The sequence below is a fragment of the Falco biarmicus genome, chromosome 6, assembly GCF_023638135.1.
Source record: "Falco biarmicus isolate bFalBia1 chromosome 6, bFalBia1.pri, whole genome shotgun sequence".
In the NCBI taxonomy this organism is placed as follows: Eukaryota; Metazoa; Chordata; class Aves; order Falconiformes; family Falconidae; genus Falco; species Falco biarmicus.
The window spans coordinates 12,558,458-12,691,526 of record NC_079293.1 but is presented as its reverse complement, the minus strand read 5'-3'; the positions used below and the strand labels follow the sequence as shown (position 1 = coordinate 12,691,526).

At 40.1% G+C, this 133,069-nt stretch overlaps 2 protein-coding genes across 7 annotated transcripts; one reads left to right on the top strand and one right to left on the bottom strand.

The window, feature by feature from the left end:
- The first annotated feature begins 14,106 nt into the window (after positions 1-14,106).
- Positions 14,107-110,172, top strand: SMAP1 (small ArfGAP 1). 5 transcript variants are annotated; one of them, XM_056342400.1, is made up of 11 exons: positions 14,107-14,379; positions 40,697-40,830; positions 41,534-41,619; positions 45,472-45,547; positions 60,099-60,176; positions 64,506-64,583; positions 87,326-87,410; positions 97,995-98,122; positions 105,624-105,792; positions 106,445-106,773; positions 109,197-110,172. In XM_056342400.1, the coding sequence occupies exons 1-11, from the start codon at positions 14,262-14,264 to the stop codon at positions 109,329-109,331; spliced, it is 1,416 nt and encodes a 471-aa protein (XP_056198375.1). In that variant the 5' UTR covers positions 14,107-14,261; the 3' UTR covers positions 109,332-110,172. The 5 variants fall into 5 exon arrangements, with proteins under 5 accessions (XP_056198375.1, XP_056198374.1, XP_056198377.1 ...); XM_056342399.1 differs by having other exon boundaries at positions 64,503-64,583; XM_056342402.1 differs by lacking the exon at positions 60,099-60,176.
- Positions 98,152-130,410, bottom strand: B3GAT2 (beta-1,3-glucuronyltransferase 2). 2 transcript variants are annotated; one of them, XM_056342409.1, is made up of 5 exons: positions 129,470-130,410; positions 117,633-117,777; positions 110,842-110,990; positions 110,682-110,762; positions 98,152-99,606 (listed from the first exon to the last, which is right to left on the bottom strand). In XM_056342409.1, exons 1-5 carry the CDS (start codon positions 130,019-130,021, stop codon positions 99,595-99,597), a joined length of 939 nt encoding a protein of 312 aa, XP_056198384.1. In that variant the 5' UTR covers positions 130,022-130,410; the 3' UTR covers positions 98,152-99,594. The 2 variants fall into 2 exon arrangements, with proteins under 2 accessions (XP_056198384.1, XP_056198385.1); XM_056342410.1 differs by lacking the exon at positions 98,152-99,606 and having other exon boundaries at positions 110,298-110,762.
- Positions 130,411-133,069: the final 2,659 nt, after the last annotated feature.

The window sequence follows — 133,069 nt, the reverse complement described above, 5'->3', positions numbered from 1 at the left end:
CAGTATCCGTCATCTGACAGGGGTATCACCCATTGCTTTGAAAGAAGCCCCCTCATAGCATGGTCTAGATTTAAAAAATAAAAAGGTTGGAAGGAGTTATGACTTCCGTATCCATAGAGCTGCCCTAGCGAGACAGTTCTCCAGGTGAAGCATGTTATAGAAGTGTTATTTGCATTGTGGTCAAACCCACTGTGTGCATAAATTTGTTAGCCACAAAACTAGGCTTTCCTTCCAAAAATCCTAAGCCAAAGTCAAGGAGTCTTTAACTGAAGAAGTGTGATAATGTTGTTCTACGTTTTTGATAGATTAATCAGCATCCTTTTTTTTCTGCATCACTCCTTAACTACAAATTTAGTTTTAAAACTTCAGATTTAAATGATGTGTAGATGTGGCACTTAGGGACATGGTTTAGTGGTGGACTAGGCAGTGTTAGGTTTACAGTTGGACTCGATCTTAAAGGCCTTTTCCAACATAAAAGATAATATGATTCTGTGATTGTGGAACAATGGGGGAACAATTTTCTGTTCCAGTCTTCCATTATCTCTTATCGTGATCTTACTGTTTAGCTTTTAACCATATGTAGTTTTTCAGTAGAGTTTTCTTTCAGGCCCAGCGTTTCTCAAGGAGCCCTATATACACAAAATAAATTGGCAAAGGACAGAACCAATAAACAAAGGTATAAATTAGCTTTAGAGACAATTTCACGAGTATTTGATCAGCTTTTCTTTTGAAATTGCTTCTTACAGTTGATTTTTTCATGCTCTGATCAGTCAATAGGACTTGGTGTATTTCCGAAGTGGAAATAAATAGAGAACAAATTTAAGATACTAGAGACCTGATCAACTGTAATGTTTCTACTGACTTTAATATACGTGAGACACAATCCAATGTGAATAAAGATTTTTTTTTTCCCCTCATTGCAAATATTCAACTGAAGCCACAAGAAGGCATGTTGGATATTTCTCATTTGTAGTAACAACATCATTAGGCTTTTAGAGTAATGAGAGAAGAAAATCTGAAGTGCTGCCAGATGCAGTTATATTTCTCAGTGGAGAAATCTGAGTATATCAGTCTTTTGCTTAGTTCTGTTTTCATACTTTACACTCATAGGTGAATCTTTGCTGTTGCCTATTCATATGGCATTCAGTCCTATTCCTGTGTGGTATTTTTATGACTTTTATTTCCACCTGAAATTCTAATATGAACAGCATCTAATTTCCATGATCTGTATCCTGCCCTCTAATTGCATGTGCCAAAGCAAGAGGTTGCAGGACTACGTCATTCTTGGTTTCTCCCCAGGTATGTATGCAGTTTGCTGTATCCCTGCCATTAAAAAACAATTCCTGGCCAAATATAGCCCATATTTCTTACTCTTCTTATCCAGCTGAGGCTTGTGCAGCTTCTGTACCTTGTGGTGCTTGCTCTTCTACTTGTAGACTGTATTGCTGTTATGCAGTGGTCACGGAACTGGGACAAAATGCTGCCTTTGCATCACCGGTAAACCATGGGAAGAATTTGGAAAATAGTAGAGCCTAATACTTGGCTATCAATGTTTTCTCAGTTTATGGTCAACAGTGCTCAGAGGGCTGTGTCATATGAACTAAACCACATCAGTCATGGCTGAAGTGCATTTAAGAACAAGAAAAACAAGGAAGAGTGCACGAACAATGAAGATTGTGTGTACGAATGAAATTATTACGGTTGGCTGATGGTGGGGAATGCCAGTTACTACATGGAGTACGAAATTGGTGTCTGCAGAGGACAATAGTGATAAAAAAATTCTTTGGAAATCCACTTGTACACATATCTCTTACTTCTTGAGTAAGAATCAACTCAGATGCAATACATTCACATAGTTTACCTCTCTAAATAAGTGTACAGGTATTAATACTCTTGGACACCAATCTGAGATATTTTTAAAGGCAAAGAAATGGGGATACTCTGCGCAGCCTGAGAGAGCATGGGGGCAAAGCCCAGGCGCTGAGGTCCCATCCTGCTCTCCAGGCTGCTAACGCTGTTGCTGCGGGTTCATTGTTACATTAACACGTGTCTGCCCTCTCCCTCAGAGAAGAAACAGGTACCAGCAGAATTTTGGATAAATTCTTGATCTAAACCCTTACAGTAAGAAAGGATTATTTTCATTGCTCATACAAGACAATGCAAGCTGAAATATGTTAAAAGAATCAATGATCAGCACAAGCATCCTGGCCAAGACAACACATGACATCAACAGGAGTTTGCACAACTGGAGACATCTGAACAAAATCTGAGGTAACACTGTTCAGCTCAGTGAAGGTTAAACTGTTTTTGAAGGGAAGAGTCTATTTCTCAGACTCCCGAGCAGTCAGTACCTGCAGGCTGTTTCATACAGCACAGAGGCACATGTCAGAAAAAGCTGCGTAACTGGGCTCCACTGAAGGCCACGGAGGAGGAGAGAGAAACCGGAGAAGACTGATAAGCTGCAGCTATCAGTTAGACTGAGGTGAAAACAAACACGTACTGTCCTTAGGCAAGTGACCTCTTGGAAACATCAGCTAAACCTCTGATTTTAACACACTAAACAACGTGTCACATTCAGACTGTCTACAGTGTGTGGATACTTTGTCAGTTCTTAGGCATCTCCCTCAGAACAAGTATGTCTGTGTGTGACTGGAATAAAACTTCTCGGAAGGAGAAATCTCACCAGTGCTCGTGCAACAACTTAGACTCTTTTAACCACTTTAAAGCAGTTCTTTTCTGTAACTTTCACTATTTTTTCTCGGTTTTCACCCTTCCCGGAGGTTTCTTTTTTTGTCAGGGTCTCATTAACATTAAAATCAGGTTAGCTGAGGAAGGAGAAGTCCCATTTCTTCTTAATTTCAATTTACTACCAAGTTCTTTGCTTTTCTAATAGCCAATATTTTTTCATAGTGTTTATGCTAAAAGTACAATTTAAACAAATGGCACCCATGGAAGTTGTTTATCTTTGAAAATTGAAAGAGTAGGAGTCTTCACAGCAATCATTCACTAATAACAAAGCTTCAGATTCTCCCAACCACGTAATTTCATCGGATATGTTTTTAAATGTTTTCCTTCATTCACATTTGTATTAATAAAAGTAAAAATATTTAAATTATTCTTTATTTTTAGTGTATTGAAAAGGGGCTTTTCCATAGCAGAAAATAGGACCTTTTGGTTCCGACCACAGATGAAAGATGGTGACTTTAGGGCTGAAACAGAAGGTGATACCTCCACATGTGTAAGCCCCACAGCCAAAGCAGGGCATGCAGAGCACCCAGTGCGTGCATTTTCGGGCTTAAGCCCAGCTGGTACCCGCCAAGTGGGCACCTCTCAGCTGGGGACCAGCTCTGCAGCCTTCACCCTGGTTTTCTGAGGGGCAAGAACTTCTCAAACTTCATGAAATATTGCTGGCTGCACACTGGTGTTAGCTGTAGCTCAGGGTCCTGCAGCCTTCTCCCCGATATTTACCCCAGAGCACTGGGGACTCAGAAAGGCCCTTGCCAGAGATCCCCTGCCTGAGCTGGCCAAACTGTCCACACATCATCAGGCAGTAGTAGCATTTTTCTGTCATCTGCTGTTTCTCATACTGATGGCTCTTGTAGTATTTCTTGCAGACAAATTAATCTGGAAATATGCATCAGACTGTTTTCTAATGCCCCCAGACATGTTTATGAGTTAAGAGGTACAGAATCTAAAACACATGGGGTATTTTATTCTCAGCCACAAATGGGATCAGAAGTGGGAAAACCTGCTTACCTTCCAGTTCTGCTCCTCTCATGCATACTCGCGGGAGCTATGATTCCAGGATGAGTCATGCCAGAAACTCTCCTATATCTGAGACAGCTTGATATTGTAAAGGGTTAACAAAGTCAGATAGATGCTCTCAAGTGCAGGAAGCAAGTGTTTCCTTGAACCTCAAAATCCATGCCATCTTCTAAAAGATAAATACAAAGCAGATAGATATTTCAGAAAAAAAAACAAACGAGCACAAGGCAAATGCCTTGACCTTAATCCAAGGTCCAGGGATGCAAGACTTGATGATAGTATGTTCATTAGCAACGCTTAACCCTATAAATCTGATACCACTTTTAAAGGAGGACAGTACATTATCTTCATCTTCTAGATGGTGAAACTAAGCCCTTGGAGGTGGAATGACTTGGCCAAAACCAGACCTGGGTCTGCCTAGATTAGACCCACTTCATCAGACAAAAATGCTATCTCTGATTACAACCACCAGACACATCACAGGAAAGGGCAAGAAAACCCACATTACATGTGTTGACAGATCTGCCTGTTTACAATACTGTGCGGTGCAGAAGTGAGGTTGATGCAATTGGTAAGTTAAATCTTCAGTCCAAAAAAAAAGCCATAGGAAATTATTTTTTCTTTCCTTTTATAGAATACAAGTAGGTTATGGAAATGCGTGCTACGAAAAAGATGACAAAGCTCAGAATTTTTGTTTTAAATTATACCATCAATGTCATGCAAACCTGAAATTAGAGAGCCACTTAAAGAGCTTAGTTAATCTGTCATGTCTCTGAACACTGCAAATTGAAGGACATGAAACCTCATCTTTAACTATTGAAATGCAGAGGCAGATCTGTCACTGAGAATATAAGACACTTGTCTAACACTGACCTGGATAAATTTCAGTACTGGTGTGACACCCAGGGAAATTTGACGCTTGGTGATCTGAGGCACAGGCAGTGAGATTAAGCTGAAAGCGGAGCAAGCTGTGAACTGTTTGCAGTGTTTTGACTCACAGAGGACTTCAGAATCATCAGGGAGACAGAAAAAAACCACTGCTGATTTCTTGGAAAACAGCCCCAAACTAGAAATTAAATTAAATATTTACTAACATTCAAGTCTAATCAAACTAAAAAACACTCTCTCCCATGGAAATAGCAGAGAAAGACACCTGTCCACCAACACCTTTCCATCAGATGCAGTTTTAATCCATTCTTATTTTGCATTTTCCTGTTGGTTAAAAGTCATACTATCGTCCTAAGTCTCCCCTGAGTGAGTTGAAAGGATTCAGCAGCACATCTTAGCACTCCGATTAGGATTTCTACTGTGTCAAAAGGATGACATTTCTGAGATTTGATAGAACTCTAAATTTAAATTAATTAACATCACTTAAAAGTACACAACCATTTTATTTTAATCCTAACTATTGTTAAATCACTTACTAAGAGCCTTCTGCTAAGGCTGACCACTTGTACTTCATAGTAAAGAGAATACCAAAAGTCTTACCTGGCATTAAAGACCTGTCATGAACATGAATGCTCTACACGTGGATATTAAAGACAATTCTTATCAGACTAGATGGTAGAATACACAGAGATGATGGCTGACCTTCAGTGTGTCATTTAAACTGAAGATTCAGAGATGATCTCACTTCAGAGCTGTATGGATAACACTGCTTATTACAAATTATCCTTTAGAGAACAACTAATTATGGCCTGCCTAGCACCAGACCATTATTAAATATGCTGTATTAACACAACAACATCTAAACAGAATTCTTGAGTCTAAATTATCCCGATACACAAGGTACTAAAGTGTTACATTGGATACCTTATTTCAATAATCTGCATGTTCCAGGTCATTTCTGCAACTGGTCCAAGCAAGCATCCAAGAACATGAGCAGGGTGTAGCAATGTACTAAAGCTATTAGTATGAAGCAGCAGTTGTTACGGCATGACTTCAAGTTTTTCTTGCCTTTCCTGGGACAGGAAAGGTACATAACGTTCCATGCGATAGACTGACCTGCAATTTCTGAGGAACAGAAACAAACCGTTCTGTTGCGCCATGCACTTACTGCTGTCTTCACAGAATCGGGTACTGAGATTTTAAAAAAAGCAGTGCTCGTTAAATAATGATCAGTTTTAGTAGCCTCAGCGTCACATATAAGATACACTTATATCTACTTTTTTCTTAAGCCTAGAATATCTCTGCTTTCTTTTTTACTCATTATTTTGTAGTACTCAGTAAAATGCTTCATATTTTTCAGGAGACAAATCCCTCTTCCAAAGACTTGTGGCACATCCTGGAACTCTGCATGGGAGAAAAGCCTGAAAACAGACCATTTTTCTGCACTTCAAAGGCTCTAGAATAATCTGGCAGAAAAGTGACATTAAAGAACACAAAATGAAGATTCAGAAGGAAGAAATGAATTATGGAAAGTAGATCTTGATCTTGCAGTCAAACAAACGGATGTTGTATAGATCATTTTTAGAAATGAGACATAGGACTTGTCTTAGTCTCTAACAGCCTTTTTTATTACTATAAACTGTCTTTAAATCTACCCTGTGATTTTCATATGATCAACCTTCTCCTTTTTGTCTCTGTAACTTCAGCAACCGTTACCTAGCTGGAGTTTTTGTTCTATAACCTACTTCTTTCACTTCCTAAATAAAAAGATCATGTCATATTCAGTAAATTAAACACATGGCTTTCAATACATGTATCAGAACAGTATACTTTCAGAAGATAAAACATCGGAACAAAATAAACACAGAAACAATGTGCCTTTGGGGAGTAAGAAAACACTCCAGGGCTGATTATACTTGCCAGAACGTTGAACATGGACTCATCAGATTGATTAAGTCTGTCATAACAGCAAATCGTTAAGCCATGAAAGAAAATTCAATATACTTTCTAGTGATAGAAGTCTATTTTTAAACAATCAAAATAATACTGCTTTTAGAAAATCCCTGTTGCTTTACTAGTATCTTGCGCAGGACTTTGATGTCAAAGATGCTGTAGTAATAAAAGCACAGACATAGCAATGTTAATTTTTCTCTTTTATTATGTGACATAACTACGTGGGCCTGTGTTATTAAAGACAAACATGCCAGATAAAGTAAACAGCTGAGGGCAAAAGGAGCAAGAAAACATTCTGTAGGGAGAGAAAAACTCTGATTGAAAAGCAATGCAGTTACAAGGGGGTTTCCACAAAAACTTCCCTCTTCTGTGAAAACCTAATCTGATCTGGAGGGAATTCCAGGGTCAGCCTAAAACAGGGCAGTAAAAAGTTGAAGCAAGCTAGTGAGCTGGAGAGACTCCCAGACAGACGGATGCTTGTCCAGAGAGACCCTGTGTAGGGCCATGTAGCTCTTCAAGAACTGCAAATTCTTGGAGTCAGAGCTCATATCCTCCCGACATCCCACTTCCCGTGCAGTATAACTGCAAGTTTTATACACAAAACAAGAATAAGATCACAGCAACCACCACTGACTTCATGCTTTGAGAGAGGGCCACCCAGAAGATTTTTTTTTTAGCTGTCAGATGTAGCCACTGCCCTGTGAACACATTCAAGTATGTTTCTCCTCAAGTGATCGATCACACACAGGCTGAAGGAAGAGATTATGTTTTTTATTTTTACAGCAAATCGCTTTTCTCATTTCTTGAGTATCCAGTGGCTGAGGAAAAAACATGTTTTCCTGCAGATAGGAACTCAGCTGGTGAGTGCTATGGACATTCTTCTATTGATAAAAGACTCACTGCTTACTAAAAATACCAGCTTTTGAAGTAGAAATGATCCTTCTTCAGCATCTCTGGACTTCAGAGGAACTCAGAAGGCAGTGTGATTTGCTATGAGCCCACCCCGTCAGTCTCCCCCAGTGTGACATTATCTTGAAGGAGAAAAAGTAAAATGAAAGTATTTACAGCATGTCTCCTCAACATTTCCATTTCTCTGAGGAAGATTCCACTAAGACAAAAACAGGCAGCGTTGGCAGGACCAGACCACTGCAGACTTTCAAAGAGGTAAGATCTAACATGCAGTTATTAATTGTTCCTCATCATAAGGGGCTTTGAAAAGATTTATTTACACTAGTATTTAAACAGTACTACAGAAAAGAGAAGGAAAAATATACTGTTTCAGAGGAAAAACCATCTCAAAAGCTACATGTATATATATTCTCTTTTGTCTGCAACAATCTAAAGCTTGGAATTCATCAGCTAGTCTTTAACCTGAACTCTGAAAGTTCATGATTGCATTGGGGTGAAAAAATGGGCTACATGAATCACAGTTCCTATTGTTGAAGAGCTAAAATTAAGATTTGTTCCATGTGAAGCCAAGATCAAAAACTGTCCTAGTTTTAGTGTCTATCATGTCATTTACCCAGTCAACAAAATGTTTTTAAGCTTCAAAGACTACCTTTTGCACAGTAGCACATGAAACAGTAATAGCAATGGAGCTCAGCTGTCCCTCTTTGTATTTTCTTTTCGTATTTCTTCCTAATCTTTAAAATGTATGATTTTGCAACTGATTTTACATCTGATTGTTGCTCTTCTTGGCTACATATCAAGGACTACTGATACCTAAGGCTGGTATTCTTATCCTCAAACACTAAGCCAAATGCATGACTCACAAAGTTCCATCTAACAGCCTCTCTGTTCAAAAAGCCCAATCTTAGAATGAGATAAATAGAAATGATAAGACTTAGGCTGAAACACACACATAGCCTTAAATAGCTGAAAATACACTGTGAGCTTGGAAAGTGCAAAGCATTTAGTTTTTAAGATCGCTTCCATGCTTCCATCAGAATCATATGGAGCTTCCATTTCCTTATATTCTACACCTACACTATCCTACACTGTAATCCACACTAGAATATAGCAGCCAAATACATGCAGTAGTTTAAAACATAATTGTATATATGCATATTAGCTCTACAGTATGGTATTTTTTTCTGAACTTACACAATTATGACTGACAGCAAAGCTCATTGAAATGTATTTAGTCATTTGTATCCATCTATTTAGTTTATAGTTACCTCCCAGCTACTCATTTGTATTTACAATTAAAATACAGATTTACTAATAACTCTCAAGAAAACAGAATTGTTGGTGAAGTGCCATCAAGTGCTGCGATATCACTAGATGATGGCACTTCATAAAAGATGTTCTCCATCATCCCTTTCTAGTTTTAAGAATTTCTGGTTTAATTTTCATAAGTGCAAACACACCACAGTCTTTCGATTTCAGTGTATTTCAAATGCTCGGCACCTGTAGAAATCAGACTGCGTTATCTGGGATGTCGTAATGTTGATAATTCATCTAATACCAGGTGTTTAGTCTGTGCGTAGAAGTAAAGAAAGAACCAAGAAACTGGAAGAAAAAATTTACTACCTCTAATCTACGTAGTCAGGTTCTTTAAAGAAGATGCAGCCTCACTTATAAATCTTGCTCCTTTTATACATTTTAACCATCTCGGGAGCAACACCGTTTTGCTTCAGGCGCCAGGCAGTAAGGGGCACGTTGTGAGAACACAGGGCTCATGCGCTCCAGGGGCAAGCCCACAGTGGTTATCAATCAGGCTTCGGATTGCAGCGACTCTACTGTCAGACGTTTAATATGCGTTTTGGGGATGATGAGATACAATCTTATTACTCCTATGTATGTAATATTTTTAACTGTAGTTTATACAGTCTTGTCCCTAACAACTTTTGCAAAGCATAAAGGTTCTTTTTATAGTATCGATATATTTTGTCCTGTATGGTCTACGTTTTGTAAAGTATAAACTAATGTATTATGTTCAATTATACATAGTTTGTGTATTAACATTAAAAAGGTTTATCAAAGCAGAATTAAAACCAAGCTTTGAAAACTAACTCAAAACTTTTCAAAGGCTGGGGCTTTTTTTTTTTTTTTTGGTAAATATACTGCATTTTTTAATACTTCATTGGATTTGTTTGTGGGGCTGTACTTTTATTTTTAAGCAAAGAATAAAAGTATGAGGAAACCCTTGGTATAGTTGTAGATTCCTTGACACAGATATTATTTCATGTAATGTGAAGTTACCATGGCTTCCTCTCTTTTTGATTGAAGATAACAGAACTAGCGCTAGGCAGGTATTTTGCTACACAAAGTACATTGCTAAAAGATTATCGTTGATTAAAAACTACACTGAGAATTCATTTTTTAGATGTCTAACTTTTGTATACTCGGGTACAGGGCGGTCATCCTCTCTACCCTTTCTAGTCAGCGAGGAGACACAAAGCTGGAGAAGGTGATTGACCTCCTACTAACACAGGCTCTTCCAGATGGTAATTCAGCTCACCCCAGTCAGACACCTGTCTGCAAACAAGACAAAGCACCTTCAGGAACGTCTCTTTCTCTCCACTAGCCATCAAGGGTAGACAGGGTGGCTGGCTTATAGCTCAAGATTTTCTTAAGTCTGTGACAGAAATCCCATCTAAAGTGTTTGCTGAAACGCAGTGGTTAACTTTTCAGGTTCTGCCATTCTCTGCCAGCCAAGGACTGCAGGTACCACCTTACTGACCCCAGACTCCACAACCTGGGGAGCCAACTTCAAAGAGCTGAATTTCAGGCACATTATTGAAATGTCCTTTTCCCTGGAAGTATTTTTTTTTTCCTTAAGAACATGAACACACTTGAAGCACCAAGGCTTCTTATGAATCAGAAATTCTCAAACTCAACAACTGTAGCTGGAACCCTGTTTATTTCTGGACTTCGATATTTCAGGATGAGGCATTAGAAAAACACAGCTATTTTAACACCTGGTTTCAATCCAGTTAATAACTTTGCACCTGATACAGTCTCCCCCATTAAGTCAAATTTATGCTAATACTATCCTGATTAGCAAATATATTTAAAGCTGGTTTATGGGATGATTTCTGAATAAGGTAGGTGTCTAGATTCAGTGAAATTCAGCCATCAGATTACAAAACAATGTGAACTTCACAACTTATCTATAGGTATCCCTGCAAAAGAGTGGAATAGCCCACAGGATGACAAATAGCGACAGCCAGGGAGAGGTCTTTTTCATGCTGGGTAATTCTGTGCTTTTGCTGAACACAACATAATCGCTAGCATTGGAAACTGCAGAACGCAAGTATTTAAGTTACTTTATGGAAAATTCAGGTAGCCACATGAAACTCACTTGATTCTGAAGATACAAGATACAAGGTCTTGAAACACACAAGTATGTACTTAAACGTTTAATTCCCAAACTGGATTGTATATATAGGCTGTGCTCTGCAGGGCTTAATGAAAGATGAAGCAAAGGGCACCAAGCTGATAGCCTCAGCAGGACAACTGTGATTCTTCTTCTGGAGGAGCCTTAGGTGATGACATTTGTGGCCTCTCTGCACTATATTTCACGGCACAGTGTGGGCAGACCTTAACTCATTCTATAAATCATACTGTATCCTGAAAGACATCTTTTCTTCCTTTTTTCCTCCCTCTGAAAAATGCTCCAGGGAATAACTTCACATCTACAACACTCTGCTTCTCCTTAGGATCTAGAAAAAGCAAAGGCATGGAAGGGATCCATTTTTGTCTTCCTTAGATTCATCTGAGCTCCCAGGGAAATATCTAATAATGCATTTACAGCATGTTGTTTTCAAAGCACTCTCTATTAAAATATTAATAACTTACTCATCTCAGCCCCGTAGTAAAGCAGGTGATTTCCCATTTCTACTACTTTACAGAAGCATGGATAAGTACTTTGAAGGAAAGGATAATTTTCAGAGCTGACACGAGAAGCACATCTTCATGCTCAGCAGTTAGAGGAGGATATCCCACATCAATCCACCCAAGCATGCACACAAAGTGGGAGTTAGACCCAGGAAATACACAATCGGGACACCTAATTTTAAGGCACTAAGGGCCAAAGCACACACCAAACGCTACACTTACTCTGCACTAGTGTAGGCTTTTTCAAGCACAGGAACTGGATGAATAGCCACTTTTCATGGCAATTATCACTGTATTCATTTTAGAATCAGAGAAACTGATGCACATTAAATTAAACTGATTGCTCAAAGCTACTTGGTAGCTTCTGGCAATATGGTAGAGAGTTTCAGTAGATGTAATTTACAGGTCAACGGTAACAACATACAAAAGAAACTACTATTTTTGTCTAAAAACACAGTGGTGCTGCTTACCTAGTGTATGAGAGGCAAGTTCACCTCCTTTTCTCTCTCAGGGAATTCCTACCCACAGCTCTTGTCTTTCTGAAAAGCATTCTGTTCCTCAGAGCCCTGTGATGATGACAAGGAATAAAGGGTAATTGCTGCCCTCCTAGCTGAAGATGATTTTCTCTACAAAGGATCCAATAATTAAAAACACTTTGGGCTAGAAAAGGAAAACAATCGTATGCTTGTAAATAAAGAAGATATTTATATCTATATTTACATCTATAAAGATGTAAATAAATAAGTCAGTCCTGTTTAACATCATGTTTAAGCAGCCAGAACTATTGTACCCTGATAACTGAGTTCCTAACAAAGTATGGCTAGTATCAGACCACATTAACATTTGTTTTATACTCCTGGTGCAGTAAGTCTTTGGACTTAGGCACTGCAGTAAGGCAGCTGGAGCTTCACTTGGTTTTGCCACTCTGTATTTTTAGTTTTAACCCTTAATGCCTACCTCCAAGTAGGATGCTAAACCATCACTTGGAATTACGCATCAATACCACATCCTCATCTTGCAACGTCATACCCAATAACTCACTGGCCAGAACACTCTCCCAGTCCACGGGCAGACCTAAAACTCCCTACTTTGATGGAGATTTAAACACCTTCTCCCACGTTAGGTGCTAGTTTAGCTGCTAATTAACTTGATGTGCAGTATTCTCAGTTCCTTCCGTTGTAACTCTTGTAAACTTGGGGGATAATTAGTTCACCATTGAATCTCGGAAAAAGAAAGATACAGAGAATGATTCAGTAATTTAATGGCTGAGAGAGAAAAGACCTGAATTTCCATCTGCCTCACTTCACTGTTTTATAGGCTATATATAGGCTTCAGCTCTTTCCGGAAGGGTTGAATGGCAAAAAAAAATAATAAAGCAAGCTAGAAATGAGCTGACAAAAAGGATGCTACTGGTGAACAGGCTCAACAGTACTCAGCAGAGGCAAAAGGACAAAATGGAGAAAGGGGAGACTAGAGACATGGTACTTAAGAGGGGAAAAGTGTAGAGGTGCACAGCCTCGGTCACAGAAAGTCAGCCTGGGCTACGTCTTCTGCAGGTACTTGGGGTCCAACTCAGAGCAGCCCCGGGATCCAACTCTACCTTCCTCAGAGCCTCACAGCACCTCAGCGGGAGCCATAAAGCACCGGTCGCCTCGCTGCAAGGTCTCTGCTGCCCATAATGCTTTCTTAGAGACAGAAACTCTGGGACAAGATTCAGAGGGCAAATTAATGCTATGGCAGTGCCCATTCAGTCAAGAGGCTGCAACAGCTTCCCCCGCCCCCACCCACCCCCGGCACTGGGCTGGAGGCACCTGCCCCAAGGACACGTGCGTTGCCACCTGGAGAGGTACAGACTGCCGGCCACCCCACAGCCCGAGGGCAAAATGGTTGCTATTAACAGCGGAAAGCGCAGATCCACCTTCCCACAGACAAAGCGCCGAGCCTAGGCCGCCCGCGCCCAGGGCAGGTGGCTGCTGTCGCCATGTTGCGGGCAGCCCGGCCCAGGCGGGCGCCCTGCCTGGGGCTGCCCCGCGGGCTGAGGCGGAGGCAGGCGGATCTGCGGGCGGGTCTGCGGCCGGCGGGGCCCGAGGGCAGCGGCACCGGCCCGTACAGAGAACCCCGAGGCTACAGGCGGGACTCCGGCGCCCCGGCCGCCGCGCACGGGCGGGAACAGCGCGGCTGCCCGGGGAAGGAACGCGTCCCGCTGCCCCCGCTCCGCGCCCGGCGCCGCGACCCCGCCAGCCCCACAGCCCCGCCGGGGCAGCCTGGGCGGGGCGGGGCGGGGCGGGGCGCGCGCTCCCTCAGGCCGCCCTCGGGGCCGCCCCGCCCGCCCAGGTGCGGCGGCTCGCGCCGAGCCCCGCCCTTCCCGCGAGCACTACCTAGAGGGCGGGGTCACCCGCCGGCGGATGGATACAGCTGCTCTCGCGGTGACTCTCGTGCTCCCGGACACCCCTCCGTGCCCCGCAAAGCCACGTCAGGGCAGAGAGGGGCGCCTCATCCGCCGCCCTTTGTCACCCCTCCGAGGAAGGGCGACGTGTCGGGGCGGTATCAGGACCCGAAGGACTATTTTTCACTCCCGCCGCAGGGCCGCCGTGGGCGTGTGCGCGCGCGAGGGTGGGTGGGCGGAGGGGAGGGAGGCGGATGCGTCTGCGGGCGTAAGTAGTTCCGGTTGAGGAAGTCGGGCTCGCGGCCGCCGGTTCCCGTGGCTGCGCCAGGGCCGGAGCGCCGCGTCCCGAGCGGTGCCGACCCGCCCCGGCTCCGCTCCAGCCCCAGCCCCGCCGCCGCCGCTCGCCCGCGTGGAGCCGCTCGCCGCCATGGCCACACGCTCCTGCCGGGAGAAGGCGCAGAAGCAGAACGAGCAGCACCAGGCCATCCTGGCCAAGCTGCTGCGGGAGGAGGACAACAAGTACTGCGCGGACTGCGAGGCCAAGGGTACGGCGGGGCGGGCGGCCGCTGGGCGGGGGGGGCGGCCGGGCCGGGCGGCCGGGCCGGGCCAGGTGCGGCGCTGCCGGCGGGCCCGGTGCGTGTCCGCCCGCGCCTGCCTCGGCGGGGGCCCGGGGCTGGGGCCCGGCGGCTCGGCCCGGGGAGGGGCGCCGCCACCCCGCCCCGCTCCACGTCCGCAGGGGTGGCGGGGCGCTGCCGGGGACGCCCTGCCGGTGGCGGTGACCGGCCCCCGCCCGACACGGGACCCGGAGGGGCGACAGCAGGAGCCGGCGCGGCTCGGGGCGAGCGGCGGTGGCAGGCAGGCAGCCTCTGGTTGCCTTGTGGGCCGATGTCCGCTTCTCCGCCGCCTGAGCTGTAGCCTCGCTGTTCCGAGTGAGGAGCCCCTCCGCCGAGGCGGCGCGCACTGACCGGCCTAGCCCTTTCCTGAAGTTTCACTGCCGCGTCCTCTTCCTGCGCTGCCAGGTATCGATCGGGAGCGGGCTGTGGCAGTGGGCCTTCGGGACGCGACCGGCTGAGGCGGGGGGTAGGTGCCGGATGGGCAGAGCTTGGAGTGCCCAGAACAGTGCCCTCCGATGTTGACTCGGTCATGTAAGTGCCAGGCTCTTTGAATCTGGATGCCGGTGTCTAGTCAAATGTGTCACAGGGCTAGCTTTGGTGATGAGTGGAATTTTGAAATTATATTGCTGTCAAATTTCCCACTCTTTAGTCCATTAGTTTTATGCCACACAAAAGTAGATAGATATTTGCGTTTCTACTTACCTTTGATTCTGTGGCTTTTAAATGGAAAAACGTAGTGCATCCCTCTTTCGTCTAGAGTCGATTCATTATGATGTTACCTTAAATAAGATGACTGCACAGTAAGTTATTCTTTTAAGTATAATACTTGCTGAATAATGACCAGGTGTTTGCGTTGTGTGACTAGCTCCAGAACCGCGTTGTTCAGCCCTTCTCCACCTCAGCTGGAGGTTAAGTATGGTGAAGGTAGTTTGAGCAACCAGGGATGACGTGATGTTTGTAATTTCCCTTCCCAATCTGCACATGCTACTTTTTGGCCATATAAATCATGCACCGCCTTATGCAATGCTGTTTGATACATCAGCAATAAGATTCTATTTTCCTAGTATATAGCCCGAAGTAGTATATAATGTCGATTACACCAAAGATAATAGATCTTTGTATTTTGCAAGTAATTCTTAATCATTTTGTAGCATAGCTATCCTTGTCCCCAGTCTTCTGGTTGTTATGTACAGGACTTCTATCAGTGGTTTTCTGGAAAGATCATGTTTATATGTTTTGTGTATTGTTGGCACTATAGATTTTTCATGCTGAATGCTGCTCAGAGTTGCTTACTGGTGGAATTCCGTATGTGTGTTGTTCCATAGCATAGGCCTTGGAGCTGGGCTGCTCAAGATCAGTCTGGAATCCTCCAACTAATTTTTGACCTGTCTTCAGAGTTCCCTGTTTCTAACCATGGTCAAAGTATTTTGTAACTCTCCATAGTCCTTGGTATATTTCACTAGTTCAGCAATGCTAATGCTTTCAGCTTCTTCCTTGTATTTTTGTTATTGCGTATCTTTATCCACTGTCCTGTTCTTTGATACTTTCATATCTTTCTGCTGTCACAAGAGCTTTCTTTCATAAGTTAGAGCTTTGATGTGTCTTGAGTTTGGATTTTTTTCTGTTCAGGTTCTGGAGGACCTACCAATCTCTTGACCAGACTCTCTTCTGCTAGTACCTGTAATGCAGTTTTCATCTTCCTTGTAAATTATTTTACTTGGTTACCTTACTAAAATCTGACTGCACTTCTGAAGGCTTCTCTGTTTTCTTTTTTTGCTCAACCCCACTTCTCCCTTGCTGCCTCTTCGTATGCCGGAGGCATGACTTGCTTTCACCCTGTCCCCAGGGAAAGCTGACATGAAAACAGTGTGGTGCAATGTGAGCTTACAGTATTGAGGATGTTCTTTTCTTTCTTTCTCCCTTGAAGTTTGATTTGCACTTGCCTTATCCTGTTCTGGCAATTCCTATTTTAAATCTTGTATTGTATTAGCTTCATAGTGCCATCTGCCTTTGCCTGTACTCCTGTAGTTAAGTGTATGGTTTTCTTATTGCTGGAGGGGAGAGTGTGGAATGATAAATGTATCTTAGTTGCAGCTGTTCTAGAGGCACTTGATTGAGAGATGGTTGTATATGGACACACTGTAGATTCCTATCCTTAAGTTTAGGAAGTTTTCTTCTAGGAAGGGGAGCTGTATGAACAATATTGAGATGCCGCCACTATACCCTGAAGTCTAGATTTCTGTATACTTTCAGAAGAGAAATTGTGATCAGTTTTTAAGTTGAAAATGGAGCTTGTCATGAACATATGGTGCCACTGTTGAACTCTTCATTATATCAGCTGTTGTTGAAACTTCTTCTTGACCCAAATAAGAGGAAAAGTGAAGGATACTTTTTTTCAGTTGAAGCCAGCTGTTGTTTTCTTAATGTTACACACTTAATCCATGGGGGTTGAGTGCTCGTGGCTTGCAGGTGTCTGGCAAAGTTGTAGTTTTGCTAGTCCTGGTATGCAGTAATATCTGAGACAGCAATTTTTAAACATGGCTCTCTACGAGATAACCAGAGGCTTTCAGCTGTCTGCATGGCTTTCCCCAGACTGTGACAGTCTCCTTCACCTCTTGCATCACGAACAGCATCTCTTTCATCTCTGGTCGTGTTTATCGTTAGCCTGGAGTTCCCTATTGCCAGTTCCACTAGAGATTTTCTTCATCCTGGGTTCTGCAGACACAAATGTGAAGCTGTTTGTGACTAAATATTTAGGACTTCTCTGGTGTCAGTCCTAGTTCAGAATGTATGTTCTTCCTTTTGCTGATGTAACTTGATTCTTTTTTTCTTTGAAATGCTGTCTGCTTCAGTTTCTGTTACTTTTGTGTGAGCTTTGCTCCTTTGACATTCTCCTTTGTGTTGCTCAGTGGGAACCCCTGAATTCATTTTTTGTTTTCTTCCTGTTCACTTAGTTGTTGGATAACATTATCTTCATGATTAACTCTGTTAACTGAGTTGCCGTTGTATCTTGGGATTTATTCTGCCAACACTTAAACCCATTGTTTTCAGTACCATCTTTCAGATAGGTTTGGTTAAGAACCCATGCTGAATTGCCAGCTAGGAGGCTATCGTCACGAATTCCTTCCTGTCACTGTTGCAGTCTCTCTTAAACCCGAGGTATTACATTTACTCTAGGCTTCTGTTCAGTCACATTTAAGGGATGCTGAAGTCTTGCGGACTGTACTTGTATATCTATTTAAATGATGTTGTTTGAGGCTATGGGAATCCTTATGTAGCTAGATATAATTTAGAATCTTATCCTTCTGACCCTAAAAAACTTAATGTGGTCCTATTTGTGTATTTATCACTCACTACTTTGATTGTATCTACTGTAATGCCACTGCTGAACTCTTCCTTCATATCATTAAGGCTTCTCTGCTGGCTTGTACTTCTCTCATCAAAAAGGTGATCATCAGAACTTGCTGCTGTCCTGCTACTGATTCACTCCTAAATTAACGACTTGTCTCTTCTTGCTCTAATTATGACCACTATTTGCATTGTTTGTGAGGAAGTTCAAGCGTGCATCTTTCCTATATTATTGCATGCTTGCTCTGTGTAAGAATTAAAAAAGCTACCTCTTGGCCTTCCTCAAAATAATCTTGCTGTCATTAATAGTGGTCTTGTATCAAGAACAAACCCATCCTTTGGTTTCTGGCCTATTTTTTAAGTATGAGGTATGCAGATACATTAGACAGCTTTGTTCTGCAAGTCTTTCCGAAGGTGGAGAATGCATCTGAGGACACATCTGCCAGAGTAAGCATTAAGCAATAACTAAGATTGCTGACTCTGGCAACAGTTTCTGGAAGTGCTTTTAATTCTGTATTTGCCTTTTAACTGTTAAAACAACTGCTATGAAGGTGACCATCACTGCTAAAATGTGTTGGAAACTACCTGCTGCAGGGCCGTACTGTAGTTGCCGTATGTCACCTTCAAACTCTAAGTCTTGGAGCGAAAGACTAGATGCCTCTGTGGGGATGAAGCCTAAAAATCAAAGGTTCTGGAACAGCCTCTGTAATCACTAAGACTTTTGAAAGAGTGAGGAAGTTGGAATGACATTTGACAAGGCATTGCTTGTCTGTGCAATGACTGTTCTTCACATACCTATCTGAACAGGCATCTGCATAGGAAAGACATCTGCTGCCTTGTGTTGTACTACTGGGAAGAAGTTATACTGCTGTTTCCAATATTTGTAAGTGGTAGTAAGGCATTTGGTAGTAACTGAAGTAATACTGAATTTTTGAAAGAGATAAGCAACTGAAACTTTGTTGTGTTCCTTTTGTGTGTGTAACTAGGTAAAGCTAGCAGGAATTGGAAGGGTCTTGGAGAAAAAAATAGCTATGGGTCTGTCTGTCTGTGAAGAGTATGCTGAACGCTGTTGTAAAGCACGAGGACCTTTTCCCTTTCACTGTAGAAGGAGACTAAATGAATTTTTATTGTTGTTCCAGTACTGACGTTTGAATCTCTTGAGGAATAACACTTCTTTGAGGTCTGTCAAATGGAGCCAAAATCAAAAACTGTTAGCTTCAGTCATCAGCTTTTGGATTATAGGGGTTATAATTTGCTAATTCTATGTACTTAGTACCCAGTTGTAACATGTTAGAAGTCTCCTAGGCTTGTGTTATTTCTTGGCAGCAAGGCTGGTATTATTTGTGTGCTGATATTAAACAATACTGAATCAAATGCTTGGAAGTTGAAGCACAAAAGGAGATGCTCTTTATTAGAAGGGGACAAAGTATTCAGCAGTGTCAAAGGACTAGCCATTTAAGCAAGTAGACCTCTAAAGTAAACTGAAGGCAATCAATCTTGGTCTAATATGACTGTGTCTGCAAGTGTGGACCATAAGACTCCAATTACTGTTCCTAACAATGTTTGAACAAAAGAGGTATGTTTGAAACCAGTGTGAATAATCTCTAGCATACCTTTGCTGTCTGTGCTTGCGTTTGGATGCTGGCTTTAGTACGGATGGATTGACTACTGAAGTCTGCTTGTAAATTCATCTCTGTCAAGAAGGCAATTACCTGAATCGTCAATTGCTTTAATTTTAACTGTAACAATGTTAAAGTAACTTAATTGGAAACTTGCAAACCTTTCTATGTGCAATTGCAGATGTCTTGGGCCTTCAGAAAAGGGGAATATATTTCTGTATTGGGAGAGGTGTTACGGTTGTTTTTTTTTTGTCCCTGTTGTGCCCCCCCCCCCCCCCAGTGTTTACTTATTTCATGCCTGGTAGTGCGTGAAGCCTGGTTAAATGATCTCTTACCAGAATCCTAGTACAAAGAGCCACGTTAACACTGTTGCTTGTTCAGCCAGATTAGAATTGGTTTACTTTGAAAAGTATTTGCATTAATATTGTAATAAATAGTTATAGCTGTACTATACAGTCCTTGGATGTCTTTATGTGACTGAAGACTCAGTCTTTTCTGTCCGAAGAGTGGCAGGTACAGGCTCTTAGGAGTGTGGGGAGACACTAAAAAAGAAAGGTTGCAGTACTGAAATTTGTGTAGTCAGAACAGATTAATACAGTGTTGGCTTCAGGTAAAATTAACTTCAACTTCTCTCGCAAGCTGCCAATCTCAAACACAAAGTCTCCTGGCAGTGGGGGAGGAAAAGAATCTAGTTTAAATTGAAATGGGCAAAGTAGCTATTGAAACAAATCCGGAATGTTCCAGGTATGTTTATAGCTGTTCAGACTCAGTTTTTTTGGTGGGCAATTAGGTCTTGCATATGGTCTCTTCTGTGGCCAGAAGACCAACTTAAATGTACGTGAACATCACTTTTTGTGAAGCTGCCTTTGCTGTTTGCTTGTTTTGATGGCCGGTATTCTCACTGTATTAGATTTGCCTGTATAATTTAATAGTGTACTTCTTCCTGAGACATTAACCTAAAGCAAATGGATAACTCTTATAGCCCATGGCTTCAGCCTGTGCAGGGCTTCAGCTTTTGCCTCTGACTGTCATAAGAAAGCTTTGGAACAGCTCATCAGCAGTATTGGCTTGCTCTAGGATAAGGCACTGGCTCTGCTGCATGTCCTCAGGTGAAGATCTTCTCTGTCCCTCTCCTAAGGTGGAGAGGCTGCTGAAGTAGGACACCAGGGGAAATGGAACACAGTTTATGTTGGAGGTCAGTTCCACATGTCAGCTCAAGTGCGACTTCTGGCCCCATGCTGAAGCTCAGACACAGAGTAGTAACCAACCAGGAGCTGATTACTGCGCTGTGGATATCTTGTGCCAGTGAATATAGTTGCAAATATCAGGTGTAACTTCAGGTTACTTGGATTAAGCGACTGTTGGTACTTCTCTGTGGAATTCTGTTGCAAAGTTGGTATTGCTGCTGTGAAAGCAGGTTGGTAAAGATCATAAGAGCATAACAGCATAGAATATGAATCAACAGATACAACTGGAGGTTGTCCAGTGAGGCTTTGTGATACCCTTCCACAAGGAATAACGAAGGCAAGCTGCTTTGATTCACGGTGAGTCTTGCTTAAGCTTGGCAACTGGAATGATCTATCTTGACCTCTAATAACAGCAAGGAACTATGTATCCTAGTGATCATCTGCTACTTAGTGTTATTTTTCTGGCCTCTTTTTGAAGGATAGTGCCTTCAAAGACCTTAAGGGACCAGAAACTCCCTTTGGTCTCTCCTGACACAGTATCACCAGAATTTTTTCCCCTGCTTCCCTGCTACTAAATAAAGCTTTCCTGATACTCTCTTTGTTCTATCCAGTTTTACCCATGACTGACACCAGCTGTGTGAGACTGAAACTTTGTTAGGAAATAGCTCTCAGGGCCTCAACAGCAGCTACCATTAATTGTCTCACCCAAGAAAGAGTTCTTAAGACACCACTTTTGCTGGTGGAAGAAAAGCATGGCAGCTTTAGCCTGAAACTTGTGCGTGGACAGAGTGTTGCAGTATTGGGTGACTCTAGTGGTGTGTTTTCTGCCTGTAAGGAAGGGATTTGTTTCAATCTCCTGACTCTAATAGGGCAGAAAATATTCTGAAGTCACAGGAAATCTCTTTAGCTTGTAATAGAACAGGGTTGTTTGCAAATACAGGTTCCTGCTGTTGAAATTGTGTGTGTAGCCTGAAGGCTTTTTATCAAAGTCCTTAAAATGGTATTTGTGGGTGCAGTTTCCTTTCCTCAGGACTTAACTGAACTTGATTGAATGAGACCCAAAGTGGCATGATTTAGCTTTGAAGTTAGCATTGCTTTGACAGGAGGCTGGGCTAGATGACCCCTGGAGGTCCCTTTCAACTTAAATTTCTCTGTGACTACTAATAAAAATATTTGTGGGACTTGGGTTTTTTATTATATTGTAACTTTTTAGGTTCTTTAAGGTGGACTACAGATGCAGAAATCCATACATGCTTAATTTGCCAAGGTCTATACTTCTAAATGTGGAGCAGTCTAAGCTGTTTGCTTTGTGTTGACCATAAAGGTGGGACAGTTCCAGAAAAGTGATTATTTGTATTGATGAGACCATGTTCTTGCTTTTTGAAGTGCAAGACACCCTGGTTCTTCTAGTCAGGGGCTACTGGTGTGTGTCTCCTAATGATACCCAAGCTGTGGTTCTATCAGTCCTTAGTGACATGGAAAAGATGCCCCTGCAGGATGCTGCTGATACCAGCTGTTGATCTTTGCTTTGTTCCTAAATCTTCTTTTGTGGAACTGACAACTAACAGTGTCTTGTGAATTTGTCCTCTTTGGTCTGAATGCTGTAAAGAAAGAGTAACTGTGCTGCTGCCTTAAGAAGTCCTTGTCAACAGTACAGAGGAAGCAATTAGATATATGTATGTGATAAATAGGCTTCTAGGGAGGTACTTTTTTCCTGGAGGAGTGATTCCCTCTTTAATTCATGCTTCCTGTAGGATTTAAAGAGTCAATTATCAGCCATTACTCAGGGAGTAGTCACCAGTTAATTTAGCTCAGGTGTTGCATTGTCAGCTGGCTCACTAAGGTTCACTTGAGCATGATTCAGCTTTGCATTAGGAACTGAGATGCTTTGTATTGTTTTCTTGTGGCCACAACTACATTCCCCAAGAGTTAATGACTTTGCTTGTGAGCAGGTAAAGTTTTTAAGCGATATCTTACTGTCAGGTTGAGCTACTTAAAGGGTAACACTTGAGGAGTTGAACGCATGACTAGCTGAATCCATCTTCACTGTACTGTCAACAACAAATTGTTTTCAGATATTGTGGGAGAATAAAGATGAGTAAAGACTGAGCTTATGATTTTAGTGGCATTACAGAGTGGCATAGTTTGCACAACTGGAGGACTGCAGTGGGTAGGTACAGGGATAGCTTTGGGAAGGGCAGGCTGAGATGCTGATAAGGGGAAGCTGCCATTTTCTTGGCAGTGGGCCTGCACGCAGCTTTGCCTAGAGATGGCCCATGAGCTATTTGAGAGCTTATGGATCAGGATCAGAGGGCAGATCGTGGTGGGTGATGGTGTGGGTGTCTGCTTTAGACCACCTGATCAGAAAAGAAGTAGTAATGAGTCCTTCCTCTAACAACTCAAGCCTAACATTCACAGGCCTTGATGCTCACGGGGGACTTGAACCACCCTATTTTCTAGAGGGACAGCTCAGCGGGGAACAAGTAATCTAGGAGGCTTCTGGCATGCACTGATGACCATATCTCAATACAAGTGGATGAGGATGAAGGAAGATGCTCTAGATGGACCTGTTACTTACGGAAAAAAAAAAAAAGGGAAGGACAGGTTGAGGATGTAAAGGTTAGGAGTAGTCTTGTCTGCAGCGACCATGAGATCGAAGAATTTGGGATCTGAACAGGAGAGAAGAAAACAAAGAGTAGGATCACAATAATGATCTTCAGGAGAGAGGGCTTAGTTCTGTTTAGGGATCTGCTTGGAAGAATCATTTGGGAGATGGTACTGGAGAATAGAGAGGTCCAGGAGAGCTGGTTGATGATGACTTTAAGCTCTAGTGTGGCACATCTCAGTAAACAGGTAATGTGGAGACACTGTCCAGGCATGCAAGGATATGTCTAGGTAGGAAAGCCAATGTCAACATGGAGTTGAATCTGGCAAGGGATGTGAATGGCAACAAGAAGGACTTACACAGATAATTAGCAGGAAAAAGAAGACTGGAGGAAATGTGGGCTTGCTGCTGAATGGGACGGGGACCTGGTCATAAGGGATGTGGAAAAGGCTGAGACGTTCAATGCTTTCTTCACCTTGACTTGTATTCAGCAGTTCCAGGCAAGGAAGGCTTACTCTCAGTAGCAGAGGGTCAGGTTTGGGAGTGTTTACAGAAACTAGATGTGCACAAGTCTGTGGGCTGTAATGGGGTGCACCCTTGAGTGCAGTAGAGCTGGCCAGTGTCATTTCGAGGCCACTGTAAGGTCACGGTGACTTGGGGAGTGTCTTGAGGACTAGAAGAAATCAAATGTCATTGCCTTTTCCAAAAAGAGGAAGAAGGAACATCTAGGAAGCCACAGGCCAGTCAACTTTGTCGCAGTCCCTAGGAAGGTGACAGAGCAAATAATCCTGAAAACACATATGAAGGAAAAAAAAATGATGGAGAATAGTCAGTGTGGATTAACAAAGGGCCTGTCATGCCTGACCAACCTGATAGTCTTCTTCAATGACCGAGCCAGATGACTGGCTTGGTGGATGAGGAGAGCAAGGGATATTTTTATCTTGACTTGAATGAGGATTTTGAGACTGTCATGTAACTTATTGGTAATCTGATGAAGTGTGGTCTAGATAGAGATGTGAGGTTGAGTGAAAATGGCTGAAATGCCAAGCTCAGAGCTGTGATCAGCAGCTTAAAGTTGAGCTGAAGGCTAGTCACTATTGGTGTACCTCAGGGGCTGATACTGAGGCCAATACTGGTTAACGTTTTCATTAATGACCTGTGTGAGAGGGCAGACTGCACTTGGCAAGCTTGATGTGATGCAAAATTGGGAGGAGTGGTTGATAAACCAGGTGGATGTGCTGCTACTTTGAGCATAAAAGTGGACAGGCAGAAAAAATGGGCCAACAGGTACCATATGAAGTTCAACAAAGAGAAGTGCAAAGCCCTGTCTGTAGGGAGGGGGTGGTGGGGATCCTGTGGGTCACAAATTGGCCATGAGCCAGTAACGCACCCGTGCCGCAAAGGCAGCCAACGACATCTTGGATTGAATTTCAGGAAGAGCATAGTCAGTTGGAGGGAGGTGATGCTTCTCCTTTGCTCAGCATTGGTGAGACTGCATCTGTGGTACTGTGTCCAGTTCTGGGCTCTACATTACAAAGAAACATGGACAGACCGGAGCAAGTCCAGCAAAGGGGCGCCAAGATGAAGAGGTTAGTGTGCCTGACATCCAAGGAGAGGCTGAGAGAGCTGTGATTGTTCAGCCTGGAGGAGAGAAGGCTACTGGGGAGATCTTGTCAACGTGTATGAATACCTTGTGACAGAGAGCAAAGTTGACGGAGGCAGATGTGTATGTGGTGTCCGGTGATAGGACCAAGAAGTAATTGACACATTGAAACACGGGAAATTCCACTGAAACATAAGAATAAACTTTATTTTACTCTAGGAGAGGTTGAATACTGGAGCAGGTTACCTGGAGAGGTTATGGAGTCTCTATCCCTGGAGACAGTCAGAACCTGACTGGCAGCAGCCCTAAGCAACCTGCTGTAGTTTGCTCTGCTCTGAGCAGGGGGTGGTTGTACTAAGTGATCTCCAAGGGGTCCTTTCCAACCTCAGCTACTTCAGATCCAGTTCAGCTGTTGCATCACTTACAAGCCAGTATGGATTCCCACTGCAGATACCACAAATGTTTTTTTTCTCTTCTTTTCTCCCTAGTGCAAGCATCTGCCTATGTAGATCAAAAGTAGATTTTTATGTTTAAAGTTGACATCCTTTATGAGAAAGGGAAGTGATTAAACAGCAGTGAATAAAGACTGTAGTAGAGTCTTGACTTTTCCTGAAATAACCGATACAGAAATATTGTGGTCTGTGCATAGAGGTAAAAAGGACTAAATCTAGCCGTTTGAAGCAAGTGGGATTTGAGTGGCTATGTAGAAAGGTTACTAATGTCTTGTATTTGACTGAAATGCTGTTTAAGTCTAGCTAGGAGAATACCTTTGCAACTTAAATGACCTCCTAGAGATGGTAGAAGGTTGCTTATAACTAATGGCTTGTGTCAGAAAGCTCCCTGGATCTTAAAAATGCTGGTTGGAACTCTATTATGGCTAAAAATTGTCTCCTCTGGAAGACTGGGGCAAAACTACTACAGATTCCTGTTCTCCTTCCATTCTGGCCTTTTATCTGATTAATGTTTTCTGAGAGCTTGAGCAATATTACTGTTTACATTTCTGTTGAATGGTTTCATAAAAAGTATTCACACAACTGCTTTATTTTCTTTGAAAACTTGGCAAACAGATTTGAATGGATACCTATTTCATATTCATCTTTGTTTACAGTAGACTGTTTATATGGTATAATGCTAAGCCTTATTTATCTTCCATTCTCTTGTCATCATCTCACTTGTTGCTTTTTAGTAGGTGATAAACTTGTATGTTTGAGTATGTGCTGTCAAGGAGCTCGTGCTTGGTGCTATGAAACTTGACCCATTCAAGAGAACCTGAGTTCCTGCGTTGTTTCCAGCTTACGCAAAATACTTACAAGTAGTTCTATGTTCCTTTGACCAGAGGAGCCAGATGCTTTTGGGTTCTGGGGTCACAGGCTGAAGAGGAGGAAGAACCTGGAGGTTCAGAGAACCTTCTAGCGCGGCAACTCTGTGATAGATGTGGTTATAGAGAGCACTAATTCTGTACTTTATGGAGATGGTGACAAGCTTTATGGGGGAAGTGAAAATTACACAGGCCTATCTCGGTAAACCTAGACTGTCAGTTGCCCACGCTCTTTCTTGAGGGAAGGGATTTACTTCCAATAGACCGCAGAGGAAAGAGAGGTAGAGGTTGTAGTTCAGTCACTGTCAGAGCGGAGTTGTGGACAGCTTGTGATACTTGGAGGCAGTGTTGCCAAGCAACTAACTTTGCAGCTGTGATTTGGTAAAAGAGCAGTTCTGTTTCTGAAAGCTATGCCTGGCTCTAATTTTGTGTAAGAAAATGGGATTTTTTTGATGAGGAGTAGGGAACTGTCCCTTTTGCATGGGTAAGAAAAGGAATGTGACATTCCAGATTTGGCTAACGATTGCCATGTTCTTGTGTACTATCTCCTTTTTAAGGAAGAGGGAATAACAATCTGTAATGCAGTTATACTGAAGTGCTTGAATGGAAATAAAGCTTTATAGTACAGGACTCTAATTAGTAGTATTAAAGGTAGTAGTCCTATAGGAATTGCTTCAAAAGAAAATGGAAGTGATTCATTGTTTCACCTACAATGATTGAATGCAGCTGAACTTGCAGGTGGATTCAAAACATGGCAGAGTAGTAACTGGGACTGAATGATCTTTTGAAATAAGCTTCATGTAATGTGTGCTCAATTAATTTGGGTTTAAATTAGTCATTCATAACAATTACTAGAAACACAGCGCACCAAAAAGTAGTGATGCTTCTAAGTGTAGGGACTGGCTTTTCCCATTAGGTTATGTACCTACGGGATATTTGTTCAGTTGCCTGTCACCTGTAGATGATGGCAAAAGCATCCCTTCAAATGTGGCAAATGCTGTATGTGATGTTCACCCTTTACCTTGGCAGTGGCAAAGTGCTTTGCATTTGAGCTCCCCTCCTAAGCAGCGGCTAAGTCAAAGAGAAATGCCAATAACACGTTGAGCATAGGCTTTTCAGTCTTTGTTCTCATTGCCAAGTGATATCTAGGTGGGTTCGTTTTACAACTGTAAATGTACTGAAGTGTTGCATTGGGTCTAACTAGGATGGACTTCACTTTAACTCCCCCCATAGCAGCCCTCGCAGTGCTGCGCTTCGTATTTGTAGCTGGAAGGGTGTTGATGACACTGCTGTCTTGGCTGTTGTTGAGCAGTGCTAGTGCAGCATCAAGGCTGTCCCTCCAACCTCCCAAGTGGCTCCAAAGGGCACTTGGCTTGGGGTGGGCAAGAGGCTGAACGAGGATGTAGCCAGGACAGCTGACCCCAACAGGCTAAAGGGATATTCCATACCATAATGTTGTGCTCAGCAAAAAAAGTTAAGAGAAAGGAGGTGGAGGGAAGCATTCATCGTTAAGATGTTTGTCTTCCAGAGCAGCTTCCCAGAGGCTCCCAGCAGACGCCCTGTTTCCCGGGAAATGGACATTGCCTGCTGATTGGAAGTAGAGAATAAATCCTTGTTTCCTTTTGCTTCTGCACATGGCCTCTGCTTTTCTGTATTAAATTGCCTTTATCTTGACCCATGAGTTTCTTCATTTTATTTTCTCTGCCTTAGTGGATGTGTGGTGGCCAGCCGAGGTTAACCCACCAAAATGGCTGAGGGTCTCTTGTGTGTTCTCAATAAAGGTAACTATCATTACCAATAAAGACTGTGTAGCTTTGGTTTGCTTTTCTGGGTGTTCTGCAGCCTGTAGCAAACAGCTTATGAAAGAAATGACGCTAAATGTCCCTTCACACTTATCTCGTTCACTGCAATTTCCATGGAGTTAAGGTGTTCATGGAGTTCCTGTTCAAAAATGTTACTCCAAAAATATGTTTGCACAGCAAAAAGCTTCTGTCAAGTGTTTGATCTTAAATGAGACTTTTTTTCAAAATACAACAGATTTTGATAGAGAATCTTGCAAAGTTTTGGGAATATATTTGGAGAACTGATACTTCTCAAGCAACCTTAATTCTACTCTGAACACTTACTCACAAGTTTGCATTCCAGACAAAATGCAACCAAGTGCTTTGGTATTGTATTCAGCTTCTTGTCCTGGCTTTTGAAGAAAATGATATTGCGAGGAAAGCTACTTTACAGCCACAACTTCTTTTCTTACAACTACAGAAGGTAGCAATCACTTTGAAAAAATAAATTACACCAAAAAAACCCACCACCCTTGCTTTCCATTTTTCTTGAAATGCAAAGCCAGTTGAAACAGCTGTTGAGAATGCAACTTAAATGTTTTTTCTTCCTTTCCCAGTCACATGTAGGTGATTAATGAAACCTGAGTGTTGATGTTTGTCTGGTATGCTGGAATGCTTAGCTGTGTTATTTAATTTAGTATCATCTCAGAGGAGACTGCTATAGTTCTACGAAGCAAGAAAATGCCTTTGAAAAAATGCAAAGCACGCTTCAGCCTTGTGTGGTGTGATGCATTCTTACTGGATATAAAGAAGCTTTTTTTTTTTTTAAACCATGAAGTGGTCAAATACTGGACCAAGTTTTCCTCAGAGAGGTGGTGGAACATACTTCAGAGGTGTTCAAGACAACTGAATGAAGCCCTTGGCAGCCTGGTCTAATTAAATCTGATTGGATCATTAAGTTAGCCTAAATGACCTCAGGATGTCCAGTCACACCTAAATTATTTTATAGCTTTTATTAAATGAGGAAATACAGTAGCTGTAACTTACAAAGAACAAGTTTTAAGCACTTTGGAGAGCACACATACTTTGTTTTGTGGATCAGCCCAAACCCAGCTACAAGGATGGGTATTGAAGCACTCCAAGGTCAAGTTGTTTGCTGACACTTTGGGATCCCAGAGTACAGTTTTTGGGGTGTAGTTAGCCTAGAATGCAAGTCCTGAGGATTTGTGGGAAGGATTTGTGTGCATTGCATTGGAGTTTAAAGTGGAGGGAAGGCTTGACTCTGTCCTCGTTAGCCTGTTCTTTCCTGTGATCTTTTGGTAATACCCTGCGGTCTGCAGCAGGTGCTGCTCTGAAGATTGATAATGTTCTTACACTAAAACTCAGGGATCATCCAAGAATGGAGTTGCATTTGCACGGTAGGCGGCTGTGCCTGGGAACTGCAATGTATTTGTGCTTGGGGGCAGGCAGACAGGCTCTCTGACAGACCTCTTGCCCCTCTCCCCAGCCTGCTTGCTGCTGGGGCAGCCTGAGATGCAGGAAAGGCCTTGAAGCTGTGCAGGCACAGCTCAGCCACAGCTACGGCACTGGTGTGTTATCGACTCTTTTGCTCACAGATCCAAAACACCGTGCCATATGGGCTGCTATGAAGAAAATAAACTCTGTCCCAGCACAAACCAGTATAGCAGAGAAGACTGGTACGAGAAACTAACTGGCCAGTCTTTGCAGATGTTTTCATTCTATTTCTAGAGTCCAGAGCCTGAAATACGGCACTGCTTCTTGTCTGCAGACTTGGATCTCTGGTTCTCTCTGCCTCTTTTTCAAATGTAGGTCCACGTGGGAGAGGTCGTGGAAGCGCATTTACCTGCTTTGTAATACAGAATGTTTGAGGGAGAGTATCTCTGGAGTCACTGAGAGCTGTGCAGAGGCTGTGTAGTTTAGGGAGTGTTTACTTCAGAGTCTCTTCAGTTATGTTTGAGTAAAAATGATAAAGGGAAGTGATTAGTGCAATTACTGGATATTTTTTCTCAGATAGGAGGTAATCTTTTGTTCCAGTTCATGGCAAACAAGGCTATATCATAAACCCATCTTCCAAAAAATCATATTTCTGAGGCTTTTGTCATCATTCAAGGAAGAACTGCAATTACTGGCTGAAGACTCTTTTCAGCAGATGCTTATATAACCTTTATTCTGTGTCTGGCTATGCAGGGAGGCTCTTGCTACATCCCAACAGAGTAGCATAGATTTATGCTTTTTTTTCTTCTTATCAGTAATGCTTTTACTTGATGCTTGGCTATCAACTTACAAAAATATTTTGTAAGAACTCACTGTTCCCCAGTTTTCCTTTTATTTCTGCATATAAAAGGAATATAAATCGTATACTTAAAACAGGAAGCCTTTTAGCAGTTCCTTGCTGACGAGGGAAAAATTGCAGTCAAGACCAGCTCCAGAAGCTTCCTACCGGTACTGTAATAGACTATGTAACCTTGTCTTTTTTAGAAAGTACCAAATGCTCTAACAGGCAGTGACAGCTTGTGCACCTTATTCTTGCAGTTTGAACTCTTGACACAAGCAGTCTTTCCCTTTACAAGTGAGCAGGCAGGGTAGAATTAGAGCGCTACTCCTTAGCCAAATGTAAACTTGATTTCTGAAGCTGTAGCTTACTGAATGTGTCAGGGCTGTGCCAACTCTGTAATTTCTGATTCTTAGGGCAGTGACTTGACTTTCCAAAGGGTGTGCTGCAGCAGGCTGGCATCCCCCAGGCTGGCAGGAGTACTGTGGCAGTGTCCTGTGTGCTCTGTATATGCCGTCCGTATACGTGTGCGTGTGCTCTAGGTAACCAAGTGTGAGCATGGCAGGTGTGGTTGCCAGCCGAGGACCGGGAGCTGCTCTCCTGACAGGTCAGCAGTTGGTTATGATCCTGCTTGCCGGGGCAGTGTTAGGGTGGTGGGGGTAATCTGTGGTGCAAAATACTTCCAAGTCAGGAATACAAACTTTGGAAAATTGTTTTAAAAGACGTTTCAATATGAAACACTGATTTAAATGGTTATTTGTATTAAAAATAAGTGTTTTAATGAGGAAAGTGTTCTATTTAAATCCTCTCATTTCTAAGATTAATAGGAGGCCTTTGTGCCGTTTTGGGGAACAAATCCCCAAAAGCCATTTGTGATCTCCTTTTTCTCTTGCTGTTACTTTACATGAAGAATCATCAACTATGTATGTATGTAACTTCACAGTGATCTAAATCTTATATTTTGTTTAATAACTTAGCATTTGCATTATACCAAACATTAGATGATGATGGTAAAATGATTAATTTGAAAAAAAACCCTTACCTTCTTACAATCTTCTTCAGTCAAAAGTCAGACTTATAGTAATTTGCTGTTCGTTAATAAGGCCAAATAATTTCAATCCTTCTACTTTGTCACCTTACAAGACAGCTTGTGCCAACTGGCTATTAGACAAGAAAAAGGCCATTCATCTCAAAAATAAACTGCCGTTACCTGTGTATTTCCAATTGTTGTAACTAACCAGTCCTCTGATTTACAAACTCCATTTGTTCATATTCCTAATTTAGTTTCCTGTGTGAAGTTTTTGATGTTTGAAATGTTGTATGACTTGAATATAGTCCAGAATTAAAGTAGTTATCAAGCCAGGCACTTAATTTTGTGGCTTAAACATAGAACTGAAAGAACGTTCATGCCACTGTACTTCCTTTCTAGTTAAGGTTTTATACAGCTCTTGATATAGGGGTGCTGTCTTTAATTTCTTTGAAACATTTTAAACAATTGTTGGTCCTGTTGAAGCAGATGGATCAGTGAGCCGAAGGAATAATTGAAACTGTTGATACATATTTGTGTCTCTCTTCTGGAGGCAGGACAGGTTGTGCAGGGGGAAGAGTTTCATTCAGAGTACTTCTACACAGCCTCTTCAGAGTTATGAATAGGACTGAGCTTAATGGATTTGTTGATGACTCATGAAAAATGGTTATCTAGACAGAAAAGACAAACTTAGAGGAATTCTGTCCCTGAAACACTATACCACTTACCAGACACTGGCTAAAAATAGTCAAGTGATGCTTCTAAGTTTTGTCTTTCCACTGTCCTTGCAATATACCTTGACCCCCACAAATTGCAGTTGTTATGGAGCTGGGCTGTTTCATTGCTTGTATTGTCTGCCTTCAGTGCAATGTTATGCTGTTGAGTTCAATTTTATTTAAATCTATTAAAACAGCCCTGCTTGTTTGAACCCCCCTTCTGTTTTTTTTAATATGACAGATCTGAAGTTCTCAAATTCTGGCCTTGACTATCTATCACAGGCTTACTAAGCCAGCTACAAGAGACTTCTGAAGATGTCTTCTAAGATCTTTTAAAGATGTGTTTAAGCTATGACCTTTTGTCTTTGTTTATATAGAACAGTATTTTGTTGCATACTTAGACTTTGATATCTGAAAAGCATGCAAAGACTGCGCTTGCATGGTTTTCCTAGTCGTAGGGTATAGTGGTAAAGCAAGGAAGCCTTTTCTACTGTAGAGGAAAAGAAATCAAGCTTAATGTGGGGAAGTAGATGTGACACAAGAACGTGCTTCAGGCTGTTTGTTCTGCTTAATCAGAAACTAATTCAGTGGATCAAGTGATGGGTAAACAGTCCCATATCAGTAGTCTCTGAAGGTTCAAAGACCTTGAATAACATTTTATTTGAGAATAAAGATTCTTGTACCTTGGTTCTTGTGGTTACCTTTGCTTGAAGATCTTTATGTAAGATCTTTTATTCTTTCTAAAATTTGTTCTTTAATTCACAATGTCTGATGCAGAGGACATGATTAGCATTGCAATTAAGCTTTTTGTGTTGTGGGGTTTGTGTGTGTTTTCTTGGATTTTTTTCCTCTTTTTTTTTTTTTTTTTTTTTTTGTGTCTGCTGAGAGACTGTGGATCAAAAATGGCTGGAGATGGTGGATGTGATTCTACCTTTTGGGGGGAGAAATAAGCAGCCTCCAGTGAGGTTAGTAAGAGGGGTCTTTGAAGAAGCAGGATTAGACTGAAAATGGATTCTAATAACTGTATTGGTTTTGAGCCTTGACTTAATCGCTGTCTGTAGGATGCTATGTTTCAAGGAGGGAATCTCGGAGGAGTGACTATCGTTTCGCCTTGTTCTTTATTCTTCCCTGAGGAGCTGCTGGAGGAGGGACAGTTTTGTGTTACTTAGCTCTTCTTGTGTTGAATTACACAGAATACAACCACTGCTTTCTGGGTTTCTTTCTTTGCTCTGTATCTGATATGTGAGTGCTTTCTTCTGTTCATGATCTTTATCTGTATCCCATCTTGAAGAAATTACAGATGTTTCTGCAAAATATTTGTTGATAACCTGGTTGAAATATGGAGTAGCAGAACATTTGTGTAATATGAACTGGGGGAGTAACACAGAGAGAGTGAGCACTGCATGGGGCATGCTTGCGCTGATGCAGCCATTGAGACTTACTGGTCTTTGGCTAGAAAGTGATAGTTTTCAGGAAGTGGCTAGCAACGAGTCAGGGCGAGTCAGAAAAGATGTGTAGGCTTTCTTGCAGTTAATGCCCTGTTCCACAAGATGGAGCCAGTTATTTGAAAAAACAAGTCTCTCAACCAGCAGCAGAATTTGGAGACACAGAGGAAAAAGCAAGTGACTTCACTGTGGCCACTTTTATGGTCAAAAGACAGGTGAGCTGCAGCTGAGGGCAAGGACGAATTGTAGTCTGCCATAAGTATTTGAAGATGTTGACCCAAGATAAGTTTGCTGCAGACTGTATTGAAATGCAAAGCAGTAGCGCTCTGTTATATGTAATACTTGATTTCCTTCCTTGTAGAATTGCTAATTGGCAACTGCAAGAATGTAGAGTGGAAACTAACTTTGGTTTTATGGGCATCTCATACAAACCTTATTTAAACTTAAGCTTGACAAGCTTTCTTCATTGATAACTTTGTCTCAGATTTTGTAGTCTCCTGGGTAATTGGGTTTATGCACGTAGCATAAAGGGTTCAGAGTAGTTTGCCGAGATGTAAACCAGTCACCCATCCCTTTGACAGCAAATATAAAATTGAAGGGCTGTGTACTTGTTCGTTTTGCCCCAGTTCTGACCTCTGTTTGCTCTCTGTAAATTGAGATGTTTAGTAAGAGTGGGCAGCACTTGTGTTGCAGCAAAAGAAGTATTTCAGTATTAACCTTGCAGTTACATTAAGCTGAACACATGGTAGTGGACTGATGGAGGGAAGGAAACTCTCAATTATTGCAGTGAGGGAGGCAACCATCATCATTCTCCTATTTTGTAGTCATACGTGCAGTAATCTTATACTTGCTCCATTGTGGGCATCTCCCAGTTATGTCATATCCCAGTACTTTTGTTTCCTTTTGCCTCTTTATTTTGTTCTGGTCTCTGCTGCCTTTTTTTTGTTTTTAACTTGTTTGTGTGACAGTTGGTCCTACTCCTGCCCAATCTTGTCTGTTAGCGTATAACCTTTCTCACTGATTTCTTACTGCAGGTAGAAGCAGAGGATGGAGAGTTGATTGAGGTGTTTAAAGCAGTTGCAGGATTTTTATACAAACTAATCACAGCACTGAAGCAGTGTTTCACACTGTATTGACTGTTTGTATTGATATACACTTAGTATACAAGGCTTCCACGTTTTTTGTAATACAGGTGAAGTGCTTTTCCCTCAGCGTTTTGAATGAGCAGTGTCATGTAAGCCTTGTTCTGGACCCAATACAGTACTATGCATCTGCTGATGCAAAATAAAAACCCAGCAGTTTGGAATAAAACTTAAACCTTGGACTTGTAAAAACTAATGTGCTTTGTCTTGTGTTTTCTTTGGAAATGCACTATACCAGCATTATCATTCCTGTCATCATTCTTGCCCGAAGATCTGTATCAGCTGTACCTACAACCAACTTTTTGTATCAGCTATAATTACATTAGTGGGGTGTGTCAGCAATCTGTGAATGTTTATTGCAGCTTCTTCAGTCAGCTTTCTAATGTAATGGAGTGGAAGAACACATGGTCCTAATTGAATGAGTTAGGGGGGTGGATATATATATATATGGGAAGAAAGGGATATATGGGAGTATATGCACACACATCAAGCATGTGCAAGGTACTAGTCTGGTTTAAATAATATGGAGGAGAAATATCCCATAAAAAATAATATCTTGAAGAAGGGACAGTGTGGGGGAAAAAGGGGGGAAATTTTTGAAATATGTTGGGACAAAAGCTTTTGCCTCGCTGGAAAATATGTAAAAATGATGCTTTTTTCACAAAATTCACACTTTGAATTTGCGTTTTGGAATAAAAGAATGTCATGTCAAGATGGATAACCTTTGCAGCAATTTAAAAATTGGTTTGAAATAAACTTATGTGAAGATTTGTTTCTAAAATTATGTAAGTTACTTTCAAGCTCTTTATTGCTTAATTTTTAAACAACTGAAGTAATTCTTTGAGATGTTCTCAGTTTTTTAGTAGCTGTAGATATTTCTGCAAGTAGGGAGGATGTTGGTTCTGTACAGTAACTATACTGGCATGGAAGTCTACTGTAACTGGAAAAAACTCTCCAGATTGGTTCTTAAATTCACAAGTTATCTAGCAATTCTAAAACCTTAAAGACATGTCAGAAGACACAACATTTCCTGCTTAAATATTTTTTTCATTCTTAGTCTAGATGGTCTCAAGTAAAGGACTCCATAAATACTCTAAACACATAGCAAATACTGCTGTTCCTGTGCATCTAATGGAATTCTAGTTTCTATTCAAAACTTGATGTACAATTCCTAACACAAACTAATGTAGTAGCAGGCATGGTGGGTTGATCCTGGCAAGTAGGTGAACACCCACCCTATGTCTTGCGCGGTTCCTTCTCCTGTGGAGTGGGGAGAAAGTAGGAGAGTGGAAAGACTTGTAGCTTGAGATTGTGATAGTTTAATAAGGAGAGCAAAAGCTGTGCACATGAGTGAAGCAAAAAGAGAATTTCATTCGCTACTTCCCATCAGCAGGCAGATGTCCAGCTACATCCTGGAGAGCAGGGTCTCAGCATGCGTAACAGTTGTTTGGGAAGGCAGACACCATAACCACAAATGCCCCCGCTTCTTCCTCCTTCTTTCCCCCAGCTTTTGTTCCTGAGCACGATGTCCCTTTGGTCAGTTGGGGTCCACTGTGCCTGACTTGGTCCCCTCCCAGCCCCTTCTCCACCCCCTGCCTACTGTGTGGGGGTAGAAGGAAAGCCTTGACTCTCTGCAGACACTGTCCAGCCGTAGCTAAACCATTGGTGTTACCAGCACTGTTTTAGTCACAAATTCAAAGCACAACTCCATACGTGCTGCTATGAAGCAAGTTAATGCCATCCCAGCCAGGCCCAGTGCAGCAGGAAATGTCCCCTGGTATTCTCCATTTAACATGGACAAGGCTCCAGATTAATTTGTGTGAAGTCATTTGACGGCTCAGATCCATCTTTCTACTTATTTGCACTTGTGCTGGGTTTAAATTCAAATCAAAACGTAGTCATTGCTTTTTATGAAGGTTACCAAATTAAAGTTGCCAGTAAGATTAAATATGCACAATGTACCTCGTGGATTTTTATTCAGGGTTAGTTACTGTGTAAAGGTTACTTCAATTGTTAATGTCAGGCCATCCTAAGGAATGTTGTCACATGTTCACAAGAGTGACCTAATGCATTCAAAAATCTTGTCTTGACAATTCCTCTGGAAAATAGCACGCACACCTTCACAGCTGACCTTACCTAACTACCTATTAAGAACTGAAAAGGAAACTTAACCAGTAGAAAAATATAGAAAAGAAATAAAATATTTAGATTGAAGAAAATAAATTAGATTCTCATCTTGGAAGCAGCAGTCTGGTTTAGGATTGCTGATTCTTTTTCCCCTTGTTTCAGTCAGGTAGCGTTTCAGGGACTTCATAGTATCCCAGTATAACCATTGGTCATTTTCAGAACAGTACCAAGTCCTACAGCTTTTTTCCTTAAATTGACTTCAGAAAAGGATGAAAGAGGCTGAAAATATTTTTAAGCAGTTAAAAATACCTTAAAGTACCGAAGACATTGTTTGAAGTATGTTTTTATGTCAGTGGTGCATTGATAAGTGGTGCAGCAAGCTGGTGAAGTGCAGCTCGGCTCTTCTTGTAAAATCTTTTAGTAAAAGGTTTGTATTAAAATGGCTTTCAAAAGAATAAAATTACAATTGTATTAAAACTTACGTCAAATAGTATTTCATGTTAATGTTGTCTGATTTGAGTTGGTATAGTGCAGTTCTTGATAGGTAAGATAGCATTGCTACTGACATACAAAGGTGTTTTAAATAGCATGAAATAGTAGTCATCAAGATTCTTAATGTCCAGTCTTCATTTCTGAAGCCAAATGTCTCTCTTCTTAATTAGCTAGCAAGATACATACAGTAGATAAAGTAGATTCCTTTTGTAAATTTTGTTGGAGAAACCCAAATCTTTAAGGTATCTTTAAGGATTCAGTGAGAAGAAACCTGTGAGTATTTCCACTAAGTGCAAAATACTTCCTGTGTACAGAAATAAGGATTCTGACTTTATACAGAATTGAGATAACTGTAAATTGTTTATTGAATCAGTCCAAATAACTGTTAAACATTTCTCACACAGGAAGGTTTACGGACTTCAAGCTTTAGTTGACTGGTTAAGTCAAGCACAGCTGGTTTGATGCCCACAGAGAAAACATTATTTTGTAACTTCTTTTGACTACTGCTTAACTGTGGCTATGATTAATCTGTATTAATTAAAAACATTAGTCATTTGAAGTGTTCAATATTGCGTATTGTCATTAGTCTGAAATACATTCAGAGATTACATATGAACATTTTTGTCTAGACTCAGGTTTGTCTGTTGTTCTGTTGCTTAATTTGTTACTTTATTGCTTAAATATATTTGATTTCCCTAAGTTACTTCAGGAATAAGTACAAACTAATGAAGTCTGAGCATCTGGGAAAATAAAAGACTGCTCTTTTCCAGGAGAAAACCAGCTAATTGACAAGCTGTGTTATGGTCTTGTTAATAAAAAATTAAGTTAAAATGTTAAACTATGATATTAATGATCTGATCTGTCTTTTCGTTTATTAAGAGAGACTTTAGTCATGTCAAGCCCTCATTCTGGTCTTTTCTCATTAATGTAGAACTTGCTTGTCTGAGATATCATAGCTAAGGAAGAACCTGAAAAATAGGAAACTCATGTGATGTCTAGCTGTACAAAAACTGTTGCAGTAAAAAGTTTATAGTGACTGTAAACACTGTATAGGATAACGTGAATGGCACATAAATGCAACAGATAAGCACCTTCTGTCCCTATAATGCGATCAAAACCGACCTTCCTCTTTGGAAGGCACATCCCTGGGTTATACCTTGGAGGAAAAAACCTGGAGAAGCTGTTGGACACTTCTTGCTTTGCCTTACCTTTTTGTTTATAAACCACTATGGGTACATGAAGCAATTGCATAAGCTGAGGTGCGTTGTCCATCTACAGTGAAGTGGCTAAGAAGGTTTTTTTATGAAGTTTCTTCTGGTATACTGCTTTAGCTGAAACTTGCTATGTTCAGGCAAATGGCCTGCAAAGCTCTACCCTGGAGTACTAAAAGTAAAGTCATATAAATTTTAAGTGGGATCTTCCTGTAATAATAATATAGGTCTACACAGACTGTAAGGACAGGGTATTTTGTGTTTGTAGTGTTTTATAAGGGAAAATAGGCAGATTAACAGGTTGCTAGTTGTTGAACTATTTAAGACACACGTGGTAAAAAGCTTGACTGGTTTGATCTTACCTGACAAGTAGTAGTTTTAACGTAGAAGTGCCCTGTGGGAAATTATGTGTTAGTTTCAATGAGTAACTGTTAGATCTCTTGACGCCTGAAATCCAATTCTATGATGGTAACACTTAATTTTGAAAACTGCCAGTCATCTTAATCATTTTGGTTTTAAAGGTTGACTAATGGATGTAGGTCACTTGACTTTTTGAGATCTTGAATATGAGAAATTAAAAGCAAGGTGGCTACCTTAAATATAGCCAATATTTCCACTAGTAAGGGGAAGGCTTCTTGCAACAAATTTGGGGACCTGTGAATGTTATCTTGGGATTTTTGAATACCAGCTCAAAAGAATGGAGTCTTAACTGAAAGGATTTCTCCCAACTTGCGTGTTTTGGCCTTTTGCTGAACAGTGCTGCATGCTATCAGGGATTTTTTTTTAATTTTTATATTTTTTTGTTCTGCCCCCTGCAGATGAGTGGGCTGTGGGTGAGTGGGCAAGAAATTGGGAGGAGACAGCTGGGACTGTTGCTGACTCTAACTGACCATTCCCCACCGTATGATTATGCTCAGCAATAAATGCTCAAGGAAAGGAAGAAGAAAGGACATTCTTGGTTACGGTGGTGTCTTCCAAAGCAAGTCTTGTGTGTGCTGAGGCCCGGCTTTCTAGGAAGTGGCTGGATACCTGCCTGCCAATGGGAAGTAGTGAAGAAATATATTTTTTTTTTTTTGCTTGTGTGCAGTTATTGCTTCACTTAGTAAAACTGTTCTTATCTCAGTCTGCACGTCATCTCACTTTCCTTCTGTTTTCTCTCTGTCCTGCAGGAAAGTGAGTGAGCAGCTCTGTGGGTGCTTGACTGTGGTCAACCCAACACAGTTCTAAGCTAAAGATCAGGAGAAGAAGGCATAAAATTATTTTCTAGGCCACAGGAATGTGTACGATTTATTAATATTGTAATGCAAACTGCTACAGTTGCATAAGTGGTCTAGGTCCGCATCTTATCATACAAAAGTGGAAATTAATTGCTTGAAATGTTTTCCAACTCTTCAGTGTGCCTTCTTGCTTGTGATGATCAATGACTTAATCTTTGAGCTCTTTAGAGCTCCGAATCAGATGGGCTTTAAAGCAGTGCCTTAAACATTGGTGGTGTATGGGGCTGAAATAAAATGATATAAATGTTTGAGACTGTTTAGTAACTTCAAGTCAGACATCCCAAGTGTCACTGGGAGTTCAGGCCAGCATATTCTAGGTCTCTCTGAACATGCCAACACAGCTGAGAAACAATGGTAAGGTTCATAAATCGACCTGATTCTGTGAGCAAATTCATTGGGCTGTGAATGGCAACTGATACTGTAGTGTAGGAATCGAGGGTACTGAATGGGTTCAGTTTTCCACTGTTCTTAGTCGTGGACATTTTCATGAGCTAGTTTTGCAAATCTGTGTATTATTCCCTAAGAGCTTGCATGCTACTGTTGTAAAGTCTGTGCTGTATGAGGTACTAAAGCATTTGTTACATTAATATAAGATTGCCCTGCATTTAATTCCAAGTTCAGATACGTGTCTTGGGATGCTTTTAATTGGAGAAAAGGGGGCAACTTCTACTGATTTCTGCTGATGCTTGCATCTTATGCGTAGCCACAAGGATTATTCAAGATGTAAGCAAAACTTTGTTGTTACTAGTAAGCCAAGTTTGTAAAGTTTGTTTGGGGTTCTTTTTTCTCATGTGCAGGGGAGGGCTGTGTACAACACCGTATGACTTCCTAGCTTAATCTGGCTAACTCGAATGTTATGTGGCATCACTTAGAAGTAGAAAGATGTAGATAAAATTACTAACAATGGAGATTGTTAGAAGTAATAGATACCCCAGAGTAACAGTTGTGAGCCTTTATCCATACTTGTTTATTCCTGTTGTCAGTATAGAACTATGCTAAAGAAATTCTTCACAGTATATGGAGTTTTGAAAATAATTGATTTCCCTATTCCCTTTAGGTCCAAGATGGGCCTCTTGGAACACCGGTGTTTTTATTTGCATCAGATGTGCTGGAATACATCGAAATCTTGGGGTCCATATATCAAGGGTCAAGTCTGTCAACTTGGACCAATGGACACCAGAACAAATACAGGTAAAATACCTTAAAATATGTTTCTAATTTGAAAGGAATGCCAGGAGTCCTTCTGAAAGGATTTGAGCGTATCATGATGCCCCAACTTAAATGTTTTACAATTAAAGTAGTTTTAATGTGTTATATTTCTACTGTAATGAGTTTAAATTCTGAAAACTCACTTCAGAAATTGGTTTAGCTATCTTTTCTGTATCATATTAGCTATATTGTACCTTATGTGGGGACTCTGAAAGCTGCTGCTTTGTTATGTCTGTAGCAAATGTGTTGCAAGCCTTTTCCTTTTTAGTAGGGGATAGTAAGGTAAGGTTCACACGTTTGTCTCATTGTTGATTACATTCTTTTGGTGTACCAAGCCCTCACTATTCGAAGTCTGCTCCAGTCTGAAGCCTCTTTATGGTGCCAGACACATTTTCTTACCTTTGTTCCTCTTGGTTTGAACAGCCATCCTAAAAGATGAAAGCTTATCTTTTGCTGGATGGGTTAGTTTATGCAGTAAACAGTGTCTGTGTTGTTAGCTTTTGTCCAACAAGTCTTGGCAGCAGCCCTCCTGTGCCATGGGAGCATCTCCTAAGACATATGACAGCAGGGAGGTCTTCAAGTTAAAAACTTGATGTCATTTAAGCATACCAGTAGCATTCTGACTGTTTCAGGATTTAAAATATTAATGGACATGAACTAACAGTTTTCTACCGCTTTTCCTTAGTGCATGCAGGAAATGGGAAATACTAAAGCAAGACTACTCTATGAAGCTAATCTACCAGAGAACTTCCGAAGACCTCAAACAGATCAGTATCCTTTTTGGTTTAGCTTTCACATTGAAATGATGTTTAATGCGACTTAGATGGTATGACCGATTCAAGGAACTGCTGCGTTTGGCAACTCGCCTTATTTATTTCATTGACATTGTTGTACAAGATATGACAGTGGAAGTTGGGAACTGTTCAGAAAAGGTTTAAATTACTTCAGTTATAGCAAATCTACTTCATAATGAGATTTGGCAAGCCCCATTTATTTTTACTTTCAGAAGAGGTGACTTCATAAATTTCCTGTATGTAGGAAGTTAGAGTGATACTAGGAAGCTCTTGAATATTCTGTCTGTATCTTGAGTAACTGCCAGCTGAAGTTAGAAACATTTGAACAGGAAATAATGAGCTGAATGGTGAAGTAAAATGAGCCATTGGATCCTACTCAAGTGAAGTATGGATTCCTTTCTCTAGATTAGGTACTCTGTAATTTTTTTGAGTTGGAGTGCGTACGTTCTCTGAAGTGTGTGAGCACAGATGAGTAGCATGAGAATATCTAAATAAACCAAACCTCCCTAATGGCCACCACTTGTGTTGCCGTGTGGTTATTACCATATACCTGGAAGGGAAGGTTGGGAGAAAAATTGTCACCAATAAATAACTTTCCTTAATACCTTATTTGAATGTACTGAATCATTAGGATAATGTATAATGGCATTAATTTAGATTTGTATTGGCTCCTCATACAGTGAAGTTACTCCACAGGTAGGATTTGCTTCACCTGATCTTACTGGAAGTCTTTAACTATAATGAGATCCTAAACAACTACTGTTAAGTGAGCTGAATCTTTCCTTACCTCTCTTACCTTGAAGATGATACAAGCTATGGAGGCGGCTAAACAGACTTAGTTGTAACTGGATCTGAATTTTCTTCTTCTATGTCCGAAAGTGATATTGGTCCTTCTGTTTATTAGATAGTATGCTTGATATGCTCTGCGCAGAAGTTTTTTTTTTAAGGGTTAGCCTCCTCATTACAAAATGCACTTGAGCAAAAAAGATACGTTTTTTCATACTGCAGTAGCTTTTAAGATAAAAATACAATTTTCTTATGCATATGTAACTGTAGTATTCCAGCTGTAATATTCTAGAACTTTATTTCAGCCATAAGACTGAAATACTTTGACTAAAACTTATTCAAAAATAGGTCTTGAAGATGTATATTTTGTTCTTCCCGCAGCTAATTTGAATTCACTGGTGTTATTGCAGGAGAAGCAATAAAGCTTTACTATAAGCTTTTCTTGCCAGATCAGACCAAACTCTGCATTTTTAGACTTTAAAAATAATCACTTTGATACTGTATATTTTGAAATAATTATATAGCCTTTTAAACAGTTGTCGGTTTCTAAGTGTTTCTAAGGTCTTGGTCAACTGCATATATTTAATTTCATGTGTTTATTAAAAAACACAGTGCTAGGAGAGAGGATGCCAACCTTTTCTATTTTATTTCTCAATTTTATGTTTTATTCTCAATTTCCCCGTAACTCTGTCAGCTACTTACCTACATGGCATTCATGACAAGCTGCTGTTGTGGGCTTTTTTTGCCTTTCCTCTTTGCCCTTTGTATCACTACAAAATCAGCACTGTCTCATCGGTATTCTGGTTATGAATATTTTAAATACTCTGAATATTCTTTTGGATTAACCATGAAAACTCTTTGCATGTAATGATCACTTTTGTGTTTGTTCTTCTATGTTAGTGTTTAACTTCCTGTAGCACTACAATATAATTATTTCTATTTTTTAGGTAGTAGAATGGAGACACAAGAGAAACGTGTATTTGAGATCTTCCCAAAATCTCCGGCTAAAGGTCCAGTCCCCGCCCCCCCCCCCATCACTTCTGCTGCTTAATCACAAGACTGACCTTTCTGGGCATTTTTTTATTCTTCCCTTGTACTTGCCAGGGATGCTCTGGCATAGAAGCTAACTTTGAGGATCATCTTGATGTGTTTTTGAATGGCAGCTTTAGCTTCCTGTTTGAAAGCGTTTTTTTTTCTACTTTTATTTCCACAAGAGTAGAGTGAATTGTAGAATTGTATTTTGTCTCTTCATTTTACTCTCTTAAAACAGTTTTGGCATGTGTTGAGGTTGCTTTAATTATATTTTTTTTTTTTGTTGTTACCAAGAGCGCAGTAGGTTATTGATCTAAAGAAACTTAAATGTGCTCCGGAAAATCATGCATATTGAAGTGGTGTAACTTGAATAAAGTGGGTATTTTTCAAAATACACAACTCAATATCCCAGTGTAATAGCATCCTGAAAAATTAAACCCTATGAAATTTACGTACTTATGATTCGGTGATTAATAATTTTCAAATTAAAACTTTCAAATTGTCTGAAATGTCAAGTGTGCATTCTGGGAATCTGCTAAAAATAGGGAAATATTTATGCAAAAGAACTAAAATACCAAACACCAAAATCTTGAGCAACCAAAACTTAGAACACTTGGCAAAATAAATATGCCATCTGAAAATGTTAATTTTGGCAAATAACTAAGACTTTATTTGAAGAAGTGATAGTTTTTTCTAAGGTATTTTATAGAAATAAAGTTTAAAATATTTTCTGTTTAATTCTAAATTACTTCTAATTTAATGTAGTTATCCAATTACAGCCCAATAGCATGGAAAAAGATTCAATTCCCTTTTTCTATCTCTTCCTCCCACTATGGTTATATAATGCAATAATTTCTACTGTGAATTTGAAAATAAAATTTCTGAGGGAATCCTGTCTTGGCTAAATCTGAAAAGTTATGGGAGTTGCGTATTATTACACAATTGCGTATTTGGGAAGAGGCAGCAAAGAATGTTACGGTTTTTGCAGCTTTTATGATTCAGTGTGTTCAGGTGACACTTGCATACAGTTTGAATCTAAATGTCATTGTTGATGATATAACTTGATGCACAGAATGAAGGAACTGGGTGCTGTGAGCTCAGTGTTAATCTTAAGCAATAGTATGTGGAGCTAAAGTGTCTTTCTATTGATCGAAGAAAAATTGCTGTGGCAGTTTGAGGCAATGAATCCGAGCTTCCACAGTTGCAGTTTCAATTTTTGAATGGATAATCAGATCACCAAACAAATTCATTGAAATTTATTCTAGAGATACCAGAGAATCAGCTTTACTAAAGTTAAAAGTAATCACACTGCTTTTGGATGAGACAATAATTGAGGAAAGCAACTATTTATCCTCCTTGTGTTTGAGCTAGGAAGTTGTCAGTTCTGATCTTCTACATCAATATCCTTGCTGCTATTTCCACCTTTGCTTCAATGTATTTCTAGCACTAGTGTTTTGGTTTTCTTTCCCTTCCACAGAGGTATTTGTTATAGTAGGAGATTCTCATGGAGGACTTACCTCTGAGAACTGTTTACGATCAGCTTTTGATGCATGATATAATTTGTGCAAATCGGGGAACAGGTACATGCATTTCACCTTTTACCTGAAAAGAAAATACTGTTTTCCCAAGTTCTGATGGTAAACAATACCATTAATTATTTACCATATATGAGTACCTTTATTCAAGTATTTGCAGTAATGCAGCCCCGTAGCTTATAAATATCAAGCAAAAACGTCCTAACTGTGGAACATTGCGTTACTTCTAGTATATCTTTCTCGTATTGTTTCATTAAGAGATTAAACTGATTCATTCTCTGTAGTAAAACAACCCTCTTTTTGACACTGCAATAGCAATTGTTCTGTGTAAAGCAGTTTGTTCTGTTTTAGAACTACAAAATGAGATGGAGCAAGAATCTGGTGCAATTCTTTAATTTGGATAACCCGTCAGGTTTTTTTAGGTTAATGCTGCTATTTATCTGAATGCATATTTTCCTTAAATGGGCTACTTCCAGAGCTGTGGAATTTTTCATTAGGGATAAGTATGAAAAGAAGAAGTATTATGATAAAAATGCAGCTAATGCCTTCAATGTAAGTAGTTTCACCAAGAATTCTGTCACTTTTCTTTTTTGAAAGCTACATAAGAGAAATGTAGAAAACATTATGTTAAAGTGTCTTTCACAGTCAAAAACTTTGATGCAGAGCTAAATGTTTTCTCTCTTGAAAGCTATTCCTAGGTTTTATAAGTTCAACATACATTGTCTATTACATTTATAATGCGAAGTGTTATGATCCAACAAATAGCTTGCTTCCAACTCTTTATATTGTGTTTTTAACTCTTTATATTGTGTTTTTCTCTTTCAGTAATGGGTAGTTCCTCAGCTATATTTTGAGTCCTTTCTGAGTATCTTTTCCCATGTTACAGGGATAAGATAGGATTACTATTTCTGGTGACTTTGTCTTCCCTCGTTCTCTGTAATTACCTTGATGAGAAATCCTATGGTGTTTTGGGCCCCTCTTCTAAGGGTCTTTTATTGGTCTGCTGAATTCCAGACTTCCTTGCAGTGAGGTGCACTGTAATAGCAAACATGGGCAATATGACAAACCAGCTGTTGAATCATGTAGCTGTGTTCACTACAGTAAGTTGGTGAGTGCTTTTCTAGCAAAGCAGTTTAGAAAATGTCAGCCTTTGCTGAAGCTCACAGCCTTGTTTGGTTTTTTTGCCTATTTCTGGGACATACAATCTAGTTTATATATTTTTATTTGTGCTTTAACTTTGATAGGGAAAGGAGGGCAAGTGTGGGTATAAAGAGTGGGAGTTTATGCTGCCTTTCCCATCTGAGAAAATGGATCTTTCAATGATAGTTTCATTTGGAAGGGAAAACCTCCAAACTTGCAAACTAGAGAAGGGTATTTCAGTAAGCATTGTTGAGGTAGGGGGAAAATTGCTTCATTTGAGAGGTAAAATACAATTGTGGTTTGAATTACACTGTCAGTTACCCTTCTTTACTTTTATTCCTAAGTAGAAAATAGGAAGAATTGTTTAAAATTATGCTTTACAAAGTTCAAAAGACTCCCGAGATCTTTCTAAATAGAGAACCTAAGTGTCTAATATAGTAGTCCACTGCTGCCTTAATGTGTTTGAAGGAGTAATCAGATTTTGCTTTATCGTATGTCAAGTAATTTTATTCACTTACCTGTCATAACAGCAAGGGTAAAATCCAGACAAGCTGAGACGCATGTTACTGCTGAGTAGGGAACACCATTTTATTTCTTCCTACTTGGGTTTTTCTTTCATTGACTAATCTAAATGGTTTAATCTCTTTGAGATAGAAACAAAATCTGATAATGAAATATTTTGGCAGCAGATGACTCGTGCACATTCACATTCATCTGCATTTCTTCAAGGCCACCAAACATCAGGCTTGAGGTGGGCAATCTGAAATCCTGAAAGTACACAATACTGAATTCGCTGAACTACTGTAGTGCCCATAGTTCTAATGTGCTGCTTGTATTGGATTACCCTCCTTGCTCTGTCCCCAGCCCAGCTCGTGTGCACGTGTAGTGCAGTGACTGGTGGTCAGTGATCATCTTTCAGGTGGGCCTGGGACTGACAGGGAAAAGGAGGAAAAGGCGCAGCTGGGCCTCCATTCTGCATGTCTGGTATGCTGCTTTCCTGCTCCTGGATGGTGTTGGCAGGGAAGGGGAGAAGTTGCTCTATGCTTCCAGCACATGGAGGTCTGTGAGGAGTTTTAGAAGAATGGGGTGAGGAAGGGAGTTCTGCGGGGATACGTTTCTGTGCCCCTGTGCAGCAGGTGGTGATGGTTTCTAAAGCTTTCTTTTTGCAGTCCTGATGACATCCAAGACACCTTCCCTCTTCCCACCCTGCCAGGAGTTGGCTAAGATTACCTGGCAACTGAAGGGATTCCTGCTTGTAGGCCTCAGCATTTGCTAGCACGATGCTTTCATGAGTAATAATCTTGTGACCTGTTCAGGTGGGGAGCCCCACTTCAGGTGGATTACCCCACTTACTTTTTCAGAGAGCACCCTGTGCCTTATTTTTAATCAAAATCAGAATTGCTGGGGTGATGCGAACTTTTTAGCACACTCACTTTTTGTTATCACCTTTGCAATAGCAATGGCCTTCTGCTTGGATTAAGACTGGTTTAAGTTGGAGATGTGTATGTATGTTGTCATTTGGTAAAATGAATCCCTTCAAGGTATGAGCAGGTAATACAGAAGTGCAGAAACAGGCTTGTTATGACCTAAGGGCTGCTTTCCTTAACCAGGTAATTTCACTGAGGTTTAAAAATTCAAGAGGCTTTCCTGGATTTTGTCCACTGTTACAAGTTGCTTGTGGTAAAAGCTTCCTGTAGCTTAAAAATTGTTTTGAACAGATTCTCTTAAAACATGCGGCACAATATTTCTCTTACCTTAATTTTGGCAAGATCATAAATCTTTTTACATTTGTCTAACACTATAACAACTGTGCTAGTGTTAATGTACTCTGACTGTTGGAGCCCAAGAGTATATGTGAAGGTTCAGTTCCTGGTTCTATGATGCTTAGGTTTCATGTGTCTTTTCCCCTGTTACAAAATTTTTATCTAAAATTGTTAATTATATGAGATGGGTTTTTTTCTGACAAGACTATTATATTACTATATTTGGGGTTTAGAGATGCATACTATAATAACAAAATTAGCTAGTACAGAGACCAGTAGTGCCATCAAATATGCAGACTAAATACAGGCAAATATGAAAAATTAACAATTTTTTTTCACGGTTCACTGAAAAGGAATGCCGGATAAAGCTGTGTGCAAAAAAAGCATCTGCAGTTTTATTGTCTAGTTAAATGCATTATTCTATTTAAAATGTAAGTAGAAATTAAATATACATTACAAAACTGACAAAGCAGTGTGACTTTAAAAAATATTTAAAATCTATTAAAATGCATAGATCTCAGAGTCTTCAGATCTGTCATTATTGGGAAAATGTGAAATGCTGGTTCTGCATCACTGCTTAGGACTGAGTGGTACAACTTACTCTGCTGTTAAGAGTGGGTTGTCGGTAAATAATTATCCTCGTTTCCATGCTCAGACTTGGTGCAGGCATGTAACTTCTTTACAGAAAGACCTGAGAGGCTGACAGCCTTGAACAGTGGCGTGTTTGGGGTTTTTGTTTTCATTTTTCTTTCATTGTATTTCTGTAGTTTTGTTTAGTTTGGTACTGGGAAATATTCTGGTAGGTTAGGCCTAATTCTTAGGCTTTAGTCTTGAGAAAAATCTTCTGAAATACAGCAGGCATGGTAGCCCCAGGTAAGCAAGCTATGGTGCTCAGGGTCAGGTTAGGAGATGTAGGTAGGGAATTTGTCAAAGTGATCCCACTATGCTTGTTCCTTCTTTTCACAGATGTACTTTCATATGTACTTCAAGTGAAACAAGAAGCAGGAGCTTTAAATCAGAATAAGCAGTGTATCTTGGGGGGGGGGGGGGGGAGCCTGGGAAAAAATAAAAAATAAAAATGGAAATGGTCTATTAATTATTTTCTGCTAACACTGATAATACAGTTAAAATTAATCTGATATTTAAAGAAATATGCTGATGTGGATGAGTTCTATGGGCGCCTTTCAGTTGTTTTGGAATATTTATACTTTTTTAGATCTTACTTGGAGCAGAAACCTTTTTCTAATCATTATAAATTGTTAGTATTTTGTATGTGTTTGCTACTTGATAATGTTATAAGACAAGACGAAAAAGTTTCAGAATGTCTAACAATGCATTTGTAGAAATACTTTTTCCAGACTACTGGAATATTGCCATTTTAAAAAAAAAATCCATTTAGCTGTTGTTAAGGTAGCAGTATTTACTTTTAAGCTTTATTCTGATCATTGTAAAGAAGAGAATTTTGAGTAAATTAGCCTACCCAGGGAGGCAAACTGATTTTTTTTTTTTTTTTTTTTTTTTTTTTTTTTTTGGTACCCCATCGAAGTATCTTCAGATGCATGTCAGCTCTTTGAAAAACTCTTATAGTTGCAATGATCTGTAAATGCTTAGATACATGTTACAAATGCTTAGTTGTAGGGTTGTGGTATTATGACTGAAACTGTGAAGACAATTGTATTGTATTTATGATATTTAGGAAAATGTATCCTTATTATCAAAGTATATTCCATTTAAGCAGCGTAGCCCATGACAGGGTTAGAACTAGTATTTCTCAAGCCAGCGCCTATCATAATTCTCACCCAACATTAACAAGAGTCACAAAAGATCAACACTTGCTTTCTCAGAAAACAGTTCATAGTTCTACTGTGGTGAAACCTCGGTTTGTCGAGACTTGTAAAGACCAACTGCTTAAGAAACTCACATCTCTTGATCTGGCCAGCTGCTTCCCTGTTTCACTTTGGTGTGATGTAATTTTGAAACATTCAGGACTTCGTGGGGTTTTATGCCTTTTCTGTATGCTTAAATTTAAGAAGAAGAATACAAGTGAAAACACTTGAAGCTGACAGGATGTTACATGGGAATATATATATATATTCTGTGAATAACACATGTGGTTTGGTTTTGTTAATGGCAGGAATTTTTTTGCTCTTTGAATAATCAACTTGGGAGCAGTGGTAGCAGTTAGCAAGTCCACTTATTTTGAATATCCTCAGCATAATACTGTTGTCCTAGAATTAATTTTCTGCCAAACCTCTTGATTTTTAGGCATACATAAGCTGTGAATGATGCAAAGTATAGCACAGAATCCAAACTTCACACAGTAGTGAAATGATTAGGGCATCTTTGGAAATGATGCATCTAAGATATGAAAACATGAGCTATTTACTGCGCAATATACTATGCTGTTTGACTTGATTTATCCCTGAAAGCTTGTACAATGCAATTGAGAGCTTGCATCGCTTCTGTAGTTAACCACAGACAGTTACCGTAGGTCAAGGGGTGTGAGGTAATTTTCTATGTTAAAACTCTCCTTCAGGTGGGTGCTGTCACCAAACTCTTCAGGAATATAATTCCGCTGCAGGCTTGCACCAGATTGTCGCTTTAAAGCACAGGCAAATCCTCTTGTATTTATCATAGGGGTTCTTGTACACAACAGTCCTGGAACTGAAGGGCAAAGAAAGCAGTTTCACTTTTAACAATCTTAGTCCTGAAGGCTGTTGCCTATTAAATCTTTTGTTTGCTTTGGGCAAACAAAACTATTTATTAAACTCTTTATGCTCCTTTAGTTTACTGTCTCCTGGAGCGCTCTTAGAGCGCAGCTTATAGTTGTACAAATACCTTTCCCCAAGAATCTTGAGCCTGTATGCTTAAATAAATGACTTGAAGGACTGTTTCAGAATAGATGCTGTAAATGTAAGTGGAGCAAATGCAAGCCTTGTTGGAGACATACTTTGAGATGTTTGTTTTTATGAAAGTAATGTCTGAACAGAGTATTCATCTTGACTGATGTTCTCTGTATTGAGTCCAAAATACTTGTAATCAAAGCTATGCAGCTGATAAGGTGAAGGGACAGTTGTTAATGAGGCTCATGATCTTAGATGCAGTGATCAAGAGAAATAGCAAACATTGCTTGTTTTAGGGTTTTGGGAGTTAGTAAGAATCTCCCAAAATTACTGGTTAGAGGAAGTAAGCATTGAAGTAGATGATTGCACAGTTTGCCGATAAGCCAAGAGGAAATGTATAATTTTTAGAATCTTTTAGAAAAAAAGGTTCCAGAAAGAAAAAATCTGTCTAAAATAAGCTATTGAGTAACAGCTGCTGGGTTGATTCTTTGAGACACAGGAGTGCACTAATGAAGGGGTTTCTGGTACCCAGTCCAAATCATTTAATTTGACTGTATCTACGTGCTGCTAAGTTAAAAGTGTACTAAAGTTGCACAGAGGTTCAGGAAATCAAGTTGGAAGCAATCATATTTTCCAAATTTTTTAAAAGCTCAGTACAGCCTCTTTGATGTAAAATACAAACTGTGAAAAGACAATCTTGCTTAAAAGATTGTTTATTTTTGTATCTTTATACCACACAAGTAATGAGGAGAAGCAGTGAGGTCACTGTGTTGAGTTTGGAAAAAGATTAGCAGTGTAGGTATTATCACAAACAATCTCTGCAGTTTTAAATAAAAGTAAGTATATAGAAGAAGAAAGAGCACAACTTCTCAGAATGCATATGGAAATGGCCTTGTTCAGGGTGGATGCTGAATCAACTTAAATGGATTCCAGGTACTTTCAGTCTCAAAATTTACAGACTAGCACAGTCTATTCCACTGCATGAAGTGGGAATATATTATCATGTCCTGACAATGTTTAGAGAATAATAAACGAAGATTCTATATTTAAGAAAGGGTGTAAATTGTGTGGAGCAGAAGTTTCATATAACCCTAAAGTTCAGTGAAGGAAAAGAATAATGGTTCTACGTTTTTCATGCTTTCCTAAGACATTGTGTATAGTTTAAAAGCCATGAACTTAAACAGGCAACTGGATAAAATGTGATGCGAATTTAGAGATTTTTCCAAAGTGATCTTAAATGAGATTAAATCCATAATACCTTTACCACACTAAAATTAAGGTGCCTACATGACATATATGGATGAACTGGGGTGAGATAGGGTATGTGAACAGGAAATTTATAGTAGCTAGCATCCAGAAGCATTTAGTCATTGAGCTGGAGAGAGATTACCAGTTAAGTCTCCCCGTATTGCAAGAACCACTGTGGGTTTTTAGTGGTCTATGAAGAACTTGTGAATCAAGTGATATGAAGTATTTTTGAAATATGCTAATGGAGATGGGCATCAATAGGAAGCACTGAAATGCCATACAAGAATTATGACTTGTGGGGCAGGGGTAGTGGAAATGAGATAAATTAGTTTGCAAGATCATGCTGTTAGAATGGGTTGGACTGCAGAATCATAGAATAGCTCAGGCTGGAAGAGACCCTTCATGATCATCCAGTTCTCCCTGCTTAAAGTGGGGTCAGCTAGAACAGGTTGCTTAGAGCTGTGTCCAGTTGAATTTTGAATATCCCCAGGGCTGGAGACTCCACAACCCCCTCCGAGTAAACTGCTCCAGAATTCAACTACCCACACAATAATGAAAAAAAAACCAAAAACAAACCAACCACCAAAAAAACCCCTATACTTATGTTTCAATGGAATTTCCTGTGTTTCAATTTGTGTTCAGTGCCTCTTGGTCCTGTTTCTGGATACTACAGGCAACATTGTGCCTCAGTCTTGGCTCCCTGCCACCAGGTATTTATACATATTAATAAGACTTCCCTCTTCCAGGCCCCCTCCTCCCTTAGCTTTCTCTCCTCCAGGGTAAACAGTGTTAATTCACTAAGTCACTCCTTGTCTGAAAAGTGCTCCAGTCTTTTAATCATCTTAGTGTCCCTTTGCTGGATTTGGCTCCAGTCTGCCCACATCTCTCTCGTACTTGTGAGCCCAGAACTGGCCATGTTTCTAGCTCATGTTCAACTTGTCCACCCAGACCTCCAGGTCCTCTTCTGCAAATCTGCTTTCCAGCCAGGTGACAACCAGCCTGTACCGGTGCAGGGGGTTATTCTTCCCCAGGTGCGGGACTTGGCACTTCTCTTTGAACTTCACATGGTTCCTGCTGGCCCATCTTGTCAATGGTGCTCTGAATGGCAGCACACCTATCTAGTGTATCAACCACCCCTCCTCATTCTGTGTCATCTGCTATCTTGCTGGTGATGTACCAGCGTAGTCCTATTGCATGTGTTATTAATGAAGAAGTTAAGTAGTGTTGGCCTCGGTATCAATGCCTGGGTATATCATTAGTGACTTTGCCCCCAGTGGTTAAATGAATGAGTTAGAGAAGCCAAGGTGTGCATATGCCAGCTGCATTCCTAGTAGCTCCCACGTGCAGGGTCTTGTTTTCCCTGGTTCCGTAAGTACTTTCATTTGAGGAGTAGTTCACACAGCTGGACTGCCTAGCTACAAGTTACTAAGTCCAAGTAAACAAAGCTTCTGCCAAAGCTGAAATCTGTAGTGACTGCATTGCCAGTTTAACATGGATCATGAAAATGTAAACGATCCTGCATGCAGCAGAGCAAGCCACTTAGCAGAAAAAAAGGTATTGTTGTGAAGTGTTGGGAAGCTCTCGGTAAAGACAGTTTTCCCTGGAACAAATACAGAAGACATCCGTTAGGTTGCACAGGGGAAATGGAGGGCACTCCAGTAAAAGATTAAAAGCATCTGTTTTGATTATCCTGTGTCAGCCTTTAATTAAGCCATGGTGACTCTCCATAAATATCTCAGGAGGTGGTTACCTGAAGCAGAAGCTAAATAATCTAAAACAAAATGTGGGCAACAACATGTATGGATGCTCTTGGTTAGAGCTGGAAAAAATATTTTGAACTCAAGTCTAATACTATTAAATATATTTGTATTTCTCAGAACACTAATTGCACCTCTGCTTGATGTAAATTTTATGAATGTCTGTAGCTCTGCACACAGTCAGAACTACAGCTAGCTTGTGCACAAGCTTCACCGTATTCCTGTAACAGGATATGGGCACTCTGAAGGGATGTAGGAGTGGTAAGTGTGTTCAGAATGTTGCCAGAAGAGCAGTACTGGCATCCCTGAAAAGCCAGCTGCTGCTGTGTTTTGTGAAACGTGGGACACGACCCTTTTTATGTGATGTCCAGTGGTTAGAGTACTGAATAGAGGAGACATTTTTAGTAACTCTAAAAAAAGCCTTGTCAGTTAGCCTAAAGAAGTTTTGCAGAAATTCATAGGTAAGTGTTACTGATAGTACATTACTATTCTCATTTTCCTGTCAGTATTTCGGGAATAGGCCTCTTTAAAAAATGACAAGCAATTGGTTGTGTGTTTATATGCATTTAATAGCAGCCTGTAATTGCTGGTACTTTAAAATAAAATACGAATTTTAGCGTTGTCAACGTTTGTTGGAGATACACAGTAATAAAGTCAAAAGTCTGCTGAAATAAGAAAAACATATCTATTAGCTGAAGTTAAAACCTGTCAAACGAGTGTAGAGTAGTCCTCTTCATTTAGGTCATTTCCCAGTATATTGTGTGCTTATGAAATGGCCACTCGAGGGCACCTTTGTATTTGGTTCAGCTGCAAATTTACTGAATATATTGACGTGGTTTGATAGCACACTCATTTTTTAATCTCTTGAATCTTCTGAGTGATAGCACCCTAAATTTTATATTTTAATGGAAGCTTAATACAGGTTTCTAAAGCTTTAACTTGAATACTTTTTAATATAAAGCTAAATAGTAATATTTACTACATAAAGAGCAGGATTTTGGAAAAACTACAAATAGAAGTTGGTGAAAACTTAATTTAGTACACTGACCTTATTGACCAATAGTATTTGTATGACTGTTACCATCAGTAATATGTTAGTACAAACTGAACTAAGGTAAAATAATTCTGAGATTTTGTATGTTTTCTGATAGGTTCATTTAAAGACTCTTGTAAGCTTACTTTTTTCACTCGTAGTAGTCTGGTGCACAGACTAAATCAAAGCCATTGGGTCAAATACTGTTTGTGCTGATGCTTTTACATGAACTATTGACATAGCATGTATTTGGATATTGCTACTACTAAGTAATACCTTCATAAATACTACAAAAGTTTTTAATGGGGAAAATGGGGACAGGTCACTTATTGCCCTGTAAGAGGGGCAGGGAACTGGAGCAATACTGTAAACCTGCAGACCCTTTCTTTTCTGATCTTAAGTTTTTGTGAACCAAAGAGTCTCTCACAGAACATAGGTGAAAATGAAATCTTACAGGACTGTTGCATGCGTCTGTATTTTCTTGCTCAGTACTGAATGTACCTGATGTTTTACGGACAGTATTGAGCTTCATTATGCAAAATGGTTATTTTTACTTCATCAGCTTTCTAAAAAGGAGCCCCAAAACACAAACAATGGAAAGAGATTCAAGAATTGCTAAACATAAAATGGCTACAAGTCTTTTGGTCTGAAACCCGATCAAAATTTTGTGGACATACGAGTATAAACGTGGAAACTTAAGAAACAGCTCCTTGCCTTCATTCCCTTTTTAAAACTATTCTGAACTCAATTCTTAATCAAAATACCCAACTACTCTTCAGTTAAAAATTAAAATGAAATACTCAGATGCTATTTGTCAGTTTGCAATACATTCTTAATGCACACAAGCACGTCAACTTTGGGTTTTTTCTAGCAGCAGGTATGGTTGGTTGCAGGGGTTGCCATTGGTTTTGTTTGGTACTTTATAAAGTGCCAACAATCAAGGACGCCTTAGTTGACAACATTCCAGAGCTTAGTGCTAACATGTTATCAGAGTAGATCAGTGTCTGCTTCTTCACTTGAATTCTGGAAGATTCTGGAAATTGTTTTTTGGATTTTGATGTGGAAATTTAGATGAGGTTTTGATCGCTTGTCTTCAGTGGTTTCGATGACAAATCTTATTCTTAGTACCTTCCTGCTCAAATGTCTTTTTCCATTGGATCAAAATTAAACAAAGATATTTTCTACCTTTCCTGTTGTCTGCTCTTCAGACATCATAATTGGTGTTAGTATTGGCCAGTTTTTCTAGAAACTAATTCTTTAGCTTTTTTTCCTCTGTGCTTTCACTGGAATATAACAATTGGATTAAAACTGACGAATTGGAAAAGTGGGAACAGAAGACAATTATTGCTGTGGAATACTGGTTTTTTTGCAAAACATTTTTTTTTTTATTTTGCTGCACCAAAGAGGAGATGTCTCCTTGTAAACAACAGTATTTTCAGGTACTCGGACTTGGATCCAAGCATGGAGTAATTTTCCTGTACTGATACTTTTGATGAAGCTTATGGAAACAAATAATTATTAATAAAGGCTGATAAATACCAAATAGAAAACTCTTATGTTACTTTGATGTAGCATTTATATAGTGCTGCTTTTCAGTGATCTCAGTGTCCTAAAAAGCAGTTTTTAGATTATTATTAAAATGCTGCTTTGCAATCCTGAATGGTGATCAGGGTTTTACTATAAATATTTAAAGTGTGTTTGTGGCTTTCAACTAATTAAAAGCAGTTTCACCAGGACTTAGTGCAGCGTTTACTCCAGGACAGTTGCATGCATATACCTGTCATGGCTGAGTGCTTTGATACTGGTGTTAGTCTAACTTCAGCGCTCTCTCTACTGGCCCCGAGTGTAGAAATAGGTCGCTTATCAGATGCTTTCTCATTTGTCATTTGTTGGCAAGTTAATAAATCTCTCTTGACTACAGATGGGAATGGCTCTGTTCTGTAAAGATACTGCTTTATCACTGCAGTAGTTTTTTTAAAAAAAAAAGATTTACTGAAAATGCAAGCCAGCAGCACACAACTTGTTGTCAACCACTGCTCCTTATTGGTGCTTCATCTGTTCAGTAACTTAACATTGGCCATAGCTAATGGTACGTCTGCACTGCGAACAGGACGTAGAAGGTGTTAATACTAACTTTGAACGGTCTAATCTGGGGTTTGGCAATGAATCATCAAGCGTAGAAGTTGTATAGGCTTGATTTATGCTAATGAGAAAGATTATCTGTCCAGGTTTTTGCTGCATATTACATCTGTGAAGTGTGCTGCAGTTTGAAAATACAAACATACCACAACCTTTCAAAGTAAGAGTTGGGGGACAGTACAAGGGAAAACAAAACTTGTGAGGTTTTATTGACAGCTCAGAATCTCAAGCAACTTCACTGGTTTTCTAAAATATGGGACTAGTTGGAGTTAAAAATGACTATTCTGAAATCTCCTGAAAACCAAGTGCTTTGGCTAAGGGATCTGGTTTCTCTTGGTGCTTGAAGAGGGTATCAGCATCCATAATAACGACTTGGATATTAGTGAAAATTCGGTCTTCTAACCGAAAAAATCCCAAGATAATAATAGAATACCCTTAAATCGCAGTGTTATTATAATTTTCAGTTTTATTTGATGCTAGTTCTGGTATATGGGCATTACCCAACATGACAGCTGACAGACAAGGAGCAGAACAGCTGGCGCTGCAGGGACTTGATTCTAGCTGGAGAGCACTGCCTCTCCCTCGCGCTCCTCGGCACTCGGCGAGGGCCGGGCTGGATGCTCTGAGGTCAGGGGGCGGCTGGTTCAGTGCCAGCTGGCAACCTGCACAGGGTTAACAAGTCAGCTCTCCCCGAAGTGTCAGCTTGTCCCAATGGCAAGTATTTTCCCAAGCTTCTCTGGTACCCCAACCAACTCTCCGTACTCTGACTGATAACTGCTCACCACAGCGCACTGCACCAGCCCCCCTTTTAATCCTGTTTTCTGTTCAGCTTTATCCAGCCACTCACTTTGACTTGATCGGATTTTTTCATTCAGATTTCCTTATTTGGTGCAGCGGGTAGATAAGAAATTTAACACCATGCAGTGGCAATAAAGCTGTTCAGCAGCCCGAACTCATACTATTGCTTTCATTGTATGAACTTAATCAGTTCTTTATACGTTGTCATGTGTCTTCTCTTAAAGATTAGCTTCAGTCATATGCCTTTTGTATTCCTGCTTAGCTGAATATTTACATATGTGAAGTGTGCTTTCAAGTGCTGTTTTTTAGCCTGAAGTGAATATAGTGCTGCTGTTTGTCTTTAGACGTTTTTCTTGGGCATTTCTCGTCTTGTACACCCTGTTCCATATCCCAGGCTAGGTGGCAACTGCTTTTCACTCTGTCTTCTGCAAATAGCTTGCATGATGCTTCTTCATTGATTCTGTGATTCCATGATTCTATTACTTGATTGGCAAAACTGTAATAATTACTTTCAGGCCTTCATAGGATTACCTTATATACTAGGTTAGATAATACCTTAATTTATGATGATGATCTGGAGATTGAGAAAGGAATGTTATGGGAGGATGAAAATGTGATGCAAGCATCTATAGTGCTGATTTCCCTCCGACCCCCAAATGAAATTCTGCTTACCTGGTTCTGTGAGGAGAGTAGCTGTTACCTGCTGTTCACCTCTGAAAGCTATCAAACAAATTTTCTTAAAATCTGAAGCATACAAAAGAATGAAAAAACCCAACAAACCAAGCAAACCAAAAACAAAATCCCAGTTTATCCTTAGAAACCTTGAAAGTATACCTAAGATGTTGCATTATCACAATTTTACTCGTTAGCATTTAATTGAAATCTTAGTAAGGAATGTGGTTTTAGTGCTCATAGTTTAATACATGTAGTTACTTAATCATTTTTCTGACATGTTTATTTGGTTACAATGTGGTGTGATGGGAATAAACAGGATCCCTGTGTTCCTATAGCAACAGTTTGAGAAACTACTCCATTGCAGCAGATATATCCATAACTCTTCTAATAACCTGAGGATTTTAAATAGAAATATAAAATATATTTTATAAATATAAAAACGAGGACTCTGTTTCATATTTCTGCAGGTAAAATTTGGTTTAAAAATTAAACCTTATAAATATCTTTCCTGAAGCTCTACACCACCTTCCAGGATAGGCATAGTGTCTGAGTTTGTAAAAATACTGAATATATACATGTTCTATTAAAATTCCAGCTGTATAAGCTATGGTACTGGTAGGATTTTCTGTAAGAAATATGGGTGTTTAGACATGAAGTGGGGTTTGGGTTTTTTTTTTCAGTTTTCTGTTTTCATTTAATGCAAGCTGGATTTTTTGAACTAAGTAAAAACATACCATCTAAATTGGTTATTTTGATCCAACATAATGACCTGCTCTGTAATAGCTTCATTTATTTTTAAATTTTCCTTGTAGATAGTAGAGTTGATACAAAACAGTGTAGAAGTGTCAGCTTTATAGCTCTGAAGATCTTCTACATGTTTGGTAAATGTAATTCAGTTGCATTTTTATAGTAAGGGGAATAGAAAGATAATGTTTCCATTAAAGTGATCAACTATGCATAAAGAAATAGGATAGGAAGATGTATGTAAACACATTTAGAGAAATCCTATTTTCTTGAGCAAACTGCATTTGTTGCATATATAACTTATACCTTTTGGATAATTCTGGAAGTATAGTGATGCTAACAGCAATTTTACATACTGATTCCTAGAAAAGAAATGTCACCTATCTGGAAGGTCTGGCACCCTCTGCTAGGATGTGGCTTTATATTAACCCTAAGCTCTTTATTCATTTGGAGGGCTCTTAGAGAAGAGTTAATGAGAAATTTAATTAACGTATAACTTTCAGAGTGATTTTGCATTCCTCTTAATAAAAATATTTTCTTACAGTGAACAAGAAGAAAGGCACTCTCATCTTTCCCCCTCCTCTGGGACAGTGTGCCTTCGTGCTTCAGAACATTAATATTTCAATAGTCACACTGGATAAAACTGAACAATGGATGAAACCTAATTATTTTTCTTAGGCCTGTGATATGATCTTATCCAAGTTCATTTTCTTATATTCTATTCTAGTGATTTGCATTATAAGTCACTCATTCCTACCTGACAGATTTCCTTGAAAATTTGTACTGATAGAAAGAAAAGACGACTTTGTCTCCTCTTTGTTTCTTCTATGTTGTATTTTTCCCCCACACCCAAAATTATTGAAAAAAAGAATGAAAATCATGTCTCTTAGCTACCTCTGTTCCCTCCCTTCCCAGCTGTTCTTGCTTATTTTCTTTCTCATTTCTTTCCTCTGTTTTGTACAGATAGCCTCTTCTGATGCTGCTCAGCCTTTGGCATCCTCTCCTTCTCTGCAAGCTGCTGCTGAGAAGAGCAAAGCAGAGGTACATGGTTTTTGGGTGTAACTCTTGTCAGGTTACTGCTTTACACGACTGTTTGTGTTTCTATCGAGTAAGCTAACTAGAATATTTGAATCACTGGTAATACTTCAGGCACTTAAAATGCTTTTTTCCTTGCTTTCTGGACTATATAAGTGAAAAGAACTGATAACGTAGGACAAAGTGCATGCATGATTGCTACCTCTTGGTGTTTATATGACAAAATTCTGGTTCTGCTCTGGTTTAGTGTCACAAAACTGTGGAAACACCATTTCATTCCCATCCAGTGGGCATGAGTGTCATTGGTCCTGTCTCCTCAGGAATAATTTTTGGTATCTTTATTTTCTATTACTTGCTTGTTTCAGGATCTAAATTATCAGTACTGTTCCCAGCCATTTAGTTCAATCTCCTTGGAGATAAATACAGAATTAATTTAGTGACACTTCTGTTAACTCATGTTGGTTTTAATATTCCTTCTAGCTTGGATATGTGTATGTGCTGACATTACATTTACTGTTTAGAAGAGCCTTTGAAAAACTTAACACACAAACAAGTATCTTTCGTATGACCTTTCAGTAAATGTCACAATTTGCAACAATAACGAAATACAGGTTTTTAGAGAGTGAATGCTCAATGTTGGGCTCTTTTGGATACCTCACTCTAAATTGAGACTATATACAGTAAATGAAATATTTATGTTTAGATCATAAGTTAATGTTTGGGGTTTTTTCTAAATCCAGAAAAAGTGGACAGATATGAATTATTTTAGTTCAGCTATATTTTAAACATTAATTAAAATTTAAATGGACAGTGGCATGGAGTAGACCCACAAGCATTGGTGAATTTGACGTATTTTTAAAGTTGTACCAGGAATAGCAGCAGCCAGTTAGAATGAAAATCACCTTTCCTTTATTACCTGCCTCTCTTGGTGCATTCAAATTTGGAATTTCCTCTGTGTAACTAGTATGCCATGTTGTTAGAAATTAATCTGGGGGGGGGGGAAGAATAATTTTTGCTGGCCAGTATAAAGCCAGTTTCATTTTGTTATCTTCATGGTGCTTTTTGACTGCTTTTGCAAGTAATGAAACACTTGAGTTGAAGCTCTGGCATGAATACAACATCTGAGAAATGTTTTTATTTAGTCTGAATTCGTTTTTATCTAATGGAGCTGAAGCAGAAAGCTTGCATATTGAAATTGTGAAGTGTGAAGATGAAGGACTTAAGGGTTTTCAGGTCCACAGTGAAAATGAAGTGAGTGAAAATAGTCACTGGGAATCAAGAGACTTCCTGTAGGCTTTATGAGATGTGAAGGTAGATACACTGGTGGAGTTTTAAGTCTTCATAGATAACACTAAGAGACTGTCAGGGCTTTGTTAAGGGCAATGGGAGGCATTTGTTTATATTGGGTCACCTTTATGGAGTGTTTTCCATATGAAACATACTGCAAGGCCTCCTCATTCTTGAAGTCCTGAAGAATAAGTTTCTAGAAACTTCTCTATCAGCAAGGTTTCTCTAACAAAACGTATTTTAAAAACATGTTGAAGTCAAAACTGGAAATCAGGCCAGCCTGAGGATGATCATATGCAAAAGCTTTAACTCTGCTTTCACTTAAAACATATTCAAGTAAACTATAAAGGTACTGTGTTTGAAAAGTAAGTGTCCTGTTACGACACTTCCAACAACCTTTCCCAGGAGGAGAGGAAAAAAATTGCAGTTGTCTAAGATGAAAAGCTTCCACAGGATTAAATTACTCAACTTTGGAAGGTTGGAGTGGAGAGTGAGGACAGGGAATGAAAGACTTTTGGAAAACTGTAGCTCAGACAGTATATTTGTATGATTTGCAGTACATTGTTATGGTCATGGAATTTTGGGAGTCTTTAGAATGCAGGTTGGTACTGGGATCAGTAACACGGTAAATGGAAGAAAGGCTAAGCTTTGTTTGAAAGACATAGCTATGCATTTGTAATCTCAGGTCAGTAAGCCTGCAAGTCTCAGGTTGTTATGATGACCTCAAAATAAAATACTGCTCTAGACTTGTCCCAGTCATACAGACTTTTTCTTGAACACCTGGCACTGCCACAGGTGAGATACGGTATTGGGTGGACTGTTGGTTTGGACTACTGTGCTCACTTTCGTGTTTTTAATGTTCACTAAAACCTAAGTTGGTCTCTGTTTCTTTTCTTCAAAACAGACATTCCAAATGCCCCTTTACTGCAGTTTCATGACTGTGGTCATTGCTTTCTGTTGCTAGACCCATGTTTAGGTGGGTGCTCACTGTATAGCCTCAGTTTCCAGGACCTGAGTGTTCAGGTTAATGCCTGATTGAGTAATTCACAGGAGTTAGTTGAGACTTGAGTAACTTCAGTGGAGTAACCCCAATCCATCTGGTAAACATGGTGAAAGTTTTGAAGATTGATTATTGGATGTTATGAAGAATGTGTTATTTGGGTCCCCCTGTGCCTAATGATCCCCCTAAAAACCAGAAAAAAACCCCAACCCATTGTCTTAGTGTTAGAACTCTTTTAAGCAAATGCCATGTTATACAGCTTTAAAAATTAGATATATTGGATGTTAAAAAGAAAAAAAAACCCCACAATGTTATTGGCAGAAACTTGTAGCCTAGTAAGCTGTTTTATTTTTAATACTGAAGTATCTTGGTTTCAGCTGGGACAGTTAATTTTCTTCTTGGTGGCTGGTGCAGTGCTGTGGTTTGGAGTTGGTGTGGGAGCAGTGTTGATACACTGATGATGGTTTTGGTTGTTGCTGGGTACTGTGTGTACTGGGTTGGGGACTTTGTGGTTCCTTGGGCCCTGCCAGTGAGAGGGCTGGAGGGGCACAAGAAACTGGGAGGGGACACAGCCAGGCCAGGTCACCTGAGCTAGCCGAAGCGGTATTCCATACCATGGGATGGCACGTTTGGTATATAAACTGGGGGAGGTCGGCTGGGGCTGCCCGATGGTTGCTTGGGGACTGGCTGAGCAAGGCTCAGCGGGCGGTGAGCAGTTGCATTATGTGTCACTGGTTTCCTTCCTTCCCTTCCCTTTGGATTTCATTCCTCTCTCCTTTTCATTGTAACTGTTACTGTTGGTGGTATTGTTCTTTTATTATTATTATTATTTATTTTGTCTTAATTATTAAGCTGCTCTTACCTCAGTCCTCAAGTTGTGCATTCCTTTCTGATTCTCCTCCCCAACCCTCTGGGTGAGCTGGGATGATGGGCGTGGGGGGGGGCTGTGTATGCCTGTGGGGGGCTGTGTATGCACACAAGGCCAGCACCGTGGGCAAAGGGGGCACAGGGGTGAGCGGCTGCGTGGCAGTTGATTGCTGGCTGGGATTAAACCACGACATGGAGCTGCACGGACAGTTATCTAACCTTTCAGTCTAACCTCCCAAATATTGGGAAGCTTGCTAAAAAAGTGTTTTGTGCACCACCACCAACAAAACCCCACCAAAATCTGTTTTGAAGCAGCTTTGAACATAGGGATCCAAGTCTAATGGCTGAAAGAACATTTAGGAGCTACTGTCTCATCTCCTTTATTACAGATGATAAACTCTTGTTCCATCCATTTTAATGTTCATGTATATACTCACTATTACTGTACTGTAGCTGTACAAGATCAATGCAGATTGCTGGGTCTATCACTGCTAACTCTGTCAAAGCACTTGCTGGCCTAAAAAGTCCATCTATGCCTTAAGGAATATTTTATGCTTTTCTTCAGTCGGGCTGGGTCTGTAATATGAACCCATTTATTCATTAAAAACTAAAATAAAAAAAGCTTATGTCTTGTCATTATGATGCATATAAAGCAAAGGGATCTCTTATGACTCAGCGGGTCTGTCATATGGCCCAAGTCAACTTTTTAGATTCAGGAATTTATTTTTTTTTTAAGTGTACTAGATTAGCTTTTAAAAATTAACTCTCTGCAGAAAGCTGCATGCAAATTACCTTCCTATAGTTCTTTGGTCAACAAGACTGGCATCTGTCCTAATGACAGAGGTTACCAGAGTTAATGGAGTATTTGTAGATTATTTTTTTCTTTGAGCTTTGCTTAGCTTAGGAGAAGCAACACTGGGGTTTTTTTTTCCTTCTGTTTAGAAGTAGAAATGCAGATGAGCAGGTGAAGTAATTGATTTCTCGAATGCTCAAAATGAAAATATTTTTTAGTGGTACTGTTTGAGCAAAATGAGTCGCTTCTGGAAGTAGAGCAGATAGCATAAACTCTGAATTGAAAGAGAGTAACTGAAGATCTCTTATATTCTGTAGGACTGTAGACATTCAGTATGTTTGCAAATGCATTGTTATTGAGTACTAGCAAAATACTTTTTTTTCAGAAGGAAAAAGAAAAAAAGAAAGAAGAGAAAAAGAAAGAGAGAGAATCAGAAAAACCATCAAAACCATTAACAGTTGAAAAGGTAAGCATAGTTTGTTTTTTCTAGTTATTTTAAAATTACACATAGTATTAGAAATATACAAAGATTTGGAAGAAAAGGAATTTTTTGAGATGTGTGCCTTTCTCTGTGTGTGTGTGTGTATGACTAGTAATCCAGGTAATCCACATGAATGGTTTCCTTGTGCTGTTGCTTGCATACAGACATCAGTTGACCATATGAGGAGGAATGCGTTTGGGGGAAGAGGGAAGTGAGTTAAGCTTTGTTAAGATTTAAGCTCAGGTTAAAAACCTTATCAAGGTTTTTAAGATATACCATTGCTGCTCTTGCACAGAGATTTTCAGTTTCATTGAGCGCTTTATGATTCCTTAAAACTGTCTTTCATAAATTAATCGATTTTAAACATAACTCTAGGTAACTTGAAAATGCTCAACTAGATCATGTCACAGAACATGACAAGCAAACCAATTAAGGTGCTTCTTTATGCAGCCGTATTAAAGCGTAATGAGCGGTCTTAGCAACATGGGTACAATTAAAATTTCACTAACACTTCTGTATAGATTTAATATTAAACAAAAATGGAATGGGTGATTTAAGTATTAAATACAAAAATTTATTTTAAGACAGATGTCCTCTCTCAGATGATGTGAATCCATTAGTATGTTCTGATTCTGCACGCTAGTTCACAGAATGCATTGGAGTCTCCCATCTGTCAGTTTATTCCACAGTAGTGCTGTGCTACAATTACGAAAAATGTTGTGTATGCATGTGTTATGATTGCAGATGTATTTCTAGTTCAGTTTTCAAATAAAGCTTTTTATTTTACATAGTAAAACAAGAGACAAAAATGTATGTGCACCTGGAGTGGAAAAAAGCCCCTCCCCAATACAAATATCTTTTTTTCTGAAATCAGAAAGCAGTTTTGGAATAAGTTAGCACAGAAGCAAACTTTATTATGACAATTTGTGTGTCTTCCCTGAGCTAGTGGAAAAGGCTATCCTTATGGTAGGAGGTTAAAGCATATTTATGGATGACAATAAAAATATTACAACTGTTGATTATTGATACTTTACAAGGACATCCAGCCAAACTGAATGTTTTATTCTGTTCTTAGAACAAGATATTTCAGTTATAAAGGCTAAAAACATTGGTGTGGTTTGGAAAACTTAACTTTCCAAAACCCAGAGGTGTACTTTTGGTCAAGTTTGGTTTTAGAGAGTTTCCCTTTGCAAGGATGCCTGAACCTTGTTGCATGGCTGGGAATACTTGGTTAGGTGAGGAGAAAGGATGACAGTGCATAGTCACAGTCGAGGGACTACCCTAATACTTGAAATAAAAACCAGTTCAAATGCCACTGATTAGATTTACATTTGAAATGTCATTAGATTACTTGCTTAATCATTAACTGGTAAAAAAAAAGTATTTTGATTTGAAGTGCTTGTACTAAAAAATGTGGAATTTGGTAAATGTATCTGCATTAGATAATAGTGAAGTTGTAACAGCTGCAAAATGTTTGAAATACTGCAGCATATTTTATTTCATTATTAATGTGTCAGCACTGATTGCTCAAATGGTACTCATCTGTGTGTCATCTTTTTAATTTAAGAGATTCTTTAAGCTTAGGCTTTTCAAGGCTTTTAAAGATCATTCAAAATAAATTATTTTTAGACACAGCCTGTAAACTTTACATACTTTAAAACTGCGGTTGCTTTCTAGAATCCAAAGATAGAATCAAATGCTTGTTTCCATTGGAATGGACTGGTGAGATGGAAGACCAAAAGGTTTTTAATTTTATGTATGGAATAATAATACATTGCTGCTTTTGTGGTGTGAATCTGCTTCAGGGGATTGATAAACATTAATATTCATCTTAGTTTGACTAACATTGATATGCTTCACATCCTGTTAGAGACTGTAATTTTAAATACTGCGTGTTGCATCAGTAGAGGGGTGCTGGCGTTTTGGCATTTTCAGCAACCACATTAAGCAGTACCTGGCTGTTTATCCCAGTTCTCAGCTTCCTGGAGAAGGAAACAGAATCTGAGGATTCTTTGGACACTGCATATGTGAAGTCACTGATCATCCTTATTGTAGGCATGGTTTATCTATCTACAGCCTAGACATTCCAGGCTTGGAAAGTGAATGAAATAAAAATATATGACCAAGCAGCTGGCAGTTCTACCACAATTTTGAGACTTCTCTTGATTAAGGTACTGTGAGCAGTGTTTTAGCCGTACTGTAGAAGAATCAATAAAGATGGAGAAGATGATAGGTCTTAAACTGGTAGAGCGTTGAAGCTATAGAAAACTTCAGATCTCTTTACAAGCGTCATGTACTCCTACAAGTCTTCAGTTCCCAGCATCTTTTTTGTATCTTATGTTAAGTTTCTTAGCTCTTAAAACAAGAATATGCATCCGAAAGAATTCAGATGTTCACGTTCAGTTCTCATGTTCTGATCTCTGCTTCACAGAACTGCCTAATCTGCTCCTATATCCATGTAAGAGCCTTTCTTTGGTGTCTAACGGATCTTTAGCCTTTAATATGAACGTCTGTTGTGACTTCTGTTTTATTTTCAAATATTGCTGAAAGCTTGTAGCACTGATTTAGTAAACTAGTATTTCAATATTGCCTTAATGTGTCATGTAATTATGGTATAAAAGATACTTTGTTGATTAGCATGCTTGGATAAGTAGAAAGAACTGAAAATCTTTTAACTGATTTAACAACAGTGGGCTTTCTTAGTGAAATTGCTTTTCAGTAAGAATCATTGTGTCCTTAAAACAGGTTTCATGGGAAACATTTTTTATGAATGTTCGAGTTGGAGACAGTGATTTCAGATGTAAATTAGAATTTCCTCAAGATCAGAGATATCTACTGCAGAACAGTGAGGAGCAAGGATAGTTGTTTAACTTTTTCTGGGCTGTTCACTTTGTGTGACAAAATTACTGGGTAATTTCTAATATGATATTACTATGTCAGCTACAGATTGAGTCTAGTCTAGTGATTAGCACTTTATTGGAAGCAGCCAACAATGTGGTGTTGCCTGTAGGATCTGCACAATTCTTAATAAAATAAGTGACATTGCCAAGCTACTGGCAGCTGTAATGGTTTCTATCAGTCTAATTGAAGAAAGTTGGGAAACTTGCATAGCTTACCAAGGGTCCTTCCTCTCCTCTCCCCATGCCGTTACCACAATTAGAGACCTCCAATTTCCTCAGTGCTCATGTTTAAAGTAACCTTACCCTTCAGTTACTTCAGAGAAAAAGAAAAAAAATGCAAGAAAACTACTGGAACAATTATTATAGAGTTCTTCATGATATGAAAACTGGAGCCAGGTTACATGAAGCTGAGATGTCCTGTCAAAGCCCAGCCTGTTTGCAAGCAACAGAAATGCCAATTTTAGCAATATAAAAATGTGTTGAATTGCAAGAACAAATAATCAAACTGAGCTAATTGCATGCTGCTCACGCCAACAGCAAGAATAATAGCACAAGGCAGACTGTCATGCAATGAAAGCAGCTTTTAGATGTTCTGTACTCAAAATTTAGATTTTGTTAATTGGCTAAAAAATTAAATGTCATACTTTAAGAGCCCATTTCAGTAGTGGAGAGGGAAGTCAGTAGTTTGACCACCAATCTTATGTGTTTTGTTGATCGTAATGTGAAAACTTTTCATTTGTAGGTGACAAAAAAAACAGCTAGGCTTTGAATAGCCATCTTTTAAACTTCAACATCCTGCCCACCCTTTCATCAGCTGCCGAGGAGCTTTCCCTTCTTATTAATTACTCTTTTGCACAGCTGAAGTTGTTGAAATTTCTGAAATCGGCCATGATTTTCTTTTTTTTTTTTTTCTTTCTTTCTTTTCTGCCCTAAGCTGTCTGAATGAGTTCTGCATTTGGAAACAGAGTAAAACAATGAACTCCTTTTTATTTCTAGTATGTCTACCAAGTAGTTTTTTTGTGCATCCTTGGGTAATTGAATGTGTTTAGTTTACAGTCATTTGGGGACTTCAAAAATATGTAACCTAAATACTCTACTGGTGTGTGAGGGAGCTATCAAAGCCTCATAGTAGTTTTCTGAACTAAGATTTAAATTGTGTGATTGTTTTAGCTAGAGTTTCTGCTCATAGGTCAGAGAAGCGCTTTAGGTAACCTTCATGCTGCATGAAGCGTGTTGGAGCAGGCTCTGTGTGTACCCCATCCACCTTCTACCTGTTTTCCACTGAAAGGAAGCATAGAATGGAAGGAGATGGGATGCAGTCCAGTCATTCAGGCTGGGGGATTGGGATTATGAGAGACATGGTTGGAACATGACCAGTGTGTGAACTGGGGAGACTGTATGCCCCAAGAGTTGCAAAGAATGGACTGAAGAAGACTGTGTTTACAAACGATTAAATGGTGTAAGGAATAATACTTTATTCAGTAAAGGCCTTGAATTGAACTATTTAGAACAGGGAACTTGGACTGAGCTGTATGAATGACTTGAATTTCAGACCAACTAGGACAAATCTAGGTTTTTTTCAAGACATGCCTTTTTATGTCTATCTGCAGTACAAATTCAAACAGAAAAGACATAACTAGGTATGACATTGTGAGGCTTTGGGATGCTCCCAAAGTTCAGGGGGAGAAAATTCATGTGCCTAAATGTTCAGATTTTCTAGGGTACAACTTTTTCCATAGTATAATTTTTAAATGAAAAAAGCCTGATGTGCATCGATGCTAGCAATTCAGAATTAAGCCAGAAGTGATGTGGAAAACTGCCCACGGAAAATTTGGCAAGTATTTCTGATATCCAAAATTAGAAAGTTCAGCTAAGTCCATGGCACTGAATGCTTTGGAAGTGTTTGAGTTTAGCACTGTGTATGTAGGTGTTTATTTTAGAGGTTTCACATCAGTTGAAGACTTTCATGAAAATATGTGATGGTTTCACCGTGAAATACTGCATATTGAGGGCCACCGTTATTGTGAATCCACATCTAATTTATTCAAAGCAAGCCCATTTAAGATAGTAAAGTTAAATGGGTAAGATGTAAAGAACAAACTTTTTTTTTCTACAAGCTACTTGTGCTTTTGCAAACTAATGCTGACATTCAAAGTCAAGACTTTTTTCATTCTGCTGAACATATCAGGATGATGAATGTTTCTGAAGAATTGCAGCAGTTAAACTTGATGAACTGAAGTACTATTTGACACTGTGAGCTTAGTTTGTTTTATTATATTGCATTTTGAGTTTGAAATTGGCTCTTGTTTGCATGTCGAGTTAAGTGACAGAAAAGGGTCAGTTAGAGGTTATCTTTCAGTGGTAGTATATCAAATGCTGTTTTTCTTCCCCAAACTGGAGACTAAATTGCCAGCTTAGACTCAGCAGTAATGGTGAGTTGCTGCCTCTCAGTCAGCTGGTACCAACCACCACCAGAAGGCCTGCATTGCGGAGGTACTGGCATAAGTTTATTTGCATTTCAAAAGTGCTAGGTAACCCCTCAAATAAAAGTGAGGGCAAATTATGTTAGTAACTTTTCCCCTTCATATAGGAAAAACAATGTGTCAAATATTCATTTAACCAAATAGGAAGAACTTAACGTAGCCTATTAGGGTGGTGTTTTGGTTTTCCCCCCAAGAACACCCAAAACTCCCACAAAAATCAACCTGTCTGGGCAAGTGAGACAAGAGGAACTATTAGTTCCCATTAATTCTCTGGCGATGCTTTTTACTTACCTAAATTATCATCCTAATCATTTTGTACAAGGAGAAATTAGTTTGAGCAAAGTGCTCTAGTGTTCTTCACTTCTATATATATATGACTGGCACTGTGAGAATGAAAGCCTGCAAAATTTTTGGTGTCCCCTTAAACACCAGTTTGATATAAGTGATATATTTAGGCGTTTACTTTTAAGTTGTAGGAATAAGTTGACTCACAAATATTGACCTGAATGATAATTTAAATATAGAATTACATTATACATGTTCTATTTTCTTTATTTTGATACCGTACTGAAGATATATTTGCTAAATCACTCGAATAGTTAATATGTTTCCCTAGACTTCAAAACATTATTTGTCTTTGAGTAATTTAATTTTTAAATGGTTTTCTTTATATTTACATAAAAAATGTAATATAAATTTAAATTATAATATATTGGCAATCAAGCGTATTCATGGGAACAGAGAAACAGAAACGGATTTTGCCTTCTGGTTGAATACACAGTCCTATTTATACTCTTAGTCCTTGTTTTCACAAATTCAAGCTAAGTAGCTATGAGCTGAAGCTCAGGAGGGTTGAGGAATATGTGATAAGACTTAGGGCAACCTGTTTCCTTGCCTCCTACCCCCACAGAGGGTGGAGGTTTTTAAAGCTTCTCTTTCTCTCCGTCTGCATTTTATGGACCTGTCCCAGCCTGGTTTTACATTTCTAATCATACCTTTTCAGTCTTATGGAAGAGATCAGATTATTTTGGGTTCTTTGGTTGCTTCTAATGCTAATCTGAAGAAAGGCAAATCAAATTAGATTCTTTCCCAAACTGTGCAATTCATTCCTTTTGCAGCTAACAAAGGACTACTTATGTTTGAGGATTGCCTTGAAAAATAGTCTTAATGAAATTAATCTGGCATGGCTCTTATTACGTATTGGGACTTGTAGACAAAGAAATTAAGAAATCGATATTGCAGGTAGAAGCAATTGAAAAAGAAACCCTTTTTTTTTTTTTTTTTTTTTCCCTCAGATGAGAGGAAGGGTATTTGTCTTTTTAGTGTTGGAAAAGGAGTCAACCTACAGGAAGGGTATCATGTTTTTTCCTCAGCCTGGTGCATGTTCTCTGTATTGGCTTGATCCTCTCAACTCTGGTCTGCAGCAGAACAGTATTTTAATGTAACTTTTTTTTTTTTAATTCTGCAGAAATGGAATCTTAAAATGTGAGAACAAGCTTGGGGTTGGCCTGCTTTGGTTAAATTGGCCCTTAAATTGCCAAACTATTCTTAACAAAAAAGTATTGTTAAGTATGCTTAGTTTTAATTGATCCTCAGGTATATTTTTGCTCCATGCAGGGTCAAAACCACAAATTGCCCTGGGTTTTCGATTCATAATACTTATTAACAGATGGCATTTTTAGGTTTCTCCTGCTTGCTTGTGACAAGCTTCACCTTTTTTCTACTGACTTTGAGGCAAGTAGGAAGACCACGTCTACACATACTTATCTGTATATTGAACGAAAAAAAGTGGGCGCATTTAAATAAGCAGGAACTAAATCAGCCTTATTCATGGATGGATGCTATCTTCAGATAAAAACTTCTGTATGACCAAGACTTACTCATTCTGAGACATTTGAAACCACAGGAGCATGCATGATTGAAAGTGCAAATATACAATCACATCTAAAAGGTTTTATAAACATTATAGTACTAGTTAGGAGACTGTATACAATCAAACACGTATGCAAGAACAAAAACCATGATGTTTTTACAGAAGTGGTACTGATACATGGAATTGAATGTAAAGAAGGGTGAGGAGCAGCTGGACTCAATGATCTTAAAGGCCTTTTCCAACCTAAACAGTTCTATGAATCTACATCACTAAGAGCAGGAATAGGACATTTAATTTAAATAATGTTACTCAAAATAATAACCTTTTCTTGTTTTGAATAAGACTTCCTTTTTTTCCCTAAAATAACGCAAGTATTGCAGCATGAGCAAAGCAATCAAGTATCTTTGTGTGTTCTGTTTCGCTTTACTGTGCTTAAGCTAGTACATGCTTAAACTCCTTAGGGGAGAGAGATCTCACTCCAGTGTGTGACCATCAAGCTGGGACAATGTGGAGTAGTGGGAAGGACAGTCAGGTGTGCAGATGTTACTTAAGAATAAAGATAGTAACTCTGTTTTCCATAAAAAATATTTTTAGATGCTACTGACAATATTAAAAGTGCCAACATTAGCTTAAGCTTTGAATTGTTAAAAAAATAATTAAAAAATCGCCGTAAGAGGTTTCAACAAGCTTCCAAACACTGTCATGCAACTTTCACTGTCTTCCAGTTTAGATTCATAGCTGATGTAGGTATTGATTGTGTGGCTTTTTACTGAAAGGAATGAGTATTTATTTGAACTGTTGACTTTATTATGTTTTGATAGGTGCTCATGGCACTAGAGCAGTTGCACAGAAAACTTTATGGCTCTGGCATTCATCCTGTTACATAACTGTCACCACAAAATTAACTCAAACGTGTTTGTAAGGTAATACTGTAGCTACAGGTATACAGAGATAAAAGCAAGATAAGGTAGAAATGATCTTTTTTTTGGAGGAAATGAGCAAGTTTCTTGCTCTAATTTTGTGAGGTGCTAAGGATGGTACAGAATTCTCACCGGTTACCTAGTTGTTCAAGTAACTAGCATCTCTTTAATACTGATTTCCTTATATATCAATCAACACTGTTGATCATCTGCCATCAGTTGCCTCCTGTCTCTGTTGAAAAAGGGGTTACAACTAGGTGAGCTTGTCTTTCAGTTTTACTTCAATTTTTTCCTTTCTAAAATTGGCACCTGCAGCTAGAAAATGGAGGCAGTTGTGAGGTTGGTCCCCATGCAGGTCAGTGTACTGTTGAAAAATAAATCTGTCGCACCTCTCTGCCCAGCAAGTATGGCCTCTCTCAGCTTGAGGATATTGTGCTTTATGTCAGAGTAAGGTACTGCAGGCTTGTCTGTTAAGCAGGTAGTGTCGTAACGTGGGAACTTCTGGTCAAGATGACCTATGTATTTTTTGGTCTTACATACTTAATCCTCGGTTTATACTGTAACTAGATATCAGTGTATCTGTTTCCTTTGTTTAGACATAGACTGTTTTAGTGGTGTAAAAGAAATTGGTTGAATTTCAGCATAAATGTTGAAATGTGTGCCTGAGCAAGCGAGTCATAGCCCTTGTAATAACACTTTGAAGGGTCAGTTGTACAACTTCTGAATCTTTGAAGCTGTGAGTCTACACAGTTTTAGTGATCCTTACATATTGAAAATTGTAAACACTCATTTTCAGAATATCCATAAATTTTAAATAGGTTCACGTTATTTAAACTGGAAGAATAAAAACAGAAGTTTGACTCATTTGACTTGTTTCCAGTTGAGATGTAGACTGCTAGAGTGGATTGTGGCTAGAATGCGTCTTGATAGTGTTAAAGATTACGGTGATATGGAGGGTGAAGATGAAGAAAATGGAATCAAGTAAAGGGAAATCTCTTTTTCAGTGTTGCTTGTAATAAGTTAAAACTAATTAGTTTCTAAAGTATTTGTTTCAAAGTGATTAATTTTGAAATAAGAACAAAACTGAGGGGAAAAAACCTGACTGGCAGAAAAAACTAATACAGCTAATGGTTGTAGACATGAACAGCTAATGATGCATTAAACATTTCTCCCTCTTACGAAGTTCTGCATTTGTGAAACAAAATTATCTACTTGTGTATGAAGGATGATAAAGTACTTGTCAATTTGCTCCTAACTTCTGTAGCAGCGAAAGAAAAGCAACAAGCTGATACAGAAGTAAGAAAAATTAACCTATGGCGCTACTTCAGTCTGATTAGCTGTCAGTGACAGGATTGAATTTCCATGGAGCTAATGGAGAGGCTTTTAAAAGATGCATCTCTCTATACTCTATACACAGTATGCTTAGACTTCTTAAAGTGTTTGTATTGTACTGCTTGCCATAATGATAGAAAAGATTGGCAGTACAGAGTATCAGTCTACACTCTAAGAAACAGAACTCTATTAGGAAGAATCCCAGCTCAGAGGTGGTTTATATTCAGTGTGATGCTGTAAGGCTGTGTGGCTAAAACATAAAGACTGCAAGAATCAGAGGAATGACAACAGGGAGGAAATCCAGAATAATCTAATGAGTGAAAACAGACCATAGTGATCTGCTGCTCCTGTGTCCGTCAAAGGAGACTGGTGAGGTGGGTCAAGGAAATTGATTCTCCCCCAGGAACTCCGGGCAAGTAATTGTATACTAGGCTGTGGGACTCATGGGAGGTAAAGAGAAAAGAATTTGGGGGTAGGGCAGAGAATATTGTATGAAGTTTATTATGGGATGTATAGGTGACAGACCAAAAGTAGGGAAATTGAGGAGTCTCAGTGGATTGAGATGGAACAAGTATGAGGAAGTGGGGGGGAAGGGGATAAAAAGGGACAGTCACGTACATGCGGGTTGCCGGGCAGTATGCTTCTCTGAGCCCTGCGCTTGATCGCTGCAGGCTGTCCTATAATCTTGCCAAATTCTATTTGCAACCACGTTGTATGTGAGTATGTTGTCTCTTCTCCGTGTGTGTGTGAACACTAGCAAACTTCAAACTGGACTACCAGATAAGTAGGATAACAGACTGGTGTTGACCATAGCCAAAAAGGCTGCAGGTTTGGGGAAACTAAGAGTCAGCAGGGTCAGCAACTGCATATACCAGCATCTAGAAGCCAACTATTGCAAAGGCAGCATGTCTAAGACTGGAGACACCCATGTTGTGCTCGTGCACATGTGTAATAGCAAATCTGCTGTACTAGCCAGCGAGTAGGATATCTGCATTTGGAAAAATCCAAGGTCTGAGCTGGTCACTGGCTAAGGATGTAGGGTCTTGATAATGGATGAACTTAGTTTTCATACAAAAAGCATTTTTGAGCAAAATTCCACTTTGTTACAGTTCAGGAAAAGATTACAAAGCATACCTCCACAAACAGGGATGGAAAACAGTGCTTGGATTGTTTTTTCACTGTGAACTCGGTCAGTTGCCATGCCTGAAACAGCTCATTCTTATCTGGATTTGTATGAAGAATGAACTACAAATACATAGCCCTTAATTCTGATTGGGTACACTAATGTTGCTCTGTCTATGACTCAAAAGGTTTTTAGAAGGAAAATTGTAAAAGAAAACAGCTTGATGAGGAACTAGAATTCAGCATTATTGTTATCTTGCCCAGGCCAATGAGCTCAATAGAAATGAAGTAGAAATATGTAAGCTGAGTTCATATAACCATAGAACTGAAGATGTATTTAAAACGGCTTATAAAAATACAAATCATGTTTATTTCATTTCACACTTTGACCCTAATCCAATTTATAGCTGTCATAGTGGGATGCTGGATCGCTACAGCTTTAAGATGCATCTGTCTAGATTTTCTACTTCATAATGATTTCTTCTAAAAGATTTAAAAAACAGGTTTTATCAGATTAAAAGTAATCTAAATCAAGTTCCATCACAAGATAATACAAAGTAGGAAAAGGGTTGATAAACAGCTTTTCCCTCTGCCTTTTGTGTCCTTGTAAACAGGTCCTTGCTTCAGGGCTCGAATGCAGTCATTCCACAGATACAGAGCGGCACCAAACTCTGCTCAGATCCTTACCCCCAGAATCCCTAGAAGACTTTGATAGCTCTGCACTCAGACTACACCACCTATCGTTCTGTGCAGTCTTGCCATCTCTAGTTTGGCTTCAGGTTCCTACATCTTGTGACTGTTACGTAGCATTCATCTTGCAACCTTTTGATGCCTTTCTTCAGGAGCCCAACTTAGGGAGAAGGAGCTTGCCCTCTTTTTTTTCAGACTCTGTTCTGAACTTGTCAGCTTTAAGAACAAAATATATTTGAAAATTAATGCATACAAATAGTATTTCAAATATGGTTGATATTATGTAGATTTAATACGTTAATATAAGAATTTAAACAGAAAGATTTAATATTTTCTATTTTGCCATAGTCTCAGCAGTAAGTATAAAAAGAAAGACAACTTCATTTTACTAAGTTTTCTCTTCTACAGTTGCATACTTTGTTTTGAGCAAGGTAAAAGGGCCTCAGAGAATGTCTGATACATTAGAAAGGAGCTAAACTGGTTCAGCTAAGTGTGCGACCTGAAAGGCTTTAAGCCTTCTTAGAATACATAGACTAAGGTAAATGAAATCTGAGCCAACATTTTAAATTCAATTAAAATAAAATGGTGCTGCGGGGTGATCAGTAAGTAATAACAAAGGAATAGTCTTAATCCACTTTCTGTAGAAATCATTAGCGTATTAGCCTAGACCCAGATAAAATCTTACTAATGGAGCAAGATTATGGTGCAGCTGTCTGTCAGTTCTGCCATGAAGTTTTTAATTCAAATGACTGAAAGATATAACACATTTTACATAATGTACACATACCTTGCCCTAACTGTGAAAATCTAATGAAATCTGTATACATAGGTTTTTAAAGTGGAGATGTAGGTCAAGAACCACTTAACAATGTTTTCCTTCAGGACTGTGTTTTGACTGAATGACCTTTATGTGTACAGAATCCTATTTAAGAACGACAATAAAAGGCAATTCAGTTCTGTTGGGTTTTTGGTATAAATGCCTTAAATTAACTTACCTGCATCAGTATGAGTAGTTTAGTGTCTAGAGTGTGATTCACTAGAATAATTGTAATAGACTCCTAAGTAATAAACTTACATTTTCCCTTTGAGTTAGCTTTTTGAGGTAATTCCAGTTTTTTAAATAATTGGCAGCTTTTTTTTGCTTGGCATGCAGTTTTTTCTCTTGATTAGTAATGCGTCAGAGTTTGCTTGCAGAGTCACTGTAGTCTGTACAACTTCACAATGATACCGTTGTAGTGTCTCTTGTGATTCAGTATTATTTGTATTATATATGTATGACTTGTATGCTTGTTTTCTGGCTTTTTTGCTAGTTAAGCAAAATAGAAGTTCATCGCTTGGTAAAAGCATCCTAAGTTTTGAAGAGTTAGTCTGATCTCTAAGTTTCTTCATATTTAGTTGCAAGTTTCAAAAAAAATGCTGGTATCTTTTAGGAGGGTAAACAGAAAAACACATTTCATTTTTAATGTGATTTAAATTGAATATTATGAAGGGATTAGTTTTTACTTATTTACGTCAGATGCAAAAGCTGTAAAAATATTCTTTAAGAATTCTAGAATACCTACATAAGTATTGCTTAAATAGATACGGACTAAACTAACTTGTATAGTAGAAGTATATGAGCTGTCAGGAAAAACCATACCTACAATCCTATTGCAAGCTTATAGTAAATTACTAACATTATTTTCTCATAATGGAATTCTCAAATGTTTATGCTGTCTGGCAAGTTTTATTGCAAGCAGGTAATGAAGAGGGAAGGAATCCAATTACTTCATGCACAAGACATACAATTCCCACCTAATAAAAGCAAAGGAAGGCTTTTGTTCAGTAACCATAGAAGCGTCTATGAGCTCTAGTGAGTAAACTGGAAATTGCTTTTAAGTAAGTTAGAAGTGCTTTTCACTAAATTATTTGATGGATCTTCAGCTTTCATAAAGCTTCTTGCAGTTAAGGTAGAGTATAGAAATAAGAAATGCATGGGTAGTCAGATGTGTATGAAACAGACTGAATTGTAGATTCATATGAATTTTTCATTGAAGTAGAAAATTGAGGAAAGTGTGCAGAGAAGTATTTTTTGTGTGTAATATTAAAGTATGAAAACAGGAGCAGATAACTGGAGTGGACAGCTGATGGATCAGATTTTTGACAGTAACTGATATTTTGCTTCAGAGTAGGAGAGAGATTTACTTACGACTGCTCTGACTGGAGAGTTTTTCTACTTCAGAGGTAGTCATGTGGCTTGTGTCTTGCACCATGTATGCTACCACTTCTGTGTTCTCAGGTAATGTAAATGAGAATAAGGTCAATGTTAATAATAAGTGTTTCTGAATTATTCACATTAATGTCTTGTGGTAGTGAATTCAGAAAAAGTTCCACTTGGTTTTAAAGTATTTTTTGGGGTGGTTACATTTCTATTGGGTGTGATAAGCCTTTCAGACCTGTTAAAACCTTCACGTTAGTACATACGAAGATAATTGGCATAACTTTGCAGAAGCAGAAAATGGAAACTTGAATTACCTAACATTATTCTCTTTTTCTCCCAAAGTCACTCGTTTACAATAAATAACCACAGTATTTTCACTGTGTGCTGGCACTTTTGAACCAGGCCTTACCAAACAAGTTTGTTTCACCATTGTCAGTTCCAGTGCAAAATGCCCTCAGCTGCCTCTGTCAGAGGAGGGTGATGTTCTGAACAGGGATGTGCAGAAGAGTAGACCATGAATGCAGAGTTTAGACTGACCATAGGTTCTGGAGTGTATGGTCATACTAAAAAACGTTGTGAAAGGATTGCAGTGTCCTTAATAATTTCACAAATGTGGATTATTTTCCTATTTTGCTACAATAGTAATTAAAAAAAGAGAATGGGGTTAACTGCAGAGCCACGTGGTTGCTGCTAAATCTGAAAATTCCTTTTTTTTTTTTTCTCCTTCTTATTAGAAGACCTCACGTACGTTGTCTGTTTTGTCAAACAGACAAGTTGGTGTAAAGCTTTCCACTACCCATCTTCTACACCTAGTAGCCAGATGTGTATAGGCACAGTGCTGAGCATCGGGAAAGGACAAGCTGTTGTTTCGCAGAAAGGGAGAATCAGTAACACCAGCGACAGACCTCACAGAATGCTGTTATGTACGTGAATTTAATATGTGTGTGTCTGTCAGTCGTGGTGGCAGTGACCCTCCTTTTTGTCCTGCCCATGAGATAACCTTATCCTTTGTATGTGCTATACTGTAATCTTTGTACAGAGGGAGGAGGAGGATTGACTTGGCAATGCTTTCATTATACTTCTTTTCTCTGAGGCAGAATCAGTTACTCATTTAATGGTTACGTCCAAAAATAGCTGGCTGAACAAAATCTGATGAAATGCCCGACTGAGACATTGTACATCCTACAGTACGCATTTTGTGCTTGAGGTGTTACTTAGTGTTTTTCACAATCCCATCTTCTGCAGACTTGCTGTCTGCAAGAAAACATAGCGCCCATTCCAAGGAGTGGGAGTTCACCTTTGGATGAGTCTACTGCAAAACTGTAATGCTCAGATTCAGGGCTCTGAGGGTTATGTATGCTAAGCTTTGGTGGGAAAACGGGACTTGGGAATTCACTATGCTTTGTAGGGTGAGTTCTGTATATAGGTTGATTCACTTGACTAATGTGCTCCTTGTATCTGCTTGGTGAACTCTGTAGAATGTTAGAGAAAGTGAAGAGAAGGCAGTTATGAAGAAAATGAACCAACAGTGGTGAAGTATTACTGGCTGTATGTGTATATGTACGTGTGCACATATATAGTCCTTGAATTTATTAAACAAGGTGCTTAGAGGTTGGCTTGCTTTAGTTGGCAAAACAAGAAACATGATTGTGCAAAAATAGCAAAACTAAAATGATAGTTATCAAAAGCATTACATCAATATGGCATGTGTTGATAGGGCAAAGTTCAGCGGGCACAATGTCACACGGTACTGAATATCCCTTCCGTCAGTTCAGGTCAGCTGTCCTGGCTGTGTCTCCTCCCAGCTTACTTGCCCCCAGCCTGCTTGCTGCAGAGACAGAGTGGGGGAACACAAAAAAGCCTCGATGCTGTGCCAGCACTACTTGGCAGTGTTTTAGCCACAAATCCAAAACATAGCACCATACCAGCTGCTATGAAGAAAGCTAACTCCATCCCAGCCAGACCGATACAGGCAACTAGTGTGCAAAATGTATGGTATAAAGTAGGTATCAGTCCTCTTGTCCTTGTCAAAGAAGGGTCCTTATTTACTAGATAACTTGCTTTACAGTGACATAAGAGAAAAACAAGTCTGTAAAATCAACTCTAGAACTTAATGTGTGGATAGGGTAATTAACACTGTTACTTGCTGATTTAGTTGGTTTCATTTAATTCAGGAGGTGTTTCACATAAGTTGAACTAGAATGGTGTTACTAGTGGTATATCGAGAGCAATGCATTGTGAGAGTTCAGTAAAAGGTAATATTGGTTGGTATAAAGCTGAGCTTTGCTGTTTAAATTGAGACCCATTAGGGACAAATAAATTTGGAGGTTTTTTGCTCTCCTAGTGTTCTTAACCTATTTATCAAATTAAACCCTCAAATAACTTTTATTGCTGCACAAAATGAGTAAAGAATACAGGAGAGGGCCCAGCAATGCAACATAAAATGTGGGTTGCTGAATTAAAAGATACTCTTTCATGATGGAATGGAAAACTTTCTTCTTTTAAATAAATTGGGAAGTTTTTTTTTAATGATGCTCTTTGATCCTTAAGGATGTAGTCAGAATTTGAGCAAAATAAATCTCAAACCTTTGGTACAGATTTTTGTAACTTTTCCACTGGACTGGAAACTACTTTAAAATCTCGGAGATGAACTGGTAGGAAAATTAATAGGATCGATAAGTGATTAACCCTACTGTTTCCTAATGGTAGGAAAACTAACAAGATTGATTAAAACATAGGCAGTATCTCTATGAGTTACAAACAGACTGGCTGGTGCAGCCTCCACTAATGAAGGCATCGGCTCAATGCGAGTCTAAGAGGCTTACATTACATAACAATATTAAAGCAGGAGTATGCACTTGCTTGCTTTAAAATTGTAATAAATTATAGATGGCCTGGTCCTCTCCACAGTTGCCTGCTTTTGAATTTGTGATGGTTTCTTAGCACAAAACATTAGTTGAACAAGGTGCAATGTGGAGGTATGTGCAGATTGCCAGCATATATAGTTCTGTCCACTAATTTCAAGCCAATTGACTTTCAGTGAAAGTGTGTAGAAATTAAATGAAGATCCAAATATTCAGCAAAGTATTTTCATTTTATTTGAATAGGAAAGAGACGCAGCTTCTCATCTGTGGACATAATTTTGCAGCTGTTAATTTTGTTATAGGAAAAGTTTAAAATAGGAACTTCCCATAAATATTTGTTCTTTAGATACTGAAAGGTGATTAATCTTGTTACCTTATCTGTAAGTATTCCTTAGGTATTAGCACCATGCTGTCACATTATGTTTTTATTGTATTGTAGATGTACAGCAGGCAGGATATAGATGTAGATTGATTTGGGTATAAAATTGGAAATTTGTCATCACTGGATACTAAATGGTGAATTGAATGAGAGCAGAAATTTAAAGAGGGAATTTTCCATGATAGCACCTTTATCAGTTTTTAGCACACAGCCACGTACACTTGTTTTATATACTTCTAATAAAATACAGTCAACGTAGGACTTAGGGAAATGTTATCCATGTGATTATCTAATATTTTGATAATTAGTCTACCTTCTAAATATTAAGCCAAAATGCAGATACTTTATAAAGGAGTAGCACATGTGTTAGTCTATCACACAGCCTTTTCAGGAGAACAAAAAACAGAAGTTCTGATCAGACAGTAGAAGAAAAAGCTACTCTTGATCTTAGTCCATTCTTTCTTGACTCCTTTAAAGTACTCACCTTCCCATACTGTCAGCATGGCATGTCTCTCAGAGGGTCCTCATAGCAACTGTTACTTCTCCTGCAGTAGTACTTGATTTTTTTTCCCCCAGATTCTGTTTATTAAGTATGGTGTATTAATATTGCATAATATTCCTGCAGAAGATGCTTGCGCTTAATTGCTGAAGCAATCTAAAAAGCTGCTACAAAAATGGTCTCTGAGAGCAAGCTTCAGGAAGAGGCTATGATAGATACAGATGAGACAAAATCCAGTAAGGAATGGTTACTCATAGGAGAAAGGGCTTGTTGCTACAAGACACAATGTACAAGAAACACACACAATAAACAGTGTTTCTGTGCATTAGGCATTGCACCAGACAAGATGGATAAGCTCTTGAGAAATCACAGTATTCCCGAGAAGGTTGCTTTAGCCCCTTCCAGTGAGAAAATTAAGAGATTGTTAGGGTGCCAGAAAGCTTGAAAGTCCTTCAGCCTTGGCAAAAATGCCTACCAAGAGCAAATAAAATAGCTGACAATTTCTGTGTGCTCTGTCACTTGAGTGAATCACAGAATCGCAAAATGCTTGAGGTTGGAGGTCATCTGGTCCAACTCTCTGCTCAAGCAGGGGTCACCTAAAGCAAGTTGCCCAGGCCTGTATCTGGGCAGCTTTTGAGTAACTCCAAGGAGGGAGACTCTACAACCTCCCTGGGTGACCTGTGCCAGTGCTCAGTCATCCTCACAGAGAAAAAAGTGTTTCCTGATGTTCAGAGGGGACCTCTTGTGTTTCAATTTGTGCCCATTGCCTCTGGTCCTGTCACTGGGCACCACTGAAAAGAGCCTGGCTGCAGCCTCTGCACACCCTGTCTTCACATACCTATACACGTTGCAACTCCCTTGAGCCTTCCCTTCTCTAGGCTGGACAGTACCAGAGCTCTCAGCTCATATGAGAGATGCTCCAGTCCCTTCATTATCTTTATGGCCCACCACTGGACTTCTCCATTGTGTCTGTCTCTCTCCTGCTGCAAAACTCAGAACTGGACAGAGCACTCCAGGTGTGCCTTCACCAGTGCTGAGTATGGGGAAAGGATCACCTTCCTCAACCTGCTGGCAATAAATAATTGTTCTAGTGCAGCCCAGGTGAGATACCATTAGCCTTCATGGCTGCAAGGGCAAATTACTGGTTCATGATCAACTTGGCGTCCACCAGAACCTCCAGATCCATTTTTGCAAAGCTACTTTCCAGCTGGTGGTTCCCTAGCACGTACTGGTGCCTGGGGTTGCTCCTGCCCAGGAGCAGGACTTTGTACGTCCCCTTGCTGAACTGCATGAGGTTCCTCAGACCATTTCTCCACTTGCTCAGGTCGCTGGATAGCAGCACAACCTTCTGGCATGTCAGCCACTCCTCTGTTTTGTGTCACCTGCCAACTTGCTGAGGGTACACTCTGCCCTATCATCCAGCTCATTAATGATGTTGAACAGGACGGGACCCAGTACTGACCCCTGGCATACAGCACTAGTGACTGGTCTCCAGCTAGACTAATCACTACTCTCTGGATCTGGCTGTTCAGTTAATTTTTCAATCCACCGCACTGTCTGCTCATCTAGGCCCTGCTTCATCAGCTTCTCTATGAGGGTCTTATGGGAGACAGTGTCAGAAGCCTACTGAAGTCAGGGTAGACAAAGTGCACTGCTGTCCCCTTGTCTACCAAGCCAGTCATGACGTAGAAAGTTACTGGAGTGGCCAAGCATGGCTTCCTCTTGGTGAAGCCGCCATGCTGATTCCTCCCAGTCACCTTCTTGTGCTTCATGTGCCTGGAAATGGTTTCCAGGATTCATTGTTCCATCACCTTCTTAGGTACCGAGGTGAGGGTGAGCAGCAGGTAGTTCCCTGGGTCTTCCTTCTTGCCCTTGAAGATAGGAGTGACAGAAGGACATACTTAAGTGAAAGGTTAAAAGGACAGCACTGGGAGGAAAAAAACCCCAACAGTAAAGTATTACTGTATCCCAGTTACCTGTCATCGACGTGACTGCAAAAATTTACGATGCCCATACTGGATCTGAATAATGAGCATGTCCCCGCTTCTCCACCGGAGATGCGCTTTATAGGTGAAAATATTTGTTAGATGTTGCAAAGTTAATTCTTTATTTGCCTCCTTAAGTTGGTAGAAGTACCTAGTACCTGTTGAACTGGGATAACTCTAATGGGTTATTGTGGCTTTTTTTCAAAACAGTGACTCAGTTTTTCTTAAGGCAAAAAAAAAAAAAAAAATCCAAGTTGTGCTAGATAATAAGCTGATCAATGTGGAGGATGCAAAAGAATTTACTCCCTAGAAGCTTGTTCTGGCTTCGGGGTTTTTTTTAGTGATATTTGTAAATAAACAGTTTTCAGTAATCTCAGAATAACTTAAGGCAGAGAGCATCGCTTGCTTTCAATAGATACTCCAATGTGAGAACAACCTTGAAGAATAGCATAGTGGCCATTAGTGACAACTGTGAAAAATGGAAATGTAAGGCCTGCATATCAAAGATGTTTTGATGCTCTGCTGTTTGCAAGAACGGTGTTTCACAAGAATGTACTACTACCATAAAACTGATTTTGAATGAGAAGCTGTTAATATATGAGCTGAACTAAATACATCTAGGAGTTGCTATAACCTCATACTTCATAAAACCTCACGTGTTGCTAAGCCAACCTTGAATGTTGTAAAAAAAAAAAAAAAAAATAGTAGCCCCAGTAACCTTGAAGGCTCCAGTTGAAAATAAATGCACAATATTGTGTACCTGTTCCCTTCATAGCAGATTTTTAATGCTATATTTAGTTTATTTAATGCTGCTTAGTCTCTTACTATCATGCAGCCTTTTCCCAAAGGACTTGACAAATAATAGTTTATCTAGTACTGATGTCAGTACTTAAAAATAATTGCTGTGGGATTCAAGCAGACTAGTATTAGAAACTGAGGTGAGTCGTAGTGCAGCAAGATTCCCAGGCATTTTTCATGCTATATTGCACCTCTGCAAAATGCGGTAGTCTTTAGATAAAGCACAGCACTAAATGAAACATTAATTTTAAGAAATGTCACTGCCTTGTTATACAGTTTTTTGCTGTTGCACACTTGTGCTCACTCTGTGCAATATTTAGCTTTAACATCTCTAAAGATCACTCACTACATAAAGCTTAGTCATGTACTAGTCCTGCTGGGGCAAAAGTACTAAAAAGAAATTAAACATCACATTTCTCTTTATGATTTGGAATAAAATTTTCAAGTAGCACCAGTCTGACTGACTTTTTTGTTCTTCTCTGAAAGTTTCAATACCTTGTTTATGCCAGAATTATATAGACTGGAAGGGACCTCTAGAGGTCCTCTGTACTGGAGCCAGAAATACGGCATGATCTCTACTATAGAATGCTTCAGTCAGGCGTTGCTTTCCTTTATACCTTCAGCCAGTGGACCACAGTACAGTCAGGTAGCCCAAGATCCATGAGGCCAAAGAGAGAGCTAGAGCGTCTTAAGAAACGCCACGGTAAAGGTGTGTTATTTGGGTATTCTCAAATCAAGAATAATTGCATGCATGCAAGCTTCATGTTCTAACTTATCCTATTAGTGCTAACCTTACTTAATTTATTCCTAAGTGTAGGTGACTTTAGAGAAGCCCCTGTCCATCTACGAATCATGGCAGGCCTTAAGCACCAAAAGTATCTTCTGATACTTTTGCACAAAAGCCCTTGTATGTAATGTGAAACATCTCAACCAGAAATAAAGGCATATGGAAGTTTAAAGCTGTTTTAAATCTCAGACAGGAGGATAGGAAATTCCAGCAACTGGTGTTTGTCATGGTGAGAGAAGGAGGAGGGGGGGATCCACACAGTATTGCAGGTAAAAATAAGGGTAAGAGGAAGGAATTTTTTTCTAGATAGCTGCTGAACATTGCTTTGTGTGACCACTATTGTACAGATGAAGTACTGGTAAATTGTTAGGAGACGAATAGCTTTTTTTCATTTTCCAGACAGAAGGTTAGTGGTTGGTAAAAACCATGTAGCTGTAAAGGAGCTGAATAGTGCTTTCAGGAGAAAAACTCCCATCAAGGAAATGAATGCAGTATTAATGTCTAGAAATATCTGCTGCACTAACATGCTTGAAAATAATTTTGCAGTCTTTCTTAAAGTAACTAACTGTGAAGTGACCTTAAAACCCTATTAGTTTAAGTACTGGCAAGGGAGCAAAATGGGAAAGAAACTGCTGATCAAAAAATATAGCAATGATATTGGGAAAGGGTATCTTAAAGGATCTTATTTTTGTAGAAATTTGTATTTTTGTAACTTGTATCTTCATTGACTGCCTTTCTTATTTAGAGTGTGATGAAACAAATATGCATTTAATAATTATTGAAAATGTTATTTGACAGAGCAGAGAACCTAAGTAGATTATTCCCAATACATTTTTAAATGTTTAGTTTAGGTGATGAAATTTATTTGCTACAATAATAAGTACTAAATAAGAGAGTGCTATTTGAACTCTGTTTAGTTCTTACTAATGTGTGCAGAAGTGTTTGGATTTCTCTGAAAGGTTTGCATTCTGAACCCACCCTGTCAAGTTTTAATTTATTTCAAACTTTTGCTTTTATGTAGTTATCATAAATCTGATCTGGAGTAATGAAAATTTGCGCATTTAATATAATTCTTACAGTTTTGCTTTTCAGTTTAAAAACGTTTTTATTCAATGTTCACAATTGTTAAGCAGTTTAAGCAGAAAATATCGGTTTCATGAAATCAAGCAAAGTGTCAGAAATGCTTCTTTTTACAGCCTCTGTGACCGTGATGTTCCTTAAAGAGTTGGAGAAGAACCAAACATGCAAAACTTTATTATATTCTTTTCTGAAATACTGGTAATTCTGAAAGATGTTCATAATAATTTAAATTATATGGTATGTTTACTGAGGTATGGTCAGTTGTAGAAAACTTTATTTTGAAGGGTCACTTCTAAAAAATTCTTTATATATAAAAATTTACTTTCAGAAAACATATTTTTTTCTCATAACAAATATAATTTCTTTTCTCTGCAATACTGAGTAGCATTTGGAATCAGTCTGCTATTCGTCAGATCCCATACTCAAAGGTGAAAGTTGTAATACAGTATAGAATCAGGGAATCCATGGAATATTTTTCTAGCGGGTGGTTTTCTAAACAATTTTGGTCTTGAACAAGGTATGTTCTGATATGCAGTGGTTCAGTTTAAGATTTCAGCTTATTTTTAACCTATCCTGGAACTCAGATTTATTTTAAAAATGACTGCATACCAGTAAAGGTGTAAGGGTATTTTTTTACAGTCATGTGCCGTGTCCTTTATGACCATAACTGCAACTTATTCCATTGCGATAAACAAATGTAAAAAAGGGCTTTTACTTCTGATACTGGAGCAGCATGTTTAATGAGAATTTTTGAAGCGCTGTATCTTTTTCAGAAAGGTTACTTGTGTGGTTTGGTTTTTTTTTTTCCTTTAAAGCCACAGAAGAAAGAGGATCAGCAATCAGAAGCTAAAGCAAGTCCAAAAAAGTCATCAGAAGCCACTATTGACCTCTTAGGACTTGGTAAGCAATACATAATTACCTGTTTTTAAATCAAACACAGGTATGTTGTTTTGTATTTTAATAGAGATACTTCTGTTTTATCTGTGTTTACTGATAGGTGAATTTGAAAACCATAAGATTGAGCTTATGAATTTGTAACTATAAAGGAAAATGCCGTAGGGATCTGGGTATATCAATACTTGTGTTTTGCTAAGGAGAGTAATGAGCTCCTGTGGGAAGGGGAAGTTATCAAAGTGATCTTCAAAAGGCTTATGGATTGTGGTATTTCAATGTTTATGGTACAAGTGTACTTTTTAATGAAAACACTGAGGTCATCTGAATTGTATATCTATAAAATAACTGATATCATAAAATACCTATACTAGTTAAAAAAACAGTAAACTGTCTGACCGCAGCTGACTATTATCTCATAAAACTAAATATATTGGGCATTTCAGTGTTGTACACTGACTGTGACCATCATTCTTTTTTTATCTAATAGACCTTTTTGTTTTCTGACTGGCAGGTAACTGTGTATTTGTCTTGTAAATAAACTGTTGGACCCAAATAATGTAATTTGCACTGTCTGTCTATACCATGCTTTTATGCTTTTTTCTGCTTGTTGAAGGTCATATTCATAAAATCTGTCTTTCATTTACCTAGTGTTACTGAAAGTGTGTTTTTTCATTTCATAGCATCTTAAAATGGAACTCGTAGAATGAAATATTGCAGTAACTATTTTATTTCCTTTTGTTGTTCACTGTTAGGGAAGGTTTCTAAGAGTTGTGAGTGGATATTAAGAGTATTCAATATGTATCAATGTCATGGTTATTCTTAAATAGCTACGTAATTTCTACAGGATATTGGGAGAGGCTGGTAAACTTTTAAATGTATTTATTCTAGAAAATTGGCTTCATAGAAAAATGTTTTGTTGGTTTTTAAGTTTTGGTTTTAAGATATGAATAATGTTGCAAGAAAACAATAAATATCTTCTCTGTTTTAGAATTCACACTATCATTCAAAATGCATGTTATTTTCCCTTTGGGTGTAGAAGAGCTGTGAAATACTACTTTTGTACCCATTATGTGTGTGTTGCGGTCCATATCTCATTCCAAGTAATCTGCCGCCATAGGCAAGCAAATCTTAATTAACACAGTAGAAGTTAGATTATGGATATAGAATGAACCTATTAAAAAAAAGAAAAAGGGTAATTTAGACTTGATGGAAAACTGCTTTTCCTTTATTTTCCTTTACCAGACCAACAACCTAATTAAGAGCTAAAATTTAATCAATGTGTGGTTTTGAGTTTGCTAGGATTCTCTATCCTTTTAGTCATGTTTTGGAACGAAACTTGGTAACGCTGTTTTATGATATGATAATAAACTCAGATTACATAGCCTAAATTGAGATGTAATATGCAATAGAAAGAGTGTTATAATTGGTGTTCAACAGCTGTGCTTCTTCAGTGAGATATACAAAGGGCAAAGTTTATAATTTGTATGTTAAAACCCAATAATTTTAGAGGAGGGAGTGTTTAAAGATCTTTTAAATAACAAATTGAAATGCAGTGTAATAAGCTAGTAGCACTTGAAATCCACTGAGCTGCAAATGAGATACGTGTTAATGCAAGCAGACCTGCGTGTTTCATTTGGAGTGTTGTCTTTTAATTAATGCCGGCAGTAGACTCCTTCAGATAGTATTAAAATGAAGATCGCTTCAACCCAATATATCATAGAACTGTACAATAGCCCAGGTTGGAAGGGACCTTGAAAAGCCATCTATTCCAGCCTGTGGGAAGGGGAGCCCAGGTGAGATTATCTAGCGTCCTGTCTGATTGCATCGTGAAAACCTCAGGTGATGGAGACTCTACCACGTCTGTGGGGAGGTTATTCCAGTAATTGATCTCACGGTAAAAAATGTCTTTCTTATGTCGAGATAAAACCTCTCCTGGTGCGGTTTGTACACTTTGCCCCTTGTTAAAAAGATTGTGTGGCTCCTGGTGAATAGAGAGTCTCTGTCCTCCTTTGTAGCTGCCTTTTAAGTACTGGCATACTGGGATAAGATCTCTCCTGAGCTTTCTCTTCTCCAGGGAGAAAAGACCTAATTCAAGCAGGTTTTCCTCATCGGACAGGTTCTCCAGCCCTTTGACCATCTGTGTGGCCCTCCTTTGGACCCTCTGCAGTCTCTCTGCATCTTTCTTGAATTGTGGGGACCAGAACTGGGCACAGATGTGGCCTGGCAAGCGTTAAATAGAGCGGGATGATCTCTGTCTCGGCTAGTAATGCCGCTGCGGATGCAGCCCGGAATCCCGTTTGTTGTTGCAGCGGCACACTGCTGATTAAAATGTTTGATATGTCATATCAAGCAATATTAAAATGTCTGTGATAGCATAGCTCATTCTTTGTACTGAGCAGACATGTTTCTAATGAGGATTCGTTCTCTTAGGACTTCATTTCTGCAAATGAAGAACAGTAGCAGCTTTTACTAGGGCAGACCAGTATCACTTATGATAGCAGATTAAGTAATTTGAATGGATCACAATTCCTGCTAGAATAAATTTGGCTTTCAAAACAGCCCAACTTCTTGCAAAGTATTTTCTTGAGTAGGTTCAATGCTGGCTTTGGGTGTAGTGTTAAGCTTTGGGTTATTGCTCTTTTTGTTTGTTGGGTTTGTAATAGTGACCTCATCAGAAGGTAAACATCCTGTGAGATAGGATTTATCCAGTGAAGATTGTAGCCAGACAAGATAATTTTCTAAAAATAGATTGTTTTTTGTTTTTCTTTAGAAATTGCAAAATTTTCAAGATAATATGCTTAGGCAAATTGTATCTTTAAATCTTGTAACAGCACAGAAGGCATAATATCCTCAGTGCCTGTACTATCATGTTTGTGTTTCTTCTGAGCCTTTTGAGATACAGATTCATGTGGTTCCCTTGAGTTCCTTCCTGTTCAGGGGGTTTATTATTGAGATGCTGCTTGGATATTCACTTTTTGATGATCCAGCAACCTTCGTGGGTTTTGGCCTTTTGATTCAGAGTAGATTTTAGTTCAGTATTCCATACGCAGAAAGGTGGGAAAACAGACATGTACAAGCTATATAGTCTTCTACATATATATATAGCTCTTAACAAGCAATAGAGTTGGTGTTCTTGCTGTGGAACCCCAAATTGCTTCCCTCTCTTCCCAAGCTGTAAGAAATCGCAGCCTATTTCTGTAGGCTAAATCTGAAGCTGCTTTTTTAGGGATCGCTACAATTAGTTGCATCTTGTCCATGCTGAAAGAGTGCCTATTGAAGTTGTGGGGACTTAAAATTGATGCTAAAATCAATAATATGGGATTTCATAACATTGATTTTTAATAGGGGAATTACAGGAAACATTTTCCAGTGTGAAAGTCCCAGCACGTAAACCATAGTTCTTAAGCACTTACATCATTGACAGTGCTGAATTTTCATCTCTCTGGTGTTAACCTTGCGCTCTGTGCTTCTTTTAGGGGTTTTGTCTTACAAGGTAGATGTCTCCGCTTACTCCAGATTGATGTAAATCCAGTTTTTAAAAATACTTGTAAAAAAATTATATTATAGCTGTGTATGATAGTGGTAATCTTTTCTTGGAATATCACACAGGCAATTTTGGATATTCTGTTTGTCAAGGTATGTCACTTAGAAATTATTTCAACATTCAGAAAAAAGATAAATTACTATTTTTAAACTACATTACCTTGGAGAATTATCAGAAAGAAGGAAAGTGCGTTTTACATATTCTGCATCATTTACTGGTTAGATGTGCCCTTCATAAAACAGGCAGTTGCACATTCTGGAATAACCATTGTAGTAAGTCACAATGAATGACCAGAAGAAAAGAGATGTATTATGTTGTTGTGGTTAACTGAATGTGATGTGTGGGGCCTTCATCCAGCATGGCTGGAGGTCAAGTATGATCTGCTAAAAGCTGCTTGTCTGCTTGTGTGGGGGAAATACTCTCTCAAGGAATTCTGTGAAGTTTTGAGAGCTTAATCACGGTATGAAGTGTAGCTGGATGTTGCATAACAGAGAAATGTGCTTTTGTTGGTACTGTTTGGTAAGGACCGAAGCAGCATGGTTGGTCATAAGTTGGAAACCTGCATTTAAGATATAATAAAGTTACGTTTATAAGTACATAAGTGTCATATATGTATATATAGATCATAGACTCATAGAACCATAGAATAGCTTGGGTCAGAAGGCGCCTTGAAAGGTCAGCTAGTCCAACCCCCCTGCAATGAGCAGGGACATCTTCAACTAAAACAGGTTTCTCCAAGCGCCATCCAACCTGGCCTTGAATGCTCCCAGGGATGGGGCAGCTTCTCTGAGCAACCTGTTCCAGTGCCTCGCCACCCTCATAGCAAAGAATTTCTTCCTTATATCTAATCTAAATCTACCCTCTTTCAGTTTAAAGCCATTCCCCCCTGTCCTGTCACTACAGACCCTGCTGAAGAGCCCCTCTCCAGCGTCCTTGTAGGCCTCCCTGAGGTACTGGAAGGGGGCTGTAAGGTCTCCCTGGGGCCTTCTCTTCTCCAGGCTGAACCACCCCAGCTCTCTCCTGTCTTCATAGGAGAGGTGCTCCAGCCCTCTGATCTTTTTTGTGGCCCTTCTCTGGACCTGCTCCGCAGCTCCATGTCTTTTCTGTACTGAGGACTGCAGCATGGTCTCACCAGCACAGAGGGGCAGAATCACCTCCCTCGACCTGCTGGCCGTGCTTCTTTTGATGCAGCCCAGCACGCAGTTGGCTTTCTGGGCTCCAAATGCACACTGCCAGCTCATGTCCAGCTTTTCATCCACCAGTATCCCCAAGTCCTTCCCTGTAGGGCTGCTCTCAATCCTTTCATCTCCCAGTCTGTATGGATACTGGCGGTTGGCCTGACCCAGGTGCAGGACCTTGCACATGGCCTTGTTGAACCTCATGAAGTTTGTGTGACCCCACTACCTGAGCTTCTGAGCATGTTAACATTTGTAGTATTGCTGCTATGTTAAGATTATGGTTAGGTAAGGAATGTGCATACCCAAAATAAAAACATTTATAACAACTTGAGGCGTACAGCATTGTTAGCTTTCTGGCTTTCCACCTTTTGTTCTAAGAAGCATTATATAGACATGGCCTCCCCATGAATGCTTTTTCAGTTCTGTGAAGGTTTTAGCAGTGAATAAAATTTTACTAATGCAGTTAAATAATTCCACAGTAATTTTGGACAGACAAACTTTGTTTGTACTTTTGCCCCAGATTTTGTTTCAAGTATTTAACTATTTCTCTCAGATTTACCTTTTTAGTAATTTGGGGTAATAAATAATCATATGCATATTCTCCCTCTGTTGCAGGTATTGGTATGGCTGTCACGAGCAATTGTATATATAAAAAACACGTGGCAGCTTACAAACTTCTTGTGAATAGTTTGTCCCATAGAAAATTAGTTTCAGAAACGTTACACAAAGTTTTAGAGCAGATATTTCTTGTTGTTTCCTTTTCTTGCTATCCCTTTGAAGCTTTTCTGCTGGTCACATGGTACAGATGGATACAGACAGATATACCAAAGATTAATGGTGTGTATGGAAGCTTTCATAACAAAAGGCAGCACTGAACTGGAAATTGTCGTGTCAGGCACTGATAAAATATATACCGAGAAACACTGTAAAGGTAAACTTCACTGGAACCCTAGTAAATAGCTTTTGTTTCTGATGTCAAATTTGAACAAGACTTCTTAATCTGAAATCAGAAGCAGCATCTGCTGTTGCGCAGTATGGCAGGCAGCAGGTGGATATTACCTGTCATGTTGTCAGACATTGTAAGAAGTGAAGATTTGGGACCACAGCTAGGAGCAACAGTGAAGAACAGCATCTATTGACTTGTCATGTTGCCTTCTCTGACCGAGCGTGGAAGCTCTGCCTTGCCAGCACTCTGGTTGCAATGGCTTCTGCCACATCTCCATTCCTTGCTACAGATGCATTCTCTGGAAAAGTGGTGGAAGTAGTGTTGATTAAAAGTTAGTTGTTTCAAAGTAATTCTGTGATGGCTGAAGCTATAAATTTCTCAGTATGTTCAGGGAGGCCTATATAGCTTAGTCTGATTATGACCTGTTTCCTGGAAAGACTGTAGCTGTGTTCCCTTCTGTTAAATACACATCACCCCTTCTAATTAGTTTTTAATGGTAGGCAGCACAAGTTGAATGAAAAGTAATATACTTAGAATAATTTAGAACTCAGAAGTCTGCTGGAATATCTTTCTTATGCTACAGAAATATTTTAAAATTAGGAGGGAAAGGAGGAAGTGCTTCCTAATCAGTGACCTGGTGCTTTGAAGTTGAGAATATCTGTAATCTCTGTGTAATTAGTGTGAACTATTGTGTTGGAATACAAGTATGTGTATGCCTGCATGGGCATATATATATATATAAAAATTTAAGATACTAATATTGCTACAAGTAATAAACTGAAGTGAAAACAGTTAGGATTTTCTATATTCTAAAATTTAGTTCTTTATGGAATCTTTTAGTTTCAAGGGGGAATGTTTTCAAAGTCGCTTTTTAATAGATATCAATGTTCCAAGTATTACATTTTTGAGAAATCAGTAAGACAGGATTATTTGTTAGTACTATTCATACAGCCTTAAAACTGTGTTGTAAATGCTAATTAAAAATGTCTGGTTTCTGTACTGATACAGACAGGGAAATATGTATCTGTAGTGTAAAATTCAGTAAGAGATGAAGGAGGTATGTATACTACCAAGTAACACATATACAGAAGTGATCTAGCAAAAACCTGTGGTTTTGTAGTATTAATTTGTAAGCAGCATATTAAAAGCTTGAAAAATACTATGTTCTTGCAAATGTGTTCTCTTGTGAATGTTCTAAATATGTGAAATGCTTGTTTTAGTAAATGATTGCATTTAAATTTTCAGTCTTATATATTAAACTTTTTTACATTCAGGGAAACTGAACCACTTTGGTATATGACAAGAGAGAGACTTTTTAAATGCATGTGCTTCACTGAGAAAATGAAAACATTAAATTATTAATTCCAGACAGTCCTTTTGCATGAAAATTATGCATCGTTCGTTCCTAAATTTATCTGAAATGGTGATCCTTTGGGGAGATTTTTTTTGGAACTGCCTGTCTGCAGAACTGACCTCAGAAGAAGCTTGCTACTTAAACTGCCAGTTTATTTATTTACACACATCTTAAAGCACTGCTGTGGGTGGAATGGTGGAGCAGATTATACATCTGGTCATTATACTGTCCACTGACTTCCATTCATCAGAACAGAAATAAGGGAAGGAGGAGACCTTTGCACTAAGGTGTAAGTAGCTTTGTCATAATCATAGATGAGTTTGTAACTTTGCTTTTCAGAATTGGTGGAACAGCAGTTCTCCTGGCAAAATCAAATCATGATGTAGTAATAGAATTGGCTGAGGTGGCTACTTCATCCCTATGGTTATTGTCAAGCCACTCACCATTTACTCCGCATAGAAGAGCTAATATTGCCAAGCCATTCCCATGGCCTTTGTGCAGTTGTTGGGTCTTAGCTCTTCCAGATAGCACAGTTATCTTCATGAAATTTGCACAAGTTTGGGCAATAGATATGCTTGCTGAGGTTCAGTTTCTTGCAAATGCCACTCACTTGTCCTTCTCGTATCCCTGCCTTCAAGGTATTTTGGTTCTCGTTATTGGATCCGCTTGCCATTGCTAACGTGCAGAATTTGGTCTCTTTCCCGTTCACATGAAGTGGTTTTGAGAATTAGCAAATACAAAGCTATTAATGTTCAAGTTTGATACATAAATTATTTTATACTCTAATTAAATATCTGAAGTAGTCACAAAAGCAAGCATCTAGCTCCCAAAGAATTGCAAATCAGCACCCTTCCACTTGGATGTTTCATAATTCCCTGTATGAAGAAGATGCAGTAAGTGCTTAAAAAATATGCTGTGGATTTTACATATGCTAAACTCAGTTCAGAGTTGTGGTTTCTGCAGCAGCTATAGCTTTGCCAAATTTTCTGTATATACTAAGGCACGCAGATTAGCAAAGACTGAATTCAGATATGCATGGATGGTGGCAGGTTCTGACGTCTTGTACATTGTTGGATTTTGGTATTCGTGACTTCTGTGTCAGGTTTTCAGATATACAGCAGTGACATTCTTTATCTTTAAAATAAATACTTTCATACAAGGCAGCTAAAAGGGGGCCACCATCCATTGGAGTTGGGAGGCAGACAGAAATGAGAAGGCATCTGAGTGGCGATCTTCTGAATGGATCGTTTCAGCATGCATGTTATGTTCTTGTATGAGCTAACAGCCGAAAGTCATGTCGGTCTTCTGCGATGGTTTCCTCACTCAAGTGGTTTCCAGATTGATCAACTGACTGGTGCTTTTTACTGCTTCTGCTATTTTGTTCCAGCTTGTCGATACTCTGGGCTGCCAGACAGGTAGTCTCCAACTGCAGTGAGCTTGCATGTGGCAGAACAAAGTAATGAAAAATTATGATATTCAGCCTGTAGGGAGACAAATCTTGCTGTAGTCTGCCAGTTATTTGTGTTCTTAAATAAAAAGTAGAGGAGAGCAAAGAGAGACCTTTCTAAGTAATAACTTACTCTTTTCTTCTATTATATCTTTTTTTCTTAGAAAAAACAAAATACTGATTCTTACGTGACTGTTCTTTAGCAGATGGGAAAGAATGTTGCAATTATGTGAGAGATGCCATTGTAATATTTTAAATAAATGTAGGAAGCTTCCTATGATTTGGTCTTAATTAAATACTGCATCTCAGCTGTGCTCTTTATTAATCAGACCACTTGTCTGTCTGCGTTAGAGTTCTAGAAACTTTAAAGTGCCTAAATCTCACACCTGCCTTCAGCCTTACATGTTTCTCTGGGGTAGTAAGACATACGTTTCATATGTTACAACTAAACTGTTAATGCTGATACTCCAGTGATTGACCTCTGCTCTTGAAATGGATCTTTTCACTCAGGTAGGTAACTGTTGCAGGTGTAGGGCACTGGAAAATAACTTCTTAAAGTTCAGCAGAAGGAGGAAGTTGACACCTTTTCTGAAATACATAGCAGCTATTTTTTTTGGTCTTTGATGCTTTTTAAAGTTTAAAGGTGGCCATCTGTATTCTGTTGTGTTTAAAATTGGGAATATATTGCTGTGTTAGTTTGTAAATGTACATCTGAAGTTGCTGATGGATATATTTGAAGTTAGCTACCTATGTGTAATTGTGTGACTTTAATAGCAAACAAAACAACCCACATCGTTTAATTAGGGTGCTAGGTAAGGTAACATTTGCTTTACAGAAACTTAGTGTGAATAAAGAGAACAGTGGATACAACACATACAGTGAGAAGGAAGTTTATTTAAACATGCTAAAGCATCAGGTAGAAATTGTTTTATGATGTTAATGGTAGTTTTTTCAGTGTACTGTAATCTGGGGATTTTAGAATATTGATCCTCCTGTGATATATAAACAGCCATGCTAGTTGTCATGGTGGTTCTGTTTGGAGAGAAAATTTTGACTTAATTCAGCCAGTTTGTTCTGCCAGAGAAGTCTGACTTCTGCCATGAGTATTGGATACATTGAGACTGAAGTTCTTATTTTGCTTAAAAAAAAGCTTTCTTAAGTTTGCTGTTAACACTATGCAATATTCATAGCATTCAGCATAATCTAGACTTAACTTTATATTTGTCGAGCTCTGTGTGACGGCAGCCCACTTGTGATATGATTAGGTACAAAACTTAATAGGCAATTCTTGCCACTTGTTCTTGGACAGCTTAATATCAAATGGGAAGTAGTTGCTCTATTCCTTAAAACCTTGTCGTGGTATTTTTGTCCCTACATCTTTTTAAGTATTTTCTTGCAGTTCTTCTCAAAGCGTCCTGCACATACCCACTTTCACCTAGATCGCTAAATGTATTCATGTGTTAAAGTGGTTACAAGCACCAAGGCTGTAGAAGGTTAACTATATAGAGTAAGAGCCATAGATTCTTACGGATAATTAGCCCAGTGTGCCTGGCAGGGCTGTTCGTGTGGAGCTGTGGAATAAAGTCAGTGCAAAGTATGTTTGAAAGAAGAGGAAGGATAAACTTTTTTCCTAATGCAAAGTTTAATTATGTACCCTTGAGTAAATTAGCATATCAAGAATAACTTTATGGATTTTAAAATACAAATTTTAATTCAAGAACGCAGATCAGTGTATTTTGTCAGAGACTGGCTTGGCTACTAAGTTTGGGCCTTCTCAGTAAGACATCTGTTTAAATTCTCACTAAAATGTTGGTGTGCTTGAAAAAGAGACTTGAAAAAGAGTAATGTGTACTGGTAAGTTGGCATGCCTGTCCTTAGGGGAGTCTTTTAAGTGTTTTGATGTTGATTGTGTTTTTTCTGAAGCACACTAGTATACCAGCTTCTTAGGGAAAGAAGTTCTTTCAAAATCTGAACGATATCACAGTCTGCAAAATGTCTTATCTCAGAAATTGTATACATCTTTGAGGGCAGGGTAGGATGGAATGGGCAGCTTTAATTATTCTCATGCTGTTAAAATATTAACAATTTTCACTTTAAATGTGATTCTGTTGTCTTTTTAAGATGGTCCAGCTGAAGCATCTGTTACAAATGGGGGCACTGCTGCTGTTGCAGCGCTGAATGATGACCTGGATATCTTCGGTCCGATGATCTCTAATCCTTTACCAGCAGCTGCTGTACCTCCCGCTCAGGTATAATTTATTTAGTTATATGTGTGCATAAATACGTGTGTGCATGTGCGTATTTTTCTTCAGCGAATTCACACGCAAAGAATGCGTACTTCTCAACAGTCATGGCTGGAGACTCTTCAGCTGTAACGGCTACGGGTTTTTTTCACCTTTTCAAGCTTTTGCACTGCTTAAATACAGAATTAAGAGATAGTGCGGTCTTCCCTTCTGGTTCCTGGTTATCCAGCTAAACTGGATTCTGTCTTACCCTGGTGATGGTAGTCATGTTTTCTTTTAATTTATAGCCTCTTATCTTGTTCTTTTTTTAATAGGTATTGCTGAATATATTTTTACTTTATGCTCTCAGGTTATTGAGCTTTAAGTCATACTTTTCAAGACCTCTTACTGCTTTGTGATGCTGATATTTAGGAAAGGCTACAGCAGGTGCTTCTGTCATAGAGCTGCTAAAAGTTTGGGGTCTCAAGCTTCATATTCAAGTAGATGTCAAGAAAAACTACTACTGGGCTGATCTGTCTTTTGCCTCATCTCAGAACTTGCATGCCTGCCTTCCTTCAAAGAAGGGTAGCGTAACCCCTGCACCTGGCCTGTTCCTGCTCTCACAGCGATGATAGTTTGGAAGCGACCCCGTTGCCGTGCCTGTTGTAGCTGAGAGGGGCAGCTTTGGGGCACACAAAGAAACTGCATAAACCTGCAGCTCTCTTAAAGTAGCTATCAGCCCCGAAGAACGAGGTGTTGGTGATGAGTGTGGCTGGTGTGCAGATCAGAATGCACACGTGCATGCTGCCTTACCCAGCCTGGCTTCTGAGAGGGAGGCTTCCCAGGAGCCCCCAGCTAACCTCCCCATCTGTGGGGCCGTTTAAGGTAATTTAGAAGCTTATTTTTGGAGCAGGAGAAGAGCCTTCTTCTCTTGTTTCAGTTCCTTGAACAAATGATGTGACCCACTGATTAAGCGAGTGATTTACCTGTAGAATACAGGAAATCCAAAAGAAGGCTAAATATTCAAGAGTAAGAAGCAGCAAAGAGAAGGGTGATTCTCTGGCTGGTGATTATTGGTGATGGGGTAAATAATGCAGTGGCTGCTAAAACATATTGAATTATATCTATTAGCAATTAACTTAAATAATTCAAGGTGTATGTCTATGATAAAGATTTAGTCACTGGACATTCTGTGAGAGAAATGTTTTGAAATGTAGTTTATTTTTATTGTGCTAGTTTCTAGACCAAGTGTGGTACTTACTAGATGGATTACAAAGTGGTAAAAAGGATAGTATTATTCTTAATATCTGGTAAGTGTCACCTTGTTTGTATACTAGAAAGCATGAATACATTTACTTGCTGTTAACAAACACTCCAGATTTTTAATGGTATTTTGCTTTTTTCTGAGTGCCATAATCAGGAGCGGCAAACAGAACTTCTATCAAACTCCTGGTCCTTATGGCGTATTACAAGATTTAATTCTTGATTATCTTCCATGTTTAGTTGGTAATCTGAAAGAAAAAGTAATATAATCAGATAATTTCCCTAGATAAGAAACAGGGACGTGGGTAAATGGCAGAAGATGGGGTTTCTGATGCTGATTACATGGGTTGCTTGGTAAACTGGTGCAAAGGGAACATTCTGTTTTGCTTTAGGATTAACAGGGCATTGTAGGCCTTGTGTTTCAGGATGGTAGTGTCTAGTGTGGGAACTGATGCTGGGCAAAAGTTGAGAGTACCTCTCATTTAGCAGTGGTATGAGTTTTGTAACATCTTTCACCTTGTAATATGGATAAAAGTTGTATGGGATTCAGAGAAGAGTCAGGAGAATACTGGAGACTGGAAAGGGTGCTTCAAAATGTGAGATTTTTAAGAGCTCAGTCTGTTTAATTCCTTGAAGTAAAAAAAGGGGTGTGATTCTGTTGTGTAATTATTTTGTGTGAGATTGCAAATGGGAAAGTGGGCATAAACTAGCACTCAGTCCAGCAGTTGAGTAACCCTAACATTCAGTTCTTGCGTTTGGAATGAGCAAATGTAGAGTAGAAATTCATGGCCAATTCTTAAGTCGAGTTGAGTAGTACTTGTTGAAATATCTATTAATAGAATGCATTGAAAAAAAAAAAAAAAGTTGAAGAATGGATCAAATGTGGAATAGTGTGGCTTGCTTTCTCGCTCAGAGATATTTATCATGATGTTCTGCATAGCAGGTGCTTCTGAAAGGTCACAGTGGGATTTGTCAGCATCGAAAGAGAAGGGAGTTTAATGGTGCTCCTCAGACTGATTTGTAGAAGCAATGTATGACTGTGGATTTCTCACAAGATTGCTTTTCTTTTCTAGCTTAACTTGAAAGGCAGCCATTTAGTGCTAAACGCACGTGTTTTTATGGCACTGTGGAGTACAGAAATGTCTGTTTGAATGTTTTGTTATGAGACTGGAACAAGGTGATGTCTGCAAACCTTAGGATTTATGACCATTGAAATAGCCAGGACATGATTTTCAAATGAAAACAAAAGCATTTGTTTTTCCTTTTTTCAAATGTCTTGAGCATTTAGGATTGTATGTACTTGCACGGTGCTTTTGGGATATATGACTTTATTACAGTTTTCAAAAACACAGTATTTCTTCCTATTATTCTGTATAGCTGGATAAAAAACTTGAAAAGGGCTGGTAAAAAACAATATGTGAATGAGTAACTTTTTTTTTCTAGAATTTGGCCTATTGGCAAACTCAAGGGGTTTAAGAAGAGTTAACTTACCCAGCTCCTGCTATAAAGCTTGATAAAAGGCATACGCTATAAATTTACCCACTGTACAATATTCATGGACAGAAAAAAGGGAAGACATTTGTGTGTTTAATGATATTTTTTCATGTGAAGTGAGCATAGCTAAATCACAGCTATTAGAACAGGTTTTTTGTTGCCAAACAAAGTACAGGAACTGAGCAGAGCTCTATCATTCTTAGCTATACTTTTAGCCAGATTTTAATTTCAGACTTTGTGAGGGTATGTCTTCCAGCAAAAGCGTGATCTTCATTCTTCACTGAAACTTACAGGGAAGGGGAGAACGGGAGAACTGTGAGGTATTAACTTTGAAAGTATTAACTCACTGAAACATCTAATGTAAGTTTTTCTCCAAGCAGGATACTAAAATCCAGTCAAACTTTTTTGGATTTTGTGTGTGTGAGTGTGTGCACGCAATTTGAAGGGTATTGCATTGGGAGCTGAGAATTTGTTCAGTGGCTGAGAAATCTATAGAGATGGTATGTTCTTCACGATTCAAATCTGATAAGCTTTCATGTAAAATAGTAGTATGTTTTAGATGTTCTTAAACCCTGATTTTCCCCTGAGGCCAGGTGGTGTACCTGGTATGGTCGCCACAGATCAGCAGACAAGCTTCAACTCGTTCACAAGTTGTGGTGATGATAAAGTGTCCAAGTCCTCAGTTTTTATGTAGAAATGTGTTATTTCAAGAGTGCGCTTTATTGTGAACGTTACTTAAGCAGGGTCTTACCGGGGAGCTATTTAGTCCTTGTAATATGATGAACTGAATTGCTTGTGGCTTCTGCTTATGTTTATTTTACCACTGTCTGAATTCTGAAGGATCTGAAAGCTGAAGTTCAGTTCCTTCATTTGGATCAGGGCAATTTGCTCAGCCTGTATTTATGCTTCAATGAGTGGATCGAGAGCAGACCTGCCGGGAAGGATCTGGGGGTACTGGTGGATGAAAAATACAAGCCGTCAGTGTGTGCTCACAGCCCAGAAAGCCAACTGCCTGCTGGGCTGCATCAAAAGCAGCGTGGCCAGCAGGTCGAAGGAGGTGATTCTGCCCCTCTTCTCTGCTCTCGTGAGACCCCCCCCGGAGTGCTGCATTCAGCTCTGAAGCCCTCACTACAAGGCAGACATGGGCGTCGTTAAGAGTGTGTCCAGAGGGCCACGAAGATGCTCAGGGGGCTGGAGCACCTCCTGTATGAGGACAGGTCAAGAGAGTTGGGGTGGTTCAGCCTGGAGGGAAGGCTCCAGGGAGACCTTACAGCCGCCTTCCAGTACCTCAGGGGGCTTATAAGAAAGATGGGGGTGGACAGGGACACACAGGACTTTTTATCAGGTAATGTAGTGATAGAACAAGGGGTAACAGTTGTAAACTGAAAGAGGGTGGATTTAGATACGAGGAAGAAGCTCTTTACTGTGAGGATGATGAGGCACTGGCACGGGTTGCCCAGAGCAGCTGTGGATGCCCCATCCCTGGGAGTGTCCAAGGCCAGGCTGGATGGGGCTCTGAGCAACCTGGTCCGGTGGGAGGTGTCCCTGCCCATGGCAGGGGGCTGGAACTGGGTGATCTTTAAGGTCCCTTCCAACACAACCCACTCAGTGATTCTGTGAGGACAGGCTGAAAGAGCTGGCCCTGTTCAGCCTGGAGGCTCAGAGTGATCTCAGCAATGTGTAGAAATACCTGAGGGGATGGTGCAAGAGCATGGAGCCAGGCTTTTTCCAGTGGTGCCCAGTGACAGGACCACAGGCAATGGACAGAAGCCATCTGGACTGCTGCAACTGTCAGACCAACTTAAAATATTGAGGATGTCAAGATCTTTATGTGCTGCTTTACAGTCTTTTGGGAATTAAAAGCCAAAATGGAAATACTTCTTTTCAGTCTCATGCATTAATTTAAACTTCTTGCTAGCCACATGCTATTCGTGTTGTCAGATGGCACATGTGAAGTGATGGATTCAGCTACCATGTTTGTGGTCCTGACACATCTGAGTAATGTTTCACAGTAAAAACTCCTTTTGAATACGTATTATCTTTTACAGGTAATACATAAGCTATTGATGGCAAAAATTACTTATTTTTAAACATGAAGCATATTGGAGTTGACTTTGAGTAGTTTTGAAAAATACTGTTACACTAACATCATGAAGCTGCCTGGCAGCATGCTCCCTAACCACCTGATGAGCATTCTGGTTTGGTACAGTGACTGTTTGAGGGCACTGCATGTAGCCTTTCTTAAAGGAAAACTATTATATGTATGCCAGGTGTGTTTCTACAGAGGTCTCGGGTAGCAGAAGAATGTTAGATGTGTGAAAATCATGTCAGTGTTGTGCATTTTTTTTTACCTGAATATCACCTGCTATTTTCTGGCCATGTGTTCTGCATTACTTGCCATTTATTTAGCTGAGGAACGCTTTGAGGAGCGCTTGTTCCATGCTTTGGCTCCTCTCAAAATCTTCCATAAACAAATGGAATGAAGAGACCTTAAATGAACATTTAATCTCATGATGTAAACGTAATAGATGATCAGTCCTCCAGGTCTTCAGGTCTCCCTTCTCTTCTGTGCGCACATGTAGTGATTTGCTTTATTTCGTTAAAACTCCTGTAGTAACAGTGTTTCATAGATCTGGAGACACTGCAAACCCGTGGGTCATCCCAGGTGAGATGATGTTTCTCTGGTTCTATTATTTGTTTAAAAAAACTGAACACCACCAAACCCAGACGTGTCTGCTCTTCTCCTTTCTAGAGAAAAGCAAACCCCTTCCTTACTGCCATGCAAAGCAGCGAGGAGGAAGCTGCCCGTTAACTCGCTTCCACAACTTGCATGTTCTTCTCCAGCCTGCTGAGCACAGCTCTTGTGCAGAGGCTGTCTTAGGCAGATGCTGTGGTAGAACCATGCCAGTATGGAATAATCCAATACTGGGACTCCCTGGCTACATGCACGGTTAAACAAATACTGCTATTTAGGATGGGCTTTTACCTGAATGTACTCTTAAACCCGACTCTGGTGTTTTCAAAGACTGGTTATGCCACACTGATACAGAACAGTCTCCAATGGAGAGGGGCTTCCTACTACCCATTAAAAAAAAAGAAAAACTGTCGTTGATTTTACTTTGCAGGTAGAAAATTTTGGCAGTAATACACAAGAGGCAGTGGCTTTTTTATATGTACAGAAGAAAATTGATAGTTTTAAGTGTAGATGGGCCAGAGAGAAGGTTTCACAGGAGCTGAACAATTCCTGGTCTCTTTCTGGCTGCTTTCCCTTTGTAGTGCCATCACCTGTGGTCTGGTGACCTGGGCCCAAATTGGCTGTTGTATAAATGTGGGGTTTCAATTGCCAGAGAGTTCCCATTTCTTGTTCTTTTACTCTTCCCTTTCCACAGCAGTTTTGGAGATTTTTAATCACCAGCCACGTGAATCTGCGCTCTTTTCTGTTGACGGTTTCTGGCCAATGTAGCTGGTACCAGAACTTTTTGTAGTTATTCTTTCCCTAACTTATAGTGCTGCCTTCTGCTAGAGCTTTTTAGCAGTTCGGGTGTCAGATGTGCTTTCTGAAGCTGTATATTGAATGTCTGTGTAAGTGTGTGTGACCATAGTGGACCTCTCGGGGCCCAGTCAGCAGCCTGCCAGCAGCACCCGAAGTTTGGAGGTGGTTGCTTTAAGCATGAATATAGGTGTGTTCTGTATCTGCCTATTTTGTGGTGGCTTCTTGTCTGCTAAACTTGGGTATGTGATGAGAGTAAATAGATGGACCCAGTTGCAGATCCAGTCTGGTCATGGTGGTAGCACACAGAGAGCTGAAACTCGCACATGCTGTGGGATCAGGTATTTAGCTGGACTAAAATAAGGCCATAATTTAAGTACACATTGCAATCCTGGCTCTTTTTCAGTGCACATACAGTTGATTTGCGTTAAAAGTTCCCACTGGTAACAGGATGAATCGTGTACTTTAAGAAATAAGAAGAACACAGTATATTGCCTAGTTACCTAAGCAAGCCCCCATATGGAACTGCATGTGTAGGAGCAGCAAAATAACAGCACCGAAAGACACCTGGATCTAATTTGTTTACAAAACATTTTGGTGCAAGGGCAATAAAACCCCTGACAGCCTGCGCATATTTTAGTTTTTTGGTTGTAGACTGCAGTGTTAGATAATTATGCTTTCTCAATAAATGAAACGTGCTTAAAGAACTCTAAGTCAATTATAAACAATGTATTTAAAAATTCTATTACTTTGAAGTAGACCGACCAAAATTTTACTTTTGCCTTTTCTCCAAAAATACCGTTCATCTTGGTTGTGGATCTTAGTTGTAGCAGTACATTTCAAAGCACTTAATCTTTTGTTTTAGCTGTAATCTATTCTGCCTGTGAGAGGATTAATGAGATATGAATTGTAATCTCCTTATTGATTTCCTAATTATTTTTCATAATCTAACTACAGCTCATGATTTATGCTTCTGACTGATGCAAAATGTAGGAGCAACAGGAATGAATGATCTGTATGTGTACGCCTTGGAGCTGGCCAGGGATTTAGTGTTCCTTGTTTTGTAACCTCCGTCCGGTCTGGTGGTCTTTCCGTATTGTATACACTGCTTTTTCACCTTTGGTCATGCTACATCTGTCTAAATCCTCATTTACTTAAAGTTAATTTCTGTAAAAGAACTGGGTTTTCTTTGGTTCAGGAGTGAGGATGTGCAGTAAAAATTTAACGTTCACATCTTTTACCAGTTTCATTCAGTAGTCTGTCTTGACCTTTATTTCCCAGAGCGCTTCCACTAAACCAGCAGTTGCCACCTTGTCTGCGGCATCTGGGGATCTTGATCTGTTCACTGAGCAAACAACAAAATCTGAAGAGTCAACAAAGAAACAACTTTCCAAAGACTCCATCTTATCACTGTATGGCACAGGAACCATGCAGCAGCAAAATGCTCCAGGTAAATAATTTCGTGAAGGTTTCTATTCAGTCCCATTTTAAGCTTTACTGAGAACAGTTACCTCCTACAAGTGTAAAACTAAGGTTGGCTACCCTTCTACCTATACTCAAAACAAATATTTTTATTTTTACCTTTTATAAAAATGGGAAAATGACTGAAATGTAATACAGAAGCTGAAGAAAAAAATAGGGATTTTAATTTATTTATAGCTGTTCAAATTCCCCAGTATACAGTTCACTGAAAGATCTGTGAATTCCATCTGATCTAATCCATCTGCCATCCAATTCATCACTTAAGGTCTGAGTCTCCATTGTGCAAACACCAGGCTGCCAGGATCAGCACAGAGCTGTCGTATCTTGGTTTTGGCTATGTTTGTATGGAAAACAAAGAGCTCCAATACAATGATTAAAAGATTCTGGCTCATCACAGCGATTTGCCAGACTCTGTTTGGCTTCTAACCTCTGGTGGCGAGTCCTTTTCCCTTGAGCATTTTTAAGCAATTTTCTACTTCTACCAGAAACTAAATTAACCTCACTGATGTGCAACTCGATTAAGTTATCCTTTCAGATTATTTTGGTGCACTTCTGACTTAGGGGAACCGGGGAGAAAATCACAAAACACACTTGCTGAAATTTTCCCTTCTCTGGTGCAGGTATGTTCATGGGGTCGTCTTCTATGCCATTTACCACACAACCATCAACTCATTTTCAAGGCTTTCCAGCCATGGGAGTTCCTGTGCCTGCAGCACCTGGGATGATGGGAAACATGATGGGACAGTCAGTGCCAGTCATGGGACAGAGCACAGGTGTGATGGTAGGAATGGGAATGCCCAATGGATTTACTGGTACTACACAAACTGGTGTGATGGGACTTCCTCAAAATGTCATTGGACCTCAAGGTGGAATGGTGGGACAGATGGTCACGCCACAAAACAAGTATGGATTGCAACAAAGCCAACAAGCTCAATGGAACCTCTCTCAGGTAAAGGCTATTCCCAGGCAAGGGTGCTTTCGAAAACAGGCTGCGTTTCAGATACAGACTGGCTGTAGGAGGAAAGTTGCAGTGTAGCCAAGTTACAGACTGCTGGACTGTGAACTGCTCAGAGGCACACGTTAAAAAAATCAGTGAATAACTCAATTAAAGATAACTAATACATAAGCTGAGAATAAATTTTGCCAAGGTAAACCAAACTCCATTCTCTGCTCTGTAGCTACTGTCATCCAGGCATCTGAACTAGCCAGGTAAAAAGCTAGCTCAGCTATTGTTACAAAATATTGAAATGTAAACGCAGCCTTAAAGGCAGAATTTAATTGCATGAGAGTAGCCATTAACAATTAATACTTTAATTTACAGACTTTAGGATAAACCTCAGTAAATGTGCAGTGCTTTGCACTCTAACATTCTCCTGCAGGTTATTTGTTTAGGCCAATAATCTATTATTTATCTGTAGCATTTTCATGCTATTTGTTAAAATTTTTTAAACGTGTTTAAAAGGTTCTCTAAAAGCGGTAGTGTGCACTTAGTACTATATTTGTACGATATCCAGTGAAACATTTTGAAGTCGGGTATTTGAGAGGTTATTGGGGGAGGCGGAACAAACCTAAAGGATTCCCTTGGAGTTTGGTATGGATGATGGCAACTATTTTTTTCATACTATTGTTTGCATTAAAAGAACAGTGTAATAATTCCACGCTGCTTACTCTAGTAATTCAGGAAGTGAACCGTAGTGTCTTACTGAGATTGGATTATATTAATTTTTACTGTTCTGCTCAGTCCTGTGGTGTGAATGTTTCTGAAGGTAAGCAGCATTTCTTACATGTACACAACAGTCCCTATTTGAAAACACAGGCTGTCATTCTGCTTTGAAAAGTAATTTTTAAAAGGCAATAATTTCAAAATGTCAAAGTAAAAAAATCTGCGGATTTACTGCTAACAGTTTTTTGCTAGGTATCCAAGTTTCAAAAGACCCATATCAGCTCTGAAATGAAAGTCATGCTTTTTATCAAATCAGTATTACAAGTTGGCTCATGGAACAAGCTCTTAACGTGTTTCTGTAGTCCTTGCACGTCAGATGGTATCAGCATGCTGACGTTCCACAGTTTGTAGGGGACCTGGGAACTGATCTCTGGCTCCAGTTGAAAGGGGGAGAGCTTGCTTGACGTAGCAGAACAGCGTGCTCTGTATAGTCTACTTCTTAAGAACTTTGCTCCAGGAGAGATTAACAACTAGGTAAAGCATGTTTCCATCAGCTTTTTTTAAACTTCCATGTTCAGTGATGGGTTGGTTTTGTAAATATCTGTGTGAAAGCACACAGTACTGAATTTTACCTTGAAACATTAGTTTGTGATTTACTTAACAGTTTTTTTTCACCAGTATTCTGGTTCAGTTTTGCAACCTGGTATTGTTTGTTTGTGTTTACATAAACTCTGATTTTTACCTAATGCTGTCTCTAACCTGAATCCCATGTTGCTTATGCAACATCTCTGTTCATCAGCTCTGATTATTAATTGCTCCAAATGCTTTTTTTGCTCTCAAACTCATGAGAGGGGACATCCTTTACTCTGTTTATACAGCTGGATTTTTGGCTTCTCAGTAAGCAGAAAGCGTTCATTTTTTAGAAGGTGAGGGAGAGTAACCTGAAGAATGTCATTACATTGAGCACTGACAATTACAGTGACTAGATAGTATTTGTAGAGAGTGGAAATATTTTTGCACCATCTCTGAAGAGAATGTGCTGAATTTTGAACTCTTTCCCACCTTTACTAAATGTTGTTAATTTCATGTGAATGATTTCACTTGTCTTTAAGAAATTATAGTTAAACCATGACACTTCAGTAGATTCTTTAGCAAGAATGGCTAGATTTAGATAATACTCAAGTTTATAAATGCACCTCAGTCTTTGTTGATGGCTACCTAAATGGAAAATTTATGTAAAAATTTGTGTATTCAAGACTATGAGGTCTCCAAAGAAAAACTGGTGAAACAAAAAACATCTGGAGTTGCAAATGTAGACAAGGTTCTCTTACTTGCTTTGGTGTTGCTTCATCACAGTTGCCACAGTTTCGTTGGTTAGCTTTGAAACTTTGAAAGCAAGCTCTTCTCAACCCAGATGCATCGGACTCCTCTGTCACACACTCTGTAAATTCACTAGTGGAGCGTTCATAGAGACTTGACATATACACCAAGCGCTGCAGCCAGTCAGCTGGTGACTGAATGGTTCCCAAAAAGCCGCTCTCTTTTAAAATGCTTAGAAACTGAGTCCATATTTTTATTTAATGAGGAATATTAATTTTAGGGAAACATACTTTAACTGGGTGGCTAGTTGGAGGTACAACTGTGTTCTGGCTAGCCGTGTGCTGTGTTTCAGCACCAGTGCTAACTGGGCTTGTGTGTGTGCTTCACAGATGAATCAGCAAATGGCTGGAATGAATCTCAGCAGCTCCAGCAACGTGATGGGCTTTGGCCAGCCCCCCAGCACAGTGGCAGGATGGACTGGAAGCTCCTCTGGTCAGACTCTCAGCACACAACTGTGGAAATGATGGTTGCAATAGAAGTCTCACCCAGAACAGCCACCTAACATTCCTTGTTCAGATGCATTTACTTTCGCTGTTCCTTCCATGTACATATTCTTTTTCTTTTTCCCCAGCTGTTCAGATTAAGAATATAACTGACTGACCGTGTTGTGGTCTATATTGATTTGAATTTGATGTAGTAAAAAGCAGATCAAGAATACATTTATACATCATTGGCAGCATTTTCATACAATGCGTATGATTTCATAGACCATGTATTTAAGAAGCTGCTTAACCACATACTGATTTTTTTCCCTCAAAATTCTAGATCAAATGTTTGCATATAAGGGATGTAGCTATCATGTTAGTAATATCCAAAAATATGAACCCTGACCCCCCCAAAATTACCCAGTAATCCTGTAGAAGGTACTGTATGAACAAATGTTTAATCATATATAAATAGAATGTAAATGTATCACTGAGCAATGTTTTCTAGTGTATCAAACAAATTTTGTTTCATCATACATTTCACTGTGATGTTATTATGGTGTGCATAACAGGGAATATGGTTATTGAAAGAAAGATAAACCTGGATGTTACTGTAGTTCTACAAATCAGTGCTATATTCTTTTAAAAATGAGCATTTGATCCATTTGAATTTCCTGTGATAAAGTATCTGATCTGGCTCCCAAGGCATGTACACAGAGAGAACTAGCGGCACAATGTGTGTACAAGGTAACTCCGTGTGAACAGATATATTTTTCCTCGCAGAGATATCCAGGTTTATGACAGTGATTGTGTTTACATTTTATGGTGCCTCGTAATGATAAAATGTTATTTCCCTATATTAAAAGGATAAATCCATAAATGGTTGTGGGTTTTTATTTCATTATTGTATGGCCTGCTTGACCACTCTTTCTTCAAGAAGCCTACTTTCAATGAAGGAAAACATGCTCAATTTGAAGGATCCATTTATGCAATTTAAATCAACAGTTTGTGAGTTAAAATCAGTTCGTAATTACACCATTAAGCTGGATAAATACAAAAAGTATGTACATAAATTATGATTTTGAAAATACTCCATTGCAGCCATGTTTCTCTGATTCTTTTTACTATGTGGAAACAGCCTTAAAACAAAGGTAAGTGTCAGTTTATTAAGACGAGTTCAGAAATGCATGCAAACAAGTTAGAACAAAGCACACCCACTTGATTTGCTTATTAGAGTATCTGACAGCTTCCTTTTGTTTCCACAGAAGTCCGTCAGGGGACTATTAAAAAGTCTCACGCAGATCTAGACCCTTTTAACTGGCTGGATTTGAACACCGCCTGACACATCCACCGTACTCTACTTCCTGTGTAACTGTCTCCACATCATACCTCAATATTGACTGTGTCCAGATGGTATTTTGGCTCATTAGCTAGATTGACTTTTTCTGTTCGTGTGTGCCATACAAGAACCTATAAAATAACATTTGTGTTAGTACAGTCATCTACAGAGATGATACCAAAGCTTTTTAGTAAGTGTGGAAATCGGTACCTTTGTGCAGTTGTTTGCTTTTGGCTCCAGTTCCTCCACTGTTGTTATCTGTTTCAGAAAATCGGATTCTTGCATTCCTGGTTGAGAACCACGACGCTTGAATACGGCCTTCGGATGTGACAGAATCACTTGAAGACTCACAGCAAATCCTTGGAGAGAGGCGGGTGGGGAAAAAAGGTCAAGAAAAACGTTTAGGCTTTACATTTCATACTTAAAACTAGAAATCCCCCATGTTCTTTTTATAAATGTGTAAATATGATTATGTGGATAGACAATATTTGGTAGGTTTGTACACCCCACATTGTTTGGCTTTGCCCTGAAGGTGCGATCAGATTTTTGTTAATTGCACCATGTTTTCAACATGTTTAATGAATTTCCTATCATGTAGAGAACATGCTTTTTTTGCCTGAAAAGTCAGGTATTGCTAAGATCTCGGACTGTCCTTCCTTTCTGCTTCTAATTAACAAAGAAGACTAAATTTTAAGTAAAATGTATGAAATTTATACTGTACAAACACTTCCACATTTAAAGGTGAGAGTCGGGGGAAAAAAGGTTAAAATGTTACTTACAACTGTGATCTTTAGAGATTTTTAACATTACTGTTGATGAAAGACAAGTCGTATTAACATTTTGCCTTGCACACCATGTCACTGTTGTGGACATGTGAATAATTTTCATCAACGGTGGCCTGCAAGACAGTTTGCAGCTGATCTGTGCGTTGCACAGCACAACTGAGAGGACTTCATCAGCGCACGTGCCTCTCTTTGCAGTGTTCCTCTAATAACATACATCAGGTCCCTCAAAGGGAGATTACAAGCTGACACATCACCAATTCGAACAAACTTGCCCTCTCTGAAGCAGCTCGCATGAATCTCCAATTAGCCATTATTTATAGAACTCTCCAGCTTTCATCCAGCAATGTTCAGTCAAGTGTATGCTGCTTTAAGTATGACTCAAAACTCAACTTACAAAGTATTGCATTTGTAACTCCTTATGTCTAATGGCCAAGCCTACCAAAGAAATCCTTTTTTTGGCAGTTCAGAGTGGTTCCAGCTGTCCCTTTATGACAGAAGTAGTAACAATTTTGACATCTGCTCTGGAAAACTGCAAGAACACTTAATTCTAAAGCCCATATTACAATTTTCTCAATTTAATAATGAGCGTAACTTTCTCTAATAGAATATAAATCTGTCTCCTTTTCTTACCAGCACTGTCTTGCTACTGTATCTTCCTTGAAAATACCTGTGGCTTTTATAGGAGCCTTTTAAAAAGGAAAATACAAGGAAGTAATTATTACGTCGCATGTAATAAAGGCACACTGAAACCACTTTTGTCATGCTCTTGCTTGTAGCAAAGCACAGGAAGACACCAGAAATTGAAGTCTGTTGGTTGTTTTGGGGTGTTGGGGTTTTTTTTAAATAAAGATTTGGACACTGCAGATGAAGACTATGGGCTGGATGTAACTGACGGACACAGTTGCAGAAAACACATTTAAGTTTATACGTTATATCCTGCCTAAGATGAAGACTAATAGGTGCCTAGATAAGAAGGGCTTATGCACACCTTGCAGAGTACTCTAGCAAATAAAAGACTTGCAGGAGGTGCGCGACTTCGGCTGTAGTCTGTCCTCACCCTGTGCTGTTAAGCTCTGCAGCCCGCGCCACCTGCTACCAGCAGTGCTGGGATCCAGCTGTTCTCTGCTGCAGCTGCTCGGTTTAGGTAAGCAGTACCAGGCAAAAGAACAGCAGTTTGGAATTCTCTTCCTAGGGCTTTTTCTTCAGCAGACTACAGGGCTTTCTTGCTTCCTACAACTTGTAGCCTGGCTGTGAGGGAGCACAAGGTGGGCTCCGCACCAGTGCTGTCTGTAGCCAAGCACAGTCATTTGTGAAGAGCTGAAGCTGAGAGCTTAAACTCAGTCAGCAAGAGCGCTGCAGTGCATACAGCCAGCTTTCTGCACCGTGAAACGTGACTGTAGGCTTATTGCTGATGAACAAACTGGTCTAGTTTAGTTCAGTATTTTTGTTTAAGGTGGGCTTTCCCCCCTCAATTAGAACAGACCATAAAGTCATGGTGCTTTAGTGTGGTTGGTATTTTGGGCACACACAAAAAAAAGCTTGCTTTGTAAGGGGAGCTGCCGTTTCTTTCAAAAAAAGATTTAAGATTTAAATTTTAAAGATTTAAGCTGGTCATCCAGAAAGGAGAAGATGAAGTAATTAACTTCATTAACATAATTACTTATTAATAAATTAACTTCATTAATAAACAGTCATTAGCACCAAAGTTAATGACTGTCCTAGTTTTTAGAGTGGAGAAGTGCACTCTAAGCAGAAGAGACAGGCAGATTGTCTGCTGGTTATCTTTGCACGTCTCAGCTTGGCTCCCTAGGCCCTGTAGCCTATACTTAACCATGTGTTAATTTCTCCTAGGTTCTCTTGTTGCAAAGCTTGCTCTCCTGTTGAGAAAACTGGATTCAGTTCTGAGGGTGGGCTTTTCCTACACACAGGTGTTCAGCTGGGCCGTGCCCCCTGCTACCATGCTATTGCAAACCACTGTTTTAGGGTGCTATCAAAAATCCCCCAGGTTTTCAGGCATCAAATAAAAGTCAAAATTATTGAACTGAGTGTTGTATGTGGCAAGGACGTGGACCTCTGTGCGCTGACTGGCCTGTGGCCCGAGGTTTGTTTCCTTGACCAGTGGTCATAAAGTCTTTGTTTCTTAAAAGAATCCAATAAAGGAACCTGAAGAGAGGAAATAATTCGAGGAGACTTGTCTCCTGGCTCTCTGGCTGTGCTTTAGAACTGCTTTAATTTCACATGTATGACATTTTGACTTGAATTTTCTAGTGAACACTTTCAGTTGACTTTTTATCGCAGATGGATCATTTTGGGATCAAAAAAAGAGGTTTTGACCAGACTGGCACTAGGTTACTTCTCTCAGTAGATAATGATCCTGTGGCAATAGATGAAAAGACACTATTATTTTGAATGCTACCCCCAAACAGGGGTTAACCTGGGGTTACTGTCTCCAGCATAGCGCAACTGAACAGTGCTACATGCATACAATTCTTTTACTTGATCATTACTCCTACAAGGTCATATTGGGCTTAAGTTCACGTGAAGTGCCACAGGACAATTTCAGAGCTGGAATGTAAGGAGGTGTTCTGTATTTAAATGCAAGGCTGCAAATTAAATCTAATTGGCTGAAGAGACACGTAGAGAAGAATTAATTTGTTAGAGGACAAGATACCAGGGAGACAGGGCAAAGACTACATCTGTGCTCATTTCTATGGAAGCTGTTTCTGTTAATTCACACCTTCACTTGTGGTAGATCAATGGCTTCTGTTAAAAGGCAGAACCATTTTTCTTCATCCAGTTAGACTGAAGCCAGTCTTAAAAGATTTTGTTGCTGTAATTAATGCCCTTGCTTCCTGAATGCTCTAGATCGGATAGTAGCAGAAGGCAAGCTAGAAACTGAAAGTGTTTATCATTTCTGCAGTATATAAATGCTAATACTCAGTGCTGGTGTTGAAACAGACCTACTGGTTTCCACACAGTTCAAGGTACTACCTTTGGCTTGTTGAACATGCCACGGCTTGGGGTCTGCTTCTTACAAGTTACCTGCTCCCTGTGACACACTGTTTGGGTTGCAGTAAGGCAGAGATGCTCAACCAGGAGTTTCTGTAGTTCAGAACAAAGGCATCTGCTGACAGTTAATTCACCATGAAAGAGGCTCTCAATTTTGAACTCGGCATTTAAAATACTTGGTAGCCTTTGATGGAGGGGTGGCAGGGTCATTAATAGACTAGCTGTTTTCTCAGAAAAACATCAGATAGATGTACTAAAGATCTCATAACTACAGAAAAATAAAAATTAAAAAAAAATAGGTGGTTGCTCAGGCCCTAGCAGAGGGACTTAGGGCGCAGTGGATGACCTCTGGACAAGTCCAAAATCTGCCTGCCCAGAGATTCACAGGCGTGGATTAATCTCTACAACTGAAGTAGCTCTTGGAATGCTAACCTATGTTAGCATTGTATGTATGCATCTGTTCTCCTTGAACAATCTTGACAGGATAATCATGATCGTGGGTGCTCAAAAACTCTGGCACTGGGAACAAGCCAAAAGCAAACCACTAACAGCATTATTTAATATAGAAGATTTTAAATCAGGACTATCATAAACAACAGTGCCCACCTCTGAATCAATGTCACGCTTCACTTACAACACCCAATTCTCTCTTGCTTTTTCCTTACCTGAGGGTAAGGAGGTCTGCATGAAACTCTGGAACACACCTACAGTTAAAATTGAGGTGTAACTTTAAAAACACATGAACTAATTCACATGGTGTGTTGGTTGCCAAACAAGAAGCAACACAGGAAACAGCTACTCTGCTTTGTGAATGCAATGTAGCATTCAAGAACAGCAGCATCAACGACAAACTTCTCTTAAGTAGTAACCAGTTGTTACTGATCTAATGCAATTGTTGTCGGTGAGTGTATTTCAAAGGGGAATCTAGGGAAGTTGGCTGGCTAGGGTCTTTGAGGTGACCCTAATGAAATCAGCAGGACCTGTCTCCACTTACAGTAGATTTGAATTTGGCCCTGTATTCTGAAGTCTAGAATAAGAAGTTTATGTGCTTAAAAGAAAGGATGTGCTTCCTCTGAACAGCCACAAGTTAAACTAGTGGTCCTAAACCTTTCAAGCAGTTGCTCTTTTCACACCCAGCCTCATGATGAAATTCTTATGAAAATCAAATATGAAAAGGTAGTTCTGTAAACCAAAGAGTCTCCTTTGTCCTGGGAATCAGAACATTAGTTATATAAACAGGTGTAGACAGCTGAGCTGTTTAATGTATGCACCTTTTTTATTTCATGGTAATATTTTTCAAAAGAGATCCTTGATCTTCCTTATATGTGGTATAATCCAATTTGCTTGTATATTCAGTGCTAGCAGATGGAGGAATGCCACTGATGTACCACTTAGGTTTGTTAGCAAGTCTTCCAAGTCCCCAGGGGTATGTTGGAGAGTCAGGGGGGCAAGGGTGGAAATCTGAGTGTTGCCACACATCCTACAGACTGCACCTGCTGAGACACCTATGCACTTCTAGATTTGCAGGTTCTGTTCTGTTTGTCTGTGCCCTTCCGTTATATTCCCGAGGGGAATGAAAATGCAGTCTTAACATTACTTTTTACCAGCCTGCACAGGATCCATTTCAATCCTTGCTGAAATTAAAAATGTAATTTAATTTCTTCAGTTATTTTTTTGAAGACTAATAAAAGTTCTCTCACAAAGTAATAACTCCTCATCTGTGGATCTGCAGTAACTTCCTATCCTCTCAGTTCGCCTCTGTAACCCTCCCTTCTGTCAGTTTGGTAAAAGTATGAGCAGGTAATGCTCCTAATGGAGCTGCTTTTCCCTCACACCAGTTTGCAGCCAGCAACTGCAAAGTGTAAACAACTTCAGAACTTCGTGTCTATGTTAGACTCCCTTGGCCAGTGTTGTGTAATGGCTTTTTGTCTGCTGCTAACGAACCATGTTATCATCTATAATGCCCACAAGTAACCACTTCTGCAGCATGGTATCAGTATGTATCTACAAATCCACAGGCAGAAACTATTAAAATGCACAGCTGCAGTCCTCAACAGGCGGCATGGGTGTGGGGATTGACATATCTACTTCTCCTCTGAGGAATGCCTCTACCTGGACACTCAAATAGTTATTTTCATGCCAGGTGATACTATTAACTTGAAATGCTTCTACATTGCAGAAAAATTCACCTGTTGATGTTTCTGTCTTTGAGGTGTTAACAATGATTAGTTCTCCTTTAGTCTTTCTAACCAATTGTACTGTAAATACTGTACACATTTTTCATCAGACATTTCAATCCATATACAAATATTCTGTTGAGATGGGAAAGCACTGTCCTTTTCCCTTTCCCAAAACATAAGTTGTTTTTTTAAAAAAAAAACAAACAACAAAATTAAGAAAAAATAAAACGGCTGTCTATTTCTACTCCATTCTTGCTCTTGTATTTTAACTTTTCCCTTCCCTCTCTTTCCTGAATACAGGAGATGCTTAAGTGCAAATATCATATCATTTGCTGGGAAACCAGCTGCTGCTACATCAGAAATCAGACTTCTGCACAGCGGTGATTCTTGTAGCAGTTGTGAATATATACAAAAGATTGTCTAAGCATGGACTGACAGCGAGACAGAGCTACGTGGTGTGCTAACTTCACAGCAGAAGATTGATTAGATCCATTTTGAAGTTTTTCTACCTTCATCCACTAGGCTACAGCTGTCAATGATTCTTCCCCTAAGCCCAGTGTTTCAAACTATATCCATCTACAGTTATCACCATCATTCCAAATAACCAATAAAAATAAATAATTTCATGATCAAGTAGCATTTTACAACATGAGGTCTAAGAAGGGTCTGCATTTATACTGTCTGGTGTAGACTGACGACAATGAAAGGCAGGGGCTCCTTGCAAAAATTAACTGGATGAATTAATTTACAATGAACTTGTTTCAGACAAACAATTTATACAACATAAAAGCCAAGTTGTCTCATAAAATTAAAAACAAGTGAAAGTAAGTTCAAATATCACCAAGCAGCAACTTAATTAGATGTGATGTGCAAGCTAAGACTTCCAGGATATTTAGTGCCAAAAGGCTACACACAGCAGCTGCACTTCAGAAGTTTTAAAAGCTGCTTACACTGAGAAATCACTGTCTTTCCCACTCATAAAAATGTAGTAGTTACTATGACATGTATCATGAGACTTGGTACTTACCTGCCATGTCAATAGCAAAGGGCCTGTCAGCTCTCCAGCCAGTGTACCAGCCAACAACTTTGCCGTTTTCCACGACTGGGCGCTCGTACCGTCGTCCTCCTACCAGTCCCACGGGCCATACTGATACTTTGCGGGTTGTACGCATCTGCAAGAGGCAGGCATGGTGTGACTGCATGCACCTTTTCCTAGTAGGCTTTTTTGGGAAGTGTTGGTGGAAAGCCTACACATTAATCATCAAGACTAAGTATTTAAAAGCAATTCTAGCTCACAGATTTCGGACCAACAGAGTAAGCATTTGAAAGCTGTGTGTGCCCACTCATTTTCCGTGAACTCTCCAGCTCTCTAGCCCATAGGCACCTCAATTCTACTGAAAATATCCTATTTATATTACTTGTTTATACCAAAACATTTAAAAGCCATAAAAACCCCAGCATTTGTTTTCTTGTTTGTTTGGGCTTTCAAAGGTGTAGTAGATCTTTTTTATCTGTGAGACTATAGCTACTGGACTTATTTCTATAGATTGCTGACGTATTGTACAAGCCCAGCGAGAAGAGAATGTTATAATAATGATTAACAAATACAGACTTCATTAAGACAAGTACAATTAGTTTGAGACTCGTAAAAAATACACTGAGCATAGGAAATTGTGACACAGAACTCTTTCCCTACCTGCAACATACTACATTTGTACAATTGATGCAGCTCAGATCCATTAAAGACTCACAAAAAATGAAGCTTGGACTAAGTCTTTTTAACTTCTACATTTTTCTCTTGCAAAGCTCTGCTAAGTTTCCAAGAAGGACAGAAAGCAAGTCAGGCAGGGTGCTTCTGCTACTTTTCTATCAGTAATAAGTGTTTTTCCCAATGGTGTAAATGTAATTAAATACAATTCTAGAAATGTGGTCCTCATCTCACCTTGAGGAATCAATAGATACTAAAATATTACTCTTTCTTTAGCAAAAAGCACGCATGACTGGGAGTCAGAGAATTCAGTCCACTGGTTAGTAGACCATTTTCTTCAGTAAACAGGAGATAACATGACATGAACCCTGACGCCCTGCTCCCCATGGGAAAATCACTGACAGTCTGGTGTGAGAACTTGAGAAGATGAGTGCACAGGTGCTGCAGCTCGCACAGTTTAACCACACTGATTCAGAAGCCACTGTTTTAACTACTGTACTTAAAAATGGTCCTATTTAAGCAAGTATTAAACTATTTCAGTGTAACATGGGCTTAATTTGATAGATTTTTAAAACAATCTCTTGTCTTCTGTTGTAATTGAGGCCTGTTCCTTAGGGGAAAATTATCCCTTTCTCCTCCCAAGCACTCCTCTCGGCAAAAACACACACAGTTTTATGTATTTGTAACTGCAGTCCCCTATTGATAGACTTTACTTCAGTAAAAGAGAACCTTGGTTAAATATTAAACATGTTCTTTCTGCCAAGGTGAAAGATTTATCATGCATATCATCTAGACTCCCAGGAGATGCACCGGAAAAAACAAAGATGTCGCATCACTCTGGTTCACATTGCTAAGCTAGAAACATTAGCAGATTCTTAGGGTAACTTTCACATAGGGAAGGCATAAAATATGTTATTTTAAAATCCACAAATACGTATGTACACACAGAAGAGAGGCATGCACCTTCTTTCCCTCCGATTCTTTGTGTATCTTTAAATTTGTTTAGCAAAATTATCTTACTTCCACCCTAATAACTGCTGCAGCAAGTCAGATCATCTCACTCAGAAGCAGAAGTCTGTATTGTGTAAGAACAGGGTATATACACAATTGCCAATATGGGGACTTCTCACAAGGATCCTATCCAAACCATTGACTATTTACTTGCCAGTGAAAGACCCCCATGAATCTCTCCACAGGTTATTTTTAAATGTGTTTGTCTGTAACCGTTCTCCCTGCTTAAGATCATTTTTCCTATCTCTCCTACTCCTCCGTTCAGGAAATGCAGAGTTTGCAATTATTAATTTGGATACAGAAATCAGACAAACCTTCTAATGAAGATCATCTAGCTCTGGTGTGAATGATACATTCATTCTGCAAATTTTGATAACACTATATTTATAGCAACATCCAAACACATCAGACATGGGCACAGGACATCATCCTGTTGGGCTTGTCTACACAGGCAAGTTGCCAATAGGTTTCCAAGGGCATGATCAAGCCACACACACCCAACTGTGCTACACCAGCATCAACTGCAGGACCAACACAGACACCCACTAACTTTTTTGCACTGCCATTAACACCTTCTGGAGGGTATGGATACCTGAAAAAATTACTAGTGTACTGATAGGCAGCATTTTAGCTACCCTGTGCCAACCACCTGTACTCATGGTAAACACAAAATGCCGCAAGAGAGGGCAGGCACCTTGTAGCTACAAGGGCATAGCTGAAGCATGGTAAGCTGTCGTGGTTTAACCCTGGCCAGCGACCAAGCCCCACGCAGCCGCTCGTTCGCTCCACCCTCACCCAGAGGGATGGGGAGGAGAATGAGAAAGGAATGTAAAACTTAAGGGTTGAGATAAGAACAATTTAATAGGTAAAGCAAAAGCCGCGCACGCAAGCAAAGCAAACCAAGGGATTCATTCACCACTTCCCACGGGCAGGCAGGGGTTCAGCCAGCCCCAGGACAGGAGGGCTCCGTCACGCCTAACAGTTACTTGGGAAGACAAACGCCATAACGCCAGATGTCCGTCCCCCCCTTCTTCCTTCTTGCCCCAGTTTATATACCCAGCGTGACGTCATATGGTATGGAACACCCCTTTGGCCAGTTTGGGTCAGCTGTCCTGGCTGTGTCCCCTCCCAGTTTCCCGTGCCCCTCCAGCCCTCTCGCTGGCAGGGCCCAAGAAACTGCAAAGTCCTTGACTTAGTACAAACATCCCCCAGTAACAACTGAAAACGTCAGTATCCTGTCAGCATGGCTCTCACACCGAATCCAAAACACACACTGCACCAGCTACTAAGAAGAAAATTAACTCTATCCCAGCTGAAACCAGGACATAGCCCATACATACCCTGCCTTTTCTCACAGTAAGCATTTGGACAGCTGTACTGCAAAATGAGCCAGATCACATGAGACTTCGGAATTGGGTCAATAGTAGCCACTTCATTTATGCTAGCAGAACCAGACTCATGTACATTAATACTTCACCATACACAGTGTGTAGGAAAAACTTGTCAGTAAAAAGTATCTCACTGACCTCATGAAACCAGCATGAAATGACCCAAGAAGTTTTAATTATGACAGTCTTGGGTCCATCTCGGTGTCTATGAGTTAAGTCAGTAAAGCCACCACACTTCAGAAGGAAGTAAGTAACACTCTGCAGAGCTCTTGATTTTGTCCTTGGGTTACTTTCTTTATTCTCACAGGTTACATTTTTGGAAAATGAAATAAGCAGGTGTCAAGAATACAGCAATACCTTTAAATAAAAACTGAAAGAGCACATCTAGACCAGTATTTATGCTAATTCTGAAACACCTCACAGCCTGAGGATATGCTAGGCAAATGAAAGTAGGAATATTTCTTTTAATCTTCTGAGAATAGCATTACCGCAGTTAACATACTGATGTGTTAAGGCTGTATTTATGTATGATGGGGAGAAAGCTATTATTTGGATTAAAAGGCCAGCTTGCATCTTTAATTTGATGCTGCTAATCACTGGGACACAAAAAGGCAATTCAAACACATGGTCATTCTAAATAGCTTTATTACTGTGGGTTAAACAACTGCCAAAATCCTGTAACTTACAAACAGCTTCCCAAATTACTCTTCTGTCATTTTAATGTGTGGTAGCACATGCTGTCTTAATATGCAGCTTTTTAAGTCCTTGTAGCTTACATAAATGGTATTCAACTTACTCACACTTAACTCTTTGTAAGTTAGGCATCTGGTCTATCCTAGTTAGACTTCTATAGTTAATGAACAGGTAGGAGCCTACTGATGTGATTCATCCTGCCTGGCTTCAGCAGCTATCTTAAGTTAGGGTGAATCTCCCTCCTGGAAATGCTTCTGACTTTTGGTTATTTGAAAGGGGGTCTTGGGCATAGGAGGAAAGTGATGTGCTGGATAGGGGAAGATGAGGAAAGCATTCTGTAACATGGTAGAACAAACCCAAATGAAGCAGGGAGGACACAACTGGGAAAGAGTGGGCAAGGAAATGACAGGAGAGCAGTAACAACTGACCAAAGAACCCCCAGTGCAAGGCATATAACAGTAAATACAGTAGCAATAGAGGAACCACTAAAGAATAACAAGTGAAAATGCAGAAAATGTAGCTGAGCAATAATAGACAGTGATAAAAGCATTGCCAAAAATAGCATCTCATTAGTCAATCAAGAAAAACTGCTTAATGGAATGCGCCAGACTGATGGCTAGAGAAGATACCAAGCCAGTAATAAAATATAAAAGCCCAAAGGGAATGAAGGCAAATGACAGACAGAAGGCAACGTGGCCATACTTCGTACAGTGAAAAGGCTTCCAGGCTAGAACAACCACCCTATGTTTTTGCAGCATGATGTTGATGCGTTTCTATTCAGAATTCAAAGCTCTCAGCAAATGCAAACCTGGCTGCCACACACAGTAAGCTTTTTTCCCCACCCCTCTGTTCTCATTTCAACCCCTATGTAATTTGTGATCGTACTGGTCGGGCTACATGTTATCATCCAGGCTCACACACCTGCCTCGCCCCACCCCAGCAAAGACTCCAGCAGATTTCCATGCAAAATTCTGATTTATTACCACCAAAGACGGGATCTAGAGCTCCTTCACTACAACTTTTCCACAGAGGAAAATGCTATGTGTTAAAGCACAAGCACAGCCAGGTTCCGTATCAGTTCTCACACAGACATCCTGCATTACTCACAGGTCAGTTGAAGCCGAATTCTGCTTCAACAACGCTTACGTGACTGCACTACAAGTCAGAGGGATAGCTCCGCTGCAGTGATGCTACACCCGTTTCCCCAGGCATTAAACGGAGCTTCTGCCCCTACTCACCGTTACTTCAAAGGAGGTACTGAGTCACAGGAAATCTGTGCCAGTGGTTTTTGTGGTTCAGGGACTGTGACGCTTAGGGGACAGTAACTTTAAAAAGTAAGTTTGTTGTCAGTAAACTTGACTCTAAAGGCTATGTCTCCATGGGAAAACTTATAGAAAGGGTCTACAAATAAAAAAAAATTGCCAATCATTGATCTAGCCTACTCTGCAACCCTCACAGGTGATCTGATTTAGTGCTTCACCATCCCCACCATTAGAAAGCTTTTTTTCCAAACATCTGCTTTAAACCTCCTCTGCTGATTCGTACCCAATCCACACTGCAGAGGGAAGGACAGATTAATTCCCTCTTCTCTCAAGCAACATTTTACATATCAGATACAATGAGTAATGCTTCTAAATTATACCAGCATCCTTGGGCACAAATGTCAATATTGCTTCCCTACAGGAGAAAACTGTACTAAATTTAACTGAAGCAGTTAGAAGCCAATTTCTCTGTACTGGGAAGACTTCCAAAACATTTGCTGTTCATGTTTCCTTTTGGTCCTTCTACTCACTACATCTTTTTCTCATCCTACTTTCTGTTACTCTACTTGGTTGTGTTCACTGTACTACTGAAGAGCCGCTGACCATGTGTAATTACTTTCATAGTAACAGTATCAGTTTCACAGGTAAGAAAAAGATTGCTGTTAAAGTACAGAAACAGACAGTGCTTGGTACTTTGTAACCCAGAGCCCCTCACTCGGATCAATGTGCTTCAAATAGCTTTTTTTTGTCACTGTTTCCTCTCATTTTTAAGCCACTTCATTGTTCCTTCCCCAGTCTTTTCTAATCCAGCCTCTTTAGCAGAGGTACTACATGTCTACATGCAAGGGGAATGTCAGTGTGCATTTAAAATGTCGTGTTCTTAAATCATTTATATACTAGAAAGGTATTTAATGCACTGCTAACTCATATTTAGATCCTTTTTTTTTAATGAAGAAAACAACTAATGACTGACAGCTAATATATAATTCTGTCTAGAATACTGAATGTTATTTTTAAGACTATAACAAAAATTGGATTTTTTCCAACCAGCTCCAAGAGATCTTCATGTTTTCAAAGATAAACAGATTCACTTATGCTACTTTTCAATCTTTTGCATAAATATATCAATTAAAAAATACATAGAAATTAGCTTAATACAGTGTATAAAGATTAGGACAGTTATGTAAAAGTTATCTAAGGAGCATTTACCCTTCCCTAGTCAGAGTTGGAATAAACAGTAAATATTCACCTCTTCTGTAACGTCTTTTTTGAGTCGCTCTCAAAATGTTTTACAAAGGTGATCACGGGAAAACTGAACCTGTGTGACATGCAATGCCTGCATTTCTGACCTATTTTTAATAACAAGGATTTATTTTTGGGGCTATAAACTGTTAAGAGCTGTTAGAACATCCACTACCTTCACACATACTTTTTGGGGGAGTGAAGGGCAGAGGCGTAAGAAAATGTTTTCAGTCCAAATCTCTCGTACAACATGCCCTCTGCTCTACAGTGCCACTATGAAAATCACCACAGCTGGACAGCCCTAACCTTCAATAAGAAGGTCACGTCCATTAGCCAAGACAAAATGTTTCCTGTTTCCCCCCTGTTTTTCATGAACCTTTGCTCCCATCTGGTCGATTTGAGGATGATCCTACCTGAGCAATTTAGACCATGACATCAGCAATAGCATACCTTCAAAATGTTAGTCAATTTTTGTTTAATTTGATGTTTAAGTTACTTCTACAAAGAGCAATCCAGCTGACTGTCCTCTTCACCAATCATATTCTCACCTTCTCTGTGGCTCCACGAATCTTGAGTTACCTGTAAAGACTACCTCAACTTCAGGAGAAAGGGCTGAGCTCTACCATCATTGTCAGGGTGTTCTTACACAGGCAACAGCTACAGCCAATTGAATTCTGGTCCCCAACTCAGTGGGCAAACGGGGCTAACTGCTAAGCTATTAAATACAAGTTTGGGGCTTTTCCCTTAGAAATGACAATTAATGTGTAATTTACTTTGAACTCCATGCTGCAAGACTGTATTCCCATCACGCCTTATAGCGTGGGACAAGGTAAGTGGTATATGCCATAGCAGCATGCTCTAGGCACCTGGCAAATCTTGCTACAGAAGTTTAAGACATCAGTGACTAAAGGGCTAGGGCTGGCAGTGAGGGAGATCATAGTTTTAGATATGAGCATTTTAATTTCACATGCATCTCAGTTTAGGTGTCTGAGCAAAATACAAAATTGACAGATATAACCCAGACAGGAATCTCTAAAAATCAATGCATTTCTGAATGCAGCAAGCTCACTTTCTCACACATGCTGGACCTTTACTCCTGTTCTTTGTACTCCATAAGCACCTCATCCCTCACCCAAGGTTTCAGAGGAGTCTGCACAATCAACAGCAGAGTGGTCCTCTGACACTAACTCCTCCGACCTGCATACGTACCCACACATGGACCAAGGAAGTGGTGGCTTTTGCCCAACTACACAAAATACAGAGAACATGCCTGAGACACAGAAACACATGAATGATGCAAAGAGTTAAGGGAAACTAAACTTAGCTATGTGTCTGGTTTCCAGTACTTAGGCTAATCTTGTTTTTAAAATCTCTCTATGAATGTGGAATGCCAGCTTTACCTAACGTTTTCTTTCTGGAATTTTAAAAAATATGAAATTGGCAGTTGCTAGGCATCAGTCACAATATTACAATAACTTGCATTCAGGAATAAGACGCAGCACAAACGCAACAGAAATGATAACAGAGTCACTCCAAAAAGAACAGCCTACAGTAAAAAATAGAAGTTATGACGATTGACGTAGAAACATCTGTAGAGCGTATCACATATGGCAGGTGGGATATCAAGCCTCTCAGTGGCTTTGTTATGAACACAGACTGACATGCAACTGATAAAAACATATTTTCAGAAAGTGGACTGTTGTTTTTGATGGAGAGATGCAGATGGACACCTCCAGGTGAACAGTTCATACCTGAGCAGAAATGGTATAAATTATTCTCAAGGTCTGGATCCCAAAATAATAAGTGATAAAACACAATCTGCCAGAGCCACCAGCATTTAAGTAAAAGTGTGATTTTTTACCTGACCACCACTATACTCTCCAACGGAAGGAGTTGGGGATAACCCTAAGGCCACATCTCTGTTCCTGGATTTATTTCTTCATCACTGCTGCAGCCCCACTCAGTACTCCAAAGAATTTCACAATCAATGAACAAATTCATCCTTTGAAGCCTTTCCAGGGAAGGGGAGCTTTTCCTAACAAAATACTTAGCTGAGTCAGTGCTGAACACACTGTAGCAGCAGAAAGACAAACCAGGCTCTCCACCTGATGACAACTAAACCTGCCCAGACCCTGCTCAGTTTGACTTTGAGGACATAGTTTTTGACTGGCAAAACTAAGCAATACGCCCACATGCCATTGTACGTCTTTGAAAAAAGACAATTACAAACAGGACCAGGGGGTTCCATGTTTACTACAGATGGTGACATTTTCCAGCAAAACACTACTGTAAGCCTGAGGGGGTTTGTGGGTGTGGGGGTGTGTGTCCCGATTTCCATGAAATACATTTTGCCCAGGTGTAGACTCCATATCAAATATAAGGTACTCACTCCTGTAAGTACCAGACAGAAGTACTTTGGACAGAGATTAGAATTTCCTCATCAAAAGCTCTCAGAAGTATCCCATGGCGTTTCATGTCAAAGGATGCTCCTTTTTGATCATGCCCTTATGGTTTATACACCTCCACTCACAGTAAAGCCTTTGCTGATCCTGCTTTGTTAAAAAGGCTCCATCTTCTGTAAGGGCACTAGGGAAACCCACAGCAAAGGCCTTAAACATAATCCTTCACTGATGTGCAGTTCCCTGGCACAACTTCTGCTCCATAGTAATGCTTTTACGACTTCTGAGCAAAATGCACCCCTAACTCCAACACTGCTCTCATGTCAATTTCACGGTCCTAACTAGCCTTGGCTCCCACCCCCTCAAGCCCTCACTGCTGTTACTGAAACCGACTTTGACTCAGAAGAAAGCCATTACAAAGAAGACAGACCTACTGTTTCATAAGCCAGCAAATGTACATAACTGCTTGCCCGCAGATGCTAGCAGACATTACTGTTAGCAGTTTGGGAGCCACATGACCCTGGGCCCACGCCTGTGACATACGGAAGGTCACCTAGCCAGCACAGGATGGTGGTAGGACCAGAATTCAGAGCTCCAGTCTTGTCGCTCTACATTTATACTACTCTCTCCAGTGACCAGACTACAGTTTATCAGACCTCCTCTGGCATTACGCGACTGCAGATCTGGAGGATTGTTGCTTGCAGGGTAACAAACCAAAAAAAAAAAAAAAAAAAACCCTCCCTCTCAGGTGTTGTTACCACTGCTTTCATGACAGGAGTTACTACCAGATTTCATCTGCCCACAACACGTTCTGAAGCTGCTCTCTTCATGCTTGGAGAAGACAAGCACAGTTTACCCTCATAAATCAATCAATTCCTGAAGGAGAGATCAGGATTTACTACAGAGCTGTCAAGGCAGAATCCATAAAACCAGAGTTTTTTTAACAACAAAAAAACCCCACAAACAACCCTCAAGCGGTGCCTCAACTGAAAATAAGACTACTGGCTCTCTCCAAACACAACCTCCCACTCATCGTAAAGGCACATCCCGGTGGCAATGCCTGCCAAAAGACTTGTATCATCTTTGCCAGGCTGACAAGGCATTCCCTGCGTTACTACCAGCAGCATCCCAGAGACCTTGCATACAACTCATTAGCGAGCCCGGAAAACAGTCATGGGAACGTGCAGTGGTAACTGAAGCAAAAGCTCCTTCTCCACTCCTGTAACAGAGCCTTCCAACCACCACATTTCACAGGGAAAACTCATTCATGCATGTGTGGTTGCCTGCAAACACAAGGCTCAGAATAAACACCTCTTCCCCAGCAGCTGAACCCTGGTGAAAAAGAAGCCTTAGAACTGTGGAGCTGCATACTGGAGATTACCATTCTTGTTAGCACAAGGCAACACACTGCCTGTTGTGCTTGCAATTTTCAAGGTTAACCCTTCAGACAGGTTTATCCCCTTGCTTTCCTGCGTTTCCTAGCTGATCAGAGGTAATTTGTACCCTTTCATTTCATCAGTCACAGCAATTAGAATAAAAGAATAAACCTGACTGAACCTCTTTTCAGCAGCTGTGGGTCACATGTCATATGCCTGTCAAAACTGTTCCTTTAGCTTGTCCTCAATGTTGGTACTCAGGGGAACAAAAAAAAAAAAGATGAAGGAGGAAGAAAAAAGTAGAGATTTGTCTCCAAATATCTTTTGTTCCACACTACTCATTGTGGTGAAGTGTATTTTCTGTATCAATTTACAGACTCCCTAAGACTGAATGAAATTAGTTTTATATCCTGAACAGAGGTGGACACTCCCATCACATCAAAGATGGGTACATGGAATCACTCTGCATTATAATGCGCTAAGCACAGCCATGAGATTTTAAGAAAATCAATTACAACAAAGGTTTAGCCTCCAGGCAAAGGTCTTCGAATTAGCAGCTTCGACGCTGAATGTCAAATGGGCAAAGGAAGCAGAGCATTCCTGCTGAATGGGGACCCTGCACCTGCCCACCTGCCCCACGGAAAGAGAAGCATTTTGCATCTAAACATAAAAGAACATAACCACTTCTAAAATAACTTGCTTTAGGAAATTTCACGTGCTTCACATTCCGTGCATCTTGCTCATTTCAACCTACCGCCTGCGAAGCATGTGAGGAAGCACAGTGCTTCCAAGCTGCAGAACATGGGTGTACAGCACTGCACAGAGCACTACCCACCAGCAGAAGACGTGGACTGCAGTGTGAAGTCCTGCACATTCCCTATCTGCTGCCAATCTACTTTTCCGTTTCCCTCCCTCATTTCACTGCCAAGATTACTCTTCCAGCTGTCACAGGAGACGCACATGATCTTTCTTCTGCTGTTTTATGTCCCCTTACTAAACACCCCTCCTTCCTGCCAAGGGGCACCCAGAAAGAAAGCTGGATACCCTCTCCCCCGAGCACTTGCCAATTCCCACCGAGAAGGAGCAAAGCCCTTCAGCAAGGGGCCGCAATAAAGACAAAACCAGGTCCCTTCACAAAAGAGACTCCTGAAAGGGTGTTTGGTCATTACACAAACGATTTGCTACTTTTGAGAGTGAAAGGCTTCAAAAGGACTGGGCAACTCCACGTGAAGGAGCCGGCTCCGGATTAACTCATCCGCGCCAAGAAAAAACGGCGAAGGACAGCGGCTCTCTCCGTGCGAGCTCGCCCTGCGGGGAGGGATGCAGCCCGAAAAAAACAAGTATCAAAGCGCGCTTTTCATCCCGGTTTTAACAAAAACGCGGGATCGCTAAGCCCTCAGCTTGCCTCGCTCAGCAGGAAAGCGAGAAAACAGCGGTAAAAAGTTGGGGGTGGGGTGCGGGGGCGCCGCGGAGGGGAGGAACAAGAAACTCAACATCAAGAGAGGGGCGGTCACACCCGGGCAGGGCTGGGGACCCCGGGGAAGGACGGGGCGCGGCGAGAGGTCCTCGCCGGGGGGCAGGCTTGCCTCACCCGCGCCCGGGCTGTGGGCGAGGGGCACCGGGCGCGCCGCAAAGCGGGGTCAGGGCTCGGCGAGGCGGGACGGGTGGCGGCGGGCACCCGAGGGGCGAGCAGGGGCGGGAGCGGCGAGCGCCTGAGGCGGGACGAGGCCGGCAGCGAGGGGGGGCGAGGCGGGAAACGGCGCGCGCCCCCCGCCCCGCACGCACCTCCTGGAAAAGCTCCAGACTGTAGGTGTTGTCGTCGTCGGCGAAGAAGAGCACCCCGGGCTGGGGGGGCGGCAGGTGCTGGTGCCGCTGCCGCAGCCAGGCCAGGCCGGCGTTGCGCTGCTCGGTGGCGCGGGGCAGCCCCGGCCGCTTGTAGCGGCGCGGCGTGGGGACGTGGAGGTGCGTGCAGGGCAGGCCGGCGCCCGCCACGAAGCGGCTCACCAGCTCGCTGCGCGCCGCCGCGTCCTCCACCAGGATCCAGTGGAGCCGCGCCACCTGCCGGAAGGTGTTGGCCAGGCGGGTGAGCTCGGCCTTCTGCACCGGGCGGCTGTACGTGGGCGTGATGGCATAGATGGTGGGCAGCGCCGCCTCCGGCCGCCGCTGGGGGGGCGCCCGCGCCGCCGCCGGCCGGGCCCCTCCGCTACCGCCCCCGCCCCCGCCGCGGGGGGCCAGGGCGGGCAGCGGCGCCCGGCTGCTGTCGATGTCCAGCACGATGATGACGATGAGCACCCAGGGCAGCAGCAGGAGGAACCGGCTGAAGAGCTGCGACTTCATCCTGCCCCCGGCGCCCTCCCGCCGCGCCGCCCCTCAGCGCCGCCCCATGGACGGGCGCGGCGGCGCTCAGCGCATGGCCGCGGGGGCTGCCCCTGCGCCCGCCCGCGCTCCCCCGCGGGGCGGCCGGGCGGCCGGGGAGGGCGGCGCTCCCTCCGGCGGGGCGGCTCGGTGCCCGCGGTGCCCTGCGGCAGCCCGGCGGGGCAGGTGCCTGGCCCCGATCCGCCGCGCCTCTATTCCGTGCGCGGCCGCCCTGCCGCCGCCGCCGCCGCCTCCTTCGCCCTCGGCATCGCCGGGCCGGGCCGGGGGCGCCGCGCCGTCGCGGCCGGGGCTCGGCGGGAGGCTCTGGGGAGACGCTCCTTCGCCGCCGCTTCCCCGGGCGGCTCTGGCGGTGCGTGGGGGCGGGGAGGGGAGGTAGGGCGGGCGGGGAGGCGGGAGGGAGGGTCCCCGCGGGCGGGGGCCGGGGGGGGGGGCTCCCGCCCCGCCCCGCTCCGCTCCGGCTGCCGCCCCCGGGCGCCGCGGGGAGGGGGCGGCGGCTGCGGCCCGCGGAGCTTGTCGCCCTCGGGGGGCGGCACCGTGGCCCGGCTGGCGGCGGCGGGGGGCTCCTGCTCACCGCGGCGAGCGCCAACTTCGGCCGGCGGCCGGGCCACCTTCTCCGGGACGCCGCCGGCCGCCCGACGGGCCGCGCTGAGCCGGGCCGGGGGAGACGGGGGGTACGTGCCCAAGTACGCACCCCTCGGAGCGGCGGGCGGCCGCTCGCTTCACTTTTGTAGTTTGTTTTTTTTTAACGGGGGAATTACTGTTGAGCTCCGCAGAAGCCAGAAGTTGTAAATAAGGCGGCCGCTCCGTGCGGCTCCCCTCGGTGTCTGTCGCCGTCGGGCCCCCCGCCCCTGCCCCCGCCGCAGGGGGCCCGCGGCCGCGCCCGCCCTGGGCTGAGCCCTGTGCCCCTCGGTTTGCTGCCGTGCGGCTGCCCCATAGATCCTACGGGCGTGCGAACTGCTTTTTAAAAAGCATTCCTATATGAGAATTTCATAACAATCCACCTGTCTTTATTTTGAGACAAAGGCATTCATCAGGTGCCGCGACACACACGGAATGCACGATCTGAAACCTCTTACGGATCCTGTCCTGCCAGGGAAGTTTCTGATGCATTTTTCAACACTTCCTGCTGTCATAACTGAGCACACACTTTAACAGCTTGAATTACGCTTTTTAAACTTCGTGTTCCATAAAAACACAGAGCCATAGCATTAGTATTTACAAATGAATTCTCCATAATTCTCTGATTCAAACGTTTGCCCTTGCATAGAACAAATGATGGCCTCACCGACTTGTGGACTATTTCAGATCAGAAAAAGAGTGATTCATCAGTGATACATTGATTTATTGGTAGGAATAGTGCAGATTAGAGAAATTGGTCATGTCTTCACAGCAGTCTCCTTGAATTGAACCACTTGCTTTCATTTCTATTTTATATGCATCCTTCAGATTTGCATGGGTATAACAAACGCAGATAATGTGGACACCGTGTATATCTATCATTCATATCTATCTGCAATCAATTTGTTATCCAAAAGGACATATTAACCCAGAGGGCTCACACACAGAAAGGACGTTGAAGTGATGTAATGTAAGCTGAAATCCATAGGAAAGTGAGGGTGACACATGGCCAGACCCTGAACGTCTGAATGAGGAAACATCTGTGTAGCAGAGAGCTAATTAGAGTTAGCATGCTTAGTGGGGGAGTGGAAGGGTTGTTATATGATTATTGAAATAATACGGAAGAATGCAGAGAGCATAAATAGTTTGATATATCCAAATGGAAAACATCTCGGACATGAAATTACAGTTGCCCATTTTGTGCTGATGCAGTTCGCCTAGAGGACAATCATCTAAACAGCATCTCGCTCCAGTGACTGAACTTACTATTGTTTTTTCATTTACAGTACAATCCTATTTAGAGAGATAATTTGTTCAAATAATGCAAACATATGTATTAAAGAAATGTACCAAGAAGCTATCTCTTGTTCTTGTTTGAAAGTCAGTGGTCATTTGGAAAAGTTAATTCAAAGCTAGTCACTTCTAGATACTATATGACACAATGTCAGGACCCTAAAAACTTATTGGGGCAGAACCTAGAAACTGAGGGTTACAAATGGATGTGTTTAATTGACATTCTTTATAGCCAAAAATATGATAATGTTAAAAAATACTATTTTTTTCTTTATATTCTTTTTCACCCAAAAATATTATCTTTAGTGGACTTGCATGCTGTATTCAGAGATCAGTCTAGAGAGAATAATTCATTGTTTATGGCTATAAGACCTTAATAAAAGCAGCAATAAGAATCACTAAATGTAATTGCAACAGTTTAGGAAGGAGCACAAACACTAACTCAGCACCAGGGAGGTACCCCGATGAACTGATTGGTGTTCTTCCACCTCTTCAATTGTGTTCCAGAAAGCTGGTAACTACGTGTTTCTGTACACTTGCTAACATAATATTTACTGCTTCTATCTGTACACAAGATCTGTAACATAATGATATGAGACACTTGGCTGTTTGAAAACAGATCGCAATAGCTATATTTTTACCCCAGCACCGCTCTAAGATGTTTTGATGTGCCACAGAACAGGCTCCGAGGTCATAAGTGAGGTACATCAGGTGTGACATCAAATAATGCAGCAGCGCTTCCTGTTAGCTTTAGGTGTAGATTATCTTAGATGGAAGGGTAAAAGATAACGAAGGCACTACATACAAGCCAAATACTATTTATTAAACTGTTGTTTCTTGATAGACAAAGCAAAATGCTCTTCCTTTGGAAACTGGAGGAACCCAGTCAAATAACCACTCCATTTGTGGGGACAAACTGTCTACAGAGATAGTTTTTTCTGCCAAACGCCTTAGCACTGGTTATTATAAAAATTGTCACATTTGATTTGAGGCCTCAGGTGCAACTCTGAAACAAAGGACGAGTTTCTGACTTGTGATGGATGGTACCAATCTTTGTGTGACTCAGGCTGTTCCTATGGTTTCACACACTATATGCAG

Coding starts and splice junctions, on each gene's coding strand:
- SMAP1 (XM_056342399.1), top strand. CDS start 14,262: ATGGCCACACGCTCCTGCCGGGAGAAGGCGCAGAAGCAGAACGAGCAG. Junction 64,584..87,325: donor AACCATTAACAGTTGAAAAG/GTAAGCATAGTT, acceptor TTTCCTTTAAAG/CCACAGAAGAAAGAGGATCA. Junction 98,123..105,623: donor CTGCTGTACCTCCCGCTCAG/GTATAATTTATT, acceptor TTTATTTCCCAG/AGCGCTTCCACTAAACCAGC.
- B3GAT2 (XM_056342409.1), bottom strand. CDS start 130,021: ATGAAGTCGCAGCTCTTCAGCCGGTTCCTCCTGCTGCTGCCCTGGGTG. Junction 117,778..129,469: donor GTCTGGAGCTTTTCCAGGAG/GTGCGTGCGGGG, acceptor TGCCTCTTGCAG/ATGCGTACAACCCGCAAAGT. Junction 110,763..110,841: donor AAGCAAACAACTGCACAAAG/GTACCGATTTCC, acceptor GTTATTTTATAG/GTTCTTGTATGGCACACACG.